Here is a 143,548-nt window from a genome sequence, read left to right on the forward strand (position 1 = left end):
ACACACCTGTAATCCCAGCTACTTGGGAGGCTGAGGCAAGGAGAATTGCTTGAACCTGGGAGGGGGAGGTTACAGTGAGCCGAGATTGCACCATTGCCCCCAGCCTGGGTGACAGAGCGAGACTCCATCTCAAAGCAAACAAAACAAAATTTCTAATAACCAACAAGGGAAACAGTAAAAGACTTGTGCTATTCCATGTGTGTGCCAACCAGTTCACATACTGACTTGTTTACATCCTCTCCCAGTCTGGGGTCCCCAGGAGTGACCCTGAGACAAGGATATGAATGAGTGGTTCTTTTGGAGGTGCTCTCATGAAGCCCCAGTAAAGCAGTGAAGAAGTGAGACAGGGAGATGAAGGGGGGGGGTCAATACAGGGTGTGCTGATGAGCAACTGGGGCTCAGGTCCACTGGGGAACTTGGGGAGACAGTATCAGTAGTGAACATGCCACAGAGTTATTCCATAGGAGGGCCAAGGGAACTGGGCACCATATCACCAGCTCCCATCAGTCATTGATTGAGGGCTGCTCCCAGAAGCATTAACTCCTTGGCACTTCTAGTTACCCCTGCACGTGCCCATGCTTTCAGGGCCAGAGAAAATGATCAGGTAAAAGGGAGTTGGAGTGCCAAGACATATGGGTAGGGCACCTGCAGCATCTACTACACAGACCAGCCCATTCACATGCCAACCCATCCATGAACAGCCTAGGAGGGTGTCTGCCTAACAAGTGCCAGCATTCCCGTGTACTAATCCATTCATGTAGGCATCTTTTTCAGAGGCCAACTCATTCCAGAGGCACCATTCATATGCCAATTAGTGAGAAAGTGATGTACACAGAATGTGGCCACTGGAAATATCTCAGGCTTCTGTGAACACAGGTGTCAATTCCACTCTGTAGCATCAGTGTATTTGAAGTGATTTTCCCTGGTAGTATGTTTTAATTCCTTTTTATTTTTAGTGTATCTGTTAGGTTTTGTGGTTGCTTTGTGGTTACCATGAGGTTTATAAAAAACATAGTTAACAAGTTATTTGAATAGATGACAATTTTGGTCACGAAGAAAGGAAAAAACTAAAAACCTCTCCACTTTAACTGCATTCCCCTGTATTATTACTTTTTATTGTCTTAATTTACATATTTTTATATTGTCTCTCTCTTAAATTGTTCTAGTTATTTTTGATATATTTGTCTTTTAGTCTTCATGCTAGAGAAATGAGTGGTTGACACACCACAATTACGGTATAAGTGTATTCTGAATTTGTCTGTGTATTTACTTTTATCAGTGAGTTTTGTACCTTCAGATGTTGTCTTTGTTGCACATTAATGTTCTTTTTTTCCAGATTAAAGAACTCCCTTTAGCAATTCTGTAAGACAGTTGTGATGATGAATTTCCTCATCTTTTGTCTAACAAAATCTTTCTCATGTTTGAAGGACAGTTTTGCTGGGCACAGTATTCTCAGTTGACAGGTCTTTTTTACCTTCAGCACTTTGAATATGTCATCCTACCCATGCTGGGTGTGTATGTTTTCTGCTGGGAAGTCTGTTGTGAGATGAATCAGAGCTCCTTTATATGTTATTTGCTTTCTCTTGCTGCTTTTAGCATTTTCTCTTTGTCCTTGACCTTTGAGAGTCTGATTATTCTATGCTTTCAGGTAGTTTTATTTGGGTTAAATCTGTTTGGTGATTCTCGACTTTCCTGTACCTGGCATATTTATATTTTTTCTCTAGACTTGGAAAGGTGACTGTTATTATTTCTTTGAATATGCTTTCCACCCCCTTGCTCTAATTCCCTCTTGAAAGCCAGTACTCCTAGATTTGCTTTTCTGAGGCTCTTTTCTAGATTTTGTAGGCATTCTTTATTCCTTTCATTCTGTTTTCTTTTCTCTCCTCTGACTGTGTATTTTCAAATAGCCTGTCTTTGAGTTCATTAATTATTTCTTCTGCTTGGTCTGTTCTGTTGTTGAGACCTTGTGATGTGTTTTTTAGTTCAGCTAATGTACTTCTCAGTTCCAAGATTTTTGTTTGATATTTTTAAAATTATTTTAATCTCTTTGTTAAATTCCTCTGATAAGTTTCTGAATTGCTTTTCTGTGTTACCTTGGAGTTTGCTGAGTTTCCTCAAGACTGCTATTTTGAATTCCTGATTCGTGAGCTCACAGATTGCCATCTTGTTTGGGTCAATCACTCACTGGCTCCTTGCTTTGTCCATTTGAAGAAGTCATGGTTCCTGATGTTAGCAGTTTCTTATGCATGTACACATATGTCTTCACATTGAAGATTATTTATTCCAGTCTTTGCTGCCTGGGTTAGTTTGGTCTCTTTAGCATATGTGTGTTTAGATGTTCTGTGCACTTTGTCTACTGATTCCTTTAGCTCTAGATCACTGCCTCCTTTTCAGCACTAAATAGCACCCTACGCCCAGGTTTGTCATGACTCTTGCAAAAGTTCAAAGCTCTGCCTTTTCACAGATAAAGGGCATCAAAGGGGATTCTACAGCTGTGTGGGGAGGCTGGCTAGGGGTTCATGACCAGAGGGCCTGTGGAGAGTGCCTCTTACAATGTGATGCTGCTGAACCACCTCTCTGATTCAGGGTCTTATTTGTCTGAGATGAATAGTAGCCCCAGAGTTTCACGCACTAGGCTGCTAGCCCCACCTCCACTGTCTATGTGACTCCAGAGGCTTTCAGGGGTCCCTCACCCTACAGGTATTCATGATTCTTCCTGTGGGTTGAGGCAGGAATACTTTCCTGAGTAGGTAGTCAAGATGATGAAGTTGGCTGGCTGCCTTGATCTTACTTTTTCCAGTGTAGAAATGTCCAGGGAACTTTTCTGCATGGTGACTTACAGTTTGGGGAAGGGATGTTACAGAGGAGTCCATTTCACTACCTTCTGCTCACAGTTTTTCACTTTTCTGTGGCCCCAGGATTTGTCAAAGCCTCAGTTTTGAGTTCTGGGATATTGGTGTTTATCATCTTGGCACTAGATCGTTGTTGTTGGTTTTCTATGGGGGGCAGTGAAGCCAGATTGCTTCTACTTTACCATTTTGGTGACACCCAACATCTGTGTATTTTACAGGGGCTGGGATTGGGCTGGTCTTACATGCACTCATGCAGTCATTCAAGAAAAGAGGATGTTCACACTAGTTCTTTTTTGGGTAACAAAGAACAGCTCAGGAAGATTTTAATTTAACTGAAAGTACAACTTCCAAGAATAAAGATGTTTTGTTTCTCATATTTCAAGAAAAGCAGTGGCATCCATAAGGTTGCTTCATCTACATGAGGTGGTGCATTTAAAAAAGGAGGACAGACACATTAATTGGACTTTGGGGAATGGTGATAGTTTTTTTCCTAATGCCCTGACACAAAGGGCATTGGCCAAATTTCTGCAGGGCCTCAAGAGTGAACTCGGCTCTCATAAGGGATTTGCCTCCAAGACTCAGGGTCTCAGGTGACAGGCTACATGACCCTGAAAGACAACACAAGAAAACCAGCTCAGCCAGTGTCTGTCATCTGAGAGATAATGAACCCTTCACTTTTTAACAAGGTGGTAAAACTTCCCTTTTGCAAAGAATAGCATAACATTTTTGTATATGTCAATCAGCCTGTTTTGCACCAACTTGAAAGCAATGAACACAATCTCCATTCCAATGATGATATAAATGGAGAAGAACAGGAAGAAGTTAGGGTGTTCTAAAACAGTATCCCCAAACCCAATGGTGGTCAGCGTGACAAAGCAGAAATAGAAGGCATTCTCAAAATCCAACTGTGTCTCCCAGAAGGGGAGGATGGCGGCTGCACAGGAAATGTAGGCAAAAACAATAAAGGCAATGATAGGGAGAGGGATGTCCAGCCTCTCCACCTGCTGTCCAACTTCATCCAGGTTGCTGATGATGGAGTATGAGAGTCTCCCCAACACCAGTTCAGGACACGAGTTACTCCTCTCCATGGCTTGTGGGGGAAGTTGCAGTGTGTTCTGTTTCTCTCGTGCATGAGATCTCTCAAACAGCTCCATGCTGCAGCTTGGGCGTGAAGGACATTTGCCAAGTTTGGGGCCTGGAAGCTCTTCAGCACCGATGATGATCTGAGGGACAGCTTCATCTGCGGGCTTGGGTTCTGGTTTTTTCTTGAAGAGAGATTTGGGGCACCACTTGGAGAGGGGGCGGGTAAAGAAAGGGAATTTTCGGAACCGATTATAAGATGTGGATAAGATGGTTGCCAGGATGTCACCTGTGTCCGTGAGAACGAGGAACATCAGGGGGATACCAAAGAGAGCATAGAGCATGCACAAGTACTTGCCAAGCCTGGTGACAGGGTAGATGTAGCCATAGCCTGAAAAAGAAGATGGACTTAGAGTTTGCATCTGGCCCCTTCCCTTTTCCCCCGCAAAAAGCTTTAAAGAGACCTTCTGCCATTTCCCCTCCTTGGCATGACATTTTACACAATGTTTTTGAAAATACTCATCTCAAAGCATTCAGCCACTGGTCTGGCATTAGGCCTGCTTTGCTGGGAGGGAAAGGAGTGAAACCCAGCTTCCCTTTAGGATGAGGAGCAACTGATATCCAGGTCTTTGACTTGAAATGTCCTTGGCAGGGGACCAGCACAGGTTTGGGGTGGACAGATTGCCTTTGATTCTGCTCTGGCCATTTCTGAGCACCCCCTGAAGGAAGGCCTCAGCTGACCTGGAAGGACAGGATGAATACAAGTGAGAGAGGATGGATGGCTTTGTAATCATATCCAACGCCACTTTTATTCTCTGTGAAGGTGCTGGCTTTTAAGAAGCTGCCCTTGGCCTGGTGTGGTGGTTCATGCCTGTAATCCCAGCACTTTGGGAGGCCAAGGTGGGCAGATTACCTGAGGTCAGGAGTTGGAGACCAGTCTGGCCAATATGGTGAAACCCCGTCTCTACTAAAAATACAAAAATTAGGCGTGGTGGCGGGCGCCTGTAGTCCCATCTACTCAGGAGGTTGAGGCAGGAGAATCGTTTGAAGCCAGGAGGTGGAGGTTGCAATGAGCCGAGATTGTGCCATTGCACTCCAGCCTGGAGGATGAGAGCAAGACTCCATCTTAAAAAAAAAAAAGCCACTCCTGTCCTCCATAAGAGGACTGGGCTATTTGTTTCTATGTAAGAGGCACTTATTGTGTCCCCACGGTGTGCTCAGCAGTGTGTATAAGGAAAAACAGAAAGATGGAAGATGAGTAAAATACAATTGCCCTCAGAGCTATTTGTTGCCTAGCAGATTAGACAAACATGTTCCTAATGAAGCAATTAGCCTCCCAGCATCTAGGTTCTGACTGACCTTGCTTTGAATCCCAGCTCTACTATTTATGATAATATTACTTGACTGCGGCGGGGCACGGTGGCTCAAGTCTGTAATTCCAGCACTTTGGGAGGCCGAGACGGGTGGATCACAAAGTCAGGAGATCGAGACCATCCTGGCTAACACGGTGAAACCCCATCTCTACTAAAAAATACAAAAAATACAGAGCGAGACTCTGTCTCCCAAAAAAAAAAAAAAAAATTACTTGACTGCTCACATTTTCAGGTTTCATCTGTAAGATGGGGATGACAATGCCTACTTTGCATATTGACTAGCTGGGAGGATTACATGAGGCCCGTGCTTGACACACAGTGCACAACTGATAACTGGTGTCTTCACCCTCCAGACCTTAGCTGCCTAGTGAGCACTTCCTGTGGGCTGGGCGTCAGTCAGCCTTCATAGGGAGGTATTGTTATCACCATTCACAGGTGGGGAAACTGAAGCACAGAGAAACGAAGTAGCTTGTCCGTGAGCATACACGTGATACGCAGTGGAGTTGGGGTCAAATCCACAGGACTCTCAGGTCCCCAACCAGTGCTGTCACCCTCAGGAGCATCCAGGGGCAGGACCATTCAATCAGAGAGAACCCGGCAGCAAAACAAAGGAAGGGATGAACTGAGGTCTCCATCCCCGTCGGGAGCCCCTCCCCTCCCCTTGCACCGACAGAGGGGCGGGAGCAGACAGACTTCAAACCCCACAGCACGGGTGGCTAGATATGCTGGAGCAGGCAAGCATCAATGACTTCAACAAGCAGAGGACAAAACTTTTATATTTAATGCCTGTGTTTAATTTTGATGTCATAAAGGATGATTAATACAGAAAAACCCAGCCCAATTATGTAAATTAATCTGAAGGCAACTCCTCAGCTGGCTAAGCCCCAACTTCCTCCAGAAGTGCAGCTCCCTGTGGCACACTTTGGCCTCGGGCTCTGCCGTCCAAGAGCAGGTGGGTATTCAGGTTGCCCACCCTCACCAGAGTCCGAAGTACGGGAGGGAGCTGTGGCCCTGAAACAGTCTCATCAGTTTGCATCCATCCCAGAGCACTCCATGCCACTCTGGCTGGTTCCACTAGGTACCATTCGATGGCAGTGTCGGTTAACTGTATTTGCATGCATCCATTCATTCATTCATTATTGAGTGCTTACTGCATGCACTGGGGGCATAGCGCTGAGCAAAATGGATATGGGATATGACCCCTCTGAGCCTCTGGTTTGGTAAGAGAGGCAGACATTAATTTTAAAAATCACACTAATGGGTATGGAATTACAAATGGAGATCAATAACAGGAAGTGGAAAAGCAGACCATGAATGATTAGAACAAAGGCAACTATCCTGGGCTGGGCGCGATGGCTCATGCCTGTAATCCCAGCACTTTGGGGGCCAAGGCTCCTGATCATTTGAGGTCAGGAGTTCAAGACCAGCCTGGCCAACATGGTGAAACCCTGTGTCTACTAAAAATACAAAAATTGGCCAGGTGTGATGGTGCATACCTGTAATCCCAGCTTACTTGGGAGGCTGAGGCACGAGAATCACTTGAACCCAGGAGGCAGAGGTTGCAGTGAGCTGAGATTGTGCTACTGCACTCCAGCTGGGGCGACAGGGCAAGACCCTGGCTCAAAAGAAAACAAAAAACAACCGCAAGGCATCCATCCTGGATTTGGGCCCAGGAAAGATTTTCCCTGTGAGGGGATTTTTGAGCTGATGTTGGCAGGGGGCCAAGAACTACCCAGGTGAAGAGAGAGGAAGCAGCCTGTGCAAAGACCCTATGGCAGATTCGACAAAGGGCTATCCATACAGCGACAGTGGGGCAACTTGTGTACTGCACATATACCAAGGGGGTGACTGGGAGCTGAAACCTAGCCTCTGTGCACTTACCAAGCTCAGAGCTCAGGGCTCGCGGCACTGGGCTGTGTCTGCCTAGTGAGGGATATGGTTTTCTAATTTTTCACCAAGATGTCACTCTGAGTATAGCTGTCACCCAGGTTTAAGGAACCAAGAGAAGGCCAGTGTGGCCAGTGTACAGGGAGGTAGGGGAGGGGAGCAAGGTGAGGCCAGGAGGTAGGCAGCATCTAACGGCTTCCATGGCAGATGGGGGAGCGCCTTGATCAGTGTGGAAGGCTGAAAAATGACAGCCCCCAAATATAGCCAAGTCTTAATTCCTGGAATCTGTCAGTGCTGCCGTATTTGGAAAGTGAGTCTTTGTAGACATGATTAAGGATCTCGAGATAAGGAAGTTATCCTGGATTGTGTGTGTGGCCCTAGGTATCATTACAACTGTCCTGATAAGGGAGAGCCTGAGCAAGATATTTTACACACAGAGAAGAGGAGGTAATATGACCTCAGAGGCAGAGACCAGAGTGATATGGCCACAAGCCAGGGAATGCTGGCAGCCACCAGAAGCTGCCAAAGAAGGGTCCTCCCCTAGAGCCTCAGAGGGAGCATGGCTCTGCCAATACCTTGATTTTTGAAATCAGTAAAACTGATTTCAAACTTCTGGCCTCCAGATCTTGACAGAATAAATTTCTATTGCTTCAAGCCACCGAGTTTGTGGAAATTTATTACAGCAGCCACAGGAAACAAAATCAAGTTTGCATCTTTTTTTTTTTTTAAGATGGGATCTTGCTCTTTTACCCTGGCTGGAGTGAAGAGGCGTGACCTTGGCTCACTGCAACTTCCACCTCCTGGGTTCAAGCAATTCTCCTGCCTCAACCTCCTGAGTAGCTGGGACTACAGGCGTACCACCATGCCTGGCTAATTTTTGGATTTTTAGTAGAGATAAGGTTTCACCATGTTGGCCAGGCTGGTCTTGAACTCCTGACCTCAAGTGATCTGCCCACCTCAGCCCTGCAAAGTGCTGGGCTTACTACAGGAGTGAGCCACCACTCCTGACTTGGTTTGCATCTTGAAAAGATCATCCTGACTGCATCACAGACAGTAAACTGGAGGGCTTCAGATGGACACAGGAAGATAAGTGGGGAGGCTATGGTTCCTGCCCAGGTGAGAGATGAAGGGGACTTTGGCTAAGGCAGGAGCTGAGAGGAGAGACCTGTAGAGACTGGCTAGACAATTTTGGCAGAAATCTCAAGACAAGAGGATGGTTTGGATTGGAGTGTCTGAAAGGAGCTGGGATTCGAGCACAGAGCAGGCACTGTGAATCCACCGGAATCCACTGCTGTCGTTGGTGAAGGTGGGTTTACAGGATTATAAACAAAGCCTTTTTGGCTGCCTCTGGGTGAGATACTTTTGTAATCCAAAATATGCAATATGTCACATTCCTGAAAATGTTTCAAGGAAGCAGGTCTCAGAGAGCACACAACCCCTACAAATGGAATGTATTAACTATCCTAATTACTGAATGCCAAAATGCATAATGGAACTCATTATTTCTTAGAATGCATTCATATATTTTGATACAATCAGTTCACTGTACTTAGCCTGTAAGTACTTAATAGCCCATGCACTTTCCTTTCTAATCCAAGACAGCTGACCCAGTTGGGAATGACTGGGGATTGACTGACCTCACACCTGTCAGGTATCCTGTTCTTAGCATTAAGGCCAGGTGCATTTCAGATGATCCAGAGATGCAGGGCAGGAAGCAGTATTACCAGAGGGACTTTCAAACACCATTATTGATTTTGGACAGTGCGGAACATTCCCCAACATCCTCTTCCAGTTGTAATTTCTGGGCGGCATGATGTCCTAATTGACTTGTACAATGGGCAGTAGCATGGCCTTCTTGGAATTTAAGCCAAGCTAATGCATTTCCATTAGATCAGTGACTCACAGCCTAGACTTCCACTAGAATCACCTGGAGGGTCCTGGAAAATACTGATGCCTGGGCCTGGTCCCTAGGGATTCTAATTGTTTGGTCTAGGGCAGAGTCCGCACATGGGAGCTTGCAAAAGCTCTGCAGGTGACTCTGACATGCAGCCAGGGCATGCTTCTCAAACATTAGCACACATCCAAATCACATGGAGGACTTTCTAAACTACAGATTGCTAGGCCCCACAACCATGGTGTCTGGCTCAGTAGGTCTAGAATGGCTCCTGAGAATTAATTTGCATTTCTAACAAGTTTCCCAGTGATATCGATGTTACTCAGGGACCACATTTTGACAACGATTGCAATAGATCAGTTCTCAATGGGGGCAATTTTGTCCCCCAAGGGAAATTTGGCAATGCCTGGAGACTTGTGGCTGCCATAATGGGTGGGGACAGTGGGGAAAGTGCTATTGCATCTGGTGGGTGGAGGCCAGAGATGCTGCTCAACATCCTACATTGCACAGGAGCCTCCTCCACAGAGAATTATCCCATGCAAGAGGCTGATAGTGCTGAGGTTGAGAAATCCTGCCTCAGATGCATCTAAGGTTTTTTCGGGTTTGTTTGCTTGTTTGAGACAGACTCTGCCAGAGACAGACTCTGCCATCCAGGCCAACTCTTGCCTCCCAGGCTGGAATGCAGTGGCATGATCATGGCTCACTGCAGCCTCAACCTCCAGGGCTCAAGTGATGCTCCCACCTCAGCCTCCTGAGTAGCAGGGACTACAGGTGCACGTCACCACTCCCAACTGATTTTTTAATTTTTTGTAGAGACGAGGTCTCATTGTATTTCCCAGACTGGTATCCAACTCTCACCTCATCCTCCCAAAGTGCTGGGATTATAGGCATAAGCCAGGGCACCTGGACCAATCTAAATTCTTAAGGAGGCTGGGCACGGTGGAGCACGCCTATAATCCCAGTGCTTTGAGAGGCCGAGGCAGGTGGATCACCTGAGGTCAGGAGTTCAAGACCAGCCTGGCCAACATGGTGAAACCCTGTTTCAACAAAAATGCAAAAATTAGCCAGGCATGGCCTGGTGTGGTGGCTCATGCCTGTAATCCCAGCACTTTGGAAGGCCAAGGCAGACGGATCACCTGATGTCAGGAGTTCAAGACCACACTGATGGATATGATGAAACCCCATCTCTACTAAAAATACAAAAATTAGCCGTGCATGGCATAGTCAGCTACTCGGAAGACTGAGACAGCAAAATTGCTTGAACTCGGGAGATAGAGATTGCAGTGAGCCGAGATCGCGCCATCGCACTCCAGCCTGGGCAACAAGAGCAAAACTCTGTCTCAAAAAAAAAAAAAAAAATTCCAGGCATGATGGCAGGTGCCTGTAATCCGAGCTACTTGGGAGACTGAGGCAAGAGAATTGCTTGAACCTGGGAGCCTGAGGTGGTAGTGAGCAGAGATGGCACCATTGCACTCCAGCCTGGGCGACAGAGCAAGACTCTGTCTCAAAACAAAAAAGCTTAAGGAAAACAAAAAGATAAAGTAAACTAAATAGCTTCTAGCCCCTTTGTACAGCACCTCAGCATTTTGGGAGGCCAAGGACGGCAGATCACCTGAGGTCAGGAGTTCGAGACCAGCCTGACCAACATGGTGAAACCCCATCTCTAGTAAAAAATATTAAAATTAGCTGAGTGTGGTGGTGCACACCTGTAATCCCAGCTACTTGGGGGCTGAGACATGAGAATCACTTGAACCAGGGAAGTGGAGGTTGCAGTGAGCCGAGATTGTGCCACTGCACTCCAGTCTGGGTGACAGAAAAAGGCTCCACCTAAAAAAAAAAAAAAAAAAAAAAAAAAAAAAAAGCATTCAGGCGAACGGGAGAAACCACATGGGGGCTACTTCTGAGGCTGGGTGCCCAGTTGCCCACCCAGCAGCCATTCCCTCCTTTCTTCCCTGCAGACCCACTGCTCCCCCAGCTGATTTAGGAGCAGATCCGATTAGTCTTAGTCATCCTGGTGCTCCAATCCCCCTGCCTGGGACCAGCATAGAGGTGGATGGGAGGCCCAGTGGGAGACTCCCGGGAAGACATCGTTGCTGCTGATGAACCATGCAGAGAGACAGCAGCCCCCCTTTCTGTATAAGACACAGTGATGCTCGGATGGGATGTGGACCTTGGTGGCCTCATGTGGCCCAGTGGGCAGAAGGATGGAGAAAACCTGATGTCCAGTGCCGTGACTGCAAATGGGCACTGGACATGAGCTGCGTATCAGCCTAGAGCCGTCCTCACACTGGACTTCTGACTTGGAAGGCGACATTCTCCTTGCAGTTTAAGCCAGCTGAGTTGGGTTTTCTGTTCGTCACTGCTGAAGGCATCCTGGCTGCCATTTACATGCATAGCCATCAGCCAACCCTGAGAGGCAGGTCTAGAAGTGCTTACGGGTCCCAGTAAAAGGCTCAGAGGGGCGACGTCCCTTGCTGGAGATTACACAGCTTCGACCCAGGCTGGCCGCTGTGCTCCACCCTGACCTTCAGCATGAGGGGCCCCATCCATTCTCTGCAACCCCTGTGGGCCAGGCCCTCCTAGGGATGAGCACTTGCTCTCCTGAAGGAGGAGAGGGCCCGCAGTCCCTTTTGCCAGCCGAGAAGGGCACGGGCTGAGTGATGGGCCACGCTCCTGGTGGGGACTCTGACCCAAGGGCTCCGGCCCTGTGGCTGAGGGCAGCTCCATCACCTCCTGTGACCCCTGCCCAGGCAGGGGAGGCTCCTGCCAGGCCTGGTTTGGCCCCTGCAACCTGGCCCCACTGCTGCCCCATCAGAAGGGAAGCTGGGGCTGGGCCAGCCAGCTCAGAGTGAGCCCTTAATCACCAGAGGGACCTTAGTTAACTGCTGACCCAGCGGCATCACACCCTCAGCCCAGGAGGCCTAGCTCTGCTGCAGCATCCCCCACCACTCTCCTGACCATTCTCTGCCCTCCAGCCACAATGGTCATGTCCTCAAAGGGGCCACTAAACCAACATTTTGCCCATAAGGGTGGGGAAGCATCTCCCTCCCAGTTTCTATGTGCCAGGTGCATAGAAAGTTATGCATACAGAGAGGGAGCAGGGTGCTGGGTCTAGACCCAAGTGGCTGGGTTCAAACGCACATGAACTGTGTGACTTTTTGAAATTGACAGACCTGCTGGAGTATGGGAACAATAACAGCACCCACCTCATGGTGAGGACTAGAGGAGCTAATCAGCATAAAGGTCTTATAACAGGGCCTGGTGCATCTTCAGTGCAAAAGTGCCGGCCAGTGCAGCTGCTATTTGTAGGTGTGCAATATAGATTTGAGGAAGGGAGGGAAGAAGAGAGGGAGAGGAGGGCCATCTCCACACCCCAATTCCAGTGTCCTTTGCCACCCAGAAGCCCACCCTTCACAGGGCCACCGTGAGGGGGCCTGTGGCTTTGCACTTACCCACGGTGCTGAACACTGTGCAGCAGAAAAAGAGCGAGCTCAGGAAGGACCAGTTTGTGGTCCTGTTAAACCACTGAGGCTTCACCTTCTGCAGATGCCCCTGGAGATCCTGTTTCCTATCTTCCACCACTGGAGAAAGACACGACCAAGAGTTTGAGGGAAAGGTTCTGCTGGTAAAGACAAGCCCCGCCCCGGTGAAAGGGGGATAGTCTTCCCCAAGGACCAGCAGCCCCCTTGCCTTGTGGTCAGTATCAACACCAAAGCTTGGTGATTGAAGCCCTCCTTTAAAATATTTCTGCAGCCTGGGTCCTGCCTTTGGTCCCCATGGAGATAAGGAGGCCACTTAGCCCTGTGAGAAAAGCACCTAACAGAGAGGCCCATGGGGGGCTATGTAGTCTTTGCCTTTTACTTTTCTGAACCTCCATTTCTTTTTTTTTTTTTTTTTTTTTTTTTTTTTTTTTTGAGACAAGAGTCTTGCTCTGTTGCCAGGCTGGAGTGCAGTGGTGTGATCTTGGCTCGCTGCAACCACTGCCTCCCTGGTTCAAGCAATTCTCCTGCCTCAGCCTCCCAAGTAGCTGGGACTACAGGGGTGCACCACCACACCCCTGCCCAGCTAATTCTTGTATTTTTAGTTGGGACGGAATTTCACCATGTTGGCCAGGATGGTCTCAATCTCTTGACCTCGTGATCCACCTGCCTCGGCCTCCCAAAGTGCTGGGATTACAGGTGTGAGCCACCGCGCCCCGCCTCTTTCATCTTTCAAAGGAAGATAACTTCTGCTCTGCCTCTCACACAGGGTTCTCAAGTACTAAAAGCAAAAGGCTTTTAGGAAAAGCAAGCTGTTACACAGATGCAAATCATTCCCACTCCTGGAGGTTATTACACTTGATGGAGTTTGCCGGGCATGATGGCTCACGCCTGTAATTCCAACACTTTGGAGGGCTAAGGTGGGTGGATCATTTGAGATCAGGAGTTCAAGTCCAGTCTTTCAACATGGTGAGACCCTGTCTCGACTAAAAATGCAAAAATTAGCCAGGCTTAGTGGCACACGCCTGTGGTCCTAGCTACTTGGGAGGCTGAGGCAGGAGAATCGCTTGAACCTGGGGAGTGGAGGTTGCAGTGAGCTGAGATAGCGCCACTGCACTCCAGCCTGGGTGACAGAGCAAGTCTGTGTCTAGAAAAATAAAAATAAAAACTTGATGGAGTTTGATCATCATACCATCATACTGTGATCTTTGGACACCAGCTACCTGTGAGTGTCTCCTCCAGGGCTGGGAAAACTTGACTTCCTAAACCTGGGTTCCAGGGCTAATAGCAGGGTTGGGAATCCTGGTTTCCCAGAGAGGTTCCTGAATGGCTCAATTGGCCTGGGCAGCCAGTGGACTTTGGGACCCCAGAGGCCACCTGCTAGACTAGTTCAGCCTGAAGAGAATGGCACTGAGCCTGGCATGCAGCAGGAAGTCACTATTCCTTTTAACTGGCACCAGCCTGGGAGTCTACGCACCTCAATTCCAGACCCAGCTCTGACCTTGACAAGTTCTGTAACTGTGGACAAGAGGCTGCTTTCTGAGCCTCAGTTTCCCCATCAGAGAGACAGCCTGAGATGGTGGTGAAAGGTTCAGGCTCTGGAATCCAAATACATGGGGTTAAGTCCCTGGGTCCATTTTTCTAGTTTGCGAACTTAGACAAATTGCTTAACCTCCCAAGGCCTCAATTTCCTAATCTGTAAAAGAGGGACAACTTCTACCCAACATATAGGCTTCGTGTGAGGATTAGGTGAGAGAACGTGTGAAGTGTTTGCCACAGGGTCTACATGCAACTAACCCTTATGGAACATTTTAATCTCCAGTGAAAATCGGTTCCAAATGGAGTGGGACCAGCTCTGCGTTCCCATACCCTGCTGTGCATTGGAATCACCTGATAAACTTTATTTTTACTTATTTACTTTTGAGACATGACTGGCTCTGTCATCCAGGCTGGAGTGCAATGGCACAATCACAGCTCACTGTAGCCTCAAACTCGCAGGCTCAAGTGATCCTCCTACCTCAGCCTCCCAAGTAGCTGGGACTACAAGTGCATACCACTTCATCTGGCTAAATTTTTAAACATTTTGTAGAGACAGGGTCTCGCCTTGTTGCGCAGGCCTGATTCTCCCACCTTGGCCTCCCAAAATGCTAGGATTGTGGGCGTGAGCCACAGTGCTTATCCTGGAAACTTTAAGACTCCCAACCCAGCCCTGGAGATCCTGATTAAGTGGGTTTGGAGAAGAGCCTGGGAATGTGTACTCTAGGCAGTCTCCCTGGGTGATTCTGATGTGTTGCTGGCTTGGAGAGCCTTGAACTTGCTGGTAGTCTAGACCCTGAGATGGTACAGTGTCCCTTTGATAGCAGTTTCCCAGGTTCACTGAGCAGGCTGGCTCCCGTCTGGCAAGGATGCAGGGAGTAGGACCCTCCACAGACAGGGTACTCTGCCTCCCTGGACCAGCCTCTTGTCCCTGGGAGCCACACCTGTTCCCAGAGCAAGGTCGGGGATGTTGAAGGAGCCCCCACACCAGAGTGGGAGGGGAGGAGCTCCCTGCACCCTGTTCTTCTGCTGACTTTGAGTCTGGTTTCATTTGTCTTTCATTTATCTACTCTCCCTTGTTTTATCTTGCTCTGTTGAATATAATAACAAGCTTCCTTTGTGGAACACAGAGTAGAAACAAGTGATAAATACAAAGAAAATGCAATAAGGACACTATAAAGTGCCTTCTATCTTCCAAGAGCCAGAATGTTCCTTGTCTCTTCTGCTTCTCACAGGGTCCCTGTGACCGCCAGGCCTGAGATTGGGGATCCCCTTCTCTCCCGCAGACTGAGGCCCAAAGAGAACAAAGCTTTGCCTCCACAGATTGCGGAGCAAGCTGGGAGAGCAGCCGGGACAAAAGCCAGGACCCCCGCCCCTCCCCCAGGTCTTCTCACAGCACCTCCCCACTCACCTGAGCCAGACAGCAGAAAAGGACTTTAAAACAGGAAGTGGGGGTGTGGGGGGCTGGTGCTCCTGCTGGGATTCAAACCGAATTTGGGTTGTTCCCTAACTTCTCACCCCTGCAAACTGAATCCTGGGTCAGGCAGACATAGTCCTGAGAAGCAGCTTAGCCCCCCAACCCCAGGCCCAGATTTGCTCACCCACACACCCTACCCCACCCCACCCAATTCCCAGTAATCCACCCTCCCCTGAGGCTGCTGGTCTGGATGGGGCTGGGAGCTGAGACACAGGAAGGGGAGCTGGTCTTTCCCGAGCACCTCCTGGGTGCTCAGGGCCTTTCCTGCATTCTTCGCAGCAACCCCAAAAGGTGGTTAGTCTCCCCACTTTTCAAAGAAGAAAACAGAGGTTCAGAAAGCAGTTACTCGCCTAAAGTGCCCAGGCATGAGGAGGATCCAGGCAGGCAGCTCCCAGACCCAGCCTCCTGGAAGGCAGCCCTCTGCTCTCAGGGGACTGATGCCACCACGGAGAAAAGGCCCACCCTGTCCCGGTGAGGCACCTACCCGTTTCACTGCAGTTCAAGATTCTGCAGAGCTCCTCCAAGAACTTCTCAAATTCTCCATCATCTGCTGCCACCAGGACCTGGCCATCCTCAATGGCAGAGAAGAGCACAGCACCCACCAGGGCGTAGGTCACCAGAAAGCAGAGGAAGCAGAGGCCGGGAAAGAGCTTTCCCAGGGCCTCTGGGCAGCATCTCCTGGCCTGGGGGTGCCCGGAGGCCTCCATCCTCCCTGGAGCATGCAGGGCAAGAGTTGCTGGTGGAAGAGGCAGGAGCATCTAAGCCCCGCCAGGAAGATGGGGTAGGAGTGCCCGGAGAACAGCCAGGCTCCAGCGCTAAGTGGATGGTGCGTGTGCTTCCCCAAGGACTCAGGAAGCAGCCGGCAACTCATCATGTTCAGTTCATCCGAACTACTCAGATGGCGCCCTCCCTAGCACCCCAGATTGCTATTGATCCGCTGGGCCGGCCCTGGAGCTGCCTGGAAGGGGCTTTGGGAGGATAGTGTGGTGGTGGTTTTGTGCTTCGTTTAATCTTTTCTATCCCCAAACTGCAGTTTTGAATTGCAGATCCCAAACCTGATCTTTGGCATTTAGTCAAGTGATTCTTTCCTGAGAGCTGCCCGTGACACCACTTGGCTTAGGGTACCTGGTCTCCTGGACAGGTGATAATAGTAGTAACTAATAATAGTAATAGTAACGAGAGTAACTAATGCGGCCAGAGCTCAGTAGTTTCCAAAGGACCTTTATCCTGTGTGGATCTAATTACTGGTCCCCATGCTTCACTGCCCTGCTGCATACCCCCTCTTGCCGTGGCCTCACGGTGGGCAGAGTACTTCCTTGAACTTGGCTTTACAGCAGGTCATCTCAGTTGTTCCAGCCAGCTGGGCATTAGTAGATGTGATGCAAGCAGGGGCGAGGCCTGTGCTTGTGCATTTGGACTTCCTCAGCTATGCCTTTGTCTGCCATGAGAAAAGGTACCCCAGCTTTCAATTTTCAGTTCAGAGTAGGCCAGCGTGCAACTTTTTTTGGTCGTACTGAATCCAGGTTCATCCAACACCAGCTACCTCCACCCCGCACCCTAAGTTTGACCCCAACGAGACTAAAGTCTGAGGTGCACTGGGAATGATGTTGGTGCCATGTCTGTACTGTCCCCTAAGATCAACCCCCTGTGTCTGTCTCCAAAACACATTGGTAATGACATTGTTAGGGCAACCAGTGACTTGAAGGATCTGAGGATGACAGTGAAACTGATCATTCAGAACAGACAGGCACAGGTTGAGGTAGTACCTTCTGCCTCCGCCTTGATCATCAAAGCCCTCAAGGAACCGCCAAGAGACAGAAAGAAACAGAAAAGCATTAAGCACAATGAAAATATCATTTCATGAGAATGTCAACATTGCCTGACAGATGCAGCTCCGATATTTAGTTAGGGAACTCTCTGGAACAATTAAAGAGATCCTGGGGACTGCACTGTCTGTGGGCTGCCATGTTGATGGTCACCACCCTCATGACATCAACAATGATACAGCGGAATGCCCAGCTTGTTAAGCACAAAGGAAAATACTTCAATAAAGGATCATTTGACAACCAGTAGGGGTAAAAAGTGCCTCAGATGGCAGCTGTGGAGATGCAGGCAGGTTTAGATCCCTCTTCCAGAAAGGACTCGCTGTGCAGCTCTGAAGAGCATGGTTCGTGACAGCCCCTTTCGTTCTCTAAGGGTTTGCTACTGGTTTCAAGCCCTCTTCTTGGAGAAGCCTGTGCCTACTGACTAAACAAGGCGGGGACCCAAGGGCCTATTCATTTCTGCCCAATACAGGACTCCTCCAACCTGCAGTCTTTGTTCCAGAGTGGCCCGTTGGTCTACAGAGACCTTGTTAGTCTGCGTTATGATCCAGAGACTTTCCCTGTTCCATCTACTTCCTTCGTTTTCATTTTACCAGTCTTCCCAATAAAGCTTTTGCAATCATGACTCTGTCTTGGTGTCTGCTTCCCAGAGGATCCAACAGTAGTTGGCACCAGAAGTGGTCTGAGAAAGCCTGCTCAAAAAGCTAAGATGGGGGCCGGGCACAGTGGCTCGCACCTGTGATCCCAGCACTTTGGGAGGCCGAGGAGAGCGATTGCTTGAGGCCGGGAGTTCAAGACCAGCCTGGCCAACATGGCAAAACCCCATCTCTACTAAAAATGCAAAAATCAGGTGTGGTGGTGCACACCTGTAATTCCAGTTATGTTGGGAGGCTGAGGCACAAGAATTGTTTGAACCTGGGAGGCAGAGGTTGAAATGAGCTGAGATCACACCACTGCACTCCAGCATGAACAACAGAGTGAGACTGTCTCAAAAAAAAAAAAAAAAAAAAAAAAAAAGCTAAGATGGGGTTTGAGGACTGGGTCCCTCAATACTGAAGTGGTAAGGAGATGATATATAAGTAGCCTTTGGTGCAAGGTGGCTGCCCAACTATTAAACTTGTCACCAGCAGTGAGCTGGGATGGCATGTTGACTAGTGCAATGATTCGCATTTGAAACATTGAAGGAATGATAAACACAAGATCAATAAGTTTGGATGGCTATTATGAAGTTGCACTGACCCCCTGCAGGCAAGCTGAGAAGAAGGAAGTTCATAGAACAAACAGCCCCTGTTACTGCCACCAGTCTCAAGGCTGCAACTGACACTCATCATCTCCTTCCTTCACTATTCATTCTAACTTTTCCTTGCCCTCTGCTACCTCTTCTACTGGTCTCAATGGCTTACCCGATGGAATGATCCTAATCCTCATCCCTGGGGGGGTCTGAGCCCTTGGTAACCACATCCTTTTCCGGTTGGGGCTGCTTGTGCTTGTCCACTTACAGACAGTTGGGTAAGAAGTACCAAGAGGTACCTAAGTGAGTCACCTGAGCTCCACCTATATTATTCTCTGCCCTCCTTGTGTGAAAGCAGCCCTGCCTCCTGCTGACCAGGTCAATTGCCCCTGTATTAGTCCGTCCTCATGTTGCTGCAAGGATACTACCCAAGACTGGGTAATTTATAAAGGAAAGAGGTTTAATTGACTCACAGTTCAGCATGGCAGGGGAGGCCTCAGGAAACTCACAATCATGGCGGAAGGGGAGGCAAACACATCCTTCTTCACAGGGTGGCAGGAAGGAGAATGAGTGAGTGCCCAGCGAAGGGGGAAGCCCCCATAAAACCATCAGATCTTGTAAGAACAAACTATCGTGAGAACAGGATGGGGGAAACGACCCCATGATTCAGTTGTCTCCATCTGGTCCCTCCCATGACACATGGGGGTTATGGGACTTACAATTCAAGAGGAGATTTGGGTGGAACACAGTCAAAACATATCAGCCCCTGACAAGATGGCCACCCATTTTCTTACCTGCTGGTTCCTGGACACAAGGATCTCAAAGTGCCCAGGGAGCAGTCATAAGATGTATTCAATGCACCCCTTGCTGGGTTTCCAGATGAGTGTGTCCCCCTTGGGGACCAAGAATTCTAACACTGCAGAGCCTAGAGTTCTGGAGATGGGAAAAAGTGAAGACGACATGTAGTTGCATAATTTTCCAGAAAAGGGCAAATGCTTCATTGCACCTGTACCACCCTGAAGAAAGAGAAGGCAAGATCTCCAAGCCTTGAGCAAACCAGTCTCCCGGCACGTCCTGCTCCCACACTCCATCTGTATCCAGCCTCCCAGATGAGTCAAGTGTAAAAATTCTTTGCCTAGCCCTGAATGCCCAAGGTTTTCTGCTATCTTCTCAAAAGTTCTATGGTTTTGTGTTTTCCATTTCAGTCAGTGATCCATTCTGAGTTAATTTCTGGTAAAGTGTGAGGTTAAGCTTCACGTTTTTACCCTATGGATGCCTGTATTGCTCGGGCTTCATTTGTTGAGAAGGTTGTCTTCACTGCATTGAATTTGTTTCTCACCTTTCTGGAAAATCTGTTGAACATATTTGTGTGGGTCTGTTTCTGGGTTTTCTATTCTGTTCCATTGACCGATGCATCAATAGCACATAGCCCTTCACCAATAGCACACTTTCTAATTCCTGTAGCTGTGTAGTAGGTCTTAATGTCAGATAGAGTGATTTCTCCTGCCTTATTCTCTTTTCAAGATTGTTTTAACTGTTTTTAAGGCTTTTCCCTATAAATTTAAAAATCATCTTATCTATGTATACATAAAACCTTGCTGAGATTTTGATAGGGATTACATGAAATCTAGAGATCAATATGGGCAGATGCAACATCTTTACTGTGTTGAATCTTTCAATCCATAAATGCAGTATGTCTTTCCTGGCCATTACTTTTGAAAAACAGCTTAGTGTGCTCCCATGATTCTTGATTCAAGGCAAGAATTAATTTTTAGGGCCAGGTGCAGTGGCTCATGCCTGTAATTACAGCAGTTTGGGAGGCCGAGGTGGGCAGATTGCTTGAGGCCAGTAGCTTGAGACCAGCCTGACCAACATGGTGAAACCCCGTCTCCACTAAAAATACAAAGAAATTGGCTACTAAAAATACAAACAATTGGTGGCACATCCCTGTAATCCCAGCTACTCGGGAGGCTGAGGCATGAAAATCATTTGAACCTGGAAGGTAGACGTTTCAGTAAGCTGAAATCGTGCCACTGCCCTCCAGCCTGGGTGACAGAGCAAGACTTTGTCTCAAAAAAAAGAAAAGAAAAAGTTTAAATATAAGAATGAGTGGCCGGGCGTGGTGGCTAATGCCTGTAATCCCAGAATTTTGGGAGGCCGAGGCGGGTAGATCACAAGGTCAGGAGATCGAGATCATCCTGGCTAACACGGTGAAACCCCATCTCTACTAAAAATACAAAATTAGCCAGGCATGCTGGCGGGTGCCTGTAGTCCCAGCTACTCTGGAGGCTGAGGCAGGAGAAGGATGTGAACCCAGGAGGCGGAGCTTGCAGTGAGCTAAGATCGCACCACTGCACCCCAGCCTGGGCGACAGAGTGAGACTCCATCTAAAAAACAAAAAAGAGCAAGTAGTCAAGTTATTTGTTACTTTTTAGGTAAGGCATTCTAAGTGTTATTTAATGCATGTGAGGTCGGTGTTAATGGAGAAAAGTGTTAGATGGTGAAAGTCTGAAAATGTATTTTTACTCCTTATTTTAAGTCTTTTCAAAAATACTTCGAGTATCTATAATAGTGTACAGAATGACTTCACAGACCCCTGTGTCTCCATCCTCCTTGATGGTGGGTATCACAATGTCATGCATCATCTAGAAACCAACAGGGAACTGGGAGGGAGGGACACTGATGAGCCACAAGCTGAAGGTAAGTGAACTCCAGCACATTACTAGCCAGATTATCTAGTTGTGTGTAACTCTGTGTGTCTATTTCCCAGTTTCAGTTTTTATTGAAACATTCCAGTCTTGTCTCAAGTATATAAGAGTCATTTGGCCACATTTGGGCCAATGTAATGATGGTGGCAAGAATGGGCAAGAACCCACAAGAGAAGGGAAATATTGTGGATAAAGTCAGGACCGTGAGGTCCAGCCACTCCTCCGCACTACATGCCTGTCAGAGAGAGAGAGAGGGAGCAGGTGGCCATCAGTCAAGCAGCCAACAAGCACTTCCAAGGCCTGCTGGAAGCCAGATGATGTGAGGGTACTAAAGGTCCCCCACAGTTCCATGGAAGGAAAGGATGTAGATAGATGAATTGCTATACTTAAATATGGGTGCAGGATGAATTACAAAGTAAGATGCCAACTCTCTGTGTCTTGTGGAGTCAGAAGAAAGATGCCATGAGCCAGCACAGCCCATACAGGGCTCATTAAAAAAGGAGCTCACAGGATGGCAAAGAGAAGTAGAATAATGGCCAGCTGAGAGCGGACCAGTGCTAACAGGTCTCACTAAGGGCACACTTTCTAGTTCCTGAGGATGGAAATGATAACAAGTTTTTTCCCCTCTATATGAGCCGTCCTTTTGCAGAGCACACGGGTTGCACAAGGTGCAGATAAGATAAAATCAAGCTTTAAAGCCACTGATACAGTTTGGCTGTGTCCCCACCCAAAGTTTCATCTTGAATCATAATCCCCATAACCCCATCATCCCCACGTGTCAAAGGAGAGACCAGGTGGAGGTGATTGAATCGTGGGGATGGTTCCCCCGTGCTGTTCTCGTGATAGTGAGTGAGTTCTCATGAGATCTGATGCTTTTATAGTGTTTGGTAGTTTCTCCTGTGTTCGTTCTCCCTCCTGCCGCCTTGTGAAGAATGTCCTTGCTTCCCCTTCACCTTCCACCATGATCGTAAGTTTCCTGAGGCTTCCCCAGTCATGTGGAACTGTGAGTCAATTAAACCTCTTCCCTTTCTGAATTACCCAGTTTCGAGCAGTTCTTTATAGCAGTATGAAAACAGACTAACACAGCCACCTCCTGTGGCCTGAGACCTAATGGGGTACCTCACTCCAGGCAGGTACAGTGCACACAGTGGAGAAAGCCGGTAATGTTCTGTCAGCCAAAGATGAATCCATCTAATCCAGGATTAGGGGAGTGCTACGGTATGAATGTATGTGTCCCCTCAAAATTCATATATTAGAATCTGAGACCCAATGTTTAGTATTAGGAAATGGGGCCGGGCACAGTGGCTCAAGCCTATAATCCTAGCACTTTGGGAGGCCGAGACGGGCGGATCATGAGGTCAGGAGATCGAGACCATCCTGGCTAACACGGTGAAACCCCGTCTCTACTAAAAAAATACAAAAAACTAGCCGGGCGCGGTGGCGGGCGCCTGTAGTCCCAGCTACTCGGGAGGCTGAGGCAGGAGAATGGCGTGAACCCGGGAGACGGAGCTTGCAGTGAGCTGAGATCCGGCCACTGCACTCCAGCCTGGGCGACAGAGCCAGACTCTGTCTCAAAAAAATAAAAATAAAAATAAAAAAAGAAATGGGACGTTTGGGAGGTGATTAAATCATGAGGGTGGAGCCCTCATGAATAGAATTAGTGCCTTTATAAAAGGGCTGGAGAGAACTAGCCAGGACTTTTTTGCCCTTCTGCCTTCTGCCTTCTGCCTTCTGCCATGGGAAGATGCTGCCACAAGAGGGTGCCATCGGTGGAGAAAGTCCTCACCCAACACTGGCGGCACATTGCACCTGGACTTCCAGCCTCCAGAACTACTGCGAGCAAGAAAGTTTTGTTCTTTATCAATTACCCAGTCTGGGGCATTTTGTTATAACAGCACAGGTGACTGTGACAGGCAGGGAAAGCAAGGCCTCCCCAGGTGCTGCAGCAGCAGCAGCAACCAGTGTGAGCTCCATTGTCACATCTGGCTCCCAGCAGGCCTTGGAAGTGCTCGTTGGCAGCTTGACTGATGGCTACCTGCTGCCTCATTCATAGAGGGATGTAGGCTTCACAAAGAGGCCTCTACCTAACCCATCCGCCTTCCTCCCAAGGAAAAGGGGCTGGGTAAACTATGGGACTGTTAACAAATTCCTCCCTCCTAAAAACAAAAGGAACTCAGATCACTTTGGAGTTCCATGTTGGGCCAATGTGATGATGGTAGCCAGAATGGGTGAGAACCCACAAGAGAAGGGAAATATTGTAGATAAAGTCAGGACCGTGAGGTCCAGCCATTCCACCCTCAGGAACTAGAAAGTGTGCCCTTAGCGAGACCTGTTAGCGCTGATCCGCTCTCAGCGAGACCTGTTAGCGCTGATCCGCTCTCAGCTGGCCATTATTCTACTTCTCTTTGCCATCTTGTGAGCTCCTTTTTTTTTATGAGCCCTGCATGGGCTGTGCTGGCCCATGGCATCTTTCTTCTGACTCCGCAAGGCACAGAGAGTTTGTATCTTACTTTGTAATTCATCCTGCACCCATATTTGAGTATAGCAATTCATCTATCTACATCCTTTCCTTCCATGGAACTGTGGGGGACCTTTAGTACCCTCACATCATCTGGCTTCCAGCAGGCCTTGGAAGTGCTTGTTGGCTGCTTGACTGATGGCCACCTGCTCTCTCTCTCTCTCTCTGGCATTCGGAGGTGGGCTACTTAGTCACAAAGTACCCACCAACTCTTTTAAGAATAATGAGAAGCCAATTACACTCCTACATGAACACAGCATTGGTACCTAAAATCCAATTGCTGTGTTACAATCCAGTTGTATGGCCAGCTTGCTATTCATGGCCTACAGGTTTAATCACTTTAGGAGAGACTGTGGGAATTGAAGAAATAAAGTCTGAAAAAAAAAAGTTGGTAGAGAGAGCAGGAGTGAAAGCCAGCCTCCAAAGCTTGTTTATTTGACCCAGCCCACACACTCGGCCCCCAGATGGGCACCTCTTGGGTAGGGGCTCCACCTCTGGCCCCACTGGCTTTGCTCTGGCAAGAGTCATGTGGTCTGCTATGTAGGGGCTATGGGCAAAGGACAATTCTTTCAGAAAAAGATGGTCTTGCACAGCTGGCCGTGGTGGCTCACACCTGTAATCCCAGCAGTTTGGGAGGGTGAGGCGGGTAGATCACCTGAGGTCAGGAGTTGGAGATTTGCCTGGCCAACATGGTGAAACCCCATGTCTACCAAAAATATAAAAATTAGCTGGGCATGGTGGCGGGCACCTGTAATCCCATCTACTCCGGAGGCTGAGGCAGGAGAATCGTTTGAACCTGGGAGGCGGAGGTTTCGGTGAGTGGAGATCATGCCATTGCACTCCAGCCTGGGCAACAAGAGCAAAACTCCATCTCAAAAAAAAAAAGAAGAAGAAAAAAAGAGCAAGAAAGGAAAGAAAGAAAGAAACTGCCAAGCTGTCTTATGAAGTGGGTGTATTATTTTGCTTTCCCACCATTGATGAATGAGAGTTCCTGTTACTAGTGTTTTGCATTTTGGCTATTCTAATAGAGATATAGAATATTTCATTGTCATTTTAATTTGCAATTCCCCAGTGACATATGATGTTGAATAACTTTTTATATGCTTATTTGCCAGCTGTATATTTTTTTTCATGAGGCATTTATTCATGATTTTTGCCCATTTTTAAATTGGGTTATTTTTTTCTTTTTTTAATTTTTATGAATACATAGTAGGTGTGTATATTTATTGAAATTTTTCTTATTGTTGAAATTTAAGAGTTATTTGTGTATTCTGGATAACAGTCCTTTATCACATATGTCTTTGCACATATTTTCTCTTAGTCTGTGATTTACCTTATTCTCTTGAATCTAATAAGCTTTAAATTTCATGTATTTTAATTTTGAAATCTAGAATATACTTTTGATTCTCTCTCTCTTCTTCTTCTTCTTTTTTTTTTTTTTTTTTTTTTTTTTTTTGAGACAGGGTCTTGCTCTATCCCCCAGGCTGGAGTGCAGTGGCGCAATCTTGGCTTCCTGCAACTTCCACCTCCTGGGTTCAAGCAATTCTTATGCCTCAGCCTCTCAAGTAGTTGGGATTACTGGCACCCACCACCACACCGAGCTAACGTTTTTATATTTTTAGTAGAGATGGGATTTCACCATGTTGGCCAGGCTGGTCTTGAACTCCTGACTTCAGGTCATCTGCCCACCTTGGCCTCCCAAAGTGTTGGGATTACAGGTGTGAGCCATCATGCCCAGACAGATGACATCTTTAATCAGTTAAAGTCCCTCCTTCCTGTTATTGGAAGATAAGGTGAAGCACTGATGACCTCAATTATAGATTGAACTGGGGGAAGTTGCAATTTTATTAAGTCCTATTATCTTTGCAATTTTTCTGGCCCCTCAAGCATTATCCCTTTGAATAGTATTTTGGGTGAGAGATCGGCAGTTGTCGGTCTTCTCAGTTATGAAAGATTTTCTTTTTAGAGGATCTCTTAGCCCTTAGTCTCTTGCCACACATAGACTCAACATATGGCAAACATCTTCAGGGGGAGACTTTCCATATATTTGAGATAGAACTCTTCTCTCTAGCAAGACGTCATCTCCTAAGCACAGTGGGATTTTACTGTACCTTTCTATCCAGCCCAGCTTCTCAGTCTGTCACATCACCCTAAAATATATCGTTTTCCATATGGGAAAATCAGCCTCATGTTTGGTGTCCTTTAGTTTCTAATTTGTTGTGCTAGCCCCAAAATAACCACTGAAACCTCTCTTGTTTTCTCTTTCCCCAAGCAAAGTCCCTGCATAGGCCATGTCCCAATCCTGCAGCCATGACCAGATGACCAAATACCCAAAGGGCAGAAGATGCCTGGTGCCCACCAGCTTACCTAGGGAAGGCTCTTTCCACTCTGGAAATTTTATCTTCTTGTTTCCAGAACTCTCTTATGCTTTTTTAAAATGGGATTTTTGCTATTTGTCTTTTTTTTTTTTTTTTTTAAGTTGCTGCAGCAGGAGTGCTGGCTTCTTGCTACTTTCTCCTGGCTACCAGAGCACAAGTTCATGAGTCAGCTTCTGCATCAGAGTCACAGATGCCTATGTCTTTCTACACAATCTCATTCTCTGGATCATGAAGATTATCTGTGCCATAGTATGTCTTAAAGAGTGCTCTACTGTGGTTTCTAGGTTTTTTGCCATGCTGCAGACACACTCTACAAATTTTGATAAGAATTTGACTAAATTCTTTCATTTTTTTCTTCAATTGAATCAAAATCAAATTTTACTGGAAGTTCCTCAGCTTCTGTTTCAAGACAGCAAGAAATTTATGACAAATTGAAGTTTAGCATCCTAACTGTTAACCCAACACAACACATAAATTGGTCACACCAGACTCTTTTAAGTTGAAATTTCTTTCCTTTGTTCTGAGAGTATTAGCAACTTCTCCTCATGTCACCTATATTTTCTGGCCTGTATTATCAACAGTGGACATAACTCAAACGAAATGACAAAGTGTGAACAACTGTGACCCAATTTGTGCACATGGGAAGGGATGACAAAGTCCTTGCTGCTGCCTGGCAGGTGCAGATTATAAAATGCATCTTCATTTCAGAAATGTGATAAGTGCTAAAGCTAGAAAGGTGAATAAAGCAGATACAGTCTCTACTCTTAAGGAGTTCACAATTTAATGGAGGAGATGAAGATTAATTAAATATGTATAAAAAGCAATTACATGATTTAAAGTGTATAAGGTGTCCTAACACATAGAAAGCAAGTAATAAATTTTTGATGAGCTGGGTATGAAGAAGTATAGGATGCTATCATAGCAAAAAAAAAAAATATGCTACATATTACCAAGGATAACTTTTCAGCTGCCATAACATTGATCGAAATAATAAGAATGCTATTCTTTTTTCACAGTCTGGTAAGTGGCCCAGGCCTGGCCAACTGGCTCTGCTTCATGCAAACCACATTCATTCTATTGTTTTGCCACCCTCAACAAGTTTACTACCACCATCAGGACTCATTAAGTCATCGGCAGTGACTAATGTTGCAGTCACTGATTTAATTTGGTCCATGTGGGCACCTGGCTCTGGTAGCCTTTGAGGCTTCCTAAGGTGGCTTTGATGAGTAGCCAAGGATGAGAACCACTGGTCCAGTGGGGTCCTTGGCTGAAACCATAATCCACCAATTTTATTCCTAGCACATTTTGTGAGTGTTCTAGGCTAAACACTTTACATGTATAATCTAATTTTCTACCTTGCTAAGGAGGTTATTATTTCCATTTTACTGATGAAGAGATTGAGGCTCAGAGAGGCTAAGTAACTTGCCCAAGGTCCCTTGGCCAGTAAACAACAGAAACGTACGCTGGGGAGATTACCCAGAAACTCTGTTCCTTTCTCTCTTCCCAACATCCTACTTACTCAAGGCTGTACAGTCCCTCCTTGATCTGACTTAGCTTAAAAGATCATTTTGTACCAAGAAGTTGGTTGGTCCCAAGCCAAGATTTTCCAGGAAACCCCTAGTCTTCTAATACCCCTCAGTGAAAGTAACACAAAGGCCCCAGATCAAATCAGTTGATCAATTGTTACCTTTCGTAGACCCAGGTTCTGACTTGTCCTCCCAAACAGTGGCTCCCAACCTTTTTGGTACCAGGGACCAGTTTTGTGGAAGACAATTTTTCCATGGGCCACAGAGGTAATGGTTTGGTGATGATTCAAGCATGTTACATTCATTGTGCCCTTTATTTCTATTAATATTACATTGTAATATATGATGAAATAATTATACAACTTATCATAATGTAGAATCAGTGGGAGCCCTGAGCTTGTTTTCCTGCAACTAGACAGTCCCATCTGAGGGTGATGGGAGATAGTGACAGATCATCACGCATTACATTCTCACAAGGAGCATGCAACCTAGATCCCTCACATGCGCAGTTCACAGTAGGGTTTGTGCTCCTATGAGAATCTAATGCTACCTCTGACCTGACGGGAGGCAGAGCTCAGGCAGTAATATGAGCAATGGGGAGCTGCTGTAAATGGAGACAAAGCTTCGCTTGCTCACGCGCTGCTCACCTCCTATGCCCTGTTCCTAACAGTGTCCATTGCCTGGGAGTTGGGAACCACTGCTCCAGAACCCTGCCTGTGTTTATTAGGGAGAAGTTAGAAAGTTCAAGATGGATACCACTCTTTTTCCAGCAGAGGCTGCAAATTTAAGTACTGTATTTCCCAGTCTCCTTAGCTGTTAGGATTCTGGATACAAATTAGGTTAGATTCTAGACAACAAATGCAATTAGGTTTTGGATTCAAAGTAGATGTCTTTCCGCAAGATTTGGAAAGCAGAAGAGCAGTAAAGATGCTTTTCCCATCCCTTTGGGACGTTTCTCTGCTGGCAAGCAGGGTCACAGAGGTAAGGTGCTTCTCACCGGCCAGGCATGGTTGTTCACACCTGTAATCCCAGGACTTTGGGAGGTCGAGGCAGGCAGATCACAAAGTCAGGAGATCAAGACCATCCTGGCTAACACGGTGAAACCCCGTCTCTACTAAAAATACAAAAAATTAGCCAGGTGTGGTGGTGGGTGCCTGTAGTCCCAGCTACTCGGGAGGCTGAGGCAGGAGAATGGCGTGAACCCAGGAGGCGGAGCTTGCAGTGAGCCGAGATCGTGCCACTGCACTCCAGCCTGGGCGACAGAGCGAGACTCCATCTCAAATAGATTAGATAGATAGATAGATAGATAGATAGATAGATAGATAGATAGATAGATAAGATTAGATAGATAGATTAGATTAGATAGATAGATAGATAGATAGATAGATAGATAGATAGATAGATAGATAGATAGATAGATAAGCAAGCGAGCCAGAAGTAGTCCCAGCTACTCGGGGGCTGAATGGGAGAATATCCGAACCTAGGAGGTGGAGGTTGCAGTGAGCCGAGATTGCATGACTGCACTCCAGCCTGGGTGACAGAGTGAGACTCCGTCTCAAAATAAGTATTTTGATCCTGTGTAAGCTGTGGAACTGCCTCCTCTGTGACGGTGGCTACCCTCAGGCCAGGCCCAGGGCCAGCACTGGGCCTGCTTCAAGGGCTCATCGGTCCCTCAGATTTCCCAGGGGAGAAAGTCCAGCCTTGACCACAGTCTGTTACCAGATTGGGCACAGTGCTGCTCAAGCCTCTCTGTCTTCACCATTTGGGAGGAAGACGAGGCTGCAATGGACAGGCTCCTCTGGGCCATTCATAAGATGGAAATCTGGGATGCCTGCATAGGCCCTGAACAATGACACTTGATTTTTATCCAAAAACCAAACCAAAAACCAAAACAACCCACGCAAAAACTCCAAAAGGCTGTTGTGGAATGAGAAGAAAGAAGACCTGGCATCCAAGAAAGACCAGGCTCTGCCACTACCTAGCTGTGCAGCCTTGGGCAAATTGCTCAGCCTCTCTGAGCTTGTATCTCTTTCTGTAAAATGGCTATGATGATACCCATCTCAAAAGCTTGTCTTAACTTGCTTAGCACAAGGACTAGCACATCCGAAGTCCAAATACATGATTGCTCATTCATTAGTTTTGCTAGCGTGGTGGCCAGCACTCATTATGTGTTTGTTGGTTGTGTTTCAAAAGTATTCTAAGAAAAAACTGAGTAGGTACAGTTCTGTCACAATATGGTTCAAAGAGGTTTGCTGGTTGCCTGAAAACCCTGACATGATTTTAATAATTTAGGTCACAAGTAACCAATTTATTACCATGACCAGTACAAGCCACAGTTACCACTTACTGAACACATACAGGGTGCCAGGAGATATGCTAATGCTCCACATGCATTATCTCATTTAATCTTCACAGTAAATGGAGAACTGAATGCACCAGACCTCAGTAGAGGAAATAGTTTACTCTGGGTGTTTCAGCAGGAAGGGGTTTAATATGGGATACTACATGCTTTCAAACACTGCAAAGCCCAAAGGAGCAGGTTCTCAGCTGGTCCTGCAGGCTTGACACCCAGACACTGCAGACCTGGTTCTCCAGGGGAGCTGCTACCTCAGAGGCTGGCACTGGAAACACTGAGTTTATGAGGACATGCAGCAGCAGCAGCAGCAGCAGCTGAGATCCAGAGATCAGAAAGCCAGAGTCAAGAAGCCACCTGCCCTGAAATTTCTTCTGGACAGTCAGGAGGCTGGAGAACATGTCTTGTGTCTTGGAGCACAGCCCTGAACAAGCACCTTACCTCTGTGACCCTGCTTGCCAGCAGAGAAACGTCCCAAAGGGATGGGAAAACATCTTTACTACACTTCTGCTTTCCAAATCTTGCGTAAAGACATCTACTTTGAATCCAAAACCTAATTGCATTTGTTGTCTAGAATCTAATCTAATTTGTATCCAGAATCCTAACAGCTAAGGAGACTGGGAAATATAGTACTTAAATTTGCAGCCTTTGCTGGAAAAAGAGTGGTATGCATCTTGAGTAAGTCAGTAGTGCCACAGATGCCATTGTTATTCCCATTTTAGAGAGGAGGAAATGGATTCTGAGACTAGGACACAGGTCATCTTTGCCCTGAGTGAATGAGCAAATCCATTCAATGGCTGGCGGAAGTCACTGAACATCGATTTTGGCCTCAAGTTCAAATCACTTCCTCAGATCCAACTTTATCAGCAATAAAGCTGATGTAGGGCCCCTCTCCGACTTGCGTGTCTATTTCCCAATTGGTGTGGAACCTGTAGGAGGGAAGGAATGGGACTCTCCAAACCTCAAAATTCTAGAATAAAAATAGCCACCACCGCAAGAGCAAGAAGGGTGGTACCCTTTGGACTTAGTGCTTTCAAGTTCCTAAGGCATTTTACATGTATTTTATCTTTAAGCTCTCCTCACTCTGTTCTCCTCCAACCAGGATAATTAATAGCAGGCTATAAGAAGTCATTTCTAAAAGGAGATTTTATTAAAGCCCTTGCCAAAGGCTCGGAGGTGTGAGTTTCCATCAGCAAGGGTAGTGATTTCAGCAGCCGTCTTAGGATGTCCTGTTTCCTTTAGCGGGATTATGGTCAGTTGTGCCTTCAAAATCAGTTCTTCCTTCTTCCTGTGCAATGGACACCTGCTAGAGGCTACAGTTGGCAGCTGACTTTGTGGCTGGGTGTGGCTATGACAACTTGGTCATCAACTGGATATAAGCAGAAGCGGTGTTTGCCATTTACATGTCACTGGCCTAAAAGAAAATTGATTGGACTGGACTTCCTCTCTTTCGCTTTTCCTTGAGCTAGAAGAGAGGTGCGCCTGAGATCGCAGTCTTACCCACACAGATGAAGATAATGCCTGAGACTCACCTGGAAGTCTTGGTCAGATAGCTGTGTCCCACTCCTAGTGTTTCCAATTCAGTAGGTTTGGCATGGGGCCTGGGAACTTCCATTTCTGACAAGTTCCAAGATGATGTTCATGCTATTGGTCCAGGGACCACACTTTGAAAACCACTGCCCTGAAACATGAAAGGGAAACAAATGGAAGACCCTGGACTTAATGGCTGAGTGCAGCAGAGCTGCCCCCAAACTGGAACTGCTGCTTTTGGACATCAGTAAGAAACCAATCAACTTCTATTTCTTTTAAGCCACTTGCGATGGTTAATTTTATGTGTCAACTTGACTGAACCATAGGATGTCCAGATAGCTGGCACCGCATTATTTCTGGGAGTGTCTGTGTGTATGTTTCTGGAAGAGATTAGCATTGGAATCAGTAGATTGAGTAAAGAAGGTCTGCTCTCACCAATGCAGGTGGGCATCATCCAATCTATTGAGGACCTGCATAGAATTAAAAAGTGGCAGAAGGGCAAACTCGCTCTCTTTTTGAGCCGGGGCATCCTTCTTCTGCTTCAGAACCCTGGAGCATCGGAACTCTGAGTTCTTGGGTCTAAAGACTGTGGGACTTACACCAGTGGTCCCCGGGTCTCTGAGGCCATCAGCCTCAAACTGAGAGTTACATCACCAGTGGCTCTGGTTTCCAGCCTTTGGACGCAGACTGAATTATACCATTGGCTTTTCTGGGTCTCCAGCTTGCAGACAGCATATTGGGGGACTTCTAGTCCCCATAATCAAGTGAGCTAACCCCCACAATAAATATCCTCTTCTATGGCTTTATATATCCCATTGGTTCTGTTTTTCTGAAGAACGCTGGCTACCCACCATATATATATATGCTGATATATATATGGCTGATATATATATTATATATATATTCCTCTTTGTGAAAGCATATATATATTTTGGTCCTCTTTGTGAAAGAAACTTCCCTTTTGCCCCATCCAGCACCCTGAGTGATTGTCTAGACAAGAAATAGGAGCCAGAGGCTGATTTTCAGCCAGCGGTTGATTTAAAGTCCAATTAATTATTCCTCTATGGTTAGGTCCTGCAAGAATTTTTTTTTTTTTTTTTTTTTTTTTTTTTTTTGAGATGGAGTCTCGCTCTGTCACACAGTCTGGAGTGCAGTGGAATGATCTCGGCTCACCGCAACCTCTGCCTCTTGGGTTCAAGCGATTCTCCTGTCTCAGCCTCCTGAGTAGCTGGGATTACATGTGCCCGCCACCACACCCAGCTAATTTTTGTATTTTTGTTAGAGACGGGGTTTCACCATGTTGGCCGGGATGGTATTGAACTCCTGACCTTAGGGGATCCACCCTCCTCGGCCTCCCAGAGTGCTGGGATTACAGGCGTGAGCCACTGTGCCTGGCCGGCAGTTTCTTACAAAACTACATATACTCTTAACTGTATAATCCAACAGTCATGCTTTTTTTTTTTTTTTTTCCTTTTGTGAGATGGAGTCTCTCTCTGTGGTCCATGCTGTAGCACAGTGGCATGATCTCGACTCACTGCAACCTCCACCTCCTGGGTTCCAGCAATTCTTGTGCCTCAGCCTCCCAAGTAGCTGGGACTGCAGGCATGTGCCACCACACCTGGCTAATTTTTGTATTTTTAATAGAGACGGGGTTTCACCATGTTGTTCAGGCTGATCTCGAACTCTTGACCTGAAGTGATCCACCCGCCTCGGCCTCCCAAAGTGCTGGGATTATAGGCATGAGCCACAGTGCCTGGCATGCTCCTCAGTATTTACTCAAATGAGTTGAAGACATGTCCACACACAAACCTGCACATAGGTATTTGTAGCAACTTTGTGCATCATTGCCTAAACTTGAAAGCAACCAAAGTGTCTCTCAGCAGGTGAATGAATAAATAAGCTGTGGTACATCTAGACAATGGAATATTATTTAGCATTAAAAAGAAATGAGCCATCAAGCCATAAAAAGACATGAAGGAAACATAAATGAATGTTCCTAGTAGCCAATCCAAAAGGCTACTTACTACATGATACCAACTATACGACATTCTAGAAAAGGCAAAACTATGGAGACAGTAAATATATCAGTGATTTCCAGGAGTTAGTGGGGATGGGGGTGGAGATAAATATGCACAGCACAGAGAACTTCTAGGGCAATGAAACTACTCTATATGATATTATCATGGTGGGTACATGTCATTACACATTTATGTACACTCATAGAATCTGCAACACCAAGAGTGAACTTCAATGTAAACTGCAGACATTGAATGATAATGATGTCAATGTAGGTTCATTGATTGAACAAATGTCCCACTCAAGCATGGAATGTCGATAGTGGGGAAGTTTTGCATGCATTGAGGTATGGGTATATGTGAACTCTGTGCTTTCTGCTCAACTTTGCTGGGAACCTAAAACTGCTCTTTAAAAATGAAGTCTCATTTTTAAAAAATAGCTTACTGGATTGGTTTGACTGAAGACTGAACACAACAGAAGGCAAAATTAATGAACTCAAAGACAGTCATTTGGCTCAGCCAAGATGAAGAAACAAAAATCAGATTTATCCTCCCACATGAAAAAAAAAAAGTTATATAAAGCAATGTTTTTTTAAAAAAAAAAGAAAAAAACTGGGCATCAAGTAACAAAGGCCAGTGACCCCTGAGACGAGGGGAAACCCTGAGGTTGTCCAGCTTACTGCCTTCAGTTTCCAGGTATGGCACAGGGATGGGGAACCATGGCAGAGCTGGGTGGGTTCCCTGAGTTGAGAAGAATGAGCTGAGAATCTGAAGAAAGCCAGACATCTAGGATTACCAGGACAGAGAGGACAAGAGAGAAGTAAATGTTTAAAGTGGGTGGGTGCTTGGTGTTTGATAAATGCTAGTTTACCTTCCCTCCTTTCCAAAGTCTTCGCATCCTGAAAGGCATCTTTCAAAGAAGCAGAGCTTTCAGCTTTCAGAATGGTTTTTCTCAGAATGGAACAAATTTCTTTTCTTTCTCTCTCTCTCTCTCTCTCTCTCTCTCTCTCTCTCTCTCTCTCTCTCTCCCTCCCTCCCTCTCCCCCCCTCTCTCCCCCTCTTTCTTTCTTTGGCAGAGACTCCCTCTGTCACCCAGGCTGGAGTGCAATGGCCCCATCTCGGCTCACTGCAACCTCCTCCTCCAGGGTTCAAGCGATTCTCCTGCCTCAGCCTCCCGAGTAGCTGGGATTACAGGCACGTGCCACCACACCCGGCTAATTTTTGTATTTTTTTTTTTTTTTTTTAGTAGAGACAGGGTTTCACCATGTTGACCAGGTTGGTCTCAAACTTCTGACCTCAGTGATCCGCCTGCCTCAGCCTCCCAAAGTGCTGGGATTACAGGTGTGAGCCACTGCACCTGTCAGAGATGTAATGAACTTCTGATGTCTCTGTTCACAAGGAGAAAAGACCTTTCTGAGCAGAGGCCAGGTCCTTTCGCCAGGTCTGAGATCGCATCAGGGAGGCAGCCAGGTGCTCCCGACACTGAGTGAGACTGCACACACACGCTCTCCTTCGATCCTGCAGCAGAGGCCCCATAGACCAGTTAGCTGCGTCTGAAAAGGAAACATGGAGTCTCATTGAAATCTCTGCACAACTTAGATTCATTCTTCTCTGAAATCTGAATTTTTAATAGAAAGTTCCAGCCATTCAGAAAGTGAGCAGAGGCCCTAACACTGCAAAGAACGCATCTCCTGCTGGCGATTTCTCCAGTCTGCTGTCCATTTCTGAGAATGTTCCATAAGGTGAATAATTTATGCTACTTATTGATTCATGGTCCTTAAAAGGCTGAGGTTAAAGGAGACTGAAGGTTTCCACTGAGTGGGAGCCCAGCTTCCCTGAAGGCATTTCTTGCAGATGCTTGGCTGCTCCACACTTGGGTGTGGGGGATCGCTATCTAAAAATATCCCACAGTGCAAAATCTTTTGTATGAACATCATGAATGTCTTTGACAAAATGTAAATATGTCAGAGAAAAGGTAAATTAAGCATTTAAATTACAGCTAAGAAACCTCGTTAGGAGTGGTAGGGGGAGATCACTGTCCCCAATCCTTTAATCCTTGCCTGTAAGAGGATGATACGGCCACACCCTCTGCCATGTGACTGCAGCACTGCCTGATGGAGCTGGTATTATAAACCCAGAAAATCTGAGACTGGTCTCAGTTAATTTGGAAAGTTTATTTTGCCAAGGTTGAGGGTGTGCCCGTGACAGTCTCAGGAAGTCCTGATGACGTGCGCGCAAGGTGGTCGGGGCACAACTTGGTGTTATACATTTTGGGGACATATGAGACATCAATCAATATACGTAAGAAGCACATTGGTTCAGTTTGGAAAGGTGGGACAATTGGAAACAAAGGCAGGAAGACTTGAAGCAGGAAGGAGGCTTACAGGTCATAGGTAGACGAGAGCAAATGGTGGCATTCTTCTGAGTCTCCCATGAGCCTTTCCAAAGGAGGCAATCAGATATGCATCTATCTCAGTGAGCAGAGGGATAACTTTGAATAGAATGGGAGGCAGGTGTGCCCTAAGCAGTTTCCAGCTTGAGTTTTTCTTTTAGCTTAGTGACTTTGGGGGCCCAAGATACTTTTCTTTCACAGTATAAACAACGCCTCTCCGTTAAAATTTGGTTTGGTCATGTATCTTGTTTTAGCCAGTGAAATAGTAGCAGCTGTGATGCCAGCTGAGGTTTTGAATGTGTTCGCATGGATTGATTTAGCCTCTCGAGTTTCTGTTATGCACCATAAGAAGAGCATTTTCTGGGAACTGTTGGCCCTAGACACTTGGTGCCCAGAGGCCCCAGGAACCCCATCTGAAGCAAAGCCAAACCAGCCGGCCCACAAACCTGTGGCAGATATGGGAGAACCAACAAGGAGGTGTGATGTGGTTTGGATGTTTGTCCCTCTCAAATCTCATGTTGGTGTGATTCTCAATCCCTCCTGAATGGTTTAGCACCATCTCCTTGATGATGAGGGAGTTCTTGCTGTTACTCCCCATGAGATCTGGTTGTTGAAAACTGCGTGGGGCCTCCTCCCTCGTTCTCTTGCTTCCACTTTTGCCATGTGATACACATAACCCTCCTTTGCCTTCCGCCATACTTGGAGGCTTCCCAGGGCCCTCTCCAGAAGCAGATGCCAGTACCATGTCTCCCGTACATTCTGCAGATCCAAGAGTCAATTAAACCTCTTTTCTTTCTAAGTTACCCAGTCTCGGGTATTCTTAATAATAGCAATACAAGAATGGCCTAACACAGGGTGTTAGGAATTGGCAGATCCTGGAGGACATTGTCATCCATCCCCTCTTAATGACCCTTCACTCTAAAGAGCACTGTCAGCCAGGCAAGGTGTCTCATGCCTCTAACCCCAGCACTTTGGGAGGCTGATCACTTGAGCTCAGGAGTTCAAGACCAGCCTGGTCAACGTAGCGAGACCCCATCTTAACTAAAAATACAAAAAAAAAAAAAAAAAAAAAAACCTGGACATGGTGGTGGCATGTGCCTCTGTAGTCCCAGCTACTCAGGAGGCTGAGGAGGGGAGGATCACTTGGGCCTGGGGGCAGAGGCTGCAGTGAGCCAAGATGGCGCCACTGAACTCCAGCCTGGAGAGAACTCCAATATGACCCAGAAATTCCACTCCTAGATACATACCCACAAGAATTGAGAACAGGAACTCAAATATTTGTATATGAATGTTCGTAGCAGTATTGTTCACAATTGCCAAAAGGTAGAAACAACCCAAATGTCCATCAATGGACGAATGGAAAAACAAAATGTGGACATAACAGATTATTCAACCATAAAAAGGAATGAAGTTACATGTCACGATGTGTATGAACCTCAAAAGCCTTATATTAAGCGACAGAAAACAAACACAAATGGACAGAAAGTATATGTATTCCTATTACATACCCAAAATAGGTAAACCCATACAGACAGAAAGGAAATTGGTGTCTGCCAGGTGCATGAAGAATTGGGAATGGGGTCTACCTGCATCCTGGGTACAGGGTTTTATTCTGGAATGATAAAAAATATTGGCCGGGCGCGGTGGCTCAAGCCTGTAATCCCAGCACTTTGGGAGGCCGAGACGGGCGGATCACGAGGTCAGGAGATCGAGACCATCCTGGCTAACACGGTGAAACCCCGTCTCTACTAAAAAATACAAAAACTAGCCGGGCGCGGTGGCGGGCGCCTGTAGTCCCGGCTACTCGGGAGGCTGAGGCAGGAGAATGGCGTGAACCTGGGAGGCGGAGCTTGCAGTGAGCTGGGATCCGGCCACTGCACTCCAGCCTGGGCGGCAGAGAGAGAGACTCCGTCTCAAAAAAAAGAAAAAAAAAATATTTGGCCAGGCGTGGTGGCTCACGTCTGTAATCCCAGCACTTTGGGAGACCAAGACAAATGGATCACCTGAGGTTGACAGCTCGAGACCAGCCTGACCAACATGGAGAAACCCCATCTCTACTAAAAATACAAAAAAAATTAGCCGGGCATGGTGGCGTGTGCCTATAATCCCAGCTACTCGGGAGGCTGAGGCAGGAAAATCGCTTGAACCCGGGAGGCGGAGGTTGTGGTGAGCTGAGATCACGCCACTGCACTCCAGCCTGGGCAACAAGAGCGAAACTCTTTCTCAAAAGATATATATATCTCTCTATATATTTTGAATCTAGATAGAGGTGATGGTTTACATAACATAGTCAATGTACTATATGCCACTGAATTATTCACCTAAAATGGTTAATTTTGTGTTATGTAAACTTTACCTCAATAAAAACAAGAAAAGATTATGTCCATACAATGGGGTGTTTAATAACCAGAAATACCACATGGGCTTAGTGTCATCTCCTCTATCAATGAATCCGCTCTGGAGTAGGAGCATACCAGGTCTCAGAAGCTTGCAAATTTTATTCTTTTTTTTCTTAACCGCCTCACTCCGCTCCCAAGAAGCTTGCAAATTTTAATCTGAGTTAATTTGCAAGTGGATTTGGGTAATCTGGCTCTAGATCCACTGAGAGGTTGCCTATAAATAGCTGTCTTGAGGGTAGGGGAAAGGCATTATGGCATTAAGCAGATAAAGCCTCTGATCTAGTTACAGTTCCTTTCAGGGATGAATAAAGCTTTGGGGATATTATCCAACCCCTTTATAAACCCAGGTTTATAAGGCCTGAACCCTCAGGCCCTTGAATTCCTTGTCACCACTTGCAAATTTAGATGAGCTGCCGCAAGGGGGCAGTGGTGTCCAGGCGATGACCTCCTATGTTGCGCAAATTCGTAGAAATACTGAGTTTCAGATTCTCGAGTTTCTCTCGTTGAAAGTGGTAGCAATTATCCCCAGGCCACTTAACAAGCCAACAGCCATTTAGAAAATATGTACGTATATTAAAGAAAATGCTGGATCTGGAAAAAGATCTTTCGAAAACAGCATGTCCAACCAGGGTTATTATACAGAAACTGGGTTGAGAGAGGGCAGTGACTGGCCCAGAGCCGCGGAGCCAGGTCTGGGACCCAGGTCTCGTATATTCACGTCCCATGCTCTGGGTGCTGCAGCGTCCTGCTCTCCTGAGCCTTTCTCCAGCGTTCAGCACAAGCCATACCTGCATGTTGACATGAGCACGTGTCATTGTTGTTCCTACAGCACAGTAGGAACTTGACCCCTGCCTCCAAATTCCCACCCCAGCTGCGCCCTTTCTCCCAAGCAGAGCTGGCGGTCCGAGAGCAGTGACTGGGGACAAGCGTCCACGCGGGGCTGACGAACTGTAAAGTCGCCACCATCTGTCAAGACCTATGAGGACGCACACAGTACGGGCAGGCGGGCAGGAGAAGTGGCGGACGCAGTCGGTCACCCAGCATCAGCTTCCGAGGCGCACTGCTTCACCTGGTGACCTGTCCCCGGCCTACGGGTCTCCAGGAAGCGCTCCAGTCCCTGCCAGATGCTAGCGGGAAGGCGGGAGGGGGCGCCCTGCAAAGCTGGCTGAGACGCCGTCCCAGCGCCCGAGAAGCTGCGAATCTGCCTGCGGGGCTGAGACTCAATCTAGGAAAGGGTAAGCAAAGATGCACGCGCCTGGGAGGCACGCAGCGGATTTCCAAGTCGTCTGCACAAATCATTCACCCCCAGGACACGTGCGCATGTTGACAGGGCCGACTCCGGAGGAATTCCAACTCTCCTGTATCTGCCATCTGGCAGAGGGGACAGCTGACCCTTCGCCCCATCTCTGAAAGGGCGGAGGATCTTTCCTCCCATTGCTTCCTACCGAATGCTCAGGATGCCTCGGTGTTGCCTACCTTCCGCAAAATCCTCAGGGCTGGATCGTTTTCCGAAACTGCCACCAGAGGGAGCGCCAACGATAGAGCTGGATTTTGCTTCCTCCCAGCTCATAAAGGAAGTCGGGGGCGGGGGAAATGCTGTTCTCTGCTACCAGCAGGTGCAAAGATGAGCTTAAAACGCCCAAGATTGTAACTTCACTACTAATTCATGAAAAGCATATGGTGGAATAATGCTGGATCTGCAGAATGACAGAATAGCTGTCCTCCACCGTGAGTTTGCCTCATTTCAGACTCAAATACTCCAGACCCAAATGATCTCCAAAGTAGAACTCCTGCCTCTGCATTCAGTCTGTACTGTTCTCTCCAGAGGACTGAATCCCAGCATCCTCCCTTCCCTCCCCTCCCCTGCCAGGCTTTACAGCCTCAGGAACTGCCCTTCCAACCAGAACAGAGCCCAGACTGTCACCTCGAACATCAGAGGAGTCCCAGCCCCATTCCTGAGTGCCCCCTCTTCCCCAAACTGCCCTGTGAACGGTGATAAGAGCCGTGACTGTGTTCTCCAGGCACTGAAATAAAGTCAGAACCACTCCAGCTATAGATTCCACGTGCCACTTCTTACTGCAGACGCTCATCTCGGTTTGGGATGGGGATGTGGGCAGTGTGTTTTGCTGCCAGGATGAAGTGGCTCAATTCTCCTAGAAGGAGATGCAGCAGTCAAGTCCAAAAGCATGACAAAGCCCACTGAGATGACCGGTAGCTTAGAATAGTCTGAATTCATGAGTTTTCCATCATGTGAAGATGTCACTAGCACTTGTTCCTTCTTCTGGGGGTTATTTTACTCATCCAGCAATTTCCTTCTTTATGTTTGGAGGCAGTTGTAAAGAGGGGAGAACCCATGGGCTCGTGGGCCTTTCTGAGCAAAACCTGAGACCCCACCTAGTGGGGGAGGCAGAGGGAATTGGCCCTTTCAGGTTTTGGGGTTCAGCACAGATCACTGTTGTGGGCTCCAGACATTCCTGCACCCAGGAGATGTGCAAGGACAAGCATGAGAAAAACTATGCATCTGGCTGGGCACAGTGGCTCACGCCTGTAATCCCAGCACTGTGAGAGGCCAAGGCAGGTGGATAACCTGATGTCAGGAGTTCGAGACCAGCCTGGCCAACATGATGAAACCCCGTCTCCACTAAAAATACAAAAATTAGCTGGGCATAGTGGCACATGTTTGTAATCCCAGCTACTCAGAGGTTCAGGCAGGAGAATTGCTTGAACCTGGAGGAGGTTGCAGTGAGCCGAGATTGCACCACTGCATTCCAGCCTGGGCTAACAGAGCCTCAGAAGAGAAGAAAAGAAAGGAGAGGAGGGGAGGGGAGGGAGAGGAGAGGGAGAAGAGAGGGAGAGGAGAGGATAAAAGAAAGCAAAACAATGTATCTGAGGCGTGGGTGACTACTGCATAACAGCAGCCGTTCTTTCCTGGTGATGTCTGGAAAGGCTTCAGAGGGCAGGCCAACCTGAGCTCCTCCTGCCCTCTACCGAGAGATGGCTGCAGCCTCCGCCCTGGCCTGCACTAGCAGGCACCTTCGAGAGGGATGACAGAGGCCAGACGCGGTGGCTCACGCCTGTAATCCCAGCACTTTGAGAGGCCGAGGCGGGAGGATCACGAAGTCAGGGGATCCAGACCATCCTGGCCAACAAGGAGAAACAGCATCTCTACTAAAAATACACAAATTAGCTGGACGTGGTGGCGGGCGCCTGTAGTCCCAGCTACTCGGGAGGCTGAGGCAGGAGAATGGCGTGAACCCGGAAGGCAGAGCTTGCAGTGAGCCGAGATTGCGCCACTGCACTCCAGCCTCGGCAACAGAGCGAGACTCCGTCTCAAAAAAAAAAAAAAAGACAGAGGGACGACAGGACCAACAGGGAGCTGCTGCTGTCCCCCAGGCCTCCCCTGCTCAGATCTCATTTGCCATTCATGACTCGTAGCTGAGATGGGTGGAAGGCGCCCTCTGAGGCATCTGGATTCAAAACTCCATGAATGAAGACAGCGCTTGCGTTCTCTTTCTTCTCATGCATGGTCAAAAACGCAGACTGTCCAAGATGGCGCACACTCAGGGTTTTGGTCAGGGATGATCAGCCCCTTCATCGGTGATTTTCATCCTTATGTCAGCTAGTGCCTCCTCTGAAATAGCCTAGAGACTTCATGCTATTGCCTCTGCCTTCCCCAGCATCCCTATTTCACAGGGCAGCTTGGGGAAGAGGGGCACTGAGGAACAGGGCTGAGACTCCTCTGATGTTTGTGGTCACAGTCTGGCTCGGTTCTGGTTGGAAGGGCAGTTCCAGACCAGCCTGGCCAACATGGTGAAACCCTGTCTCTACTAAAAATATAAAAATTAGCTGGGCGTGGTGGTGCACACCTGTAATCCCAGCTACTTGGGAGGCTGAGGCAGGAGAATTACTTGAACCCAGGAGACGGAGATTGCAGTGAGCGGAGATCCCACCACTGCACTCCAGCCTGCAGACAGAGTGAGACTCTGTTTAAAAAAAAAAAAAAAAAAAAAATCCACCACAGTGCTCACATTCTGTTATTCTTGTGTGCGTTTTTAAAAAAAGAAAAAAGAAAAATGGCCTTATCAAGGACAAGGGTTTTGGCATTTGTGCAAAGCCTGAGGTTTTAGGAAAAAGTCATTGATGAAGAGATGCTGGCAAGACTCTCCATTTACAGTAACCTGTGACTAGAAATGTCTCATGATGGGAGAAAAATGTGGAATCCAGGAGAATAAGTGTGAAGGTGGGTTTATGTGGGGCATTTTCTTTTTTGTCCAACACCTCAGATCTGTAACCAAACCAGCAAAAGCAAGTATGTCTCAGGAAAAATTTCTGCTTGTTACCGAGCTTCCTGGAAAATTGCATTTGGAGAGCTATGACGGCATGGCTGTGAGTAATTTGCTTTTTAAATAGTTCTGTTAGTTGGTCTACATTGTGTTTTTCGTTCCACCAGAGCCGAAGGTGGTGTTTCTTTTGTTTATGGTATTAGTGTTATATTATTGGTGATCTCATTGTTCTTGTTTGTGACATATTTACCTCAGTAGGACAGTTATTGTAGAAGGGAAGTCGGGAGCCAGTCTGCCCACCAAACCTGCAGAACTAAAGAAAAAGACTCCAATCTGTCCCGCAGGGTGCATATTACTCCTCTCTTGGATTGTTAAATTCTAATTATAGGCTGTTGATCCCCATTAGAACCATTTGTAAGCCTAAACACTGTTCTGCAGCATCTTTTGCCAATAGGTGTGTTTCATTTTGATCGTTGTATAAAACATAACATTTGTGCTTTTGGGGGACTAGAACACGTTAGTGTTCTCTGGCAAAGTTGGACAAGAAATAGGCAAAATATGACTCAAAACTAAGATAGGGCAAACAAAAGTGCACTTTGCCTTGATGTTTATTTATTAGGGATTTCTGAAACCCTAGGACTCTAGAGCTCACCTTTCAGATCTCAGACCTCAGATGCCACATCCTCAAGGAAGCTCTCCTAGACTGCCCACCTCCACATTCTTGGGACAGCAGGGACCTCCCCCAGCCCTTCCTAGCACTTGACACAGTGGATCATTTCACAGGACTGGGGGGATTATTTAACTGTCTTTCCACTAGATGGAAAGTTTCAGAGGAATCCTGTCAGGATTACAGACACCTAGTATAATGCTTAGCACACGGTAGGCATTTAATAAATTTGTTGTGTAATGCCTGTGTACTGTTTTATTTGGGAATCTTCAGAAGGTAAGAAAAACAAATGGATACATTCATAATAAGTATGAGATGTGGAGAGCAAGCAAGTCAGTAGATTACAAGATAGAAACAAAATTCATAGGATGTGTTAAGTAGAAGAGGGGATGAATAAGATGGAGCTGTGAGACTCAGGATGAATTCACAGAATTCACATGGATAATGAGTAAATCAATAACCTGTGAGAGATGTTGAAGACAGATACAGTAAGTGGAACATATGATAGAACCAACCAGAGTGCTATGGACCAATGGAGAGACATTAAGAGACCAAGTTGTAAGATACATTCATGCTACTTCAGGGCTGGCAGCTATCTGATTGCCAAAATCAGCCACTCATCCATCAGTGACACCCATTATGGTCCCAGTTGTGTTCTGCCCAAGAAGCACAGATAAACAGAGAGAGCTGTTCAGGAGGCTAATGGATGCTCCTGCTGTGGCCAGGAGAACTTGCCCCTGGCTCTCCAATAGCAAAAGGGTGTATCGTTGCCTTGGGCACCTTCTTTCTGTTGGTTCATTCACTCACCCTCAATTATGGTCCTTGTAACCACATCATTAAGAGAGAAACATGTGAACATTGCTTATTAAATGCCCCAGGATTCAGGAAGGGGACTTACCACCTGCTTCTGTGGTATATGTGTTAACCTACCCCATCTTTTTCTTCTTGCTTCTCCCTGTGTGTTTAAAAGGTATTCGACAATCTGTGTGATTCAAGTATCTTAACTTGATCTTTCTATTCTATCACCTCCAGAATAATTTGTCTGGTAGCACATTTGGAGGTTAATTTCCTATACAGCATATTGAAATAGTGCGTTGTGAATTAGCTACTATGACTGCTGATTAGGGTGAGGGTTAGGGTTAAACTAGTTTCTGAATCTAGCTACTCCCGCCTACCATAAAAACCACCTGCATTCAACAATTAGCCATTGCGTTAAGTGCTAAAGATACAATGATGAGAAAACAGCCATGATTCCTGCCCTCATGAAGTTTAGAACAGAAGAAAGACCATCTGGTAATCACACAAATAAGTGACAAATAAATCTAACGTTTTAACCAGTGATAAACCCTCTGAAGAGATAGTACACCGAGGTCCTCTGAGAGCATATGCCAGGGGAATTTGACCCATTCAGAGAGAGTTAATTAAGCTAAGGGAAAAGGCATAAATGTCTCAGGCAGAAGGAACTGGCTGTGCAAAGGCCACGTGATGGGATGATGTCATCAACCATTCATTCAGCAGTCAGCACTGACCCCGTGTGCCCGGCCTCATGCTACAGGCAGGAATACGGGGGAGAAAGACCAGCGCTGCCCCAAGAAAAGCCCAAGACGACTGTCGGACCTAGGAGGATCCTTGGAGAACTTCAAAAGGTTTCACATTGCATGGAGGAAAAGACTAGAGCCTTATAAGATAAGACATCACTGAGAGTTCAGTTGTTAATCCTGGGAGGGGTGCATCCCTGGCTCTAGTCTTACCCTCCATGCAACTTGAAAACTTTTGATGCCCCAACTCAAACCTAATTTTCAAGCCTTCATTAGCTAAAATCTTACCGAATTCCAGCTTTAGAAGAAATAAATAAGATACTATTCCCGGGCTTATGCCAAACTCTTTACATGCATTGTTTTGTTTTTTGATCTTTGTAACAACCATGTGAGATTGCACTAAACTGACACTCAGAGAGAAGGTAAGTCATGCCCCCGAATCATTCAGCTAATAAGTGAAGAAAAAAAAAAAAAATCAAGATCCAAACCCAGGTCATTCTGGCCCTAGAGCTGAATGAAATTCAGTGAACACCAAGCTCTAGCCAGGAAATGTGGTTACAATAAAGCTGCTGCCGACTGGATACTCCAGGGTGTTTAGGAATGTGCAGTTTGTGGGTATTTCTTGGTATTCTGGTTGTGTTGGTGCTATTGTAGTTTTGGTAATGTGGTCATCTCTTGACAATACATGCTGAAAATGCTTGCAGATTAAATGTGGCAATGTCTAGGTTTTACTTGCAATTAATCTGTGTGAATGGGGGAAGCAGTGTGTGTGTGTGTGTGTGTGTGTGTGTGTGTGTGTGTGTGTGTGTGTGTGTTTTGAGAGTTGGGAAGGCAGAGCCCGTGGGGAGGAGGGGAGGAAATAGATTGGCCTTGGTTATTGGAGGTTGAGACGGGCGTATGAGAGTTGATTATAATACTCTCTTTTCTTTCGTATATGTTGGAAATTTTCCGTAAAATGTTTTTTTCAAAAACAAGTAAGTTCTGGGTTATGTTTTGAGGGCCTACTCCTTCATTTCCAAATCCCATAGAATTTCACAATTGTATTTTCCCCCATAATTGGAAGTTCTATGGGGCTGTTTCAAAAATCTGAGTCATCAAAGATGTAATCGACTTCCTACCGCTGGATTAGCAAACAAAAAGGTACCTGATACTTTGTCTTCCGGCGCTGTGTTGGGCTCTGGGCTGAAACCCAGTCTCTCACAGGCCCTGGGAACAGTCCCACCAATTAAGATCCATCCCTGATTTCCGACTCTGTAACTGGGGACAAGTTAATTAACTCCTCTTAGCCCTTAGTGTCCTCATCAATTATTACGTGGTAATAACCCCTCCAGAGTCGCGGGGAGAATTAGCTCGGAGCGGTGCATGGGGCTAGAACTCAGGGACCAGCGGATCTGACAATGCAGGTTTCCCGCTCGCCTCTTGGGTTTTTGAAACGCCCTCAGCGGCGTTTTCTTCCTAATTGTGGTTCGGAGGAGCCATCTCTCTCCATCGCGTCTGCCAGCGGGGTTTGCTTCACACACAGACGTGGGCAGATGGCATCGGGGGCACACGTGTGAAAGCCGAGAAGGTTGCGGCGCATTCGCGGTTTGGTTCACAGGACGCGGGCGTGGGGTTGGTGGGGTGGGATGGGTGTGCGGGGTGGGATGGTGTCGGGGGTCGCAGGGGACAAGAGGGTGTTTGGTGGTAATTGGGAGTCCCGGGGATCTTTGTAAAATTTGGATGCCTACAGTATTCCACCCCTGAACTTGAGTGGGCTTTGGGTTTTTGTTTATGTGGGGCTTTTCTCCTCTTGTCAAGCACAGCGCTTGCCCCCAGCGGCCTGGCGTCGGGCTGCAGCCGGCAGAGGGAGGGAGGCGACCGGCATCCGCGCTCGCTGATCAGGGAGTGCGGGGCCTTCTGCTGGGAAACGTGGAGGGGCTCCGGACAGCCGCGCGCCCTGGCGGGTCACGGAAAGCTCTGAGGGACATTCGGTCGGTCTTCCGGGACGAGACTGGCCGCCGCAGCGCGAGCTGGGGGTGCTGGCGGAGCAGCGAGGGGGGCAGGATGAGAGGGGATGGAGCCCCGAGGGCGGGTACGCGCTCGGCTTCCTGCCGCCAGGGGGCGCCCACGGGCAGAGCCGGGCGGGGCGGGGCGGGGCGGCAGCTACAGAAAGAGGGGTGCGTGGAAAGCGACTAGGCCAGGCCAGGCCAGGAGGGCGCAGCCCCCGCGCGGTGTCTCCAAGCTCCCTCCAACTAGTGTTGGGTCACCCTCGGCTTAGCCCCGGGGGAGGACGAAAGGGTTGGGTGCAAGGCCTAGCACCTAGTGGCCATTCATTAAATACGTGCTGGCTGACGAGCTCAGGAACCGCTCTAGGGAGCAGCTGGCTCAGAAACCTGAAGTTCAAGCCCACTCATTCCCGTCTCCGTCCCCGACGGCCTTTTAGTTACCGTGCCCTGGGCTGCGACGGCTTCCTTTTGGAGTAGGGTAGCAAGTGAGCCCCCGCGCAGCGAGGACACCGACTGGGCGGCGGGGACAGGGGTGTCCGGAGGTATCCCCGCTCCGTGTCCTCGCCTTCGACTGCCTCCCCGGTACACAGCAGTCATGGCTTCGACTGTGACTTCTTAACTGGCTCCTCCCTGATGGCTGAGCGAAGCCACGGGAGAAAGGCAGGAGGGCTTCCTTCCCATGACCTTAGTCCAGGCGCCTGCCCGAATCGTGCTCGGGTGGATAAGTCTGATCTGAGCACCACAGGGGCCGGGCGCCTGGACCAAGGGGGTTCGCCAAGAGGGTCTCAGAACAAGCTCGGAGTGTCTGGAACTAGCTGGGGTGCGTGGGAGTGCGCGCCACGGCCCGCGATTTCCGGGAGCGTGTCTCAACTTCTGCCAGTGCCAACGCAGGAGAGAGAATTGCAGCTCAGAGAGGGCAGCGGGAATGGAAACTGAAGGGCAAGAGCTTGGCTCTCTAATGCCACCCAACTTAGTGGTTCAGAGCTTGGCCTCAAAGGAAGATTCAGTTCAAGTCCCCGCTCTCCCACTCACCAGCTGTGTGATCTTGGGGGAAGTTAACCCCTCTGAGCCTGTTTCCTGCTCTGTAAAATGGAAATTTAAAAACTTAAACATCTACTTCTGTTGAGGCTGTTGTGAAGAAGTGGGATTGTGGGTGCATAGCTCTTAGCACTGTGCCTGGTACAGGTTAAGGCTGGGTACGTGGCACCTGTGAGAACCAGTGTTCTCGTAGCTGGCCTGGCCAGATGCAATCATAAGCGAAGATGACTCACTTCCCCAGCAAAGGTATGCGAAACCCTGCGCATGCTGCTGTACTCTGCACCCTGGCAGAAGAGAACCCAGGAGGGTCGGGACCTCCAAAAGCCCTCAGGGCTGAGGACACTGCGCTGTTTCTGCCCCTCCTAAACCTGGAGGCCGCGATGCCCCTGTGCAGTACGGCTGGCACCCACCCTACAAGCTGATTCCTGGGGGACTGTCCTGCAGCAGACACCGGCAACCATCACTGGCGACCTTGACTGAACACATGTGGGCATCCTAAGGACATTATCTCAATCCTCACACCATTCCTGAAAAAAACAAACAAAGAAACTGGTGCTCAGAGAGGCAAAGTAACTCACTCAAGGTCACACAACCAGAGAGTGGCCAAGCTGGGACCCCAACCCACTCTGGCTCCGGAGCTGGCGCCACTTCCTTCCTTCCTCTCCATCAAGCTCGGTCCGAAAGCCTGGGACAAACCATCCGATTGGGGTAGGAAAGGCCACACGCGTCCTGGGGTCGAGGACCCTGTGCCCACGACGGCAGTCTGGCTCTCGGCAACCGTAGAAGCCAGTGCCAGACAAGTTGGGTTGGAAGGGGCGCGCTGAGCTGGCGGAAGGGGGCTCTGGGCCCCGCCCTGCCCGCGCCCCCGCGGATCGCGCCTCGGTGCTCTGGCTCCTGCCAAGTTTGCCCCCATCTCTCAGGCGTCCTTGGACTGGACCTCTGCACCTCTCCAGCCTGGGGTGCACGGAGGGGCTGGCCCTGATTGATACCCACTTCCTTTCTTCTCTGGAAAGCCCAGGTGCCAACGAAAGGTGCCCTGGAAGCTGGTGTTGCTTTAAGAATGAACAGTCCCAGCTCCAAACCAGTCTCTCTGAACACAAGCCTCTTCCTTCCGTTCGCCCGGGCCAGTAGTCGAAGTCTCCCTGGGTCTCCAGCCCCCTCCCGGGTAGACGTCAGTCGGGACCTGGGCCCCGGAGTTCAGAAAGGGTGCGGACCATGCTGGGGACCTGGCTCAGGCAGTCGGGGTCCGGGTCCCCTTTGGGGAAGTGAGCGCTTGAGGCAGAGGGAGAAAGGCTTTGAGTACGGCTTGGGGGACTTCTTGAGACCCCCGGGTATAGCTTCTCTGTCAGGCCAGGAAAGGAGAAAAAATTTGTCCCGCGCAACCCAGGGAGGAGCCTTGCAGCTGCGGAGGGGGGCAGTTTCAGAGCTGGATACCAGGGGGCAGTGCTGCGCAGCGAATCTGCCGGGCTCCAGTTGGCAGCCCGAGGCAGCACGTTTACCGAATTCCCTTCGTCTCTCAAAGCCGCTGCAAAGTTCCTCTCAGAGTGCTCCTGACGCCAACAGCCCCCTCGTCCCGTAACATGCGAAAGAGGGCACGGTCCTCTCCCTCCGCGCGCGTTGCAGTCGGTGCGGGCGTCCTGGCTGTCTTTCCTTGGTAAAGGCAGCTACCCCCGGCTTGGTTTTTGACCACTGACTTAGCCCTAGGGAAACGTAAGGTGGGGTGGCGGGGTGCCCCGTCGGGTTTTTGCAGGCCGTGTGAGCAACCTCAGATTAGAGGTTGAGGGGACTTTCTCAGCCTGGGCTGGAGCTCCCGAAAATGCAGGCGCCGCCTTTGAGACGAAAAAAAGGCACTGGAGATGGGCCACCTGCATTTGATCGCCTTCCAGATTTACGTAGAAATGCATCCGAGGAAAGGTCTGATAGAACGCAGAGAAGGTGGAGGCCCACCCCCGCCCAAGTAGGAGCCATCCCAAAACTACAGGTGCGAAGGGGGCTGAACCTTATCTCCAGGACGGCGCCAGGCCCACTGCACCCCCAGAATCGGTGTTGTTTGAGGAATGTCTTTCTATTCTACAGGAGGCTGTGTCCATGCTTAAAATGTGCAGAAGCAGTGAGCAGACGTGACCCGGTGACGTGCACGGGGCTTTTCCCACCCACGGTGCTAGGAACTCCACTCCCTGTCCCGTCCCGGGGAAAGAGACCGAGCACTTCGGGCTCTGGGGCCAAAAGTGAGCCCAGGAACTTGGTGAAATAGAAACCGGACATATTATCTTTGGACTCGGCCTCCTTTTGCTGGGAGTTTTGTTTTTGGTTTCTCTCTCTTTCTCTCTCTCTCTCTCTCTAATAGCGCTTTGCAATAAATAAAATAAAAAGGCATGTCTGTGTGTGAATGCTATGGCCGTTTGTTCTTTGAAGAATTCACACTTTAAAATTGCTTTCTGTGAGCGCAGAGGAAGAACATATAAACCACCGTTATGTAATTTGAAACCATCAATAGCCCCCTTTTAAGGTTGTCTTTATTGTGAGAAGTCAAGGTAATGATTTTGTCGCTGTCTAATTTCATCCCAATGTATGGCGTTGCTTTTATAGCCTTTCAAAGGTAAGTGAAAGGCATCAATCTAGGGCCCTTTTTTGTGGCCGATTAACAGTTTAAACTGGTTTTCTAACCCTGTCACAACTATTGGGCTGATAAACAGGATTTCTGCGGAGGCATTAGCAAGTCTGTAAATAGATCATTAAAAAAAAAAAAAAAAAAAAAAAAAAAAAAACCACAGCACCTCAGGCAATTCTGAGTTCCTCTGACAAAAATAAACCGTAAGTCCACAGAGGTGTATGTGTGTATGCATGTGTGTGTTTCTCACCTCCAAGAAGAGGTAGTTACAAATGACTTCTCAAGAGTTATTTGTGTCCTGGTTATTATTATTACTACTATTGTCATAATCTTAGGAGAAAGTGAGCAAGCTGACGACACAGGGATGGAAATCAATGAGCTTGTGGGTTCTGCATTGACTCTACCTTATTGTAGGAAATGTCCCCCTTTAATCATTGGGTAAGCCTGGCGCTGCTGCCAACCTTCTTTGACATAGAACGGTCCAAAGAGAAATATCCTATTTTATTGCAAGGGTTCCTTGGAAGAAGATACTTTATGTGGGACAACTGCTGAAGAAACGACAGACATGAAGGCATACTTGACACCAACATAGGGATACCCGTCCGTCACCTTTGATCTCCCCTCCCACATGCCACTGAGAAATAGTTTTTAAAAATAGAAGCAAAATGACAAACTAGACAATTTGAGACTTAAATAAAAATAGCTTTAGGCCCAGTTCCACTGAAAGCTTTTTCTCTTTGACGCTGCCGTGTTTCTCTGTTGCAACAGAAATCTCTAACTCCCCGCCCAGGGTCTCACACCGAGGCCAGACAGCCCCGCTCCCGGGATCACCCGAGGGTTACCTTTGGGTGCAGGCGCGGCCTCTTTCTCCGAAGGGAGGGGCAGCTCCCCCAGTGCAAAATGAAGGAGAAATGATAAGCAGCGGTGAAACGGTCTAGAGGCCCAGCCTGGCACCCGTCCCGCAAGGTGCTGGGGGAGGCGACACCCTGCAGCGCCAAGGGGATGCTCCTCAGGCGCAGCGGGCGGGACAGCTTGGGCTGTCCCTTTTGTCTTCCACGCTTCTCCTGCGGCGGGTTCCGGGAGTTTAGGGCCGGGCCCAGAAAGGAAAAGGCGAGAAGGCGCGTCTGGGCTCTGTAGGAGTGCAGCCGCTGCCGAGTCCGCACCCGGCCTCTTCCCTAGCGGCCCCAGACCAGGCCAGACGTTGAGGTGAGGTTGCCCGGCAGGCGGAGACCCCAGCTCGAGGGTTCTCCGAGTCCCCAGCCGTCGGCGCAGGAAGTTGAAGCGGCCAACACGCCTTCCTCCCCACTCGACTCCCGGGCCCACGTGCTGGTCCACGCCGGGGACCCGAGAGCATCGCGACGGGGCTGGGGGACGCCTCCCGGGCGTCGAGGAAAGACTGGACCGAGGGGGCAGGCGGGGCCCACGCGGTTGCATTTCGCGCCCCGCCGCCGCCTTCAAGAAGCAGAACCCAGAGCCCGACCTGCACCCTCACTCCGGCCCCCGAGCCCGGCCTGGCCCGCAGTGCTCGGGGAGGCCCTGGGTGGCGCTGTCTCCTCTGCTCCTGCAAACGCCACCGCCAGAAAATAGCACCCATCCGACCCGGCCCGGCGAGACACCGACCCGGGGCTGCGTCAGCTTCGCTTCAGCCTCTCCGGGTGCGGATCCCAGGCCGGGCCGGCCGAGGGAGGCGGGCGGAACGCAGAGTCCAGGCGGCTCCCACCTCCCGGAGGGGTCCCGGGGACCTGCGTGGGGCCGGCGGGGGCCGGGATTCCGGGCGGGGCGAAGGGACCCAGTTCGGCTGCGGGGCGCGCGGTCGCTCTCCCTCCGGACGCCGCTCGGATCCCGCCCTACCTCTCCGGTCCCTCGCCGGACTCTACATCGCCTTCGGCGTTTCCTCTCCCTCCCGGAGTTTCCACCCCTCGGCTTGTCTTATTCTCGGCTCCTTCGCCCACCCTTTCCTCCCCACCTTGTCCCCCGCCCCCACTCTTCTGCAGTTTGTGACTGAGAGCGCCCCAAACACCTCATCAAGCCAATAAACCCAAAATGTAAGCACTGCCCAAACCCGTGTGCTTATCCTGCCGCTTCTAGAAGGCAAATTGATACGGGGTGGATTTGGATCGGCTTTCTCAGAGAGGCCAGAAAGCTTTCAAAAATTCTAAGTCAGGAGACAGCTGTCTGTTTTCTTAGCACCTCTGTAGCGCCGAGGACGTCTTCAACCTCCTTAGACACCCCCAGCCCAGGGACGTTAGCCCATTGCCCAGATGGAAGACAGAGCAGGGAGGTAACCCCAAAGGTTACAAACTTGATTCTTCTCATGTGGTGGATTCCAGTCTTTTGAAGACGATCTCCACCTCTTGTTTTCCCTTCTTATTTAATTTCTTGATGTTTTCTTGGATGGCTTAAGCGACAGGAGGAAGAGAGGGCAAAGGCAGCCCCCATATCTTTCAATAGAGTGAAATAGCCTGAAATTACAGCTACATAACTATCAAAAATGAAACTGTGTTTGTGAAAATCTGTAACCCTAGCTATGTAATTGGAGAGATTCATGAAAAAGGATATTGCACAGGTGAAAGTGATTTTACAATTGCTTTCATATTTTTAATATTTTTCAAAAATTGTTGAGAGGACTTTTCCTGAATACAAGGGATGAATGTTTCGGCTTGGAAAGTTCAGTGTAGCCCTAGTCATTGGAAGGCTACAGTTATCATAAATTGCTTTTAAAGTGTTTATTAAAGTGATTGAAATTTGTTTCTTTGAAAAAAAAAAAAAGTCTCTGAACTTACAAACTTAGTAAGTTTGTAAGTACCTTACCAAATAGACTTTCCTGAAACTTGAAAATGGTTCCCATGAACTTTCTCTTGGCGAAACTGCACAGTAAACATGTTCTTGGAACTCTTTTTAAAAAGGAGTTGGAGCCCAATTTTCACAACCATTCATTTTCCTGCCAGATTCTTTGCATTGGGCATTTCCCTGTGTGCCCGGGACCTTACTATTGTTGAAGCAGAAGTTCTCATGTAGGAAATTTTGTATTCCTAGGGGACTCTGCTTTAGGGCAAAGGCTGAAATGATACAGGTTTAGGCATCCCATGGTTACTGAGTCAGTGGTCATCACATTAAATATTTTGGGCATGCTGACGAGGTAAGGAAGATGCAGAAACTGACCAGATTGATGAAGGCTGAAGACAAAATTCTAAGCAGTCCCTTGTTTTGCATGAAGCACTGTGATATTCAGGAAGATAAGGTGTTAAGATCGGAATTGCCCAAAGTGTCTATGCACCTTCATATTTATTGCTAATTATCACCTCTTTTCCATTTGTCGTTGTATTTGGCCAGCCCTGAATACCTGGAGACTGATCTGGGAACTGTTTGCTTTCGTTTCTTCCCATATATTTTTATTAACAACTTGAACTGATCCTGCCTAATCCAAATTCTTATACTTTGATCTTGTTCCTTAGCATCCACATTAAAGAGTTTTTTTTGTTTGTTTCCACCAAATTTTTACCCCCCGCTTAACTTTGTCCCTATGCTAGTTCTATTTGCTTATTATTCTCCTATTTATTCTCTCGACTTGAGATTTCTGTGATGGTTACTTACATTAGTGACCACATTGCCAAAGCACCTTCAAAAGTGACTGATGCCCTTTATTACGTACTGGAGTTGCGTTTAACCAGGGAATCCTCATCAAGCCAGAAAGGTGAGGGAGAAAACTGAGATAATCACATACAGGTAACTGAAGGCAAAAACATTGTTTTGTCTCATCATTGAGTTTTTTCCAAATGAATGTTTTAAAATTAGAAATATCAGATTAATGACGGTAATAAAAATATAAATTGCCTCTTTCCAATGAGTATTCAGGCCAGGATCCTCTTCTGCCAGTGACAACATGAAACATAGAAAAGTTATATGTCTGGCCCCAAATGCTTAGTTCCTGTTACTAACAATCGATCTGGCGTTCTTCTTTGTAGGGAAACCTGACCTTAGAGGACATGGAAAAGTTGGAGAGACACTGAGCACTGATATGAAATAATTCTCTTGCTGAAATACATGAAGGGAGTCCCAGCAGCCATATTAGTATTTCCATGTCCTGTGTCAGCCCCAAGTAGAGAGAACTTGGAATGGGAGGAGAAATGGCAGCCATCAGGAAATAAAATGCTGGCCCAGAGAATTCTAAGCAAGTCAATCACCAGTCCAAGTAAGGAGGTGTTTTTTTGTTTTGTTTTGTTTTTAAAAAAATCCACTTGCCATTTGTTTTACCCAATTCAAAATTTTTTCCCAAGAAAAAAAAAATACACTTGTAAAATGTCTCATTAACAGCAAAGATGAATTGGACCTCAACTTTTGAATGCCATGCTGCTTTAATGGAAACTGTAGAAGTTCGTGGAATGAAAGAATACTGCCAGCATGCATTCGGACTATTTTCCATCTGTGTGGTAGAGTCTGAGCTGTGTGTTCTACAGAAGCTCCAGTTGGCAGAAGGACGACTTTGGCCCTGAATTTTCATTTATTTTTGTTTCAAAAATGAAAGGATAGTTGCTATTTTTCCAAACTTTAGAATTTTAAATCACTACCCACTTTTGATTTCTGATTTAAATCTTGTTTTGAGAGACACATGAGACAGTCTCTACATATTATATTATTTTGCAAGGGAAAAAAGGGAGAGAAATCGGAAAGTGCTGACTTTCTATGTCAAATGAATGGATTATCGGCTTAATTCTTCTTTATTTTATAAAGGTTTTCTTTTCAAGAAATGCAGAACCTTATCAATACAATATATATCAGTCTAATCGGCAGTCATAAAATGGGTGGCATGAGGGTGGGATATGGCAGCAGGGAGATCTCAGCGGGTAGCAAAGCATGATGTGATTGTGTTTTTATGGAAAGCTTGTTTTGTCCAGTGGCTGATGAAATTCAAAATGGTCCCCTAAGCCTATCTCTGAAGTCAGCAGTTCAGAAACAGTAGAGCTAGCAGCTCTCTTAACCTCTGTACGCTGCCCCCTACTTACCCAGCAACACCCCGGCCCAGAGCACCTCCAAATGTAAGACTTATATAACCAAATGGAAGCTTCTAGGAAGTACTCAGTTCCAGGATCAACAGTTTTTGCTTTAAAAAGAAGGTAGCAGTTCAACCCCTTGTTTGTTTTTGCGTCCGCATTTCCCTACCAGCAGGAGACCATTACCCGGGACAATGTTCTATTCCATTGTCATTATCTCCTACGGAACTAAAACAATGCTCTGTTTGGCCTCCCAGGCAAGGGGGATTTGTTCTGCTCTTCTTTAAGCAGAGTTTCCGACTGAGTTTCTGACCCAGTCACTTGATATCCAGCAGGGATACCTGGTGACAATTTTTTTAAAATGTGCTATCTTGTGTTTTGTAATTTCATTCTCTGAGAAATAACCCAGAAACTCGATTCTCAATCAAGAGGAATCACACCATGGCTAAGAGAAGAGGGCTTGCTCAAGCTGCATGAGCTCTATAATTTAAATCAGCCAGATAGGATTTATTTATAGTTGTTTTATCTTTTGTTTTGTTTTGTTTTGTTATTGAATAGTGAACCCTAAAAGGTTTCCTAACATTGTGTTGTTGATTATCAAACCCCAAAAGTTTGGGAACCACAGCAGCTCAGATGTTTTCCATTAGACCATGGTGTTTCTTTTCTATTTCTTTTTAAATACACAAGTAAATTATAAATATAGATAGAGATGAGATTGAGATAGAGATCAATGATGCCAAGATTTCTAACATGACAAATGTTGATGAACAATAACTCATTGGAACTATTTTGTCATACTTGAGATTTTCCAGAAAATAGAACAAGTCCACAGAATGGGCTTAATCTGCCAAAGCATCTCCCTCTTTACAAGCATCTACACAGGCCTCCAGCCCTAAATACTTTCACCTGGACAATGTTATGAAGCTTAATCCAGTACTAGTAGCAGAAAGACTTGTTTACTTTGGAGCTAAGGAGTGAGTAGGACACTGAAGACTTTGTTTTGTCCTTGGACTTGAGGCAAACTAATTGTTAGCATCGCTCCAGTTGTTGCTATCATTTTATTACTCATATGTAGCTATGAATAACTTGAGAAACTGAAATGTAACTGCTGCATATAATAAAAAATCAATGGCCAAGACTGGCTACCTGAGGAGACTGAGTCCCATGCTAATGAGGCTAAGATTTTATACTGATTTTGTTTTGCTCTGAGATGGTAGTCTAATAACCGCCCCCCCCCCCCCCCGTCTCCAGCAGCTTGGTGGCTGAATTGGTGGAAACCTATTCTCAGATGGCTAGTGGAGAAACAGTTCAGAGCCCAGATCATGCTGGAGAGCAGGAGAGCCTTGGTGAAAGATGAGATGGCAAAATGCTTAAGATGTGGGGATCAGGAGGCAGACACACCTGCGTTTGAAACCTGGCTCCCCCATTTGCTCTCTAGGTGATAGAGTAAATTACTAACCACTCTTACCTTCTGATATCTTATCTCTAAGAGTAGAAGAAATAAAAGGAATAGTGCCCCATTATTTGTAAGAAAGTGTGAGCAATAAGGTGCAGGTAAAGCGTTCTACACTAAATATTAGCAATCGTCATTATTATTTGTGTATCCAATGAACAGCACTGCCCACTGAAGGCTCCAACACTAGAGTCCTTCCCAACCCTGTCTCTATCACTTGAAAGAATGGTTACACGTTTTGTTCCTAGAGCCCAGCCTACTTACTGTCATGCCCGAGGGAAGCTTCATTTAGTTGATCTGTTTGGGTTATACATTCATGGATTTATTCTGCAAATCACAGTGGTCTTCACAGTCATGATGATTCTTCTTTATGAAAAATAGTTGAGAAAGCTAGAATATATTTTTAAGCCCTAGTTTTACAAATGGGAACCTACAAGCAGAAATTAACTGGCATATTACTGTGCTCCATGTAAGTCTAAGAGGTTGAAATAACTAAGGCCAACACATTTTATTTTTCCTTAACTATACCAGACATGTGACAAAACAAAGCTTTCATAAGGAATGCCTGAAATAGGGGAGACCTTCTCAAGGAAACTCCAGCTATGGGAGCTGATTGGTGGCTTGTGAGCAGTTCTCATTTCCCTACTGATGGATTGAGAGGCTAACAGAAGTCTATGGAACAAAAGAGATCCACTCCAGCTTTGAGTGCGATAAATTTTTTAAGGCCATGGCTGTCTTATTTATTTATTTATTTATTTATTTATTTATTTATTTATTTATTTATTTTTTGAGACAGAGTTTCACTCTTGTTGTCCAGGCTAGAGTACAATGGTGTGATCTTAGCTTACTGCAACCTCTGCCTACCGGGTTCAAGTGATTCTCCTGCTTCAGCCTCCCGAGTAGCTGAGATTACAGGCATGTGCCACCACACCCGGCTAATTTTGCATTTTTAGTATAGACGGGGTTTCTCCATTTTGGTCAAGCTGGTCTCGAACTCCTGACCTCAGGTGATCCGCCCACCTAGCTCTCCCAAAGTGCTGGGATTACAGGCGTGAGCCACCGCACCCAGCCGTAGGTCATGGCTGTCTTTAATACCCTTTCCTTAAAGTTCCCTAGTCCTAAATGTATGAATTCTGAAATATTCTTAAAGGGTCATGCTTTTGATGGCATTACATTGGTTTTTTTGTAATATGATCCCATTACACATCATGATGTGATGATGTATGATGTGTCTGCAGAAAGTCCAGGATTATGGCAACAAGTGAACTGGATAACCCTTCTGCTTTCTTACAGCTCTTCTGAAAACTTCCTTGTTTTGCCTTTTCAAACATCAGGGGCACGACTTATAAGAGCCAAATTTTGCCCCGCATGCTATATCATGGTTTCCAGTCTGTGGAGCTCCATCATACTCTGTTGGGCATCCTGTGTCTTATTCCTCTCTTTAGGTCCAGTTTCTACATCCATTATCTGTGTTACCTCAGGCTTCAGAAGCTTCCCCAAAATGTGGGCTACTTTCCCCTCGTCACTGGGTATTTATTTATTTATTTTTACTGAAGCCTGAGCCCTGTAATCTTACCACACTGGCCACAGCTTCAGGAGAAAGATCACTGCTCTCAAGAACTTACAGTCTAGTGATGGATACAAATGTGCATGAAAAAATAACTAGCAATGGAAAGCAAGGCATGAAATGCGATGAAACATGGTCAAGATGCTAAGTGCTATGACATATTACACTCTGAACCTCACTTTGCTCATGTGAAAAGCTGGAGAGAATCTTCCCAAGCTTAGCACACCCTTATAGGATTTTGGTGAAAATCAGATGAGGTGGTAGGTATGGAAGATTTCTGCCAACTACAAATCAATTACACCAAAAAATTAAGAGGGCTTGTCAAATCATAAAATTAACAGAATTATTATTAAACCTTAAGAGGACACTTAAGGATAAATGCCAGATTTAGTAGCATGGTAGTATCATTCTATCTGGGGGGTGGGGGGGCAGGAGGGCGGGAGTACCATTGGGAATGGTACACAGAGGGCCTTCAGTTCCATTGGTGTGCTGTGTATCTTATGCTCAGTGGTGGTTATACAAATGTTTGTCATCTCATTTTATAAACTTTGGTAGATATTAAATATTATAACATATATAATTTAGTTATTGAGTTTTTTGTTTGTTTTTGTTTTTGTTTTGAGATAGAGTCTTGTTCTGTTGTCTAGGCTGGAGAGCAGTGACACAATCTTTGCTCACTGCAACCTCCACCTCCCAGGTTCAAGTAATCCTTCCACCTCAGCCTCCTAAGTAGATGGGATTACAGGTGCCTGCCACCATGCCCAGCTAATTTTTTATTTTTACTAGAGATGGGTTTCACCATGTTGGGTAGACTGGTCTCCAACTCTTGACCTCGAGTGATCCACCCACCTCAGTCTCTCAAAGTGCTGAGATTACAAGCATGAGCCACCGTGTCTGACCAGTTATTGAGTTTTAGAAGTGTTATTTTCCTGATAAGGAACTGAGATCTAGAGAGGGAAATGCTTGCCTAGAATCAAACAGCCTCTTACTAGCTAAACTAGTGCTAGATCTTAATTGTTTCCACTCCCCCTCAATGTGTATTTCCTTTGTCCTCTGTAGATATTGCAGTCATCCTGGATTCCCTTTCCCTCATACTCAATCCAACGGCAGGTCCTGCCATGTCTACCTTCTAGCTATGGACTGCGTCTGTACTTCTCCCCCTCGCCCCTGCCTGTGCGTCAGGGCATTCCCCAGCTGCCCTTGACTGAGGGTGGAAGGGGGAGCGTAGAGTCAGGCAGGGCTATGGTACAGGTTTCCTGGTTGGGTCTAAACTGAAAGAGCATTGTATTTATTCAGATGGAAAACATAAGGAACCAGCAAGTCTGTTATGTGAACTTTCGTAAGACATTTATGTAGTTATATTTGAAAGTACTCTAAAAGTATGATGTGTTCTTAAAATTTTTTTTTTCCAGATACGGCCTTTTTCTCTCACCCAGGATGAAGTGTGGTAGTGCAACTATAGCTCCCAGCAGCCTCAAACTCCTGGGCTCAAGTGATCCTCCAGCCTCAGCCTCTTGAGTAGCTAGGATTACAGGTGTGCACCACTACATGCAGCTATTTTTAAATTTTTTTTTGTAGAGACAGGAGTCTCACTACATTGCCTAGGCTGATCTGGAACTCCTGGCTTCAAGTGATCCTTCTATCTCTCCCTCCCAAAGTGCTGGATTACAGGCATGAGCTGGCGCCCAGCCTGAAGTGTTGTTTATAAATGCATACGTGCATGGGGAGGTGTTTAGACATGGTTCTGCAGCCATTGGAAGAAAGACACCTGCTTCTCTCCTATGCTCATCTTTGAATGCCAGGATTGAGTTCCACATCTTCAAAGACGCTGTGGCCACAGTCCGGCTCTCATCCCGGCCAGTCCTTTCTTTCTTTTGAACTCCTTCACCACATGCAGCCTGGACCACAAAGTTTAGCCCTCAGGAATGTCGTGATTCATCTGACATTTCAATGGAAGATTAGAAGCATCCTGCACTGGGAGCACATATGGCAGGTGAGGTCCCCTCCTGCAACCCAGGAGGCTCTTTGCTCCCCGAGAGTGGGTGTCAGCACATTATGTGGCAGGTGGGTGCTCCTTAAATATTTGCTGGATGAACGAATGAAGAGCCTCCTCACTGGGGTCCCTATTTGCACTCTTACATTGCTGTGAGGTATCTTTACACTGCTACAGAGGTCTTTTAAAAGCATCGATCAAATTGCAAACTCTCGTGGCTGCCCATTGCTCCTAGAATAAATATAAACTCCCTCTCGTAGCCTATGAAGACATTCTATGGCCTGTTGCCTGCTTCCTTTCCAAGCTCTTCTTTCACTCTCTCCTTGACTCAGCCAAAGCAGCCTTCCTCTGTTTCTCTAATATGCTACACGTTCCTGCGTCAAGGCCCTTGCACTTGCCTTTGTTCTGCCTGGGAATCTCTTTCCCTGGTTCTGCACGTGCTTGGCCAAAACAGTCCCAGTCACACACTCTATGACCTCGTAGCACTTACCACTGTCTGAATTATCCAGCTGATTGATGTGTTTACCTGTTCCTTGCCTGCTGCTACCCTCTCCTTCTAGACTTAAATTTCTAAGCCAGGCATGGTGGTTCACTCCTGTAATCCCTGCACTTTAGGAGGCTGAGGTGGGCATATCACTTGAAGACAGGAGTTCGAGACCAGCCTGGCCAACATGGTGAGACCCTGTCTCTACTAAAAATACAAAAAAAATTAGCCAGGCATGGTGGTGCATGCCTATAATCCCAGATGCTCAGGAGGCTGAAGCAGGAGAATCGCTTGAACCTGAGAGGCGGAGGTTGCAATGAGCTGAGATCACGTCACTGCACTTCAGCCTGGGAGACAGAAGGAGACTCCACCTAAAAAAAAAAAAGAAGTCCCTAAGAACAAAGCCAATATTTGCCTTTTTCACTGCTGTGTCTCCAGCCATTTAACCTAAGAGTGGCAATTCTTTGTGCTCAGTAAATGAATGAATGAAAAAAATCATTCCACCCTGTTATGGACTGAATTGTGTTCCTCCAAAATTCATATGTTGAAGTCCTAAATACAGTCCCCCCAATATGACTGTATTTAGAGACAGAACCTTTAGGGAAGAGATTAAGTTTAAATGAGGTCATAAGGGTGGACCCCTAATCCAATATGGCTGGTGTCCTTTTCAGAAGAGGGACACCAGATCTTTCTTTCCATGTGGTCACAGAGGAAAGGCCATGTGAGGACATAATGAGAAGAAAGCCATCTACAAGCCAAGAAGAAAACCCTCGCCAGAAACCAACTCTGATGCTGGTACCTTGATCTTGGATTTCCAGCCCCTGGACGATGAGAAGATAAATGTCTATTGTTTCAGCCCCCAGTCTGTGGTATTTTGTTGTAGCAGCCCCAGCAGACTGACATACACACCATCACTTACCAGCTGGCTGGCCTTGGACAAATCACTTAACCTCTGTTTGCCTTAGTTTTTTTTAACCTGTTATTTTCACCTGTTAAATGGAGTTAGTCATAGTCCCTGCCTCATAGAGTTGTGGTCAAAGATTAAATGCGTTAATATATGTAAGACCTTTAGGATACTATTTTAGTGTTAACTGTATTAGTGTTAGTAAAGCAGGTTCAGTTATATTTAGTGAATAACAGCAATAATGCAAAATTTTAGAACTCCTGATAGGACATCTGGGAGGAAAATGTCACTGCAGAAAAAGGTGGCTTGGATAGGTGGCAAAATTAATGAGCAGATGCAAGAGGATGGAGGAGGAGAAGAAGTTCTGGGGGAGACAGTCTTGGAAGAGACAGGCTATGAGATGTGTCTAGGGGCAGCACACAGGGTAGTCTGGCTTGGGCGGAGTGACTCTAGAGGAGAGAATCTTATTTTTACTTGCACAAAAACACCAGTGTTAGAAAGCAAGGGAGAAGCCAGCAGATGTCCTGAGCATGTTTCCTGTCAGTGGTGACTCCATTCTCTGGAACTGCCTTCCCAAGCTTGTCACCAGGCCCTGTTCCCCAGCTCATAATCAGCTGTCACTCCTCTCTCTTCTTGGTACCATGTCTGTCAGAACACTCTGCTTCTCTTGTTCTTCTCCAGTCACACACTTGAGTGATCATCCTGGTTCGGCAGTGCCTGTCTCTTCATTTCTGAGCCACTGTGCTATACAGTCCCAGCTCTGCTTTTCTGTCCCTCTCCTCCTTTTTGACATGCAGAGATTTGTTCTTTAAAGAAAACTTTAACTGTAATGTTGAACTGCTGTCTAGTGAATTGATCTGTGCAATTTTGATGTTTTTAATCCTTCTTCTCTTCCACAAGACTGAAACAGGGCTGGAATTTTCCTCTCCAGGGCAGTTATTGCCTTCATCTTTCTTCTTTGTTCTTCTCCTGGAGCTAAATAACTCACCTTTGCCTCCAGGGACACATGCCCGTGTTATCTCACTGTTCCCCATCTGCTCAGGGTAAACACCAGTCTACTGTGTCTGCCACCAGCTCTCTGGGTACAGAAACGCAGGCCTTGCAACAGAAGATATAGGCTGTTCTCCTCATTCTGTTCCTGTTTTCTCCAGCCTTGTCACTCTGAGGTTGCTGAGCCTCAGTTTCCATATCTGTAAAATGGGACAGGCAGTGGAGAGATGACCGTGAAAGCTCTTGCTGACTCATAACACATGGGGTGGATGTGGCTGTTCGTGTTGTTTTCACTACCTGCCTTTCATTTGTTCCCTTACATTCCCTGGCTTCATGGTGGCTGGATCTCCAAACTGGGGAGGAAAAAGGGATGGAGGTCACTCTGCTTCAAGGCCCTTCCCCCAACACAAGGCTTTCCTGATGTGACCTGTGTTCTAAGTACGCTACTGATGGTACAAACCAGACGGGGCAGTCTTGTTAGATGTTAGATTTTTTTTTTTTTTTTTCAAGAGCAGCAAGCAGTGAGAACCCAAGAGTGCCACTGAGGCTCTTCCACTTTGTTAGCTCCTGGGAGAAAAGAGAGCCTACACCCCCACCTTCTCATGCTGCCCAATCTGATAGATATAATAATATTTAGAATGCTGGCTCTTCATGACATCATCTTAGATTCAGATGCTGCAAGGCTCAAGCACATCATGTGAGTGGCCAGGCCAGCCTCATGGGGACCTGGAGCACACAGGCCCCTTCAGGAGGGGTAGTCACCCCTCAACTCCAGCTGACTATTTTTTTTTTTTTTTTTTTTGAGACAAAGTCTCACTCTGTTGCTCAGGCTGGAGTGCACTGGCATGATCTTGGCTCACTGCAACCCTCATCTCCCGGGTTCAAGCAATTCTGGTGCCTCAGTCTCCCAATTAGCTAGGATTACAGGTGCCCGCCACCACGCCCAGCTAATTTTTGTATTTTTAGTAGAGACAGGGTTTCACCATGTTGGTCAGGCTGGTCTCAAACTCCTGACTTCAGGTGATCCACCCCCCTCGGCCTCCCAAAGTGTTGGGATTATAGGCGTGAGTCACTGCACCTGGCCTCCAGTTGACTATTGACATGAAAAAATGAGCCCAGTGCAACCATGTCATTTAATGTAAAAAAAAAAAAAAAAAAAAAAACAACCTGGGAATTCAAGTTTTTAGCTAAAATACCTGTTATGGTTTGGCTCTGTGTCCCCACCCAAATCTCATGTTGCATTGTAATTCCCAGTGTTGAAGGAGGGACCTGGTGGGAGGTGATTAGATCATGGGGGCAGATTTCCCCTTGCTGTTCTCATGATAGTGAGTGAGTTCTCACAAGATCTGGTTGTTTAAAAGTGTATAGCACCTCCCTCTTCACTCTCTCTCACCTGCTCTGCATGGTAAGACCTGCTTGCCTCCGCTTTGCCTTCTGCCGTGATTGTAAATTTCCTGAGGTCCCCAGACATACTTCCTGTATAGCCTGTGGAACCATGAGCCAATTAAACCTCTTCACTTTTCTTTTCTCTTCTTCTTCTTCTTTTTTTTTTTTTTTTTTGAGACAGATTTCCGTTCTGTCACCCAGGCTGTAGTGCAGTAGCACAATCTCGGCTCACTGCAACCTCTGCCTCCCAGGCTCAAGTGATTCTCCTGCCTCAGCCTCCTGAGAAGCTGGGATTACAAGCGCCTGCCACAACCCCTGGCTAATTTTTGTATTTTTAGTAGAGATGGGGTTTCACCATGTTGGCCAGGCTGGTCTTGAACTCCTGACCTCAGGTGATCCGCCTGCATCGGCACCTCAAAGTGCTGGGATTACAGGTGTGAGCCACCGTGCCCGGACATATTGCTAATTTTAAAAGTGTTTTTAAACACATTAAACCTAGACTCTTTTCTTTATAAATTACCCAGTCTCAGGCAGTTCTTTATAGCAATGTGAGAATGAACTAATACAATACCCTTATTCTTAAAATAGTGGAAATTAACTCAAATGTTTTAAAATGAAAAAAAGTTCAATGTCCAAACAGAACCCAAAACCACACACTGGATTTGGCTCAGGTTTTCAGCCTCTGCTTTAAACTAATCCATGTCGTCATCTTGGAAGATGCTCAGAGTTATTGTCCTGTGACATGACCTATTTGTGTTTCTCCTGGAGCCTTGGTGCCTCAGAATGACAGTAATGGTAGATATTGTGGACAGCTGAGGGGATATGTTTTTGGTAACAGCACATGGAAAGTCACTTACTCCACTTTCAGACCAGCTTGTCTAAATATCCAGCCACAGTCATATAATTTACAAAGCCTGGTGACTCTACCATCAAAGCACCCAACTCCCTTAGGCTTACCATGTATGATCACAGAATCTGAGAATGTTAGAGCTGGGAGGACCCTTGGGATCACCCTGACCTGCCTCCTGCTTCAGCAAGAAAGTGAAGGCCACATGGGGTAGGGTCTTGCCTGGGGTCACTCAGCTTTTTAATGACCCAGTTGGAGCAATAGTATAGCCTCTTAAACCTCTGACTCTATTTTCTTCCCCTTTTCCTATAGCTTCCATTTACAGCTATAAAACACTTGTCTTTGCTTCAACTCCACATTTTCCTCAGAAAGGGTAGTCCTCTGAGTCACCGGGATTCCAAGCCATGAAGGGCAGGTTGAATGAGTGGCCAGTACTGTGGTCTACTTACGGCTGAGGTCCAAAACAGGACCAGCAGAATCCCAGAAATTCTAATACAGCAAACCAAAACTCCCCCTTTGCGTACACTTTCAACTGATGGACTTCTGTTTCCTTCACTAGAGAATCACGAAGTCTCCCTTTTACTAAAAAAAAAAAAAAAAAAAAAAAAAAAAAAAAAGGCCAAATGTAAAAGCAAGCCAAATAATTTGTCCAGATTAAGAACACAGTGGGAAGGCCAGGTGCGGTGGCTCATGCCTGTAATCCCAGCACTTTGGCAGACCAAGATGGGCAGATCACTTGAGGCCAGGAGATCGAGACCATCCTGGCCAACATGGCAAAACCCTGTCTCTACTAAAAATGCAAAAATTACCAGGCATGGTGGTGCACGCCTGTAACCCCAGCTACTTGGGAGGCTGAGACATGAGAATTGTTTGAACCTAGGAGGCAGAGGTTGCGGTAAGCCAAAGTCACACCACTGCACTCCACCCTGGGTGACAGAGTGACTATTTTACTATTTTAATCACTGTGACTATTTAAAAACATTTCTGTGGTGGCAGCAGCAACCAAATATCCGAATGGAAGCAGATTGTCCTGCTCTAGACCAGGGAGATCAGACACCTTCCCAGCTCTGAGCTCTGGGAAGCAGGGCACTGGGAAAGTGTCTGACCCCTGCACCTCTTTAGCTGACTCCTTCTGTAAAAATGGTAGATAGAGTTTGGTTGGCTCACAAGGCAGATGTCCTCCTCTTTCCTGCTTCCATCAGCCCAGGGCTCAGAGTCCTGCCCAGAAAAACAACAACAACAAAAACACCTTATGACAGGTGACCACAGTCAGCCACAGGCTCCTTCCAGAGAGCCTCTGTGGTATTTGCAACTCAGTCTTCAGTGGTTGATGTTGGAGCAGTCACATAACATTGCCATAAATAGCTTCTGAGCTCATCAAATGCCACCACCACACTTTGATATTTAATCCCTCACAAAAGCTGTTTATGGTTCTGTGTACTCCTTTTCATGAACATTATACCTTAATTTTATTAGCTTTTTCTGAGAATTCAAACAGATTAAAGAGGCTCAATTTTCCCTTCCAGAAGTCATGCTGATTTAATTAGTTAATGTTTGTAAAGCACTTCTGAAGTGGGAAAGTGCCACAGAAGAACTAAGTAGTAGTATTTAGGAGTTACTCAACATACTTTATATTAACAACTCCAGTTCCTAAATGCCATCCCTCCTTGGTCACTGTAGGGAGAGGGGGGTGTTCCCACCATTGCTTCATTCCTTGGAGACTGTTTCTTTCATTTGGATCACATTGGGTTCCAGAGCCACTTACAGCCATCTGTGACCCTGTGACCACAGGTCTCTGCTTCTGTTATAGCTGAGAGTCTTGGCAAACTCTTAGAACAAACGCTTTCTCATAAATAGCTAACAGTCTTTCTGTTTTCTTCCCTCCTTTTGTAAATATTGGTGAGTGCCCACCATGTACCAGGTATTCCCCTCCCTCTGGGTCTTCTTTTCTTGCCTGGGCTAATGGATTTGCTGAGGGATCTTGGATGAGTCATTACATCTCTGCGTTTCATCCCTTTACCTGTGTTTCAGGGGAGCCAACACAAAATACCTGGGGATGAAAATATGCTCAGGCTCAGTTCTGTATTCCTTCATCAAACATCTCACCTTGGACAGCTTTAAGTAGTGAATGAAGGAAAGTCAATGTTGCTTGCATTGTTTTCACATGGGTGTAGTTCTGCCTTTCAAAATTATGGCGTTGGGGGATGGAGCTCAGTGGCACAAGAATTGACTATAAAATTGCAATGACTTCTCCCTTACTGTAAAGGAATAAGGTGTCACATATGTAATTTTTCTGAGTTTGTTTTATGTTATCTCTCAAATGAGTTGTGTGCTTCTCTGCTTTCTTAAACGAAATGCAATGTAATCTATTGAGGGTCACTTCCTGAATATCCACTGTCACACTGCATTCTACTGTATTCATGCCCTCAAGAGCACTTGAGGTTGCAGTTACTTGTATCCAAGCAAAGTGACCCCAGAACCTGATGCTTTTTTGAGTCAGTTGGTTTGTTTTTTATCCCTCTCCAAAACTTGCTGCTGGTGGATATTCTCACTGTCTTCAGTGTTCCTGCTGCAAACACTGCTCTCCCTTCTGATTTGTTGCTGCTAATCTACTGTCTGCCACTAATCCCAACCGCTAAGCAGGTTGGGAAATGGGAGAACTATACTGGTTAGAATTAGGTCAAAAATAAACATGAATAGGCCAGGCGCAGTGGCTCATGCCTATAATCCCAGCACTTTGGGAGGCTGAAGCAGGCGGATCACCTGAGGTTGGGAGTTCGAGACCAGCCTGGCCAACATAGTGAAACCCAGTCTCTACTAAAAATACAAAAATTAGCTGGACGTGGTGGCAGGTGCCTGTAATCCCAGCTACTTGGGAGGCTGAGGCAGGAGAATCACTTGAACACAGGAAGTGGAGGTTGCAGTGAGCCAAGATCACACCACTGCACTCCAGCCTGGGAGACAGAGTGAGACTCCATCTCTAAATAAATAAATAAATAAATAAATAAATAAATAAATAAATAAGCAAACCAGGCGTGGTGGCGTGTTCCTGCAATCCCAGTCACTTGGGAGGCTGGAGCAGGAGAATCTCTTGAACCAGGAGGCAGAGGATTCAGTGAGCCACTGCACTCCAGCCTAAGCAACAAGAGCGAAAACTCTGTCTCAAAAATAAAATAAAAATAAACATGAATAGGCTTTGAATGAGGGACTGAGAAGGTCCCCTATGAGCAAAGAACTCAAGTTGATATATACGGACTCTGTGATACACCAATTTTAACTGCTCAGTGGCACTGTCTTCTTCCTTTTCCAGTTGGGGCTTTCTTCTGGATGGGGTGAGGTTTATAAAATAAGTGACTTCTGAGCAAGCATTCCTACACATTGAAATAAAAACACTTCATGGTTTTGATACAGGGAGTTCTTAGAGACTTGCATGGAGTAGGTGTCACTACCTGCTTGTTGAATAAATGGCTCCAGCAGCTTTTCATGCAGTAAGGAATTTTAGAAAATGATGGGTTTAAAGACGCTTTGAAACACAAATGTACTCCTGTTAGAAAGATACACATTTATAAGTCAGGTTTCCTAGAAAACCTCAAAGTTCTTTGTGACCCAGAAAATGTTGTAATAAAATCAACCTTTCTTTTTTTTTTCCTCCCAGAATGCTTCATCTGGAGAATTTCAAAGAGCCAACCAACTGCCTGTTGTCAATTTCCATTTACCACCCTAAGTGTTAATGTATCTCTGGTTTCCTAAAGGTGACAGCAGAACGTGTTCATTTGCATCTTTGTTTTTGAAAAATACAAAATTTAGAGCTCTGTACCCACCTTCCAGTGAGACGCCTCCTTTCGATTGCAAGAAGTGAGATCTTGGCAGAGATCACTTTTGCTTCTTTCTTTCTTTCTTTTCTTTCCTTCCTTCCTTCCTTCCTTCCTTCCTTCCTTCCTTCCTTCCTTCCTTCCTTCCTTTCTTTCTCTTTCTCTTTCTCCTTCCTTCCTTCCTTCCTCTCTCTCCTCCCTCCCTCCCTTCCTTCCTTTTTTATTTTTGAGATGGAGTTTCGCTCTTGTTCCCCAGGCTGGAGTGCAATGGCACAATCTTGGCTCACTACAACCTCTGCCTCCCAGGCTCAAGCAATTCTCCCACCTCAGTCTCCCAAGTAGCTGGGATTACAGGCACACACCACCACACCCAGCTATATATATTTTTTGTATTTTTAGTAGGAAGAGGGGTTTCACCATGTTGGCCAGGCTGGTCTCGAACTCCTGACCTCAGGTGATCCTCCCGCCTCTGCCTCCTGAAGTGCTGGGATTACAGGCATGAGCCACCATACCTGATCCTTCATTTCTAACTCTAACATTTTTATTCTTTATGGTCTTAAGACTGACATGTTATGTTTTTTTGTTAGTCCAGCCTACATTAGGTAATGTCTGAAATAAGGAAAGAACAAAAATTTTATTTGTGAATTATTCTTCAGACTTTGGTTATTCCATAGGAGGCACTATGTAGTTTGCTGGTTATGATCATGGCTTTTGGTGTCAGATGGTCCTGGGTTTCAATCCAGTTTGTCCCGCTTCCTAGCTCCTAGATCATGGACAAGTTGCTTAGCCTTTCTGAGCCTCAGTTTCTCATCCACAATATGGGTGTTTCAGTTACCTATTGCTGTATAACAAACCTACCTAAAGCTTAGTAGCTAAAAACAACAACAACCTTATGTTTTCTCAAGATTCTATTTGGACAGGGCTCAGCATGGGTGGCTCATCCGTGCCTCACATGGTATTTTTCAGGATCTCTCATAAGACTGAATTCAGCTGGAAATGGAACATCTAAGATGATCTCATTCACATGACTAGAAATTGGTGCTGTCAGCTGGGGTGCTTCAGTTTTCATGTAGCCTCTTTTCCTCTCACAGTCTAGACTGCCTTCCTTACAACATAGCAGCTGGGTTCTATGAGAGAGCAAGAACAAAAACTACCAGACCTCTTTAAAGCCTGGCCCCAGACAGAACAAGGGCAACTTCCACTTCATTTTATTGATTACAGCATGTCACAAAGCTCCACCTAATTCAGCAAAAGGGAATAGAATCTACCTCTTGATGGGAAGTATGGCAAAAGATTTATGGCTATTTTTAATTCAACACAATGGATATACATAATTGTTCTTTTCTCAAAGTGCCATTATGAGAAGTAAATGAGATAATGCTGGTCAGTAAGTCCTTAATAAGTACAAGCTGTTCATTACTGTTTTACAGTATTGAATCAGTATGAAGCCAATCAAGCTTTGCCATGGAGTACCTGGACCAATCAGTTACCTTGGTTGACTGTTAGTTCCTTCTTGGTATATCTGGTTCTATTTAACACAATGCAGTTGGGTTCTATGGCTCCATAAGAGATGCTCAGATAAAGACACTAATAGCAAATATTTATTGACAGTGTTCACTGTGCGTCAAGCACTGTTTTAAGCACTTTTGTTACATAACAACACTACAGTATCAAAGCTAACCTTATTTTGCAGATAGACTAATGAGGCACAGGGAAGGAAACTGACCTGCTAAAGTCACATGCCTAACAGGTAAGGGACCTGGGGTATAGATCTATAAATCAGGCATCCTGAGTAACTCCAAAACCCATGTTTGTATGATTTGTTGAATAAGTGAGCCTATAGAATTAATGGGGTTCCTTTTAACTCTAAAATTGTATGATGTTTCCAAGTGCAAAATGTATACATAATTGATGAAATAGTTTCTTGGTACAAAATGCTAAGTTGAGAAATGGAGGCCAATGGGATTGTTTGCTTGAAGTGTAGACAGAATAATTCAAAATTTAGCTGTGTACACATTGGCTAATACTCTAGCTATAATTGGTAAGAAATATATGGATATATGGCTGCATTTTCCACTTTGGATAGTCAACATTGGTTCTTATTTCAAGTGCTTCCCCAATGCCCTGACTATTTTCGGTGAAATGGGAATAATAGCAATTAAATGAGATTGAATTCATCACCACTGGAAACTTTGATTGGAGATGAAAGTCTCTGTATAAATGCTAGCTATTCTTCCTTTTAATTAATTATTGTTGTCAAGTACCCTGATTCATTGTTACAGAAACTTAATTTCCGGTTGTATCATCTCTTCTGATGCAGTCCTTCTTAAAATGTTGTCTCAGACATTAAGTTATGTTGTCCCCAACCTGCTCATAATCTAGAATGATCTCAGATTTTTTCTGCCTGTGTGTCGTCCCTTCCTACTTCTTTCTGAAATAGAAAGTGAAGATGGAAAAGGAAAGCACTCTGTGCCACCTCGATCCTGCTTTCTGTGACTGGAAGCAAGTAGGCAGGGTCAGGGAATATGAAAACCATCCCCAACACTCAGATTGTGATTTAGTTCATTTTGATGGCATCATTTCACCCAACCCCAGACAGTGCATCTTGTTCAGGTTTCAAGAAGCCTGGGTGGAGGTGGGAATGTAACTTTGAGTCAGGAGACCAGGATTGTAGCACAGAGGCCCCCACTAACTAGTTGTCTAATCCTTAACAAGTTGCTTTGTCTTTGTGGGCTCATTTTTCTCATCTGTCAAGTCAAATGAAGGTTATGGAATAGATGATCTCTAAAAATCCTTCCAGTGCTACAGTTCTATTCTGGGTCTGTCTGCACCTGCAGACAGTGATGCGGGGGCAGGAAGGGCACTGAGGAGGGCGGCAAATTTAGTCAAGAGAATAAAACACTTTCACCTGGAGCAGCCTTGTGTCCTTGTGTGTGTTGTGCAGTACAGGCTTGTCTCAGATTATCCAAATAATTGACTGAGTTCTCTTCTTTCTTTGCCAGTGAGCACACAGCTTTAGTTTTTTTCTGGGACTAGCAGCTGCTTTTCTGAAATTTCCATCCCAGGGCTTCCGTCCTCCACTGTGTCCTCTCAGAAACCTGTCATGGTTTTTCTGGATGGATGCCCACAGAATTTTAATCCAGACACACACACACACACACACACACACACACACACACAGAAAGAAAGAAAGAAAAAAGAAACAAAAAAGAAAGGAAGGAAGGAAGAAAGGAAGTAGAAAAAAAGAAAAAAGTACCATGTATAACAAAAAGCAAAACCAGGTTACAAGTTGACTTTCTTTTTTAATTTGGTTACTTCATTTGTGCTGCCAACCTGAAGCCATGACTAACCTAAAGCCAGTGAGTTTTCTTAATTACTGGGTTTGTCTATGACGATGCAAAGATGAGGCCTATATCCTTCAGGGGCTACCTGGGTCCTGGCACCTTTTTCCAGAATACCCCATTTTCTCCTCCTCCTCTCCTCCCCTCCCCTCCCCGTCCTCCTTCCCCCCCTCCTCCTCCTCTTCTTCTTCTCCTTCTTCTTTTCTTCTTTTTCAGACAGAGCCTTGCTCTGTCACTCAGGCTGGAGTGCAGTGGCGTGATCTTAGCTCACTGCAACCTCCACCTTCAAGGTTCAAGCGATTCTCCTGCCTCAGGCTCCCGAGTAGCTGGGATTACAGGTGTGACCCACCATGCTTGGCTAATTTTTACATTTTTAGTAGAGACGGGGGTTTTGCCATGTTGACCAGGCTGGTCTCGAATTCCTAACGATCCACCTGCGTCGGCCTCCCAAAGTCCTGGGATTATAGGCATGAGCCACTGTGCCCAGCCAGAATATCCCATTTTATGCCTTTTCTCAATAAGTATTTGCATGTCCATTAAGGAAGGAGGGATGGAAGTCCCTGCCCTCAGGAAGCTTAGTGGAGTCACCAAAGTTTAAAAGGTGAAATTATCTAATTTAATTTGTGAAAGATCCTTTGGCAAGCCAGGTAGAAATGCAAATTCCTGGACACTGCTCTCAGACGATCATTCTGTAAGTTTGAAACCCAGGAAATGATTTTTTACTCATCCCCGATCAGCTAGTAGAAAAGTGATAAACTCCTAAGAAATGCTCATGGCTAGAAATAAATAGCATCATCAGAGACAATAATTTCATGATTCAATTTCTACTTAATGTTGTTTAGATACAATTCATGAAAATTGATGCCAAATAATGAGGATTCCTTGCATTAAGGTCATTGTTTTGTGTCTTTTTAATATACACGTGATCACCTGAAGATTTGGAAAACTCAAAGCAAGTATGGGTTTGGAACTAAAAATGGGGCAGAGTCTTGTGGGGTGTGGCAAAGAAGAGCATGAATAGCTTTGAAGTCAGGCATCAGTCGATTCAAGTTCTGCACATACCAGTCTGTGTGACTTGGGCAAGTTACTGAACCTCTCTCTGAGTCTCCATTCTTTCACCTATAAAGACGGAATATTACTACATCTCTGAAGGAGGAGTTCAGATTAAGTGAGTTTATGCATCTGATAAGTGACTGCTTCGTAAATAATTCCCCTGGACACGGTGGCTCACCTCTATACTCCCAGCTACTCAGAAGGCTGAGGTGGGAGGATCGCTTGAGCCTGGGAATTTGAGGTTACAGAGAGCCGTGATGGTGCCACTGCACTCCAGCCTGGGCGACAGAGCAAGAGCCTGTCTCAAAATTAAATAAGTTTAATAAACAAACAAACAGGCTGGGCTTGGTGGCTCACGCCTGTAATCCCAGCACTTTGGGAGGCCAAGGTGGGCGGTTCACGAAGTCAAGAGATCGAGACCATCCTGGCCAACATGGTGAAACCCTGTCTCCACTAAAAATACAAAAATTAGCTGGGCGTGGTGGCGCACCCCTGTAGTCCCAGCTACTAGGGAGGCTGAGGCAGGAGAATCTCTTGAACCCGGGAGGCGGAGGTTCCAGTGAGCGTCGACTGCGCCATTGCACTCCAGCCTGGCGACAACAAACAGATAGTTTCCACTTACAACAAAATATGCCACAAGATGAGAGAGGGCAGAAATTTCCGAGGCCAAACTTAAAATTTGCATTTGGGATTTGGCCACAGTTTGGGCGTTCCCTGTGGCAGTGAATGCGGCTGCGGACCTCCCAGGGCCGCCATTGCCCGCAGGGAGTGTCATTTCTAAGGGCAACTGTTTGCTTCCGGACTGCCCCCGCCCCGCCCCGCCCCGCCCCTCAGCTCCCACATCTACCTGAAAGAAAATGTAATGGGTTGGGCCATTTTTATTTTCTTAAAAACTTTCTTCCGGGTCTTTGACCGGGGGCCGCAGGTGTCCCCGTGGGTTTCCCAGGCCGCTGCGGCCTTCACCGACAGGAGGAGGCCGTAGAGAGAGGTGCGGAGGGCCGGGGACCCAGAGCCATCCGGAGGTGGTCCCATTTGGGCCAAGGCCGCGGTTTGGCACTTCCGCCGCCTGCAGGGCTCCTAAAGGGCTGAGGAAGGCCTAGAATCCTCCTGCGCACCCAATCCGGCGTAGTCCGAGGGTCCGACCCCTCCAACCCCGCCAGGGTAGGAGGCAAGGAGGGGCCGGTGTGCCGGGGGATTCGGTCGCACTCCTCCCTGCCCAAGGGGGCCCAGGAGCTCCCTTGGGCCGAGCTCTGCAGGGAAACGAAGGCCCCATCAGGAGGCACCCGAATCTCAGGCACCCGCACCCGCGACGCGGTAGTGGGAGTCAAGACCCGGCGGCTGCGCCCCCGACGGCTTAGCCGCAGGGGAGCAAAGCCCTCAGTGCCTCGAGGCCAGTCTGGGTTTTTGAGCGTTGCGGGAGGTAACCGGAGAGTTCGCCGGATTTTAACACAATCCCACTCTACATCTTCAGAACAGGGTGGCCGCAAAGGCCCTTACCTCTTACCCCTCTCTGCTCCCACCCGCCCCACCGACCCGCCGGAGCAGAGCGGCCAATCAAAGGCACTTTCCCCGGGCGCCCAGTCGGCGTCGGGCTTCGAGGGCAGCTTGCGGAGCGAAGCCAGGCTGAGGGGCGATCAGCCCGCTGGAGACCCTGGAAACCCGCCGCCCGACGGAGAGTAGCTCGGGACAGTTCCACCGCTCAGCCCAATCAACTAAAGTGGAAGCCCGAGGTCGGCCTGCAGGGCCAGAGATGCCCTCCGGAGCTGGGCCAACCCTGGGTGCCCCTAAGTGGCGGGAGGGGTGGCTGGGTGGAGATCGCGAAAGACCCCGCTCAGGGGCCCCCTCTCGGCTCAGGACGGTAGAGGGGTCCCCTAGGGTGGCGGCGGAGGCCGGGGAGGTGGCGGCGGTGCAGGCGGTGCGCGCATCGCTGCGAGCTGGAGCCCCTAGGGCCTCGCCACACACACTCGCACCCCTCCCCCTCCCGGCCTGCCCACCCGCTCGCCGCGACCCCCGCCCCCATCCCCCTCCCCTCCTCCCGCCTCCGCCCCATTCTTGGAATTGTGTGGAAAAATTCTCAGCCAAACCTCCCACCTCTCCTCTCCTCCCACCCACCCCCTTTAAAAAACCCCTTTCCTCCCCGGCCCCTGCACTCTTTGTGAATGAGGGCAGGGAACACGGCCCTTCCCCCGCCCAGGAGCCACGCCAGACCGCCGCACTCAGAGGACTGTTTGTTAATAGTCCAATTAGATAATTGCCATCTTTCACTCCTTTTGCTCCGCATTTCCCATAAAGGAATGAATGGGGAGAGCGGCGTGGAGAGGGCTTCTGCCCCGGCAAGGTGACGAGAAGGGCTGGAGCATGCTCCTTGCACAAGGCCATGCGCTTGAATTGAATCATTGTAGCCTAATCAATGCTCTTATTGGATTACTGGCTGTTGCTTTTCTCAAAGATATTGTAGCAGAGACAATGAAATAGCTAGGGGAAAACTTTTTTTTTTTTTTGAAGCAGATCTCACAGTTGAGATTTCTCGGCCGTCTCTCCCTCTCCCCCTCTCTCTCCTGCTGGACTCTGAGTACAAAGCTGCCCTTTGAATGGGCTGCCTCAGGGCTGCTGGAGGTGCAGGCATGAAAAAATCCAACTGGAACTAAATGAAGAGAGGTGGCAGTTTAAGATGGCTGTCTGCGTCGAGGTGTGTTAAGAAGGAGTTGTTTAGGGGAAAAGCTTGGCTTTTTTAGAGTGCAGGGGAGATACTTTTTGGGAAAACTTTCTCCCCCCACCTTTGTCCCCCATCCCCCACTTCCAGGCAACTGCTTTCTTCTGCTGCTGGGTGTGTAGGGTTTTTTTTTTCCTCCCCCCACCCGCCCCCACCGCCCAACCCTCATTCAGCTCTATCTGGCAAGTGTGGAGAAAACCCCTCTAGCCAGTATGTGAGCAGGAGGGTCAAAGGCAAAAGGAAAGTTAATAATGCCTGCTAATGGTACTAACAATTCAGGATGAATCTTGTCAAAAGTTTTTCTGGAAGTGTGGGTCTTTGATTGTGTGTTTCCTGAAAGCAAGACCAATCATTTCCGTTTATTCACTGGCTAAACCCCTACTTGATTGGGGACAAGGACAGAAACCATCCATTACGATCTGATATATTATCCAAACAATTTAGTGTATTCATGAGGTAACCGAAACGTGGGGGCTGCGAAATTACCCGTAATCAATTGCAACAGCGAGTGTGCGTCCCCCCGGGTGTCGGACAACTACAACTCGCCGTCTCAGAAACAGGCGGGAGCCGCAGCATTTCGGAGTTGCGCTGTTCGCTACCTGATCGCCAGGCTGGGTACACTGGACGTGCTCAGAGGACGCGGGTGCTGACGAGGCGGCCTCGCCGCAGCTCCACCGGGATCCTGAACCAGACTGGCCGCCTCTTGGCTAGCGCGCCACTCTCCCGTCGCCGCTGACCCGCGCGCGGCCGCCGAAGCCTCCCCGCGGGGACATTCATTCTTGGCTCTTGCCTGTCGCCGGGCCGGGCGTACGCGCTACGTTGTCGGGGGTTTTGTCCCTTTTTCCCTTTTTTTTTTTCTCCTCCCCCCTCTTTTTTTGGCTTTTTTTTTTTTTTTTTTTTTCCTTTCTGTTGTTGTTGTTCTTGCCTATGTTCGGGAAACCAGACAAAATGGACGTTCGGTGCCACTCGGACGCCGAGGCTGCCCGGGTCTCGAAGAACGCGCACAAGGAGAGTCGGGAGAGCAAGGGCGCAGAGGGGAACCTCCCAGCCGCCTTCCTCAAGGAGCCGCAGGGCGCCTTCTCAGCGTCGGGCGGTGCTGAGGATTGTAACAAAAGTAAATCCAATTCCGCAGCCGACCCGGATTACTGCCGCCGGATCCTGGTCCGAGGTAGGGATGGGAAGGGCTGCCGGGCGCGTTCTTTGGGGTCGACTCCGGGGCCGGAGCTGCGCTCTGCAGCCGACACAGGCCGGTGGGGAGGAGTGCCGGCTGGGACTTGGGAGAAAGTTGTTGGCCCTCCCCGCTCCGGGTCCGGCTGGAGACAAGCGCCTGGGACTCTCCGGTGCGCTCTCCAGGGGCCTCCGCCCTCCACGCCCTGAGGGGCCCCAATGACCGGGCTGCGGGGGGAGACAGGGGGCTGCGCGGGTGCGGTCGGGCATCGGACTGCGGCCTCCGACCCGGGAAAGGAGCAGAAAACTCCGGGAGGAGGTGTGCGCGCTTCAAAGGCCGGATGATCTGCCGGGAGCCGGCCAGGGGACTCCAGCGCTCTGGAGGGCTGAGCGCACCCAAGGGGGAGCGCGAGCCCCGAAGAACAGCTGCCGATCGCGGGCTACGGCCCTGCCAGTTAGTGCACTGAGCCGAGGGCCCCAGCGCCGCGATCGGTGCCCAACCGCTGCCGCCGGGAGAGGCAGCTGGGCTGGGTTACGGAGCCGCGGTTGCCGCTTTGGTGCTCTGCTCTGCCGCTCTCGGATGCGCGGCGTGCGCTTAGCCCTGGCGGCGGAGGCTGCGAGGCCGGGCCCTGGCCTGGCGCCGCCCCAGCCAGCAGATCGCCGGGCCCGGCCGGCCCCGACTCAGTCCCTCCTCCTTCCGCTGCGCGGACTCCGGAGGGAAGGAGACTCGAGGGTGGGGGTGGGGACGACTGGAGCACGGTCTGGTCAGCAATCCCAGAGCTGGGGCCCGCAGGAGCCAGGCGGGGCGGCAAGGGTACCCTCAGGCTACAGGGGACCCGGCCTGCGCAGCCGAGGCCCCCCCAGGCCGGAAGAAACGTCCGCCTATTTGGAATTGATTGGATTTTTTCTCTCCCCTGTCTGGAGGACTCTACAAAAAGACAAAGTGTGGTCCCTCCTTCGGTCAGCGGTATGGAGTTAGGCCCCTTGCCTTCCACACAGTGTCTTTGCTACCTGGTTGTGGTCGTGCTCCGCCCCCCGCCCCCCATCCCCATCCCAAAACTGCACGCTTCTGGGGACTGTGTCCCCAAAGCCAGCTCGGGCCAAGGAGGTGGAGGGAGATGGGAGGGTTCTGCCGGCTGACATCTCCCCTTCCCTAGATGCCAAGGGGTCCATTCGAGAGATCATCCTGCCCAAGGGCCTGGACCTGGACCGGCCTAAGAGGACGCGCACGTCCTTCACCGCGGAGCAGCTCTATCGGCTGGAGATGGAGTTCCAGCGCTGCCAGTACGTGGTGGGCCGTGAGAGGACCGAGCTCGCCCGGCAGCTTAACCTCTCCGAGACCCAGGTACCCAGCGGCCAGGCCGCACACAGTTCTGCACCAGCCTTCCTCCCCACGACCCCTACCTAGCCTGCTCTTCACCTCCTAACCTGCTCTGGACAGAGCCACCCTTGGGAGGTGGAGGAGATGGGCAGGATGGGTAAGAAAGGCCTAAGGATTCCTTCCCCTAAATAATACATCCCTTCCCCCCACCCTTCCTGCCATCCCCAAATCTTCCAGGGCCCATGTTTTATCCACCTTAGCCTAGGCCCAAGAGGCCCCAAATCCTGTCCTTTTGGAATTTTTATTGGCCCCTGGTTTTGAGCATTTCCTTCTTGCTTCTGCTCTACAAAGAACTGTCTTTTGCCCTTGTTTGGGGTACCCCATTTTGGCTGGATTTCTAGGCCCCACCCCTTGTGGGCCCTCCCAGCTGTACACAGCATCCAGGCCCATTCTGCAGGAGTGAGGCTAAGTCTAACACCCCCTGCCCCAGCACCATGGGTGATTCCTAGGAATTAGAAAGGTGTACGCCCTCCTGGAGATCTGCCTGTGCAGATCAGGCTGCCCTGACCCTTAAAGGAAGGCTTTCCCCATCCTGAGCTGGCCCCAGCCCTGAGCACCCCGGAGACCCTGTCTTCTGTACCAGTGATGTGTGAGGAATGTGATGGGAAGCAGATCTAGGACCCAGAAGCCAGTACTGCCGATTGTGCTTTAGATCTTTCCCTTTACATTAAATCCGTATGATGCCCCTGGAGCTGGCCATGTGGGCTCTGGGCCCAGGAGAGGACCCAAGAACTTGCCAAGTGGCATGTCACCAGCTTGGCTTAGCTAAGGCAGCCTTCTTTCTGAAGACCGACCCTTTTCCCCATGCCCAACCCTGAAGCAGGTGGAGAGCATTTTAGGTCTGGGATCTGGGCTGAAAGCTGAGGACTGACAGAACAGATAGGGGTGTTCTTTTTGAGTTTGAGATTGGTGTGGTAGCTTTTTCTATTCTCTCTGCTACTACCCCTCTTAGTTTATAAAATCTAGACAGGATAGTCTTTCCCTATTGCTGCAAAACTCTTCTGGGCCACTGCTAGGCCTGCAGAGGGGCAGAAGAATGAGAGAGGAGGTTAGTGGGGAGTGTTCAGTCCACCTTAGCCTCCTTACTTTCTCCCATGATTCCAAGTTCATGACTCAGAGTAGTGGAGAGAGAAACTAAGAGTATCACTCAGACCCTTCAATGCAGCTATCTGGTGAGAGGAGGTGCAGAAAGCTCCGTCTGCATAAAGTCTCCCGCACATATTATTCTCCTGCAGCCACTTTCCCTGCTTGCTAGCCGATGGTCACGATGGTCACGTCTGAAGCAGGAAATGGTCCTTTGTAGCCTTCACCAGGAGTAGCGCTTCTAGGACTAAATCTGAGCCCACTGGGCCAGGGGCCTGGGTCCAGAAAGCCTGGGCAATACTCGCTTCCCCCATCTCTTCCCACTTCCCTCTTCCTTCTTCCCTTTTCCTTCACCTCAGCCTAGGGCCTCACACCCTCCACCGGAAATTCCGGCTTTGGGGCCCGCACTGATTCACACATCTGTGAGCCCCAAACACCGCTGCGGGGTAGCGCAGGAGCCAGAGAAACCCTTTCCGGTCTTCCTTCGAGTTCCTGTCGTGGGCATTTTATTACTTTGTTCTGTGTAAGCGGCGCCTGCCTGGGCCTGCTTCCCTGACCCGGAAGCGCAGCCCAGTGGAGCAGCTGTGTCCCCCTCGTGGCGGCGCCAGCTCCCCCAGCAGCGCCCCAGCCCGGACCTCTCCCGCTGCTGGGTGGGGCTGCGGGTAGGGCTGGGGCTTGGGGAGAGCCCTGGAGCCGCGCGCCCCGGGAACTCGCTTCCTTTGACGCTGGTCTTCCCTGCCCCTCTCTCCCACTTTCCCCGCACCCCGGCGCGCAGGTGAAGGTCTGGTTCCAGAACCGGCGCACCAAGCAGAAGAAGGACCAGGGCAAGGACTCGGAGCTACGCTCGGTGGTGTCGGAGACCGCGGCCACGTGCAGCGTGCTACGGCTGCTGGAGCAGGGCCGCCTGTTGTCGCCGCCCGGCCTGCCTGCGCTGCTGCCGCCTTGCGCCACGGGCGCTCTCGGCTCAGCGCTGCGCGGGCCCAGCCTGCCGGCCCTGGGCACTGGCGCCGCTGCCGGCTCGGCCGCCGCAGCCGCCGCCGCCCCGGGCCCAGCGGGCGCCGCGTCCCCGCACCCGCCGGCTGTGGGCGGTGCTCCAGGCCCCGGGCCCGCCGGGCCGGGGGGACTGCACGCGGGCGCCCCGGCCGCGGGCCACAGCCTATTCAGCCTGCCGGTGCCCTCGCTGCTCGGCTCCGTCGCCAGCCGCCTGTCCTCCGCCCCGTTAACAATGGCTGGTTCGCTAGCTGGGAATTTGCAAGAACTCTCCGCCCGATATCTGAGCTCCTCGGCCTTCGAGCCTTACTCCCGGACCAACAATAAAGAAGGGGCCGAGAAAAAAGCGCTGGACTGATTTTAAGTGTTTCCCTGTATTTATATTTATACTATCTATTGTGGTGATATTTATGGACTCACGCGCGTTAGGTGCCCAGAGCTCCTGCGCTGGGCTCCTGGCTCCCACCAGGCCTCTGACAGCTCTCCTTTCCCACCCAGGCTCTGCTACCAATTTTATCTCATTCGGGCTATTTTTTTTTCTACCTTTCCTCCGAGATTCCTCCCCAACCCCCAACTTCCTTCTGAATCCAGGAGCGATCCAAAGAATTGGGAAAAATGCCCGAGTTAGTCAACCTGATGCCCTGACCCCGTGCCCAGCCCAGGAGGAAAAAGACTGGTTCTAAGTCCAAAGCACAGGGCGTTTGCTCTAGATCCGCGGCTGCTGCCGCTGCCGACTATTCATAGGAATATTTGAAAGAGGAAAACTGCGCGCAGACCCCAGGGGCTTCCAGGTTTCTGTAGACCAAAAAGGGGGGACGTTCCTTCCTCTTGCCAGAGAAACCAGGGCTTGTGGGAGCCCCTGGGCCCCGCTTTGCGGACCTCTCGGGATAGTCGATACACAACACAGCTTCCTGGCGGGACAAATCCTGCGGTTTTTCCCCCCTTTAGGGCAACTCCAATCACAACCACCCCGGACCCCAGGAAACAGTAACAAACGTCCTGGTAGGCAACGACACTAATAAATTTGATCTAATCAGCAATAAAAGCAATTGCTACGTAAAACCAGATGAAGTGGAACCAGTTTTTAAATACTCGTAATGATGAAGTTTGGAAGGTGTAAGAAAATTCAGGATAGAGAATGCCCCACAGGGCAATGCAAAATTAAGGTTCTGGGTATTGTAACCTTAAACAGGAATTTAACGGGGGAAAAGCAAAGGAAAAGCCAACGCCGCTAATCAAAGAAAACTCAGAATCTTTTCTCCGAGGCTGTTCGGGGCGGTGGCCGACAGCTTCTCCCTCCTCCAGGAAAGAGCAAAGCGGCTGCCGGCGGTAGTCTGGGCGCCGGGCTTCACCCTACGGCCTCCCAGGCGCGTAGCTTTGGGCACAATCGCTCGGCTTGGAAAACGAGTCAGCACTCAATTGCCTCTTCTCCCAAACTCCCGGATTCACAAATCCTTTCCTGCACGCAGGAAACGGCTGGATTTCTGAGCAGTTATTTGCGGAAGGGGAGACAGGGACGCCGCTGGGCGGTCGGGCCTCCTCTAGCAGTAGTCTCAGAGTCCAGACAGCGTCTTGTGTGATTGATAGGAAAGACACTCCCCTCACCTCCCCAGTGTTAGGGTTTCAGTGGTCCCAAATCAGAACACGAACCGCGACACCCTCTTTCCTTACCCTGCGCAGCAGCGATCGTCCCTACAGCCACGGCCACCCACATTTTAACCAAATTCACAGACCCAGACTGCGAGGTGCCGCAGTATCTAGAATGTATTCGTCCATCTGAAGCAAGCGAAAGGCATTTTTTAAAATAGTAATTTTATTGTAAATTATTTACGTCGGAAACTCCCCCCTCTTTTTCATCTTTTTTTTTTCTAGGCAAATAGTGAAGAAAATAATGAACGATTCAAACGCGGGTAGGTGTCACTGAATCCAGGCTACTAACTTTGTTCTGAATGTTTTGGATATTTGGATGTTTTGTATTTATGTGGTGAGAGTGAAATATATATATCTATGATGATAAATGAGGTGTATTTTTGTCTTGTATTTGAAGGATAAAAAAACAAAAGAAGAAAAGGAAGAAAGAGCCAGCAAATGATGAGTCTCGGCGTGGGGACTCCGGGGGCAGAGGGTGGCAGCCCCTATAGTGCGGGGCCCTGCAACTGGTACCGTGAGCGCCTGGGATGAGGTTTGGGCGGATTTCGGGTTTCCAGAGAGGCAGACGCCTGGCTACGACGATTTGTTCCACTTCCTTGAGTGTTTCGCTCTCGATTTCTCTGTCTGTACCTCTGAGGTCGGCCCCTCAGACCCTCCTTCTTCATTTCCCACTGCGTAATTCTTTATTTAGGAACTTATCTCCGGACACTATAAAGTCCCTGCCTCCTAATGCTACGTTTCTAGAGTCTTCCAGCTGCATCTTCATGCCGGCAGCATTTTGGATTTTGTGCAATCATGGGCCCAGAATAGGCAAGGTTTTATTTTCTTCTGACTTAGAATAAGTCTCGCCAATGTCAAAGAGAAACTTTGAGGAAGCAGGAGACTGAAATCGATATTAATTCCTGCAGAGACCTCTCGCCCCACCTCGCCCCAGTGCTTATGCTGTGGTGAGGGATGTAGACGTTGCAAACAAATCTTGGGAAGCGAGGAGGGCCGGGAAGGACACTTCAAGACACGCTCTCCTAAAGCGTGTACAGCACCGGGCGAAGTCCGCGCAGCGGGCGCAGCGGCCCGGGCTCCTTCTTGTAGCGCCCGCACACCTGGTTGTTGCAGGGATCCGCTGTTCCCGTGCAGCACCGGCACTAACCAGGCCTTACAACCCCTACTCGTGTACTGTGCCTGAAGCTGGAGTTGGAGGCATCCAAAATAAGGCGGGGCACAGTGTGGGCGGCGGAGTCCGTGAGCCTTGAGCTCGGCTTTTTGCTGAGATCACAGCAGCCGCCCACAGACAGTTCACTTTTATTTCTCAAAGTTGCTGCAGATCCCTCAGCTTCGCTACTCTTGGCTCTTCCCCTCCCTGTCCGCCTCTCCTTCCTTTCTTTTGCTTGAAACTGCTTTTCCTTTTCTAGTCTTTTCTTCTGTGCTCCGGTCCTGTAAATCCCTGCGCTTCCTCTAAGGAGTTCTGTCTCTCAGTGGTGTGGGCTCCGATCTAGTTCCCCCTGTCTCCCTCCTCCATTACTTCTTCCTTCCGGGTCGGTCTCTTGCTCTCATTCTCTCTCTCTCTGGTTTTCTGGTTTTCTTCTCCTGCTCAAGGGGTCCCAAAGGCCAAGGCAGTGGGTGGCTCTCACTGCAGCTTCAAGGCTTGTGGCTGGGGCCCTCCAGGGCTGAGAAGGAAGGGAGAAGGTGGCATAACTTTTTGGGACAAAAGAAAACACAAAATCCTAGCTTGGAATTCCCAATACATTCAGCCTTCTCTCCCAGGGGCCTCAGCCTGGGAAGTCACCAAGCAGCTCCCTCCTTCCATCTTCCTGCCCTTTCTCCTTTTGGCTTTCTTAGCCCTGAAAGAGGGAAGGACTAGTCACCCCATCACTTCTGCTTTCACCTCCCTTCCCTCCCTGGCTTTGGGAAGAGCTGCTGAGCTCTTTGCCTGCCACTCAGGGAGTGCAATTGTTCTTAAAGAGCCTCTTCTGCATAGAAAAAGAATTGCAATTTTAATTAAAAAACAGTTATAGAAAATTCATTTAATTTTAGTGACTATCTTCTTTTCCCTCCTTCCCCAAGGGCCTCCAGTAAGCTGCCTTGGTCCCTGGAGGCCTCTGGCTTCCAACTGGAGACTCACAGGCCTTGGAGGAGGAGGAGGCAGGTAGCCTCTAGGCCAATAGCTGGGCCTGCCTGGGGAAAGGTGGAAGGAGGAACAGCTGCAGGAGGGGGGAGCTGAAAGGAATCTGATGCTCAAGCCTGCACAAAGCAACAGCCAAATTGTTTCAGAGCAGAAAAGAAAAGGGGAAAAAAACCTCTTAGCAAACCCCTGTGAGTTTGGGGGTCAGGTTCAGGAAAGATGTGGGAAGTCACTTGGAGAGCTAAATGGGACACATGCTCATATCCACACTTGCCGTTGGTCTAACCTTCAGCCAGAATGTATTAATAAGTAGCATTTAGCAACCCTTTATAGTTTACAAATAGCATTTCACATACACCATTCTACTGTTCCTCATGGTGGCTTTGAGAGGTCCAGCTCCATTTTAAAGACTCATATACAGGACTGACTGGAGCAAATAACTTGCTCAAAGCCTCATGGCTGCTCAGAACCCAAGATTGTAAGCTCCCCCTAGGGCCAGAGGCCTCTTCTTTCAGTTTTTTTCTCTCTTCCGCCTTTGCCCCCTCTTTCCCTCTTCCCTTTCTCCCTTCCTCCTTTCCTTCTTTTTGTGCCCACAGTGTCTGGATCACGGTATCTGAATTCTTTAGCCTATTTGCACCCACATCTGCTAATGTCCATATCTAGCCATCTATTACACCAGCTGCTGAGGATTTCCTTGGTGCCCTCATCAAGAAGTTTGAATTTCTCCCTCCTTCCTGTTTTTTTTTTTTTTTCCTGCCACTGTCCCAACTCTTTCCCTGTACCTCTGTCTAGAATGACATCTTTAAACCCCTTACCCTCTTTGGTCTTACACATCCTTATAAATGATTATTTTTAAATTGAATTTTAATATCCATGTGGTAAACACAGGGTAAAGTACACAAAGCTTAATTATACAAGTTGATAATTTACACACACACACACACACCCCTTCTTGAATCGCTCCAATGATAACGTTTTAACTTCTTCTCTTCAGCCACATAAGCCATATGATTATACACAGTGTCTTTCTCCTGTTTGAAAAGAAATTGTGTCATATTGGTGTGCTGTTCTTGCATAGAAAGCCTTTCTAAGAAGTCTTTTTAAGGTTTCTTGAAGAATTTAGAGGTCATGTAACTCTTCTAACCTCCTGAAGTCCTGAGTTTAAGTGGCTTGATTAAATGGCTGATCAAAACTTAAAAACATACTAGGTCAATGTTTTTCAAGATACAACTGAGGACCAGCTGCTTTAGAATCATCTAGGGAGTGGCTAAAATTCCAGGTTCCTAAGCCCTAGTCCCATCTGATGAATCAGAAACTGGGTTGGGGTTTAGGAACATGCATTTTAAACACGTTTCCAAAGTGATTCTTATCCAGACTAATATTTGAGAAGTACTGTATTAAATGGCAAACTCCCAAAACACTGCAGCCTCCTGCATCTGGCCCAGGGCCTGGCATTTGGTAGGAATACAATGAATGTTTGTTAAACAAATTAATCTACAGTTTCTGACACAGTTTAGAATTTCTTGGACCACATTATGCTATTGTAATTTAACACCATTTCTACATCGGGAAATCTTTACATTTCAGATTCTTTTTCATTTTCATGGAGGTTTCATTTTAATGGAGCAGGAGAGAAAAGAGAAATCTACTTTAGTGGTTTCTCAGGTCTCAGGGAAGGTGTTTTATAAACTCACTGGGGACCACCTGCCTGGACAGGCTGCTCCCTTACAGACCTGGTAGTTTGGGGAAAGGAGGAGGAGAGCCCTTCAGGTTTGCTGAAAGGCATTCAGATGCATACCCTTCTTGGTTGGAACCGAAAGCTTCTGTCTGAAGAGACATGAGTTCTGGAAGGAGCAAGGCCAGCAGGTTCAGAGAACCTGGCATGCAATGGACATGGAAGCTTAAAATTACTTGTGTATTCTCTGATTTATAGCTAATATGAAACTAATTTTCTCTCTAGAAACACATTCGCCTATCTTCTTACCCTGAAACAGAAAATAAATATTGTGCTTTTTGTGGTAGTGTTGTATTCATTCTTAAAAATAAATCCCATCATATATATGTGTAAAATATACACAAAATTTTTCACGTAAAAGTTTTCTTCATATAAAATCTGTTATGTGTGTTAGCAACAACATAACATGTATAGCAATAACACACACACATATATACACACATATAAACATGTACATAGCATTCCCTGGTATACAAGGTGGAGTATGCTAGTTTAATGCACACAGAAAAAGTAATTCATCTTAATGGTTTCTAGTTATGGGTTCTGGAGTCAGAATGACTTGGGTTCAAATCCCAGACACACCACTTAATAGCTGTGTAATCTTGGAGAAATTACTCATTTGGCTGCTCTAAACCTATTTCCATGTGTATTAAATGAAGGTAATAATGGCACCTACCTCGTAGGATTGTCATGGTTGTTTAGTTAGATAAAGCATCTAAAGCATCTAGTACAAGCCTAGAAAAAATTATATGCTCAAATATTAGCTATTTATTATAAGACTGTGATTGAGATAGCTGACTATCTGAGATTCTCTCTGAGGCCTCAGTTTCCCCATCTGTAGAATGAAGGTGTTGGCCTAAAGTCCTTTCCTGAGGAAGGGGAATGTGATTGGGTCACACATAATGGAATTTACTCCCCCTGCCTTTAGACTTGGTATCACAGCCATCAGTAAGCACAACATCTCTACCAAAATGGTAAATTATTATTTTAATGACTTGGCAGACAGCCCTCAGTTGTCTGTTCTTTGGAGACTGCCTCATCCGAAGAGAGCCACTGTGCCCAAGTAGTTTCCAATGACTTTCCAGGGTGGCTTCCAATGACTGGTAGACCTGGGGATAAGCCTGGTCCTTGCATCCCAACTTTGAATAGATTTGAAGAATCACCTCATCTAAACTCTTGGAAGGAATGGCTGAGGCCTCTGTTGAGATCCCTATGCAGTTTGACTTCTGTCCAATACTGCTTCCTTCCTTTCCCTTCTATATTGTTGAACTTGAAGCACTCCCTAGTAAACCTCCTACATGCTAATCTCCTCAGTTCTTGAGTCAGCCAATTTCAGTGGAAAGGTATGAGAAGGAGAATGCTAAGAGTTGGGAATGGAGAGGAAGCAGTGAGGATGGCTGAGTGCAAGTAGTGGGAGAAGAGGCAGGAATGCAGGCAGCACCTGGAATACCACGTTGACGACACTTGGATTTTGCCATCATGGCAATGAGGAGCCACTGAAAAGTTCTCCCGAGGAGATCATGGAATCACTGTAGTTCTCATTTTACAAGGTCTTTCTGGCAATCTGGGGGAGAATCCCAGAAGAGGTGGCATGGGAACAGGAGTGCACGGATTCTGAGGCAGACGCCAGTTAGTGAGTACACTTCCACAGAAACAGGAGAGCAAGAAAGGATGATGGTGATGCGATGATGGTGGGGGTAAAGGGTGAGGGTGAGGGTCGGTTGGTGAAGTGGCAGTAGAAATGGAGAGGAGAAATGGGTTCAAGGCATTTTGCTGAAATAAAACCAACAGATCTTAGTGTCTGACTAGAGGTGACTGGTGGTGGCATTGATACGAAGATTGGGTCCAAGTGGAATTTTGAAACCATTTTCCTTGTGTCAGAGAGGGAATTTGATGAGGAGCCTGAAGCCAATAAGGGTTTAGTGGGGGCACTGGAGGCCGAGTTGGCTCCAAAACTGGGGAAATAGCTGTTAATTAGGGCGGAGGCCTCAGCCTGGAAGGTGGGAGGGCCCAACGGTGGAAAGGCGTGAAGCCTGAGCCATGTGATCCATTGGGCATGCGCGATGGGGCGTGCGTGCTGGGAGGCGAGGCGAGGGCCGAGGGCTCTAGGACTATAAGGGCGGCAGGGCTGGCGCTCTAGGGTCTCCTGGGGCTCTCATCCTCCCAGCCTGGACCCGGCGCCTCACGTAGCCCATCACACACAGCTTCCGTCCACTGCGGCCGGGGCCTCACCAGGAAAGTGGGAAGTTAGGTCTGCTTTTACGCTTTTAGCGGCCGGGCCCGGACCCACGCTGAGCACGGCTCCCTAGCTCTCTTGCCAGCACTGGCAGAAATAGGGACTGAAAATACCTTCCTGGGTCCGGCCCTTAAGACGCCAGCTGTGACCCAAGGCAATGGAGCGGCGGGAAGTGACGTCAAGCGGCAGCAGCGCACCCTGAAAGGCCCCTTCCAGCACTGAGCGCTCGGCCCTTTCAGACCCACGCCCTTGACCCCCCCCCAGCTTCTTGTACGGAGGGAAGCAGGGGCATGGGGGGTGAGGGGCTTGCCTAAGGATGCCCAGGACAGACGGAGCACCAGGTTTTTGTTTTGTTTTGGTTTCCTTCCCTTGCGACTCGTGGGTTAGATAAGGCTGCCATCTGTTAGATCGGTGGCCAGAAAGTCAGGTCATCAGCCCATTTTACTGAGGGTCTGGCTTAGTCCCTTCCTGGGAAGAGCTAAAGGCAAATTCAGTTTTCTGTCCTAGTTGTCAGCTGATGCGAGGGAGAGTAAGCACAGTGGAGTGGGAGCATTATTCACAGGGATGGACAGACAGCCTGTAGAATTCTGAGATGATCAAGAAGGTATTTCGGTTCTTAACCAGGGAATCCCAGGGAGAAACGTAGGGGAGAGAAAAAGAAAAGGAAATGATGTGAAAAGAGGTGGGGGTTTCGCATTGAGGAGAGGTGTAAGATGAGGCTTGCAAAGTGGCCTGGTCAAGGAAGGACTTGAAGACCAAACTAAAGATCGCTATTCTGTAGGCGAAGGGGAGGTTTTGGGCAGGGCAACGATGGGAGGAAGGCCCAGTTACAAGATGAGATGGGTGCCAACAGGTGAGAAAGGTTAGTAAACAGATTGGTGTTGAGGGCTGGGATTGAGCTGCAGGTGGGGAGGATGGAAAGTAAGTAGTTGTCTCATCAGTGATGGGATGAGAAACAAGTTAGTTAACACATTCATGCCAACATTTGTTTCTAGAGATCAGCATTATTTTCGTTTTAAGATCCTTTCCCTGAGCTGCCTGTGACCGTCTCTGTTCAGAGACCAGTGGGAGGGTGGCAAATAAGTTCAACTCTCGAGCTAAGTTGAATTATTTGATGGTAGCTGCCTGGAGGTACTAAGTTGCAGAGGATTCCGAGGCCTCATCTAAGCTCCATGGGAAAATATGCTGATCATTAGTGATGTCTGCCAACATTGGAGGGGTTCTTCCAATTCTGAGACAAATATAAATGGCTTTGAGGCCAGATTGCTTCACTAGGTTCTGAGTAAGGAGCTGGGTCCATGTTTGGCTCAGCAATTTTTCTTAGCCTGGGTAGGTCATGGCGGAGTAGGAAGCTGTTTCCGGGTAACCTGGGGCAAGGTTCCTGCAGCAGGTATCCCAGTCATCACCTTCACCCCCACAATATGGCCATAGTAGGAAAACTTGGGCTTTGAATTCCACCTTTGACTTTTATTGGCCATGTGAACTTAGGCAAATAACTCCTTTCAGTCAGAATCCTCATCTGTAAATAGAATTATTACTTTTATTTTATCCTATTTTTTGAGACAGAGTCTCTCTCCCAGGCTGGAGTGCAGTGGCGCGATCTCAGCTCACTCCAACCTCTGCCTCCCAGGTTCCAGCAATTCTCCCTGCTTCAGCCTCTTGACTAACTGGGATTACAGGTGCCCATCACCACGCCTGGCTAATTCTTGTATTTTTAGTAGAGACGGGGTTTCACCATGTTGGCCAGGCTGGTCTTGAACTCCTGACCTCAAGTGATCCACCCACCTTGGCCTCCCAAAGTGCTGGGATTACAGAGAAATTCAATGAGAAAAGCAAAGTGCAGCCTGTTTTAAAGATGTAGAGCCTGAGACATGGAGAATCAATGTGTCAGTGAAGGGATTATACTTTGAATTTTTATTTTTCTGAGTCCTGGAACACCACTCTGAATATGATGCTTAACTCTTGAGTTTTGCTTCATTGTCAAATGTGCTCTACCCTCAAGCTTTTTCTCTGAATTCAGGGTCCACTATTTTCATTGCTTAAGGCTCATTAACCCCCAAGTTAGAGACAGGACCATCAGTGACACATCTAAAGTTTGGCTTTTTTTTTTTTGAGACGTAATCTTCCTCTGTCACCCAGGCTGGAGTGCAGTGGTGCAGATCATGGCTCACTGCAGCTTCAACCTCCCAGGCTCAAGGGACCCTCCCACCTCAGCCTCCTGAGTAGCTGGAACTGCAGGCAAGCACCACCATGCCCAGCTATTTTTAAATTTTTTTGTACAGACAGTGTCTCACTGTGTTGCCCAGGCTGGTCTTGAACTCCTGGACTCAAGCAATTGTCCCACCTTGGCCTCCCAAAGTGTTGGGATTACAGGTATGAGTCACTGTGCCTGGCCAGCAATTCTTTTTTTTTTTTTTTTTTTTTTGTGAGATGGAGTCTTGCTCTGTCACCCAGGCTAGAGTGCAGCTGCAGGGACGTGATCCTGACTCACTGCAACCTTCGCCTCTTGGGTTCAAGCAATTTTCGTGTCTCAGCCTCCCGAGTAGCTGGGATCACAGATGTGCACCACCGCGCCCAGCTGATTTTTTTTGTATTTTTAGTAGAGATGGGGTTTCACCATGTTGACCAGGCTGATCTCGAATTCCTGGCCTAAAGCAATCCACCCACCTTGGTCTCCCAAAGTGTAGGGATTACAGGCGTGAGCCACCGTGCCTGGCCAGCAATTCTTTTAAGAGTACTCTAGCAGTACATTAGGAACAGCAATCAAGCATGCAAAATTAGGTAGAGGTAATTTGTAATGTAGGTAGATGTGGGGTGACCCAAGGTCAGGGGTCACTTATGTCATTATTGGAAGTTAAGGGGTGCTAATTACTCACTACCTTTTCCTTCTGGCTCAAATCGACTGCAAACTAGGTGCCACATAGGTTCCAAATTTAAGTGGCATCAAATGATTCTCAAAGTTGTCTCTTCTGCAATTGAATTTACCTATCTACTCACAGGTAGAGAAAGGGAAAATGAAGAGTGGAGAGGGATAGAACCCCTGCCTTTTTAAGAAGAACCCATGCATTGGGAGGCCGAGGCGGGCAGATCACCTGAGGTCAGGAGTTTGAGACCAGCCTGACCAACATGGAGAAACCCTGTCTCTACTAAAATTACAAAATTAGCCAGGTGTGGTGGTGCATGCCTGTAATCCCAACTACTGGGGAGGCTGAGGCAGGATAATCACTTGAACCTGGGAGGCGGAGGTTGCGGTGAGCCGAGATCACGCTGTCGCACTCCAGCCTGGGCAACAAGAGCGAAACTCCATCTCCAAAACAAAACAAAACCAAACCAAACCCATGCAGTCGTTCAGTGAACGGTAGCGCTCACCAATCAGATTATCTTCTTACTTTTCTCTTGAATTGTGAGAGTCAGAGGCACAGTCATCTTTCCCAGAACTTCCCTAAGAGGGTAGAAGCATTGGCTAAACTGCCTTGTATAAAAATGTAATAAAGTACTTTAATTATTATTGTTCTTAAGTTTAATAATATACAAAGAGGTTGAGAGTTCGCACTGTTCTCTTGAATTTGTTCTTACTGTTGAGATTGCTGTTCCTAGATTGGTACATAGTAGGCACTTTAATGTTTGTTGGACTGATTGAGTGGAATCACAAAGTTAGTTTATTAGGACAGCTTATTTGGGTCCCTAGGATTTCATAAGTTGTGTCATGAAAATATACTCTTAAAAAGCATTGTCCTAAGAGATGTGAGGTGATACCTCATTGTAGTTTTGCTTTGCATTTCCCTGAGGATTACTGACGTTGAGCACTTTTTCATGTACCTGTTTCAATTAATCATGGATCGAAAATATTTTAAAAGACAATAGGGCCAGGTGCAGTGGCTCATACAAGTAATCCCAGCACTTTGGGAGGTGGAGGTGACAGGATCGCTTGAGCCCAGAGTTCGAGACCAGCCTGGGCAACAAAATGAGACTCTGGCTCTACAAAAAATAAAAACATTAGCTGGATATGGTGGCATATGCCTGTGGTTCCAGCTACACGGGAGGTTGAGTTGGGAGGATCACTTGAGCCCAATAGGTTGAGGATGCATGAGCAGTGTTCATGCTACTGCACTCCAGCCTGGGTGACAGAGTGAGACCATGTCTCAAACAAATGATAAATAGTAATATGAAAATAAAAAATAATGTAAATACAAATACAGTGCAACAATTATTTACATAGCATTTACATTGTATTAGGTTATTATGGGTAATCTAGAGATGATTTAAAGTATACAGGAGGGTGTGTATAAGCTATATGCAAATACCATGCCATTTTACATTAAGGACTTGGACATCCTCTGATGGGGGTGTTCCTGGAAACCATCCCCCACTCATACTGAGGTATGACAGTATATAAAACATGTATAAAATTTAGAATTTTTTTTGAGACAGAGTCTCACTCTGTCAGCCAGGCTGGAGTGCAGTGGCACAATCTGGGCTCACTGCAACCTCTGTCTCCCTGGCTCAAGCAATTCTCTTGCCTCAGCCTCCTGAGCAACTGGGATTACAGGCATGTGCCACTACACCCGGCTAATTTTTTTGTATTTTTAGTAGAGACAGAGTTTCACCATGTTGGCCAGGCTGGTCTCGAACTCCTGACCTCAGGTAATCCTCCCACCTCGGCCTCCCAAAGTGCTGGGATTACAGGCGTAAGCCACTGCGCCCAGCCCAAAATTTAGAATTATATACATAATCTATAAGATCTACATAACAATATAGATTATAGGAGATTTTACATATCATCTCCTTTGATCTTCATAATATCTTTTTTAAACAATTTTTTATTGAGGTATAATAGATACATAGTTTTGGGGTACATGTGATAATTTAATACATTTATATAATTTGAAATGGGCATGGTCACTCATGCCTGTAATCTCAGCACTTTGGGAGGCTGAGGTGGGCAGATCACCTGAGGTCAGGAGATTGAGACCAGCCTGGCCAACATGGGGAAACCCTGTCTCTACTAAAAATACACAAATTAGCTAGGCGTGTTGGCACACTTCTGTAATCCCGCCTACTCGGGAGGCTGAGGCAGAATTGCTTGAACCTAGGAGGGAGAGGTTTCAGTGAGCTGAGATTGTGCCACTGTACTTCAGCCTGGGCAACAGAGCAAGACTCTGTCTCAAAAAAAAAAAAAAAAAAAAAAACAAATCAGTGTACTTGGGATATCTATCACCTGAAATATTTGTCTTTTCTTCTAGCTATTTTGAAATATACCATAGATTATTGTAAATTTTAGTCACCCTGCTGATCTAACACTAGGTTCTGTTTCTTCTATCAAACCACAGATTTGTTTGTTTTTACTTTTTTACTTTTAATTTTTGTGGGTACATAGTAGGTGTATATATTTATGAGATACATGAGATGTTTTGATACAGGCATGCAATATGTAAAAATCACCTCATAGGGCCAGGCGCTGTGGCTCACGCCTGTAATCCCAGCACTTTGGGAGGCTGAGGCGGGTGGATCACAAGGTCAGGAGTTCGAGACTGGCCCGGCCAATATGGCAAAACCCTGTCTTTACTAAAAATACAAAAAAATTAGCCAGGTGTGGTGGCGGGTGCCTTTAGTCCCAGCTACTTGGGAGGCTGAGGCAGGAGAATCGCTTGAACCCAGGAGGTGGAGGTTGCAGTGAGCCGAGATCGTGCCACTGCACTCCAGCCTGGGCGACAGAGCGAGACTTGGTCTCAAAAATAAAATAAAATAAAATAAAATCACATCATGGAAACTGGGGTATCTATCCCACAAGCATTTAACATTTGTGTTACAAATAATCTAATTATACTCTTTTCAGTTATTTTTTTTTTTTTTTTTTTTTTTTGAGACGGAGTCTCACTCTGCCGCCCAGGCTGGAGTGCAGTGGCCAGATCTCGGCTCACTGCAAGCTCCACCTCCCGGGTTCACGCCATTCTCCTGCCTCAGCGTCCCGAGTAGCTGGGACTACAGGCGCCCGCCACCTCGCCCGGCTAGTTTTTTGTATTTTTTAGTAGAGACGGGGTTTCACCGTGTCAGCCAGGATGGTCTCGATCTCCTGACCTCATGATCCGCCCGTCTCAGCCTCCCAAAGTGCTGGGATTACAGGCTTGAGCCACCGCGCCCGGCTTCAGTTATTTTTAAATGTACAATTTATTATTGACTATAGTCACCCTGTTGTGTTACCAAATACTAGATCTTATTCATTCTTTCTATTTTTTTTTGTACCCATTAACCATCCTTACCTCCCCCACTGATCCCAACTACCCTTCTCAGCCTCTAGTAATCATTCTTCTACTCTCTATCTCCATGAGTTCAATTGTTTTGATTTTTAGATCTCACAAATAAGTGAGAACATGCTAAGTTTGTCTTTCTGTGCCTGGCTTATTTCACCTAACGTAATGACCTCCAGTTCCATCCATGTTGTTGGAAATGACAGGATCTCATTCTCTGTTTCCAGCTGAATAGTACTCCATTGTGTATAGGTACATTTTTAAAATTCATTAATCTGTCCATGGACACTTAGTTTGCTTCTGAATCTTGGCTATTGTGAACAGTGCTGCAATAAACATGGGAGTGCAGATATCCCTTTGATATACTTTTGATGTACCGATTTCCTTTCTTTTGGGTGTATTCCCAGCAGTGGGCTCGCTGTATCATATGGTAGCTCTCTTGTTCTCCATAATGGTTGTACTAATTTACATTCTTACCAACAGCGTATGAGGGTTCCCTTTTCTCCACATCCTCGCCAGTATTTGGTATTGCTTATCTTCTGATTATAAGCCATTTTAACTGGGGTGAGATATCTTACTGTAGTTTTGATTTGCCTTTCTCTGATGATCAGTGATGTTGAGCACCTTTGCATATGCCTGTTTGTCATTTGTTTATCTTCTATTGAGAAACATCTATTGAAATCCTTTGCCCATTTTTAAATCAGATTATTCATTTTTTTTCTATAGAATTGTTTGAGCTTCTTATATATTTTGGTTATTGATCTCTTGTCAGATGGGCAGTTTGCAAATATTTTCTCCCATTCTGTGGGTTGTCTCACACTTTGTTAATTGTCAAACCATATGTTTGTACTCATTAATCAACTTCTTTTTATCCTTCCCTCTGCCTGTTCTTCTTAACCTCTGGTAACCACCAGTCTACTCACTATCTTCGTGAGATTCACTTTCTTAGATTCCACATATGAATGAGAACATGTGATATTTGTCTTTCTGTGTTTAGCTTGTTTCATTTAACGTAATGACCATCAGTTCCACCCATGTTGCTGCAAATGACAGGATTTAATTCTTTTTTATGGCTACATAATATTTCATTGTGTATATATGTCACATTTTATTTTTAATTTCCAACTTTTATTTTAAGTTCAGGGGTACATGTGCAGGATGTGTGGGTTTGTTACATAGGTAAATGCGTGTCATGGTGGTTCGCTGCACTGATCATCCCACCACCCAGGTATAAAGCACAGCATCTATTAGCTACTCTTCCTGATGTTCTCCCTCCTCCCAGCCCCTATCCTCCAACAGGCCCCAGTGTGTGTTGTTCCCCCTCATGTGTCCATGTGTTCTCATCATTCAACTCCCACTTATAAGTATACCACATTTTCTTTATCCGTTCATTCGTTGGTAAGTACTTAAGTTGATTCCATGTTTTGGCTGTTTTGAATAGTGCTGCAATAAAACATGGGAGTGCAGATATTCCTTCAATGTATTGATTTCCTTTCTTTTGGATATATAACCAGAAGTGGAATTGCTGGATCATATGGTAGTTCTATTTTTAGTTTTTTGAAGAACCTCCATACTCTTTTTCATAGTGACTATACTAATTTACATTTCCCACTCCTGTGTATGAGGGTTCCCCTTCTCCAAATCCTCACCAGCATCGAGTGTTGCCTGTTTTTTTTTTTTTTTTTTTTTTTGAGATTGATTATATCTCATTGTGGTTGATTTGCATTTCTCTGATGATTAGGGATGCTGAGCATTTCTTCCTATACCTGTTTGCCATTTGTATGTCTTCTGTTGAGAAATGTCTATTCAGATCTTTTGCCCATTTTTAATCGGATTATTTGTGTGTGTGTATGTGTGTTTTCCTATTGAGTTGTTTGAGCTGCTTATATAGTCTGGTTTTTAATCCCTTGCCATATGGACAGTTTCCAAATATTTCCCCCCATTCTGTGGGTTGTCTCTTTACTTTGTTAATTGTTTCCTTTGCTGTGCAGAAGCTTTTTAGCTTGATATAATTCCATTGTCTATTTTTGCTTTGGTTGCCTTTGCTTTTGAGGTCTTCCACAAAAATCTTTGCTAGACAAATGCCCTGGAGCATTTCCACAACTTTTTCTTTTGGTAGTTTAATAATTTCAGGTCTTAGACTTAAGTCTTCAATCCATTTTGATTTGATTTTTGTGTATGGTGAGAGATAGGGTCTAGTTTCATTTGGCTGCATGTGGTTATTCAATTTTTCCAGCACTGTTTATTGAAGAGACTGTCCTTTCTTCAGTGTATGTTCTTGGCACCTTTGTCAAAGATGAGTTGGTTGTAAATGCATGCATTTATATTTTGGTTATTTATTCTGTTTCCTTGGTCTGTGTGTCTGTTTTTATGCCAGTATCATGCTGACTTGGCTACTATAGCTTTGTGGCAAATTTTGAAGTCACATAGTATGATGCCTCCAGCATTGTTCTTTTTGCTAAGGATTGCTTTGGCTATTTGGAATCTTTTGTGGTTCCATATAAGTTTTAGGATTTTTGTTTTCTGTGTCTGTGAAGAATGTCATTGGTATTTTGATAGGGATTGAATCTGTAGATTGCTTTGGGTAGTATTGTCATTTTAACACCATCAATTCTTCCAACCCATGAGCATGGAGTATCTTTTCATTTTTTGTGTCCTCTTCAATTTATTTCATCAATGTTTCCTTGTATAGATCTTTCATTTCTTTGGTTAAATTGATTACTGGGTATTTTGTGTTCTTTGTTGCTATTATAAGTGGGATTGCTTTCTTGATTTTCAGATTGTTCATTGTTGGTGCATATTAATGCTATTGATTTTTGTATGTTGATTTTGTATGCTGTGACTTTATTGAATTTGTATATTAGTCTTAACAGTTATTTTGGTGGAATCTTTTGTTTTTCTAAGTATAAGATCAGTGTTGCCCGCAAACAAGGATAGTTTAACTTCTTCTTTTCCAATTTGGACACCCCTTCTTTTTTTCTTTTTCTAATTTGCTCTAGCCAGGACTTCTAGTGTTATGTTGAATAAAAGTGGTGAAGGTGGGCATCCTTGTCTTGTTCCACATCTTAGAGGAAAGGCCTTCAATTGTTCTTCATTCAGTATGTTAGTTGTGGGTTTGTCATATACGGCCTTTATTATTTTGAGATATATTCCTGCTATATATAATTTAATGAGCATTTTTTATGATAAAGGAATGTTGATTTTATTGAATGCTTTTTCAGCACCTATGGAAATCATTATATGGTTTTGTTCTTGGTTCTGTTAATGTGATGTATCACATTTATTACTTTGTGTATGTTGAACCATCCTTGTATTCCAAGGAGGAATCTCACTTGATCATGGCAAATGATCTTTTTAATGTGTTGTTGAATTTGGTTTGCTAGTATTTTTCTGAAGATTTTTGCATCTATGTTCATCAGTGGTATTGGCCTTTAGTTTCCTTTTTTCATTGTGTTCTTGTCTGGTTTTGATATCCAGGTAATGTTGGCATTATAGAATGAATTTGGAAATATTCCTTCTTCTTTAATTTTTTTGGAAAGAGTTTGAGTAGAACTGGTATTCTTTAAATGTTTGGTAGAACTCAGCAGTGAAGTCATCAGGTTCAGGGCTTTTCTTTGATGGGAGACTTTTTATTATGGCCTCCGTCTCATTACTTGTTACTGGTTTGTTGAGTTTTTCTATTTCTTCATGGTTCAGTCTTGGTAGGTTGTATGTGTCCAGGAATTTATCCATTTCTTCTAGGTTTCCCAATTTGTTGACATATAGTTATTCATATGTCATGATTTGTTTGTAATGATTGTGTTTCTGTGCTTTCAGTTGTTGTGGTTCCAATTTTGATTCTGATTTTATTTATTTGGGTCTTTTCTCTTTTTTTTTCTCTACCTAAAGATATGTCCACTTTTGCTTATCTTTTCAAAAAACCAACTTTTCGTTTCATTGATCTTCCATATTTTTTAGTCTTAATTTCATTCATTTCTGCTCTGATCTTTATCATGTCTTTCCTTCTACTAATTTTGGGTTTAGTTTATTCTTTTTTTTTTTTTTTTTTTGAGATGGAGTCTCGCTCTGTCGCCTAGGCTTGAGTGCAATGGCACAATCTCGGCTCACTGCAAGCTTCGCCTTCCAGGTTCATGCCATTCTCCTGCCTCAGCCTCCCAAGTAGCTGGGACTACAGGTGCCCGCCACCATGCCTGGCTAATTTTTTGTATTTTTAGTAGAGACGGGGTTTCACTGTGTTAGCCAGGATGGTCTCAATCTCCTGACCTTGTGATCCGCCTGCCTCAGCCTCCCAAAGTGCTGGGATTACAGGCGTGAGCTACTGCGCCCAGCCAGTTTGTTCTTGATTCTCTAGTTACTTGAGAAATGATTTCTATAATTATCTCCACTCTACAGATGAGGAATTGTATTTGTCCAAGATTGTATAGCTATTAAAAGTTGAATCAGAGAGAGTCTCAAGCAAACTTTTAGAGAATGTGTACTCCTAGACTTTTAGACTGTACACTAAGTTGTCTGGAAGGCTATTGAGAGGATTAAATGAAATAATGTGTTCATTTAATCAGTGCTTGGCACATAGCAAAAGCTCAATATAGTGAGCTGCCATTTTTATTTCTATTGAAGAAATGTCTAGTGAAATGTTTGAAAATATGGTAAGATCATTAAAAGTTGTGAGTTGTGGAGTATATCACAATTGCAGTGTTGATTTCTGGATTATTAATGTGACCGTGCTTCTGTGAGATACAGAAGGAGAGACTTCTGTGTCTGTTTGGAGACTTGCAGTAGGCCAGTTGACTGTAAAGAGAGATCCTCCATCACTAGAGCAACCTCACAGAGAAGGGGATTTTAAGATAACTTTGATAGTCAAGCAGTAACATTTATGGAACACCTGAAGTGCACAGATAACTGCTGGTTACTGTGAGAAAGAAAGAAAACTAACATTCCCTGAGCGCTGATGACAGGTGCCATTACCTTTTTTTTCTTTAGCTGCTATTTATCGAGCACCTTCTATGGGCCAGACACTTGTATATAATTATTTTTCATTCTCACAACAATATTGCAAGGCAGGTGTTATTTTTCTAAGTGAGGCTTAAAGGTAAGAGACTTGCCCATAGGAGAGAGAGAGAGAAATATCTCCAGGGCTTAATCTCAGACCTGTCTGACTTCAGAGCCCATATTGTACAGAGAATCTTAGTTTGAACCTTAAAAGTTCCATGAATTTTTTGAAATTATAGGCACAATTTTGTGGGGAGATGGTCATTTAGCATAGATTCTTAAAAGGATTTATGACCCCCAAAGAGTGAAGATGCATTGTCCTAGACTGTCAGAAGGACCCTAAGAAATCAGTCTCACTGTCTTCATTTCAAATTTGGGCAAACAGTGGCACAGAGATGGGAAGAGATTTGTTATAGAGTGACTCGAGTGGCAGAGTCTGTGCTAGAACTCAGTCCTCTTGACCCCGGGGACCCTGTACCTGTCTTTTTGATGCCCCATATAAGAGCAGAGAAGCCTTGAGCAGCTTGGAAGAATTATAGTGTGCAGAACCAGATCTCCTTTAAGACTGTCTTGGCAAGGAGTCAGTTAGGCGCCTCTGGAGAGAGGTATGTTAACTCTTCAAGGACCAGGTACTAAATTAGTACTATTTGGTAAATTGCTACTTTATAGGGTACCATTAGTAAGTGACTGCTCTAATGTGAGCTGAAGTGTAGAAGAGCAACCCAACTGTCCAAGGGCCTGCTTCCTGCTTAGTGTATAGTTTTCACCCCAGGTAGAGGAAACCCTGCCTGGGCTGTGGCAAGTCAGGCCTCCTTTGAGGAGGCCATAGTAGGAGGGAGAAAGGCAGGACAAAATGCTTTCTACACCAGCAGAGAGTGTCTGGATCCAGGAGTGGCTTTAATATGAGAAAGTGCAATTGGTATTCATGTCCCTTGCATATTTTATCTCCTATGAAGACTTGCAGGCTGCCCCCAACCCCTCTTGAGCCTGAAACCTTAGCCCCTTTTCTATTTCCTCACTATACTCTGAGGCTCATTTTATAGTACCCATAACCTAGCTTGGTGTCTCACTTTTAATCACTATTTATTGACTAAATAAATGAATGAGATTCTGTTTGGGTTTGAATCTCGGTTCTACCACTTACAAGCTATGTTCTTCTTCTCCTTTTTTTTTTTAAAAAGGAATAGGATCTCACTCTATCACCCAGACTCCCAGACTGGAGTGCAGTGGCATGATTACAGCTTGCTGCGCTTCAAACTCCTGGGGTCAGAGGATCCTCCCACTTTAGCCTCCTGAGTAGCTGGAGGGGCATACCACCGTGCCCACCTTTTTTTATTATTATTATTATTTTTGAGACAGAGTCTCACTCTGTCGTCCATGCTGCAGTGCAGTGGTGCAATCTTGGCTCACTGCAACCTCCGCCTCCCAGGTTCAAGCTATTCTCTTGCCTCAGCCTCCCAAGTAGCTGGGATTACAGGCATGTGCCACCACACCTGGCTAATTTTTTGTATTTTTCGTGGAGACGGGGTTTCACCATGTTGGTCAGGCTGGTCTTGAACTTCTGACCTCAGATGATCCACCCGGCTCAGCCTCCCAAAGTGCTGGGATTACAGGCATGAGCCACTGCACCCAGCCCCAGCTGATTTTTTAATTGTTTTGCAGAGATGGGGTCTTGCTGTCTTGCCTAGGTGGTCTTGAACGCCTGGGCTCAGCAGTCTTCTGGCTTCCACCTCCCAAAGTTCTGGGATTCAGCCACTGTTCCTGGCCAAGCTATGTTATTCTAATGCGCAAGTTAATGTCTCTGAGCACGAGCGCATATGGTTACCCAGTAAAGTAGAAAACAGAAGGTCTTAATGTTGAGACAAGCCCTCTTGGATCCTGGGAGAAAGGAGTAGCAGGAACTGACCCTCCTGGGGCACTTAGAAGCAAACTGACAGTATTGCTCCAGCCTGCTTCAGCAGTTGGTTATGTCCTTGAGACCTAATCCTGATCTAAGCCCAAATCGCTTTTATGAACATCAAGAGGCTCATTCCTCATCCTTGGCCTGCCTCAGTAACACTGGGAACTTTGACATTTTCTGCTCTTTTGACATAATGGCCCTTCACCTTTTCCCTCTCTAGGGCAAAACCAAATTTGTGTTAGCATCTTTCAAGGTGGGTACTGTTTGGAGAAGATTCCTGCTCAAAGAGGATTAGGAATGAAAGGTTTAGGCTTTCTCGAAGAATGACTCGTCTTACTTCAGACAAGTAAATGCCTGTGATTTAGCTTTGTCCAGAAAATGATTATTGTTTCTAGATAAAGCCTCTGCAGTTTCAGACCTGATCGTGATAAATCTACCAGGAATTCATGCCTGTCTGACATTAGACCAATTGCCTAGAAATCATGACACTTATAAGAAACAGTCACCTCTTATTTGAATGAAAACAAAGCATTCCAGGGGAGATTAAAAAATATATTACTTTAATTTTTAGAGGAAAAGAATTCTTTAAAGAGAATTGTCAACGATCAAAACTGGTTGATAAATCACATATGTAACTATGTAATTAAACATCTCCATTTTCAGAGACCTGCAATTAGAGCTCTTCGTCTAGTTACCCATAATGATTCATTCTTGCTAATATGCTAAGGATGGAGGGAGTTAGGAAGAGAAATTTTAATTTGAACTTTGGATCCAGACGCAGTGGAAATATGTCTAGGCTGGAATGCAGGAAAACTGGGTTCTAGTTGTCCCAGTTCTATTTCTCATTAACTCTGGAGCTTTGGCCAAATCACTAAGTCTATCTGAGCCTGTGTTTCCTCAGCTATAAAACAGAATAATAATATCTACTTCAGAGTATTGTTGTGAATCCTTAATGCAACAATGGTTATTGTAATGTATTTGTAAATTTTAAAGCACTGTAAGGTCTTAATAACATTCCAGTATCATGCTTTCTCTTCTTTTTCATAGCAGGCCAGGCCCTCTATTGGTGGTAGAAGGAAAAGGCTTTAATATGTGATACCAACCTTTGTGTAGGAAAAGATGCATAAATGACGATCGAGGGTGATTTGTTGGCTGTGTCTGTGATAGACTGGAGATCCTGCTTCTGATGACCAGGTCTTTATTATTAAGAGAACTGGGGCTGGGCTCAGTGGCTCACGCCTGTAATCCCAGCAGTTTGGGAGGCCGAGGTGGGTGGATCTCTTGAGCCCAGGAGTTTGACACCAGCCTGAGCAACATGGCAAAACCCCCTCTCTACCAAAAATACAAATACAAATTAGCCAGACATGATGGCACGTGCCTGTAATTCCAGCTACTCAGGAGGCTGAAGCAGGAGGATTGCTTGAACCCTGGAGGCAGAGGTTGCAGTGAGCAGAGAGCGTGCCATTGGACTCCAGCCTGGGTGACAGAGAAACACTCTGTCTCAAAAGAAAAAACAAAAACAAAGCAAAACACAAAAAACAAAACACTGGTATGTGCTTGGGGGCTGGAACTTGGTTTGGGTCTTCCCAGCTACAGAGGGTCATCACAGGTGCCTTAGGTACTGGTGCATTGACTTCGCTGGATTCACATTTGCAACTTCTCACATTCACAGACTCCCTCATTTGGACCAAGTGGAGGTCATAGGGGATTGTGACAAGAACATTGAGAGTTTTTGGGATTTAGTTCTAAGTTTTAGTGTACGGCCATAGGATAAGAATTGGGGTTTGAGTTCAAGCAGAATATGAGAGCTGGAAGGGATGATCTAATCCAACGGTCCTCAAAGTGTGGTTGAGTTGCAGCATCAGCATCAACAGGAAACTTGTTAGAAGTGCACATTCTTGGCCAGGTGCGGTGACTCACGCCTGTAATCCCAGCACTTTAGGAGGCTGAGGCGGGTGGATCACGAGGTCAGGAGTTCAAGACCAGCCTGGCCAACGTGGTGAAACCCTGTCTTTACTAAAAATACAAAAATTAGCCAGGTGTGGTGGCACGTGCTTGTAGTCCCAGTTACTTGGGAGGCTGAGGCAGGATAATCACTTGAACCCGGGAGGCAGAGGTTGCAGTGAGCTGAGATCGTGCCACTGCACTCCAGCCTGGGCAACAGAGCAAGATTCCATCTCAAAAAAAAAAAAAAAATCAGAAAAGAAAAGAAATGCACATTCTTGGGCTTCATCTCAAACATGTTGAATCAGAAATTTGGGGGTGGGGGCTTAGCAATCTGTGTTTTTTGTTTCCTTCCTTCCTTCCTTCCTTCCTTCCTTCCTTCCCTCCCTCCCTCCCTCCCTCCCTCCTTTCTTTCGTTCGTTCGTTCGTTCGTTCGTTCGTTCGTTCGTTCTTTCTTTCTTTCTTTCTTTCTTTCCGAGACTGAATCTCACTCTGTTGCCCAGGCTGGAGAGCAGTGACACGATCTTGACTCACTGCAACCTCTCCCTCCCAGGTTCAAGTGATTCTCCTGCCTCAGCCTCCTGAGTAGCTGGGACTACAGGCATGTGCCACCATGCAAGGCTAATTTTTGTATTTTTAGTAGGGATGGGGGTTTTGCTATGTTGGCCAGGCTGGTCTTGAACTTCTGACCTCAGGTGATCTGCCTGCCTCAGCTTCCCAAAGTGCTGGGATTACAGGCATGAGCCATTACACCCAGTCACAATCTGTGTTTTAACAAGCCCTCCAGGTGACTCTGATGCACTCTAAAGTTTGAGAACCACTGCTGTAATCTAGTCTTACTTAATAAATGCTTGTAAAATGCCTAGCCTGGTGCCTGGTACACAGTAAGGTACTGTGAATGTGGTGCCTGTGAATGTATGGTAGCCGTTGCTCTAGAACAAAACTCCAGACTTTCTCGCTGCTGCTTTTCTCATGACACCACATATTTCAGTGGTTTTTTAAAATTCAAGTTGCAGCTGGGCACGGTGGCTCACACCTATAATCCTAGCACTTTGGGAGGCCGAGGTGGGCAGATTGCCTGAGCTCAGGAGTTTGAGACCAGCCTGGGTAACGTGGTGAAACCCCGTCTCTACTAAAATACAAAAAAAAAAAAAAAAAAAAAAAAAATTAGCCGGGCATGGCATTGCGCACCTGTAGTCCCAGTTACACGAGAGGCTGAGGCAGGAGAATTTCTTGAACCTGGGAGGCGGAGGTTGTAGTGAGCCGAGATGGTGCCACTGCACTCCAGCCTGGTAACAAAGCAAGACTCCATCTCAACAAAAACAAAAACAAAACAAACAAAACAAAAAAACTTCAAGACTGCCTCTTTGATTTTCATAGCAATGTGCGAATGCAGTTTCTGGGGTTGTTTTATAGAGGAGGATTACATAAGCCAGTTGGAATGGTGATAGGGGCTCAAGGTGGTTCTCAGGAATCAAATGAACTTGAGCAGCTTCAGTGCTGAAGCCTTCAGTTCCCCATTTTTTGTCATACCCAGAAAGAATATGGTTCTGAAGGATATGAGAGATGTTATAGAGAAGATAAATTAGTTGCAGTTATCATATTAGCTATTTTGACTTTAACTACCAGCAGAATCCAGTACAAACTCAGGTAGACTGTCCGTCTATGATTCAGTTTCTCCATCTAGAAGGTGAAAATAATGTGATTTCCCCATTGATTAATTGACAGAGACAGGATAATTATAAGATCAGGTTTATAAGGTAATATTCTAAAGACTATTATTTATTGAAATTTAGTTGTGTTTATTTTTGTGTGTTATTTTTGTAATTATAAACGTAATGCAACTTTGGGAGGCCGAAGCGGTGGATCACCTGAGGTCAGGAGTTTGAGACCAGCCCGGCCAACATGGCAAAACCCTGTCTCTACTAAAAATACAAAAATTAGCCAGGTGTGATGGTATACTCCTGTAGTCCCAGCTATTCGGGAGGCTGAGACAGAAGAATTGCTTGAACCTGGGAGGCAGATGTTGCAGTGAACTGAGATTGTGCCATTGCACTCCAGCCTGGGTGACAGAGCAAGACTCCCTCTCAAAAAAAAAAAAAACCAAAAACAGTAATATATGTTAATGCCTTTTGGAAAATTTTAGAAAAGAATAAAAAAGACAATATGAAAATCACTAACAATCCCACCAACTCAGAGAAAACCACTGTTAATATTTTGGTGTGTTTCCTTCCAATCTGAAATGTTAATGAAAACAGTATAAAATTAAGATACTCTCTATTGAGGTTAGCTTACATGTATTGAGTGTCTGCTGTGCGCAAGACTGTGTACCAGTTACTGAAGATATATTAAATCACTTAATCCTTACAACCCTGTAAGGCAGGAGTCACAACATGGACTACATACTAGAATCACCCAAAACAGTGGTAGGGGGTGGTCTTCAGAAGTCTGAAGCCTATGCCTCAGATTAATTATATCAGAAATTCTAGGGGTGGGACCAAGGCATCAGTATTTTCCAAAGGTTGATCAGATGATTACAATGTGCAATCAAGGCTACCAAGTTGCTATAACGTAGAGCAGTGGTTCTTATACTTCAGTGTGCATCAGTATCACCGGTAGATCTTGTAAGGGCATTGCGGCAGCCCACCACTAGTGCCTTATTCAACAGGTCTGCAGTAGGATCTGAGAGTTTTGCCTTTCCATCACATTCCCAGGTTTCTCACCATTTTACATGTGAGAAAAATGAGGCTCAGATTAAAGAATTTGCCCAATATATGTAGCTAGAAATTTGTAGAGCTGGCGTATGTACCCAGGACGATAGAAGGCCTACACTTTTTTCACCTCTCTGTTTTCCTCACCCCATCAGTGTCAACTTAGCTAATGTCCACCAGTTTAATAAGTTGTATGTATCCATGGTAATACGTACCTTTTCAACTCGGCACTTTCAAATTGTGGTTAAGAAAACAGCTCCTTATTAGCCTTGGAAACAAAAACAGTAATCGGAAGCACAGGTAAATGTTTTGCTAGGTTCAAGTTTTGCTTTTCATAAATGACAAACCTTGGATGGCTCAAGATAAAAATTATCTATAAAAACCTTTAATAGACCAGGTGCAGTGGCTCATGCCTGTAATTCCAGCATTTTGGGAGACTGAGGTGGGAGGATCGCTTGAGTCCAGGAGTTTGAGGCTGCAGTGAGCTATGATCACACCATTGCACTCCAACCTGGGTGAGAGAATGAAACCCTTTCTCAAACAAAACAAAACAAAACAAAACAAAAACTCCTTCCTAGAATTGCTGAGGGAGACCTCCCCTCTTGGCTTTGTAGAGGTAGATTCTGAGGCCCCAAACCTCTGTCTTCTTTCTGACTTCTCCTGTTTGTTGTTTGGTTAGTCCAGTCCATGAGCTTCCCTGAGACTTGGCTAGAGTTTGGCCTCCATCACTGCTGCTGTCAAACGCATTCTGACTAGTTTTTAGTATTTGGCTTTCATCCTAATATTATAGTACTTAAACTTAGTTGGCATATATGTCTGGAGTGAATTGGATAATTGTACACGCTTTACTGATTTGGTAATCACACTGAGACTGGGGAGCTGGCAGGATTGCTCTTGTTGACAATGCGAGGGTAGATATGTGTTGTGATTTGCTTCCTCTCTTTCTAGGTTCTGGGTCCTGTTGTGGAACGGAGTGTGTGAGTGAAGCTTTGTGGCTTCAGGGGGAGATGTACAGAAACTACTTTGCTGGCTGCAACCTTAGGGAAATATTTATTGTGTACCTTTTAGATATCATTGTGGTAAGTGCTGTTGAGGCTTCTGAAGTAAAAGATTAAGACCCTTCAGAGAGCTGGCTATCTAATTGAGGACATGGTTCACATAAAGTCACCACATATGAGATATGCATAGTAAGAGTTTTATGGTTTTGGAGATCACATTGGGCTCAGTGTCTAGGACAGCTTTTTGGGCAGGGGATGTGGTTCTGGGCTGTGAAGGTTGTGGAGAGTTGGTTTCGTGAAGGAGTGTACATCTGAGGTAAGTGGTGTGTGGTGGTGATCAAAGATGGTGGCTCTGGGGCTGGAAGAGAAGAATATGTGTTGAAGGGAAGGGAGACTAGCCTCGGTGGAATTTAATCCAACTTAACTCTGGTAATTCCTAGACAGAGTCAGACATATTAGATTTTCACTTTGGAGACTATTAATGACAAATAATTTGGAGGGTATTCATGACAGATAATCTTTTTAAGGTTTTAAAATGTTTTCTTTTTTTAACTTTTATTTTGTGTTTGGAGGTACATGTGAATGTTACATAGGTAAACACATGAATGACAAATAATTTTAATGGTAATTACAAATTAATGAGCCATTAATATTACTACATTAGGGCCGAGGCTTTCAGTAAATTCCTCAATTGCCTCATTTCCTTTTCTCAACCTTATGAATTATTATTGTCTCCATTTTATAGATGGGGAAACTGAGGCTCAGTATGGCTAATTGGAACTAGGAGTCAAATACATGTTTATCTGGCACCAAATCCACCATTTTTAGCATGATTTTTTACCTCCTCATTTTTTTTAAGCATTTTCTACAATCATTTCTGTCTAGCAGGTTGTGTTAGAGTTTATTTTGCTTGGCTTCCAAGGCCCAATTCAAATATTATCTCTTTCATAAAATCTTCCCTTCATCCCCAGTAATAATTTTTTTCTTAGTAAGAATGCTAATAACTAAGGATTCTCAGTTTGTATTGCACACCAATACACCACATTTTCTATTTTGTGTCATAGATATTTGGGTACAAGAGTGTCTTCGTCCATTAGGGCTGTTCCTCAGCAAAGTATCTAGCTAAGAATTGCTTCTCAAGATAGCTTGGCTAATAATTGCATTCCAGGACACAAATAGTAGCTCTCGGCTGGGCGCGGTGGCTCACGCCTGTATTCCCAGCACTTTGGGAGGCAGAGGCGGGCGGATCACGAGGTCAGGAGATCGAGACCATCCTGGCTAACAAGGTGAAACCCATCTCTACTAAAAATACAAAAAATTGGCCGAGCATGGTAGCAGGCGCCTGTAGTCCCAGCCACTTGGGAGGCTGAGGCAGGAGAATGGCGTGAACCCGGGAGGTGGAACTTGCAATGAGCCGAGATTGTGCCACTGCACTCCAGCCTGGCCGACAGAGCGAGTCTCCGTCTCAAAAAACAAACAACGAACAACAACAAACAGAACAAGGAACGCAAATGAAAGAAAAGGCCTCAGTTTTTATAATCATTCTGCCAAAATAGCACTGCGGAGGCAGGTGACAGTAAATTCAGTGGCGTGAAGCTTCACCTGGTTCTGATTTGTGGTGCACTAGTTTATTTGCCTTTCAATCAGATAATAGAAATGACTGAAAGAGTAAAGATGCCGGGCCAGTAGTTATGCTGAGTCCATTCTTCCCATTGATGCTTAAGGGATTTATGTAGGTAAGTCTCATTAATGTTAATGGAAGTTACATGTGTAATTCCCCTTTTTCATCACTGAGAGAATAGAGCTTTATATTCCTTGGGTAATTATGGTACTGGCACTGTTAGTTTTTTCAGTTAACTTTTTCACCTGCCTTTCCTGCTTGGACTCTTAAGAAAGGAACTGAATTCTTCCGTTCAAAAAGGAAAATTGCCAAAATATCTGAGAGGTGAAACAAATGTAACCAGATCCACTTGTTGGAGGGGAAAAAAGCAAGAAAACACTAGGACAGGAAGCTGGAGGGTGAGCTCCTGCTAATTTTCAGATCCCAGGAAGCATGTCGTGGTTTGGATTTTCTAACAATGCAGGGCTTTTCACTGGCAGCCCATTTCCTCAGGTATTTGAAGTAAGTGGAAAGTAAGTCCTCGAACATTTGGATGAATTAATTTTAGCACGTAAGTTTCACTAGCAAGGCCTCAGTCTCTGCAGAACCTAATAAATAATTAATCTTGGTCTCTGCCTGAGACTTAGTAAAAGATTTGAAATACCTTGGTATCTGAGATTTGGTTTGCAGGAATCTAAAGGATAGCCGTATTACTGTTCTATTAAAAAATTACTAAGTCCTTCGCGAGTTCCTCTGTCACACCAGGTGCTCTGATTAGAGCATGCAGCAGGTCATCCTATCCCTCAGAAAACAGCAGGGTCTGTTCCTTAACTGTAGATAGGAAAGTAAGCATCCTAGTTTTGCTACGTGGCCAGGTGATTTTTTTTTTTTTTAAAAAGAACAAAGTTTTTTTTTTGATGGCTTTACTACTACTTTTTTTTTTTCCTGTCCTCACAGTCTGTTCCCAACTGATGGCTTTACTTCTACCATTTATAACTTTTTTAAAAAAATAATTGAAAGTTTAAAAGAAAGGTATACTTTGATGCATACACTTTTAGTTTTATTGTGGCAACCATCAAATCTCATGTTGGAAGGAACCTTATAGTCACCTAACTGAGCCAAATGGTCCAAAAGCATTCAGTGGTAAGGAACTTACTCTAGCACTTGGTATAGTATCTGGAATACAGTTAAATAAATTATTTGAATCAACCCTTTGGGAACAGGCTATTCTTTCTTTGGATAGCTTTGTGTTAGAAACTTTTCCCTTGTGGTGAGAGAAAATACATCTTTCTCTAGTTTTCTGTTACCCCCTTGGACCTTGTTCTACACTTTTACCCACTGGCCCCTGTTCTGTCCTCATAAGACTATAGAAGAGGAATCCGTTCCTTGTTTAACTGGAGAATTCATCTCTTATTTTCTCAGAATTAAGAATCAAGACATTGTATTGGCCTGCCTTTCACGTGCTATATGCAGTAATGTTTTGGCTTCCTAGGCAATGGCTCTGGCTATTCCTTCTCCAGCTGTTCTCTTATCCCTTGGAGGCTGAACCATATTTTTTCAACTTGGCTCATTTCCTGAGGCTTGTGACGGGAAACCTTTTTTCTATCACCTTGTATTTTAAGTCTTCACACTAGATTATTGGTCCATGTAGTTGCCTATCCCTGAAACTCCACATTCAGATGAGCTGATCAAAGCTTGGAGAAGACCAAGATACAATGTATATAAGGTGCTTTCTCCAGAACCAGCCCAGTGTATTGAAAAGAAAATCAATTGAGACTTAGGAGACCTGGATATTAGCCTTTTCTCAGCCATGGAGGTTCCCCATTTCAACTCTTTCTCTTCTATCCATGTAATTATTACACAACAGTCAAAGTGAGCTTAAAGTATAAATTGGATTATGTCACTTAAAATCCTTCAAGGGTTTCTCAACCTTCTTAGGTCTTAGCCTAAAATCCAGTCTTTACCAAGGCCTGTAAGTTTCTCCATAATGTGACTCTGTGATGTGACTCCATCTTGACTGCTCCCCACCCTCTTTTTACCTTTTTCTATGTTAGTCACTACTCTCAGCGACACTGGTCATTTCCCAAACTTTGTCCCACCTCAGAATCTTTGCATAAACTGTTTCTGCTTCCTCAGCTGCTTATTCCCTCAATTTTTTGCCTAGCCAACTCTTAATCCCTAGACTTCAGCTCAGGTATCATTTCTTCAAAAAGCTCTTTCATAACCTGGAAGAAATGCCGTAGCTAAGTGAATGGTAGCCAAATTGAGCCCTTTGCTCAGGGATAAGCACAGTGTAACCCTTCAGCCTGTGCTTTTGAGGTGTATGCAGTTCTTCCTGTGGCACAGCCCAACCATCTGTATTATTATATGCAGACTGGGTAAGGATTGTTGCTAACAATATGACACTTGGAACTTAAAAAACATTAAAAATTTTAGTTCATTCAGACCGGGCGCAGTGGCTTGTGCCTGTAATCCCAGTACTTTGGGAGGCTGAGACGGGCGGATCACCTGAGGTCAGGAGTTCGAGACCAGCCTCAACATGAAGAAACCCTGTCTCTACTAAAAGTACAAAATTAGCCAGGCATGGTGGTGAGTGCCTGTAATCCCAGCTACTCGGGAGGCTGAGGCAGGAGAATTGCTTGAACCTGGGAGGCAGAGGTTGAGGTGAGCCGAGATCGTGCCATTGCACTGCAGCTTGGGCAACAAGAGTGAAACTCTGTCTCAAAAAAAAAAAAAAAAAAAAATTTAGTTCATTCAACTTGAAGTGACTACTGTCAGGAAAAGAAAAGAATGGCAAGAAATTTGTTTATTGGTTAACTACTTCAGGTTTGGCAAATTTTTCTTTAAAGGGCCAGATAGTAAAGATTTTAGGCTGCACGGGCCATAAGTCTCTGTGGCAACAACTTGGTTCTGCCATCCTAGCGCGCAAGCAGCCACAGAAAACACATCATGAATGAGGTGATGAGTTTCCAATAAAACTTTACTTACAAAAGTGGATGATTGTTTCCCAGGCCCTGATCTGGTGTGTGCCAGATGCTTTACATGTATTTACTCTTTGTTTTTTATTTATATATATATTTTTGAGACGGAGTTTCACTTTTGTTGCCCAGGCTGGAGTGCAATGGCGTGATCTCGGCTCACCGCAACCTCCACCTCCCAGGTTCAAGTGATTCCCCTGCCTCACCCTCCCTAGTAGCTGGGATTACAGGCATGTGCCACCACGCCCTGCTACTTTTATATTTTTAGTAGAGACGGGGGTTTCTCCATGTTGGTCAGGCTAGTCTTGAACTTCCAACCTCAGGTGATCCACCCGCCTCAGCCTCCCAAAGTGCTGGGATTACAGGTGTGAGCCATCGCGCCCGACCTGTATTTACTCTTTATGACAACCTGATAGACAATTATATATTCATTTTATAGGCTCACAGAGGTGCAGTAACTTGTCTGGAGCCGCTCAGCTTGGTAAGGAAAAAACATTCGATTCTAACTGAGGCTTCAAAGGTTAGAGAAAGGAAATGGTCAGTAAAGCTTAATTCAACAAGTATTCATGGAGCACCTCCTAGATGATTATAGTAGTGCTAGACATATGAAAAGACTAGCATGTTTTAACTTCACTTCTGTCTAGTTACCTTTTATTTATTTTATTTTAATCTAATTTGGGAAGGCGACATGGTGTGGTGAAAAGAATGTGAGTTTTGGAATCGGACATGACTCAAATTTTAGCCCCACTATTTAACAACTTTGTGAACTTGGGAAAGTTAAGTTCTAGCTTTAACATCCTGAGAGCAAAATAAGTGAAGTGATATTGGTAGATGCTAGGCCTCCATCAAATAATTTCGAAATGAGATTTTATGTTCAAAGGAATATTATACTTAACAGTTTTTCATTCCAATAGTTTTTGGGGTACTGGTGTTTTTTTGTGACATAGATGAGTTCTTTAGTGGTGAATTCTAAGATTTTAATGCACCCCGTCACCCAAGCAGTGTACACTGTACTGAGTATGTAGTCTTCCATCCCTCACCCCCTCCTGACTTCCCCACCCTGAGTCCCCAAGATTCATTATATCACTCTGTATGTTTTTGTATCCTCATATTAATAGCTTAGCTCCCACTTATAAGTGAGAACGTAGAGTATTTTTTTCCATTCCTGCGTGACTTCACTCAGAATAATGGCCTCCAGCTCCATTCAGGTGGTTGCAATAGATATTATTTCATTCCTTTTTATGGTGTGTTTGTGTGTGTGTACATATATGTGTGTGTATATATATATATACACACACACACCACATTTTCTTTATCTTTGTGGAACATTATGCTTTTGATTTATACTATTTGAATTTTTCCGTACTAAAGACTGTTAAGGTCTTTATAAATTTGAAGACCTTTAAGGATTGAGATAAAAAGGAGACAGCCATTCTTTATCTCCTTCAGGGCTGATCTGTTTCTAAGAATTTGGCTTGCATGATGGAACAGAAATTGTGTCTCCATCAGCAGGAAGAAGCGTTTGGGGGAAACTCAGGAATGTAGATACTGATGTCAATAGTATATAAGTTGTTGAGTCCTGCATTCTTTTTCTTTTATTTGCTAAGTGAGAAATCATTTGGGAGAGTGACTTGTAAGGTCCACATCATGATCATGTTCCATACTCATATTCAGAGTGGATTTTGGCGTGATCAGTGGTTATTACAAGTGGACATTTTGAAAACATGCAGTGGGAAGAGTTAAGTGGTTTGTAGGAAAAATGTTTATGACCAAATCAGGGCTGCTGTCACTTTGAGGATTGTTTTCAGTATCTGATTACATATAATAATTTCATCTTGATCATTAGAATCTCCTATTCCACAGGCTATCTCATTTCAAATTTCAGGCATCTTTTAAAAGCACACCAGGAGTGCCTTCTTTTGCTCAGAAAAACTTCACTACTGGAAAAAACTTGCCATTCCCTTTCTGTGCCTCTTCATTTGTTCTGGGGATGATCCACTCCACTTCACGTGAAGCACGTTGCCAGTGTTCCTACCAGCGGAGTCCCTCTGACTCTTGCCCTTATCTGAATCTGTTGGGATGATGGAAAAACAAATAACCTTTTATAACCTTTGAATCAACAAAGATATTAGAGGTAAAACAAAGAGAATTTGTGATGCAAGAAATTGAGAAGTGTATTAAATAGAGATGCAGTTGAAATTGCTTAAGAATTATGTTGTTAAAGGTGTAATGGAACCTGCTTTTATATTTGGGTAGTGAGTTCTCAAATACATTTGAAAATCAGGGTGGAGATTAAAGTGTAAATTGGACCATGGTTGAAAATTTGGCACTTGGTGTAGTTTTAGTAACCCATAACTTTCATATCTTTCTGCTTTTATCAGACAAAAGGCAAATTCTTCTGCCCCATGAAGTTGATCTGTGAACTCTGCCAAAAAATCCAAAACTCCACAGTTGTAGATCATGCATGCCATTAGCATAATTTGCCACCCAAGGTGTAAATGTATATTCTCTAAATTGGCACATAGTATAGATAGTATTTTATAGAATTGTAAGAAAAGATTGTTTGCCATGTAGAAGAGTGAATTAAAATTTTGCCATAAGAATTACTACTTTTTTCTCTTCATCTTTTCTTTCAGAAACTGTGAGTTATAAAATAAATTTAAATGTAGATGAGATAGATGCTATACTTCAATCAAATAAGATCATACATTCTAGCAGAGTGTGGGGGTTGAGCGGGAGTGGGAATCTGATTTTCATGAGGATGTCAGTTTGGTAAATCAGGAGAGAAGAAACAAATGTCTCAACTAGTGAAGTTACGTTTTTGGATTTCAGAGAACCAGGCCAGTTTATAAGCTGAAGTTATGAAATGAAGAATTTGAGGATCTGAATTTCCCTTTGCCCCTACTCTAGGGCTTCCTTCTCCGTGTGTGTGTGTGTGTGTGTGTGTGTGTGTGTGTGTGTCTGTGTGTGTGCGCGCGTGCGCGTTTGGGTGTTTGTAGGACTTACTTCACTGTTATTAAAGCTTTGTAAGATTTCTCTAGGATCTCCATGATGATGTTCCTCTTTTTTAATTCCTGAAATTAAAATGTGTTGGAATGCTTGGCTGCCTTTCACTCCCTCCTCAATGGACCCTTTAGTTTTTCACACCAAGGTGTCCTTCAGGGTGCCAGGTCAGGCTACCAAAACAGCTTCTAGGAGGGGATTAGAACCAATTAACATCTTTGTACACAAAAGCCACTGGCAGCTGAACAGGCAGCCTGGTGGCGGCTCCGGAGCTGCATGTTAAATAGGGGCCTTCTGTACTTGAGTTCAAGTAGGAAGAGGTGGAGAAAGTTTTTATTTATAATTGAAAATGCTGTTTTTGGATAAAGTCTAATGAAAAGAAAAGTAGTGTTCAGAAGTATCTAACAAATACCATTTGAATATTGGTCTATATTGTATGTGATTCCATCAAGGATGCTCTCACAATATAGCCTGCTCCTTGGCACATATTGAGATGAAGTGATGTTTCTTCACATAGCAATTTTGTCCTTACATTTCTCTTGTTCTCTCTTTTAAAAAAAGTTCAGCTGGATCCTGAGGCACAAAAAGGAGCTGCTCCAAAGGATATATGGTCTTAAAAGCCAGAAGCCTTTTCATAAGAAATCTATCATATGGGTACCTGTACTACAAAATCTTTGTTTGAGGCAAAATAAAGTGGAGAGAGCCATTGTGCAAAGTTTGTTTGTTTTTTAACCCTTCAGTTGAGAGAAGTTGAGTTATTTTTGTTTTATTTTAAGCACAATAACCAAATCGTTACACTTCATTTTTTTGACTGTTTAATTTTTGGAGATAGTGTATCTTTTTATGTTCAGGAATACTAGAATCAACAAAGATATTAGAGGTAAAACAAAGAGGTTTTGTGACCCAAGAAATTGAGAAGAGTCTTAAATGGAGATGCAGTTGGAATCGTTTAAGAGTTATGTTGTTAAAGATGTAATGGAACCTGCTTTTATATTTGGGTAGTGAGTTCTCAAATACATTTTAAAGCTCAAGGGCAAAATAGGGGTGTTTTCAATCCATTTAATATTGAACCTTCTCAGCTTCCTCAACTGCAAGGCATGTAGCTTTCTCTGTGAATGAAAATACTAGCAAATAAAATGCTGCTGTCAGAATCTTGTCCAAAAGACTACAGTGGGAATCCATGGGGAAAAGAGAGAGAGACCTGAAAAAGAAATTAATTAATATACGGTAAGTCAAAAGAATGATGATGATCATAAATTTACTAAATCAGAGTGGAAAGTGTAAGGAAAAAATGAAACAACCTGATATTCTAATTTCTGTCCTGTTATATATTTTTGGTTTATAGAAGGAAACGATGAAGAGAATAGTACGCATTTCTCTTTCAATGGCTTGAATGGAAAATGTTTTTAAAAAGTCAGTCTCCTGGTCCCTAATCTAAATTATGGTCATTTTCAGTTTCCTGGGTTTTATACATAACTCTAGATTCTTCTTAGTGTGATATTCTCGAAGCAAACCTTAATACAGTCTCAATGTGTGGTTCCCCCCCTGGGTTTTAGTTTCAGATACCTTATTGTGAGTCTTCAGACATGTTGAGTCCCCCTAATGTTAAATGGTAATTGCCAGAATATAGGTGGGGATGGAAACATTGTTATATTTTGTTCATTTTTCACACTTCAGCAGTTATCCCTTTTTCTCTCTTGCTGTATGCTTATTAGGGTATGAAATGCAGGTGTGTGGGAAATGGCTAGCGGACATTGACAGGTTATTTTGTTGGTCACTGCCTAATTAGTAGCATAGTGGATGCACCCTGCTAAGCTTTAGTGTGGGGCAGCAGAGCTGGTCTGTTCTAATTTCCTCACGGCTTTGATATTCGCCAAGAGATTGACGGTTTACACAAAAAGCCAAGGCCCGAAGGAGGCCTGTGGAAACAATGAGCCTTCTTGCTTGTAGACACCACAGATGTGAGAGAAAGCTGGCTAAAAACAATTGGCTGACACTGTCTAATTGTCTCCGATGTCAGCGTCATTAATGTTTTCCCATGTAAAACGGAGAAGGCCAAGGTTGTATCCTCCCTTTATTTTGAGGCACATGATTATGTAACTTATCGAGATTCAGATTAAGTGTTAATTGTATTTGCGCAATAAAGAAACTGAAGCTACCTTGGATTTAATGAATATGTGCTTAATTAATTTTGACAGCTTTTATCTTTATTACCTTCTGAATAATTCTTAACAGAATTAATAACATTTTCCAGTAATCAAAATCACAACTCATTTAATGATAATATATATTTACATTTCTTTCTAAGGTTCAAACCAGGGAAATGATTAGGAAACTTCGCTTATCTTCTGGGAAGCCTCTGACGAGGGTGTTAAGCAATAATTAGAACAAATACTTTGGGATGTCAGCAGAGCTTTTCAAATTAGACAGCTGACCCAAGTGTTCTAAAGAAACACATGGTAATAGCCAAGAAGTACAAAATTACAAGGCTACCTCTGTGAAACTCCAGACCTATTTTTATCTACGAAATGACTTTAAAGATTTTATCCTGAGGAGGGGAAAACTGGGGAAGGTGAAGCCCTAGGAAGAACTGACAGATTGGACTGAAATTAAACATTTTTTTGCAAGGTAAGACCCGTAGTGTCCTACAGTGCTGATGATATATCAATCCAAGCTGATGTATATTGCGTGTCATTGTAATCAGCAAATATTACACAGTTTGTACTGTGTGGCAACATCTGTGACACCAAAGTAAGTCAAGACAAATACTGTCATTTCTGCTCCTTTTGGTATTTCTTAGGTCTCTTTGGGGCAACACATTTTTCTCATTTGAGCGGTGTAGTGCCTCAGAGTAATGGCAGAGCAATGGAGTTGTGCCCAGGAGAAGAGATACGCTGATTTGTGGTCTGTGATGCTTCTGAGTCAGGGAAGCCCACATATCCTGAGCTCCACATTGAGTTAAAATATATCAAATTTGTTTCTCAAAAATAATCTATTGGAAGAAGTAGCCTCCCTCAAAATCATTTCTCCAGGAAGCTCCATGTTTTCCTCTGAACATTTTATTTACCCAGGTTTGTTACTTGAGTGCACAACTACCCTTGACAGAAAGTATTGGTTTTTGAACTTGGGGTCATGCATAGAAAATCATATTGCCGAGTGTTTGGCTTCCTGTATCTCTTCCTTACCTGCACAATATCACTGACAAAGTGCAGTCCACACGGTGAATGCCCATTGTGTATGGTTCCAATACATTGTCCACAGTAGTTTCCTAGGGGATATGTTACAGTACAGCTTATGACGAAAGACAGCCTGGTGTCGTGGAAAAGTCCATAGCCTTTGGGGTTAGGTAGATCGGAGTTTGAATCTGGCCTCAGCTGCTTATTAGCTGAATGACTTTTGACATGACTTTTTTAAGTCTCAAGTTTTTGTTTTGTTTTGTTGTGTTGTGTTGTGTTTTTGAGAAAGGGTCTTTCTCTGTCACCCCAGCTGGAGTGCAGTGGCTTGATCTTGGCTTATCCTCCCACCTCAGCCTCCCGAGTAGCTGGAACCACAGGCATGCACCACAACGCATGGCCTTTTTTGTTTTTTTGGGTTCTTTTTTGCATTTCAAATTCTTAATAATAATGCCCTGCAGGGTTGGTGTGAGCTTGAAAGATAATGATTGTGAAGTGCTCAACACAAGATCACCTGCAGTAGCTGTAAAATGGTGGCTACCATTATTATTATAGTCATATTTTCTGCACTTGTGGGCTCTGCTGCCTCCATTTTCTAATTGTATGTATCTGGCCATGCTACCTAACTTGTCTTAGCTTAGTTCCTCATGTGTAATATGGGATGATGGTAGTATATACTCAGTGTCCTTGTGAGGGAGGGTGAACTGAGGATAGTAATACTAATGATAATAGATATAATGACTACTACTGACATTTATTGAAGGAGGTCTCATTATATATTGTAGAGTCTGAAACATTAAGCACTTTATAAGTGTTAGCTGCTATTCTTGCATTTATTGTGAAGCCCTTAGAATTGTTAAAGAATTTCAGCTCTTTCAAATTCTTCACGTACCGCTCTTAGTGGACCTGTTGGAACTATGACTCAACCAGGCATTTCTTATCTATGAGCTGAAGAAAGTATGACATATGAGCCCATCCACTTTTCTTTTTAAACCCTTTAGCCTCAGTCTCTCTCTTATCTCCCCCTCACTTTTTCTAAAATTCGGTTCTCTAAAGACAGTAACAATGTGAAAGCTTGCCCTGAATAAGTCCAAGCTTCTCCAGAAAATGGTAATTGCTCATCTTGATTTATTCCAGTATATAAACTATCTGCATGCAGCTTTTCTCTCAGTGACCCAAACCAGCTGGGCGCTGTTGCCTCATGATTGGCAGATCCTTATGCACTGGGCACAGCCAGATGGGTCTAGAGAATGCCTTCTTCTTCCCCTTTGTTTTTATTGGTTTAATTTGTTCCCAAAGGGGATAAAGTTTCACAATTTTAAAATACTGTGTCTACATTTGTAGGTGTTGGTTCATTTCAAACACAAAGGGATTTATTCCTACAGATTTATTAACTGCTCGCATTTGTTGAAAATTCTGGATATAGGATGCTGTAGCTTGGTCATCTAGAGAATCATAGACTTTCATCTGCAGCAGCAAGACAGTTTCTGGGAGGCTAGTGTCATTACCCAAATTAGAGTTTGCTTGCCTGTGAGAGGCCAAAGCTATAACCTAATGTATTATGATCACATCCTTACTGGAATCATTTAAGCCCATGGTTTCCAATCAGTTCAGTAAACATCTCTTAAACATCGGTTATTTTTAAGCTACTGTGTTGGGCATAGGGAATACAAATCCACATACGGGAAGTACTATGCACTCTAGTGGTTACATGTACAGGCTTTGGTGTCACAGCTGGGTTAAACCTTTCATCTATCCCTTATTAGCTTAGACGTTTTCTTCATTTATATAAAAGGGGTTGAGAATACCAGTCTCCCAGGGTTGTTTTTAGGGCTCAACTAGACACTGTGTGTAAAGCCCTGATCACTTGACAAATGACAAGAGTCATTAAGAAGACACAATCCCTGCCTCAACTGGTGGATACAGACACGGACAAGAGATCATTTCCATGTCATGAGTAAGGGAACTAGGCTCATTCTGGCAGAGAGGGAGGAAGAAGGCTTAGGGGAACCTTCCTGGAAAGGACACTCACTACTTGCCTTCAGTCTTGATGGATGAGGCAGTCAGTCATGTAAAGTAGGGCAAGGGACCATGTTTTCCCAGTAGAGGGATCAGCATGAGCAGATGCATACTGGAGAAAATGTTTATGCTAAAAACTGCAAGAAATTCAATGTTATTAGGAACTCAAAGCCTTTGGGTTGTGCTTACCTGTTAAGAGAGGCTGCTTGGAGATGGGCTGGCATTCTTTGGGCCTTTGTTTGTGTTCCCTCAGGGTAACTTAGTAGGTTCCAACTCCCCTTAGAAGGTCACATAGTCTAAGGAATACCAGTTCTTTAATTTGCTTAGCTTCTGTTCTGAAAGGAAAGGTCATTTATGGGGAAAGGTCATGTCTGCCATTTAAGGAAAAGTCAAATGTGGATTTCCAGAGCTTTCCTTTTTGACTGTGTGACCTCGTGCTAATTATTTAACCTGTGTCTCAGATTCCTCATCTATAAAATTTAAAATTTAGATAGTAATACTATTTACCTCATCTGAGATATTTCAGGATTAAGTGATATAATCTGTGTAAAGTGTTTGGAACAGTCCCTGGCACAAAGTGTAAGCTCGATAAATGCTAATATTGATGTGTTCATTATTCTCAGGAGTATTTCCATTCAGAAGAAGACAGAATTTAACTGAGAGTAATGGTGGACTTTCAGCATGATGTCGTTTGCTATTTGAAACAGAGGCCAAGAGAAATAGAAAAAGGTGATCCAGTGCTTTCAATCTTCTCTTCCAGAGGATAATTTATTGCTACTGCACATACTGGAGTTGGAAAGGGAAGCACAGTTCCTAAATCATCATTCTGAACCACCTTGTGCTCTTCTGTCACAGGGTCAGAAGCCTTTAAAGCAAAAGTCCTGGGAACAGATCCACCCCAATAGTCAGAACCTTTTTCTTATTCTTCTTCCCCTTCTCTATCCTCTTTTCCCTGGCTCACCTTTCCCTCCCTCCCTCCCACCCTCCCACCCTCCCACCCTTCCTTCCTTCCTTCCTTCCTTCCTTCCTTCCTTCCTTCCTTCCTTCCTTCCTTCCTTCCTTCCTTCCTTCCTTCCTTCCTTCCTTCTTTTCTTCTGTTTTCACAAATTAGGGTGTGTGGCTTGGAGAACAGAGGATGGGGCGGCTTTTAAATCCATAGCTAGGTACCCTTGTGTAAGACAACTTGTACAATCATATTAAACAGCCCTTACTCCCTTCTGAATTCTTAACTTTTATTTGAGCCCACCCAATGGTGATTGTTTTGTTTTATTTTAAATTGTGGAAAGTACACATAACATAAATTGGCCATCTTAACCATTTTTAAGTGTATAGTTTAGTAGTGTTAAGTGTATTCACATTATCGTGAAGCTAATCTCCAGAACTTCTTCATCCTGCAAAACTGAAGCTCCGTACCTGTTAAAACAACAACTCCCCATCCTTCTGTCCCCTGGCCGCTGATGACCACATTCTACTTTCTGTTTCTATGAATCTGACTACTCTAGGTACCTTTATCAGTGGGATATCAGTATCTGTCCTTTTGTGACTGGCTTATTTAAATTAGCTTAATGTCCTTTAAGGTTCATCCATGTTGTAGCACGTGTCAGAATTTCCTTTCTTTTTAAGGATGAATAATTCCATTGTGTATATATTACAATTTCATTCTTGATGGACATTTGGGTTACTGCTTTCTTTTGGCTATTAGTAACAATGCTGCTATGAACATGAACACGGGTGTAAAATATTTCTTTGAGACTCTGCTTTCAGTTCTTTGGGATTTATACCTAGAAGAGATATTGCAGGATCTTGTTTGAAGAACCACTGTACTGTTTTCCATAGTGGCTGCACTATTTTACATTCTTGCCAACAGTATACAAGGGTTCTAATTTCTCCACATCCTCACCAACATATGTTGTTTTCTATTTGTTTTTTGTTTTGTATTTTTTGATAGTCATTCTATTGAGGTATGAGGTGGTATTGCATTGTGGTTTTGATTTTTATTCTCCTAATGATTTTTATTTTCCTAATATTTCCTTAATGAATGAAATGTCTATTCAGTTCTTTTTCCTATTTTTGAATCAGCTTGTTTGTTTTTGTGGTTGAGTTTTAGAGTTCTTTATATATTCTGAATATTAATATTTTATCAGATATATGATTTGCAAATATTTTCTCCCATTCCACAGGTTTTCTTCTCATTCTGTTGATACTGTCCTTTGATGCACAGAAGTTCTTAATCTTGATGTAGTTCAATTTATTTTTGCGTCTGTTGCCTGTACTTTTGATGCCCTGTCCAAAAAAATCATTGCCAAATCCAGCGTCATGAAGCTTTTGCTCTATGTTGTCTTTTAAGAGTTTTATAGTTTTAAGTCTAATGTTCAGGTCTTAGATCAATTTTGAGTTAATTTTTGTATGTTGTAAGGTAAATGGTGATTTTTTTTTGTTGCTTCTTAAAGACAGTACAATGTTCCTGAAGTATTGTCCTACCCTTTCCCCACTTCTAGACACATTACTTTTTATTAAATTTTTACAATGATATAACTTACATAAAGGTTGTTAGTTTTAAGTGTACTGTTTCAAGACTTTTGAAAAATGTACACACCAGGTAAACAACACCACAATCAAGATTAGAACATTTTTGTCACCCTCAAAATTCCCTGGTGCCCAGTTTAGTCAGTTCTTTCTCCTACCCTCAACAGCCACTGATCTGTTTTTTCTCACTATAGTTGTGTGTTGTCTAGAACTGTTGCTAATAGGGCTGCCGTCTGTACAGCCCTACCATGGGTTGGTGGGGCTGTACAGCCCTCTTAATGTGCCAGAGATAGGACTTTATTTTGCCTTTACCACCAGCACTCATCAATAATGTGCCAGGTTATAGGGATATAAAGAGGAATGGGTCATGGTACTTAACACATTCATGGTCTATTAGGAGCTACTTTTGTATGCTTCATTGAAAGTGCCCCAGACAAGACCCCTGATGTGTGTGTGGTCTAGGAAATGTGCCTAAAAGAACTTAAGCATCTATATTTTAGTGGCAGACCTAAGGCAAGTTAGTACCTGAGTGAATTTGATCAAAGACTTTTTCCAGAGCCACAAGTAGCAATGCCACACACAGAATTCTTACAGAGTAAATAGCCTATACATTGCAGGTGCTGCCCCCTTACACCTGTATTGGAGGATTTGCTGAGTACAGACATTTTGACTTTTTAATGGGTGGCCGTGAAATTGACAAAGGAGGGAGGAGGAAATTGCATTTCTGAAAGTTTGTAGTTCATCATTCTCCTGGGAATGACTCAGCAGCTTCTTCCCTTCTAGCTATAATTCCAGATTCTTTTTCTAATGGATACACTGATATTTTCTCATGCGTATTTCTAACCTTTTGGGCCCTACTAAAAATGTCCTTAAAGGGAAATGGAGAAGTTAGAAGGTATAATTTGAAAACTAGCTTTTATGTGAATCAACTCTACCAATATTTAGGCAATGCCTTATAACAAAACATTTCTAAATTTTAATCAGCTATGAATAAATGGTACTAAATGTGGATAATGTGGCTCAAATCACTGTAGTGAACTGAGGTAGCTGGTAGATATTAGAGATTTGTTTTGTGTATTCCTGTGTAGTGCGTCCACCCAGGTATTCATCTAGTAAATTTTGTGGGGTGAAATTGTGTGTAATCAAATGCAAAATTCACATTATGCACAAATTGGTCTTTAATATATTAGTTACACTGGAGCACATTCATATTTTCACAACAAACAATACAGCAGAACTAACTGTGTTCTCTAACACTTGACCTGTTATTTTGTTTTGTTTTGTTTCCTCCTGCCTCAGCCTTCTGAGTAGCTGGGACTATGGGTGCATGCCACCATGCCTGGCTAATTTTTACACTTTTAGTAGAGATGAGATCTTGTTATGTTGCCCAGGGTGGTCTCAAGCTCCTGGTCTCAAGCAGTCCTCCTGCCTTGGCCTCCCAAAGTGTCAGGACTATACCCAGTCAAGATTTTGTATATTTAGGATACTAGTCTGTTGCATTTAAATACATTGCAAAAAATATTCTCTGATTTTGTAGTTTGTCTTTTTGCTTCCTTTAAGCTGCCTTTTGCTGAGTAGACATTCTTAGTTTTAATGTAATCAGTTGTATTAATATGTTTTGACTCATATTGTCTTAAGAAATTCTTTCCTGTATGTCACATAAATATTTTTTGAAGTTTTACTTTCCGTTAAAATCTTAATCTACTTTTTGTTGATTTCTATGTATGATGTGAAATAAAGATCCATTTTTCCTTTTTGTATGTGTATAACTAACTCCGTTTATCAAATAGTCACTCTTTTTTCTGCCCTGTCATCTCTGTCGTGTACCAAATGTAAACAAATGTATCTATTTGGAGGCTTTCTATTCTCTGTTAATAGTCAGTTTGTCTAACTCTGATCCAACACCATGCTGTCTTTAATTATTAACATTTTTTGTGTGTGAAATCTTTATACCTGGTAGGGTTACTCCCCTTTCCTTATGCATTTTAAAAAATGTTTTAAAATACACATAACATAAAATTTACCATTTCAACCATTTAAAGTGTACAATTCAGTGACATTAAGTACATTCATAATGTATAATTATCACCATTATCTGTTTACAGAGATTCTTCATCACTCCAGACAACTAAAACTATTGCTTATTGTGTACCCATTAAGCAATAACTCCCTATTTCTTCCTCTATCCAGACCCTGGTAACATTGGTAATCTTTAATCTATTTCATATCTCTATAAATTTGCCTGTTCTAGATATTTCAAATAAATTGAATCATACTATAGTTGATCATTTGTGTCTGGCTTATTTCACTTAGTATAATGTTCCAGGGCTCATTCATGTTGCAGCATGTATAAGAACTTCATTCCTTTTTATGGCAAATAATATTCCATCATATGTATAGCCACATTTTGTTTATCCACTCATATATTGATGGATACTTGGGTTTTGTCCACCTTTAAGCTAACATAAATAATGCTCCTGTGAACATTGCTGTCCACGTATCTATTTGAGTCCCTGTTTTCAATTCTTTTGGGTATACACCTAGGAATGGAATTTCTGAGTCATATGATAATTCTGTGTTTAACTTTTTGAGGACTCGCTGACCTTTTCTATAATGTCTGCCTCCTTTTATATTCCTGTTAGCACTGTATGAGGGTTACAGTTTCTTCACATTTTTGCCAAAAGAAGTATAAATGATATGCTAAGAGAAGGTAGGACCATATAAAACACTAAATTAAAACTAGAGAAGGCAGAAAAGAATGGAGAACAAAAAAGAACGAGTGGCAAATGAAAATCAGTTACAAGTATTGTAGATACTAGTCCAACTATATTCATAATTAAAATGTGAATGGCCTATCTACATCAATGAAAAGACAGGGACACTCAGAATGGTTAAAATAAAGCAAACAAGACCCCAACTATGTGTTATCTACAAGAAACCCACTTTATAAAGTCACAAATTGACTGAAAGTAAACTGATGGAGAAAGATATGCTGTGCTCTACTAGTCAAAAGAAAGTTGGAATAGCTATACTAATTTCAGATGGCTGGGCGCCGTGGCTCAGGATGGGATAACATGGCTCATGCCTGTAATCCCAGCACTTTGGGAGGCTGAGGCGGGCAGATCATGAGGTCAGGAGATAGAGACCATCCTAGCCAACATGGTGAAACTCTGTCTCTACTAAAATAAAAAAATTAGCTGGGGGCGGTGACACACGTCTGTAGTCTCAGCTACTCCGGAGGCTGAAGCAGGAGAATCACTTGAACCTGGGAGGCCGAGGTTGCAGTGAGCCGAGATCGCGCTACTGCACTCCAGCTTGGCCTACAGAGTGAGACTCTGTCTGAAAAAAAAAAAAAAAAAATTCAGACAAAGCCAACTTTAGATCAAGGAAAATTATCAAGGATAAAGAGGAACATTACCTAATACAAAGGGGATCAATCTCCAAAAAAAGATGCAACAATTTTAATGTGTATGCACTTGATAACAGAGCATCAATATATGTGAGGCAAAAACTGAGAGAACTGCAAAGAGAAATAGACAAATCCAGTATTATAGTTGGTGATTTCAACACTCTTCTATCAGTAATTGACAGATTCCCCAGACAGAAAGTCAATAAAGACATGGTTGAACTGAACCACATCACCAATCAACTGGATTTAATTGACATTTATAGAATACTTCAACAACAGAAGAATATGCATCTTTTTGGGCTCACATGAAACACTCACCAAGGTAGACCACATTCTGAGCTATAAAACATACCTTAGAAAACTCACAAAATATGCTCTCAGACCACAACAGAATTAAACTAGAAATTGGTAATAAAGATAGCTGGAAAATACCCACATATCTGGAGATTAAACAACACACTTGCCCCAAATACACATGGGGCAATGAAGAAATCGCAAGAGAAATTTTAAAATATTTTCAACGAAGTGAACATAAAAATACAACTTATCAAACTCTGTGGGACCAGTAAAAGCAGTGTTTAGAGGGAAATTTATAGCATTGAGCGCATATATGAGAAAAGAAGGAAGGTCCAAAATCAATAATTTTTTTTTTTTTTTTTTTTTTTGAGACGGAGTCTCGCTCTGTCACCCAGGCTGGAGTGTAGTGGCCGGATCTCAGCTCACTGCAAGCTCCTCCTCTCGGGTTCATGCCATTCTCCTGCCTCAGCCTCCCGAGTAGCTGGGACTACAGGCACCCGCCACTTCGCCCGGCTAGTTTTTTGTATTTTTTAGTAGAGACGGGGTTTCACCGTATTAGCCAGGATGGTCTCGATCTCCTGACCTCATGATCCGCCTGTCTCGGCCTCCCAAAGTGCTGGGATTACAGGCTTGAGCCACCGCGCCTGGCCATCAATAATATTTTTTAACCTAAGGAAACTCGAAAGAGCATATACGATTCAAAGAAAGTAGAAGAAAAATAATACAAATTTAAGCCCCAAATCAAAATGACATTGAAAGCAGGAAAACAATAGAGAAAATCACCAAAAGCTTGTTTTTTTTTTTTTTTTTGAAGTGTATTAAAATTCACAAACCTCTAGCCAAGCTAATGAAGACAAAGAGAGAAGACCTAAATTATTAATGTCATAAATTAAAGCAGGCCATGACTACTGATCTAATGGACATTGTAAGGATGATTATGGACTATTATAAACTACTCTGCTCACAGATTTGATAACGTAGATGAAATGGACCAATTCCTTGAAACACATGACCTTCCAAAAGTCACACAAGGAGAAATAAATATTGAGCTGACCTTTATATATTAAAGAAATAATTTATTTTTATTTACCTACATGTTTTTACTCTTCTGGTTCTCTTCATTCCTTCCTTTGTTTCTGTGCTTTCACTGGGAGGATTTGCCTCCTGCCTAAAGCACTCCTACTAGTGGGGTGTGTGTAACGTGCTGCAAACAATTCTATTAACTCCATAGGTGCCAAAAATAGACAAGACACAACGGATCAGAGCTAAGCAGTTTATTATACACAGTGCAGCAAACATCAGGAGCATCTGCATGGTACGCTTATTCCCAGAATCATGGCAGAGCTTGGTCCCAGGTGCTATAATGATGTGGCCACAATCTCCTACTCTCATAGGTGTGGCATATCATAGCGAGAGTAAATGTCAAAGGCTATTAGGCACTAGCGGTGGCCACAAGATTACATATCAGGAACACTAGCGGTGGCCACAAGATTACATGGCAGGCAGGTAATCACCTTTAGAAAGGTAAGTCAACTGCTGACAGGAGGCACCATCCTTGTAGACCATTTTGGCATACAGATGGGAAGCCTGTCTTTGATTGTGCTTTGTCTTCAGAGTCATGCTGGTAGAGCCATATCTCTTATAATTCTTCAAAGACGTGCTTCGGGATCTGAATCCCACATGTTTAAAATGTCCATTGAAAGCTCTGCTCTTGTCTGCAGCTGATCTGGGTATAATGATTTGGCACCCGTAGAATGGGAAGTTCGCTAAACCTTAATTTTTCAGTTAGAATTGTGTAAGTCGGACCAGTTGAGATGTCTATAGTGTTAGCTACTGTTTGTGCTGTTAATCATCGGCCTTCCTCGATTAAGGTAAGAATAAATTGTTGCGGGTGGTTTGCTGCTGCGTCTCTTCTGAAAATGAGTTACCCATTGTAAACTGCTGATTTATTTGGGGCTTCAAGATAAATACAGTTGATGATTCCTCCAAAGTGGAGGCTTGTCCATCTAAATCATCATTTAAAAGATTTTGGTGATTGCTCCCAATATCTGTTTAATAGTTATCCTTTCTTCTGTGGGCAAACTTCCAATGAAAACCTTGATTTCCTTAAGTGCCAGATAGAGTTGTTCTCCACACACATACCTCTGTCAAGGTCAGAAGTCACATGTCATTCACTATCTTTCCATCTTAGCTCTTCGTTGTCTTTAGTCAAAATGTAAACTTGTGAGAATCAAAATTCCTTTCATACCTCGTTCTGATCAGCTGTTGGGAAAAGCTGAGATATGACCACACCTTCTGCTTATGAAACTCAAGATTTGCTTTGCCAACTAAGGAAACCTATTCGTAGAGGTGAAGCATTTTATTATTTTTGATTGCACATTTTGATTGCACGTAAGGGCTTTCGTGCTGGGGGAGCTTAAGGTCTAATACGAAAAAATAAAATGAGAGGTACTGAGATGTAAATATACCAATGAAAGTCCTTGGAACGTTTCTTCCACTAAAATAAAGCAATAAAGTCAGCACACTAAAGGCAACACTAATGAAGTTTTATACATCCTAAATTAATAATAATGGATACTGTGCAATTACTTTCCATTTGCCACTCTTTTCTCCAGAAACTTGTAAGTCAGTTTCACTTTAATGAAGATAATGTGTAAATTCAGAGGCATCTATATGACCTTGGACAAATTAGTGCGAGGCATATCTTTTCCAGTTCTCTTTCTAAAAGTTAATGTTTTGCAGGTTTTGTGAATCAAAATTAATCCTAACTTTTTCCTAGAAGCCCCAACTTTGAGCCAGAGATTCAAAATAACTTTCAATATTTGAAATGATGAAATCTCTTGGTGACTTTCGTCCATCCTATCCAATGCAGCTAAGTATCCATTGTAATTTGTCACTTTATATGGAATTGTGGTGTACATATGTTTATTTCTGCACATTTTTCAGCCAGAGTTGATCATTTCTGTTATAATTTAAATATAAACATGTGTTGATATTCTCATATGGTGGGTTTGGGAATGGAATAGATATAAGTGAATGATGAAAGAGATTTGAAGGTCTTTCCAATGAACTCCTAAGAAAGAGAGATACAGTTGAAGCAAAGAAAACCTGGGCCTTAGCTCAGCACTCTAGCGGACAGCTCCAAGGATGTTACTGTATGTCAGATCAATCCACTCCTTTCTACCCCTACTGACTGTCACTTTCCTAAATTAGACAGTGGTTTCTCTGCCTTCAATCTTGGTCAGTTCAGTCCATTTTCCTTTTTTTTTTTTTTTTTTTTTTTGAGACGGAGTCTCGCTCTGTCGCCCAGGCTGGAGTGCAGTGGCCGGATCTCAGCTCACTGCAAGCTCCGCCTCCCGGGTTCACGCCATTCTCCTGCCTCAGCCTCCCGAGTAGCTGGGACTACAGGCGCCTGCCACCTCGCCCAGCTGGTTTTTTGTATTTTTTAGTAGAGACGGGGTTTCACCGTGTTAGCCAGGATGGTCTCGATCTCCTGACCTCGTGATCCACCCGTCTCGGCCTCCCAAAGTGCTGGGATTACAGGCTTGAGCCACCGCACCCGGCCAGTCCATTTTCATATAATATCTAACGTTATCTTTTTTTTTTTTTTTTTGAAACAGGGTCTTGCTTTGTCGCCCAGGCTGGAGTGCAGTGGCACAATCTCAGCTTACTCAAACCTCTGCCTCCCAGGCTCAAGTGATCCTCCTTCCTCAGCTTCCCAAGTAGCTGGGACAACAGGCATACACCACCACGCCCGGCTAATTTTTGTATTTTTAGTAGGGATAGGGTTTCTCTATGTTGCCCAGGCTTGTTTCAAACTCCTAGGCTCAAGTGGTCTGCCCATCTTGGCCTCCCAAAGTGCTAGGATTACAGGTGTGAGCCGCTGCACTCAGCTTCTAAAGTTATCTTTCTAAAATACAAATCATCCTGTCAGTCTTGCCTAAAATCCTTAAATGGTCTGGACCTGTATGCCTTATCTCTAGCTATTTCCTCCTTACATGATTGTTCTAATTCTACTCTATTTAATGTTATTATTTGCCATGGGTGTTCTCAATTCTTCCTCTAACCCATTCTAACTAATTTCTATTCTTCAGGTCGTGGTTGAGCCACTACTATAACACCTCTGGTGTCTTCCTGACCACTCCCAACCAAGTAGAGTTTCTGGTGTCTTCCTGACCACTCCTAACTCCTAGAATGTTCCTACCATAATGCATATCACACTATGTGGATAATTGCCTCGAATTATTCCCTACTAGATTGGAAATTCCGTGAAGTCCCAGGCCATGCTTTTCTTGGTCACTATTGCATCCTCAATGTCTAACAGAATACCTGGCATTAAGAATTTGCCCAGTATTTATTTGGTAAATAATTGAATGAATGAAGGATCTTGTGATTTCCGTGACAGGCTGACCCAAAGCTTTTACCATCTCAAATGCACAAGTTATTTTGCACTGAGATCACTGTAAGATACAAGAGACAAAACTCAGGGCAGGAATGAACAACTGTGACTCATCAAATCTAGGGAGCCTCTATGTTGAGGGCTGGGCTTGAGAAACACTGATTCTCAGATGCAGAGTAACTACAATAAAACAAAGCAGATTCCTAAATACTGTGTTGAAACTCTGGGGAAAGGAGATCCTAGAACATTTTTACCAAGCAGGGGAAGGGTAAGTGGAAAATAATAGTACAGTTTCCATGTTTTAATAATTTTTTATGTGTAAAATTCCGTTATTTATGTCTGTATTGTTTTATTTTAGGAAATGCAAAAGAGTCTTTTTCTTCACAACATCTTCATTTTTTTCAATCCTAAATTTCCTGAATGTGCTGAGTAACTGAACCTCCTGGAAGACTACTACATTTCTTAATTCCTCGAGTCTAGAGCCTTAGCTTTGACCAGGATGAGTCTAAGCCATAGAGAATACCTGCTATCTGCCCATCCTTCCTACAGACACGGGAGGGCAGTGTAAAAGCAGGTTGATTGTCCCTGGACTTCTTTTGTCTGTCCAAGGTGTTGTAAAAACTTCTACTTCTGCCTTGCCAACTGCTGCACTTCCTGTTCCTAGTCTTAGTTCCCTATTCTTGTAATTATCCCCAATAGAAATGGCGTGGGTTACTAAAATAAAAATCCTGTAATTCTGTGTTGTTCTGGAAAATGATACAGAAATTAATTTACATATATCAAAATTGCACAAGAGAGGATCTCAAATTTGTGGTGATATCACCGAAGTGCGGTAGTTCTTTTTGTGAGTTGCGGATTCCTTGAGAATCTGATGAAAGTTATGGATAATCCCCCCAGAAAGATGCACATACACACAATTTTGCATATAATTTCAGAAGTCTCATGAAATATAGATTAAGGATCTCTGCTGGATCTCTTACTGAAGGACTCTTTAATTCTGAGACTTGGGTACTGAGGGATGAGAAGAATTGGAGGTGCTATGGCTATGAATTTGTTATTAACAATGAAACGTTTCCAAGGAGTGCACCCTGTCACAGAGTTTGATTATATGCTTTGACATGTGCTTTATTAATTTATGACACTGTTAGCTCAAAAGCTATCAGGGAGTGAACAACAGGGTCATTTGGTATTTGCTGAGAGGAGTTAGAGACTATTAGCTTTCTAATGAAAAGATATGGATGTACAATTAGAAAAATAAGAATTAGCTAAATTTAGCTAAAGGGGGAAAACGATGTGCTTTAAACTAATATTTCCAAAATGTCAGGACTTAACATATAGCATTGTCCTCCCCACTGCACTACACCTAGTGCTGCCTCTGCCCCTGCCTCGTTCAAAAAAGTCTCATATATTCTTCAATGACTGCAGGGATTCTGAGGGATATAGGCAGTGGGAGCTCTATTTGTAGAAAACTCAGGGAGCTCAGGAGAGGGACAGTGCCTAAGGGGTACTAATCCTGATGGCTGCCTCAAGGACCATGACAAGATGCAAAAGCCACTCACTGAACTGGCAGAGGGGCAAAGTGGATCTCCAGGTGCTCACCTGAAGGAGACAGAATTAGGGACACAAATCAGGGCTCAACAAGAGTTACTGAGTTGTCTCCCAGCCAGTAGCCTCAGGGTTCATGTCAGATCCTAGAGGAGGGGCTAAAATTTAAAGCAAATCCAGTGAGGAGAGGTGGCATCACCCATACTTTGATGTTAGTATGTTCTGGATGTTAGGCTAATCAAGGAAATGCAAAATTGGCTCTGCTTTTAGCCTCCTCACCTGCAAACGTTCTCCTCCCCTCTAATTTCTGTGACATATTGGAAACGCACTATAATACAGTAGTTAAGTGGCTCAGCCGCTTACCAGCTATGTGACCATTGCACGTCATCTATCTGCTTAGCTTCTCATCTATAAAATGGCTAAATAATAGTATGTACTTCATAGTTATTATGAGAATTAAATGACATAATGCACATAAGTAGTACAGTACCTGCTGCCTAGTAAGCAATTAATAAATGTTTGCCATTTTTGTAGTTATTTGGACATCTACTCTTCCCTACTAACCTGATTTCTCTTCTTCCTCAGGAGCGCCAATTATTCTTAGGTTTGGTCTTTAACATAATCCCAAATTTCTTGGAGGCTTTGTTCACATTTTCTTATTCTTTTTTCTTTGTCTTTGTTGGATTGGGTTAATTCTAAGACCTTGTCTTTGAGCTCTGAATTTCTTTCTTTTACTTGTTCAGTTCTATTTCTGAGACTTTCCAGAGCATTTTGCATTTTTGTAAGTGTGTCCAATGTGTCCTGAACTTTCGATTGTTTTCTTCTTGATGCTATCTATTTCCTTAAAATTTTCTCCCTTCACTTCTTGTATCATTTTTTGGATTTCCTTGCGTTGGACTTCGCCCTTCTCTGGTGCCTCCCAGATTAACTCGATAACTAACCTCCTAAATTCTTTTTCAAGTAAATCAGGGATTTCTTCTTGGTTTGGATCCATTGCTGGTGAGCTAGTGTGATGTTTGGGGGTGTTGAGGAGCTTTGTTTTGTCATATTACCAGAGTTGGTTTTCTGGTTCCTTCTCATTTGGATAGACTCTCAGAGGGAAGGACTAGGGCTGAAGACTGTTGTTCAGATTCCTTTGTCCCACCGGGTGTTCCCCTCATGTGGTATTCTCCCCCTCTTCCTATGGATGTCGCTTCCTGAGAGCCAAGCTGTAGTGATTGTTATCTCTCTTCTGGATCTAGCCACCTAGCAAGTCTACTAGGCTCTGGGCTGGCACTGGGGGTTGTCTGCACAGAGTCCTGTGATGTGAACCATCTATGGGTCTCTCAGCTGTGGATACCAGCACAGTATTTGGGATGTCTCCTGGGTCCTGCGGGAGCAGTCCACTTCTTTCAGAGGGTCTGTGGGTCCTCTCAGGTTTCCCGATTTATTCCTGCAGTCATTCTGGAGCTAAAATTCACAATGTGGGCCTCCACACACTGCTCTGTCGGTCTAAGCTGGAGCTGCAATCTAGTCCTGCTTCCCATCTGCCATGATGGAATCACAATCACAAAGTCCCACAATAGGCTGTCTGTAAGTGGAGGAGCAAGGAAAGCCAGTCCAAGTCCCAAAACTGAAGAACTTGTAATCCAGTGTTTGAGGCCAGAAAGCATCCGGCCCGGGAGAAAGATGTAGGCTGGGAGACTAGGCCAGTCTATTCTTTTCCTATCCAAGTATTTGAACTAAAATTTTCTTTATTCACTGTAGTCATAATTGGCCCAAAGTAAGAAATACCAGCTTGACATACACAGTAAAGTACAAATTGCAAATTTCCTGTCAGGAACAAAGTCTTAGATGTTAATTTCACAGAATGAAAATCCTTAGAAAAGGTCTGCATCTTATTTGAACTAACAAATTATTGTCTTTCACAAGAAAACCACAGGAATTTGAATTTCGGTATTATCAGATGCTCCTTGTTAGCTCAAATACAATTTGCAGTGACATATATGACAGTAGGATTTACAACAGGATTCTAGGTCTCCTGCCCGCCTCGGCCTCCCAAAGTGCTGGGATTACAAACATGAGCCACCTCACCCAGCCAGGATTCTAGGTCTTAAGATAACTCCAACAGTTTTCCGGCAGCATAGTGGACTATTATAATAAGCAGAGCAAGTGGCTGCCTATATTATGTGATTTGAGGCCCCCAAAGCCGGGCCCTAATGGCTGGCCAGGAGTCAAAAATCTCATGGTCTAAAACACCTCACAAGTTTATCAACACACGTGGAAGGACTTTAGAGACAGAACAGGAATAAATGCCATTTCTGTCACTTATTAGCTATGTGATCTTGAGCTAAGTTCTTAATTTCACTTTGCCCCAGTTTCCTCATTTATGTGATAAGAATAGTAATATTCACTGAGCTGACTTACTGAGTAATGCTATTAGAGGTCCTAGCATAGTTCCTGGCATGCAGATTTCATTTCCTTCACTATCTAATCACCATTTATAGGGCCAGAAAACAGAGGGTATTTCCTGCTTTGATCTTGTTTTGACATTACAGTTACACAGGAGATTCTGAAGATAGACTTTCAAATATAATATAATTAAATATTTCACCAATGCAAAGTGTCAAACATGAGGAAACATCATAATAATTGATAGCAAGAGAGCAAAGAAAATTACTTTAAAAAGACAATTAAAACACCCATTTGGCTTAAATCTTGTAAAATGGCATTTTATGAAATTACTTTTAATTTATTCATGTAAGATAATTGCTGCTTTATTGTTAAAGGTAGGAAAATACACATAAATAAAACATTTTTAAAATTAAGAAAAATTAATTTTAGTTGATATCTCCAGACCTCTTTCTGAGAAAAAAAAATCTCTAAGACTATTTTGGATCCTTATGAAACCAACATCTATGGAACTGCTACAGGGCCCTCCGCCGCCTGTGGGCTGGTGAAGATGATGCATCCTTCTCTCCTGGGTTTAATGCCCCCGAGTGGCATTCTCCTTCCACTTTATCCCCACTAAAGCCTCCTTTTAGGAAAAGAAAAAGAAAGGATCCGACATTGAATTCCAGTAAATCTAGGATAATGAACTGAGAGCCAAGAGGAAGATTTACCCCCAAACTGATCTCTTGCATCCACTCAGGTTGCCGCAGCCAGTCAGACATGATCTCAAGAACCTGAGTGGCCCTGCCTACTTCTTCTCTGAAAAACAAGCCTGCTTACCAAAACATGGAGAGTTATTTTTTATTGTTAGAGATAGCTTTGAAAAAAGGAAATGCCTCTTAGAAAATAGACCACAATGACTAAAACTCATTAAAAAAATTAAGTGACTGTAACTCGTTAAATTCTGGGCAGTGAGTTTGCTGGGAATAAGGAAGGTGAGGGGGGAAAAACGCATAGAACACAAAGAGAAAAGCAGATGAAGGAAAGGGGCCCCCCAGAGTCAATAAGGAGCTCAAAAGAAAATCTCCTCTGGCTGTGGTTTTATTTATTTTATTTTTTTATTTTTTTATTTTTTTTTGAGACGGAGTCTTGCTGTGTCTCCCAGGCTGGAGTGCAGTGGCGTGATCTCGCCTCACTGCAAGCTCCGCCTCCCGGGTTCACGCCATTCTCCCGCCTCAGCCTCCCAAGTAGCTGAGACTACAGGCGCCCGCCACCACGCCTGGCTAGTTTTTTGTATTTTTAGTAGAGACGGGGTTTCACCATGTTAGCCAGGATAGTCTCGATCTCCTGACCTCGTGATCCACCCGCCTCGGCCTCCCAAAGTGCTGGGATTACAGGCTTGAGTCACCGCGCCCGGCCCTCTGGCTGTGGTTTTAAACTAGAATCTGGAGTTTTGAAATTTTTTAGATCTAGCAACAGACTATGATTTAAACAAGAACTCCCCACTCCACACACACACATAAGAATAAAAAAAACATATACCTCCCATATCCTCTTAGTGGTGGTTTGCAGCCATTTAACATGCTTTGTATTGACATCAGGGTCCATTATGGGCATCAAGGCAGCAGGTTGGATTTTTTTTTTTTTTTTTTAAGCAGTTTGATTTTCAAGACTTTCCCATGGCTTTTAATACTTTTTTTGATTCATCTTCATTAAGGATTTTAAAAGCAAAGGTTTTTACTTACCTTGAAAGTACTACTTTTTCTATCATCATAGTTCCTTGCTAATGGGTTTCTGAATTCCAATTTCATTACTTAATTTTTATAGAACTCTACTTCCTTTATTATTACATTTGCCTTTGTAATATGTACAATCTGTTGGCTAGATATAACAAGGCTTTAAATATTTTCCCTGTGTACCATTAATAAAAATTGGTTGCTGATCCATTTGCTTTGCAGAATAAATCACGGTCTCATCCATGCCTAAGAGAAAAATGGCATGCGTTATCTCCTGATTATACTCACTAGCTATTTTGCTGTGATCCCTCTTCTCCTCTACACGAGTGAAGATAAAATGTTCTTAGTTATAGAGAGGAAACAAGCAGAATGGTAAAGCCACTTGGACTTTATAAATGTAATAGTAATAATTTACTTAATAATAGTAACCTAACACTTGACGGTTTACTGAAGACCTTCATTTATATTATCTGGTTTGAATCCTGAAGGGTTATAAATGTGACCTACACAAGTTCATGATTAGTAAGTGAGGGAGGCCTTTCCCCTTCTTTCCTTTAATCAGGCTCAAGTATTTTCCATCTTATGAGCCAAAATCTTTCTCAGTCCCACATTCTTGTTTAGCTACAGCTCTCCTCACCTCGCCTTCAGAGCCAGGCCACTTGAGAGTGATCTGTACATCTTTCCCCTCTTCCTCACTTCCCACTCATTCTTCAGCTCACTGTAATCCGAGGTTGGTGTCCACTACTATATTGGGCGGACCCAGTAAAGATCATTACAACCTTCTGGTTCCTAAGTGCAGTGAATACTTTTCAGTCCTTCTTTTACTTGATTTCTCTATATTACTTGACATTATTGATTATTCCTGCCTTCTTACACCTAACTCTTCCCTTGGCTTCTGAAACCTCACTGTCTTCTGATTTTCTCCTACCTTTGCAGCAGAGTCTTCATGGTCTCTTCAGTGACTCCTGTTCCTCTGCTTTTCCTTAAATATGGAGATTTCCTCAGGAGGCCAGCTTCCACTCACCTCCCTTTCCTTTTTCTTCCCTTTTCTTGTCATCCCAGAGCAAGCTTATCCATTTCTCAATGTTTCCTATATAGGTAGATGATTCTTTAAAAAAACTATCTCAAATGTTCTTAAACATAAACAAAAGAAGAAATAATGGTTTAATTAATGTCTGTGTACCCATCACTCAACTGCAAAAATTACCAACACTTTACACATTTTGTGTCACTTATCCTTCCCCATCATGTCACTGCACTTGTAAATATTTGTAAATATTTCAATATACATTTCATGAGGGCTTTGAAGTTATAACCACCGTGCTATTTGTATACTTAAGCAGAATTAACAGTAATTATTTAATGTCATTAAGTAATGGCATTGAATCCAGATTCAAACAAGAAATTGATGACTTTTTTTTTTTTTTTTTTTTTTTTTGAGATGGAGTCTCACTCTGTCGCCCAGGCTGGAGTGCAGTGGTTCAATTCCAAATCACTGCAAACTCTGCCTCCTGGGTTCAAGCAATTCTCCTGCCTCACCCTTCTGAGTAGCTGGGATTACAGGTGCGCACCACCACACCGGCTAGTTTTTGTATTTTTAGTAGAGACGGTGTTTCACCATGATGGCCAGACTGGTCTGGAATTCCTGACCTCAAGTGATCCACCTGCCTTGGCCTCCCAAAATGCTGGGATTACAGGCGTGAGCCACCGCGCCTGGCCTGATGACTCTTAAATGGGTTCGCATTTCTTATCTGCCTGACCAGGCCTCTGTCTTTGGCTCTGAACCCAAGTATCTATCTCACCTCTCAGCTCCACTTGGAGGTCTCAAAGATGCTTTGTACTCTTTATGTCTCTACTTTAACTTCCTATGGCTTTCCAAGCTATTCCTTATTTTGTGTTTCGTCTCTCAGTAAATGGTACCCCTTGTCTACGCAAATGTTCATGCCAGAAACCTGGGGTTTATTGTTGATATTTCCATCTCACCCACTTCCCATATGCAATATGTTACCAAATACTGTCAACTCTATCTCCTAGATATATTTTCAGTCTGTCCTTCCATCCTCCCTGCCATTATTTTAGTTCAAGTAATTTTTCCCTTGGATTGCTACAACAACCTCCTAAATGCTTGCCATTTCTAGTCCTTCCTCCTCCAGATCTTCTATCCATGACAGCCAGGGATTTATTTATTTTTAATTAATTTTTAATTTTTTTTATTTTTTTGAGACGGATTTTGAGATGGATTTTTGAGTCTTGCTCTGTTGCCCAGGCTGGAGTGCAGTGGCGTGATATTGGCTCACTGCAACCTCTGCCTCCCAGGTTGAAGCGATTATCCTGCCTCAGCCTCCTGAGTAGCTGGGACTACAGGCATCTGCCACCATGCCTGGCTAATTTTTGTATTTCTTTTAGTAGAGACAGGGTTTCCCCATGTTGGCTAGGCCAGTCTCGAACTCCTGACCTCAAGTGATCCACCTGCTTCGGCCTCCCAAAGTGCTGGGATTATAGGCACGAACCACCGTACCTGGCTGGAATCTTTCTAGGATGTAAATCCGGCCATTGCCATCCTCCTTAAAACTCTTCAGGGGCTCCTCATTGTTTTCAGGATCAATTTTAACTTATAAGGCCTTTGGAACCTAGTTCTTGCTAATGTCTCCAGCACAATTTTTTTTCTTTTTCTCCTGATACTGGGCGCTCCAGCTATCCATTCCTTTAATGTTCCATGCTCTTTCTCCTCAGGCGTATGTATAGGCTGCCCCTTCTATGCAGAATGCTCTTACATTTCCTCTCCCAACCATTTCCTCATTGATTTAAGCCCTACTAGTCTTCATATCTTCGCCTAAAAACAACACTTTTAGGAAGCCTTCATTTACTTTCCAAATCTTAGTGAGGTGCCTGTTTTCTGGGTGACTAGGGTACCTGGAGGTATCGATTTCTGACTCCTTTTGTAGCTTTTATTCCACAGATAAGAACAGTAATTGCCTGTTATTTGCTGCCTTCTGTCTTATTCATGGTCATAGTCTTAGCATTAAGAATAGCGCCAGGCATGAGGCAAATGCTCAGTAAATATTAGTTGAATGAAAGAAGTCTTCTAAGTCCCACATTCTTTCCAGTATACCACTGTTTCCTAGTGTTGTAAGGATTGTATGTGATAGGTGTTTGCTCCAGTATCTAGGCCTTGGGAAATTCAGTTGGATATGCAGAAAATGGCCAAAACATGGAAATAAGGTAGTACAGGTAAAGATTGTTAGTTAGTTTGTGTCTTAGGGCTTTTGTAATAACTATTCACATTCCCTAAAATATTGTCCCACATCTTCACCTAGTTGGCTCCTTGTCACCTAGACAAGTGTAAATATCACCCTCAGAAAGGTATTCTGATCTCACAGTCTAACGTAGTCATGTATTTATCACCATGTCCCAATTTTAATTCTACCCATAGCACTACTGTTTCTTTGTTCATTTGTCTTTCTCTCTCTCCCCAAGGGAGACAAGGACTTTTGTCTATTCTGTTCATTGCTGTATAATAGGGACTCTATAAATATATTTGTTGTATCAGTGGAAAGAGGAATAAATGAATGCCCACTATAGAAACTGAGGTGGTACAGCTCTAGGACTGGTAAGGGAAAATCGCAAGCCTGTTTCCCAAGGAGTAATTTTCAATGTAAGCAAAGTTTTCAAAAGTAAACAAGGCCTCCATAGGTCCTGTTATTAGTTAGACATGGAATCTTGTGTATAACTTTTTTTGTGTGCTATTTCTAATGTTTCTTTTTTTTTTTTTCCTTTCTTTTCTTTTTTTAGAGGCAGGGTCTTGATCTGTTGCCCAGGCTGGAGGGAAGTGGTGCAATCATAGCTCACTGAAACCTCAAACTCCTGGCCTCAAGCCTCCCACCTCAGCCTTCCAAACTGTTGGGACCACAGATGTGAGTCACCACGCCCAGCCTAATGTTTTTCTCTTCTCTTCTCTTCTCTTTTCTTTTCTTTTATTTCTTTTCTTTTCTCTTCTCATCTTTTTCCTCTCCTCTCCTTTCTTTTCTTTTCTTTTTCTTTTCTATTTTTTTTTTTTTTTTTTTTTACAAGGTCTTGCTTTGTTGCCCAGGCTAGGGTACAGTGATGCTATCTTGGCTCACCGCAACCTCCATTTCCCAGGTTCAAGTGATTCTCACGCCTCAGCCTCCTGAGTAGCTAGGATTACAGGCAGCTGTCACCACACCCGGCTAATTTTTGTATTTTTAGTAGAGATGAGGTTTCACCATGTTGGTCAGGCTTGTCTCAAACTCCTGACCTCAAGCAATCCACTCACCTCGGCCTCCCAAAATGCTGGGACTACAGGCATGAGCCACCACACCCAGCTTAATATTTCTTTTCTTAGGGAGATGTGGAAGCTGTTTGATGGATGCTCTCCATCAACACACCTTTCTTTCTTTCTTTCTTTTTTTTATGTTACTTTAAGTTCTGGGATACATGTGCAGAATGTCCAGGTTTGTTACATAATTACACACATGCCATGGTGGTTTCCTACACTTATCAACCTGTCATCTAGATTTTAAGCCCCACATGCATTAGGTATTTGTCCTAATGCTCTCCCTCCCCTTGCCCCCAATCTCCCGACAGGCCCCGGTGTGTGATGTTCCCCTCCCTGTGTCCATGTGTTCTCATTGTTCAACTCCCACTTATGAGTGAGAACATGTGGTGTTTGGTTTTCTGTTCCTGGGTTAGTTTGCTGAGAATGATGTAGTCCACCTTTCTTAAGTGAGGTGATAAGCATGTGCTAATATCAGCAGAACCAAAAAGAAGCAAGCTCTGGGAGAAGTGTAAATGAATAAGGAAGGTAATCAGGGAGCATTCCGAAAGAAACTTTTTAACAGAAGAAGGAGGCAACAGTTTGCATAGTTGAGCTTCAGAAACCCTGTTTGCAGAGACTCCTAATGAGGCTAATGAAATTACCCTCAAAGAACAGTAAGGTTCAATTTAGGTTACTGGCTTTCTTCTCAACACCACAGTTGTGTGGGACTTTGGGCAATAATGGTGGTTGCTGTTGAGAGTGGGACAAGTGGGGTTTGGAAAGGCAGTGGGATATGAAAGTACATTTCTTTTTTCTTTCTTTCTTTTTTTTTTGAGATGAAGTCTCATACTGTTGCCTGGGCTGGAGTGCAGTGGCACAATCTCGGCTCACTGCAACCTCCGCCTCATAGGTTAAAGCGATTCTCCTGCCTCAGCCTCCCAGGTAGCTGGGATTACGGGCACCCACCACCACACCCAGCTAATTTTTTGTATTTTTAGTAGAGCCAGGGTTTCACTATGTTGGCCAGGCTGTTCTCAAACTCCTGACCTCATGATCTGCCTGCCTCGGCCTCCCACAGTGCTGGGATTACAGGCATGAACCACTGTGCCTGGCTGAACGTCCATTTCTAGTGAGAGGCAAGACACAGCCGATGTCACTGAGAGTGGATATGAAGAGTTGGATTAAACTCCTTTTCTTGGGTCCTTGTAACCTTCGCAAATATAGTCCAAGGATGGTCTCAATATCACAGTGCCCAACTGGTAGCCACAGCAAACTCATGGTTGGAGCGTCTATTTTTGAGGCCAGCTTTGAGTTGAAACATTCGTTTTACCTAGTTCACTGAAAATTGAATGAGAATATATGACTTTCCAGCTTCTAGTTTCACAGTTCCTTGATGCCAGTGCTCAATGAGACTTGCTGTAAAGGGGGAAATGAGCACACCAGAGAGATTTTCATAAAGTTACTCAGTTTGAAGGAACGTCCTTTATTCCGAAGTGACCCTTTTAGTGTTACGTTTTTTCTTTTATGGAATATGTGAGAAGTATATTATAACTTTTATCTTAGTTTAGTTCTTGTTTAGAAAAACAATTAAAAGTTGGATTTGGAGATATCAAGAAAGGCCTTTGAAAAAGTAACATTCCAGTGGAGAACTGAACAATGAATACAAATTGCCAGGTGAATGGTGTAAGGAAGACCGTTAGAGAAAAGGCACCAAATGTAGGAATACAATGAGACAAGATGGAGAGTGGAGTATTATAAGGAATAAAAAGGCCTTGAACATTCAAGGAAAGAGGGTCAGTAGATGAAGCCTGGGGGTAGTTGGGACAAGATCATGTAGGATCTCAAGGCCACACCAAGGGCTTTGCACTTTTCTCAAGAGCAACAGGAAGCAGTATCAGTTAAGGGCACATAAGGAAAACAGAAACCTCTCTACAAATTTCAATAAAATGAATTTAATACAGGGAATTGGTTAACACTTCTACAAGGTGGCTGAGAGAGCAATGCATGCCCATTGAGATAACCTGATATTAACACTGCAGGAGGTATTTTCCACCCCATTGGACTCGTGATATTCTTAGAACCTGGGAGTGCCCAAAGTGACTCTTGGAGCAGGTGGTGAAACCATGGAGCAGAGGACCTGGTGCTGAAACTGGGATCACTTCAGATCTACTTCACTTCTAAAGTCGCTGTCTGAAGGGATGGGAGCTTTCCTCCTCTGCCTGCCTTTTACTCTCCTGCCAATGCTTCCTGTTAATAAAGGCTAATAGGAAATGTAGCTTACAGATTCCTAGCCATGATATTATCGTGTGGAATAGAAAAGGGTGAATGTGGGACTGGGAGACAATAATAGGATGAGTCAGTAAAAGGTTTACATTAGGGGAGGGAAAAGAATCTGTAGATTGTGACAAGATTTATATGTTTATGAAAACTTCCCTTCTGGGGTTTACAAAGCCATCTCCATTCATGGCTAGTATTATCCAGTGAATTCCAGTCACTCAACTTAAAGCCTGCTGATCTTACATTCTCTTTCCTATAGGTACCATCTGAATTCCTAGTTACATGTAATTACCTAGGCCTTGCCATGAATGACGAAATAATTCTAAATTTATAGACCATAGGGGAAGAAGCAGCTCTCAAACTGTTTGGCTCAGTACACCATTTAAAAAAATTATTGAAGACCCACACAAGAGCTTCCCCTTTATATCTATCAACATTAACCTATGAGTTATACAAAAGAATCTAATAACAATAGATACGCTTTGTTGAATACCTACTGTGTCATAACACATTACAATGTCTCATTTAATTTTCACAATAAAGCTGTAAACTGGGTACTATTTTTATGTCCACTTTAGAGTAAAGGTAACTGAGGCTGAGGAAGGTAACCTAATAAATGGAATTATTGACATTTGAACTAGGGCTTTCTGACCCGAAACCTGTGCTCCTACAATCATAGCAC

At 45.0% G+C, this 143,548-nt stretch overlaps 2 protein-coding genes and 2 long non-coding RNA genes across 5 annotated transcripts; 2 read left to right on the forward strand and 2 right to left on the reverse strand.

The window, feature by feature from the left end:
- Positions 1 to 3,523: 3,523 nt before the first annotated feature.
- On the reverse strand, positions 3,524 to 16,285 carry LOC105467450 (potassium two pore domain channel subfamily K member 18). The gene is made up of 3 exons (XM_011717060.3): positions 16,063 to 16,285; positions 12,539 to 12,667; positions 3,524 to 4,323 (listed from the first exon to the last, which is right to left on the reverse strand). Exons 1-3 carry the CDS (start codon positions 16,283 to 16,285, stop codon positions 3,524 to 3,526), a joined length of 1,152 nt encoding a protein of 383 aa, XP_011715362.3.
- Positions 16,286 to 31,243: 14,958 nt separating this feature from the next.
- LOC105467447 (uncharacterized) lies at positions 31,244 to 46,201 on the reverse strand. Its single transcript, XR_978894.3, has 3 exons — positions 46,084 to 46,201; positions 31,648 to 31,796; positions 31,244 to 31,529 (listed from the first exon to the last, which is right to left on the reverse strand). It is a non-coding gene; the product is annotated as an uncharacterized lncRNA (long non-coding RNA).
- Positions 46,202 to 46,205: 4 nt separating this feature from the next.
- On the forward strand, positions 46,206 to 61,914 carry LOC139356177 (uncharacterized). Its single transcript, XR_011607615.1, has 3 exons — positions 46,206 to 46,489; positions 54,539 to 54,765; positions 61,771 to 61,914. It is a non-coding gene; the product is annotated as an uncharacterized lncRNA (long non-coding RNA).
- A 14,361-nt stretch (positions 61,915 to 76,275) lies between these two features.
- On the forward strand, positions 76,276 to 86,494 carry LOC105467437 (ventral anterior homeobox 1). Of its 2 annotated transcripts, XM_011717046.2 has the most exons (4): positions 76,276 to 77,275; positions 78,432 to 78,619; positions 82,601 to 82,638; positions 82,776 to 86,494. In XM_011717046.2, exons 1-4 carry the CDS (start codon positions 77,035 to 77,037, stop codon positions 82,867 to 82,869), a joined length of 561 nt encoding a protein of 186 aa, XP_011715348.2. In that variant the 5' UTR covers positions 76,276 to 77,034; the 3' UTR covers positions 82,870 to 86,494. The 2 variants fall into 2 exon arrangements, with proteins under 2 accessions (XP_011715348.2, XP_011715346.2); XM_011717044.3 differs by having other exon boundaries at positions 80,514 to 82,882.
- Positions 86,495 to 143,548: the final 57,054 nt, after the last annotated feature.

This window comes from Macaca nemestrina, chromosome 9 (assembly GCF_043159975.1).
Source record: "Macaca nemestrina isolate mMacNem1 chromosome 9, mMacNem.hap1, whole genome shotgun sequence".
Classification (NCBI taxonomy): Eukaryota; Metazoa; Chordata; class Mammalia; order Primates; family Cercopithecidae; genus Macaca; species Macaca nemestrina.

Coding starts and splice junctions, on each gene's coding strand:
- LOC105467450 (XM_011717060.3), bottom strand. CDS start 16,285: ATGGAGGCCTCCGGGCACCCCCAGGCCAGGAGATGCTGCCCAGAGGCC. Junction 12,668..16,062: donor CTTGAACTGCAGTGAAACGG/GTAGGTGCCTCA, acceptor GTCTTTCTCCAG/TGGTGGAAGATAGGAAACAG. Junction 4,324..12,538: donor CACAGTGTTCAGCACCGTGG/GTAAGTGCAAAG, acceptor CTTCTTTTTCAG/GCTATGGCTACATCTACCCT.
- LOC105467437 (XM_011717044.3), top strand. CDS start 77,035: ATGTTCGGGAAACCAGACAAAATGGACGTTCGGTGCCACTCGGACGCC. Junction 77,276..78,431: donor CCGCCGGATCCTGGTCCGAG/GTAGGGATGGGA, acceptor CCCCTTCCCTAG/ATGCCAAGGGGTCCATTCGA. Junction 78,620..80,513: donor TTAACCTCTCCGAGACCCAG/GTACCCAGCGGC, acceptor CCCGGCGCGCAG/GTGAAGGTCTGGTTCCAGAA.